Source organism: Dipodomys spectabilis, unplaced genomic scaffold (assembly GCF_019054845.1).
Source record: "Dipodomys spectabilis isolate Male_0828 unplaced genomic scaffold, ASM1905484v1 ptg000363l, whole genome shotgun sequence".
In the NCBI taxonomy this organism is placed as follows: domain Eukaryota; kingdom Metazoa; phylum Chordata; class Mammalia; order Rodentia; family Heteromyidae; genus Dipodomys; species Dipodomys spectabilis.
Window position 1 is genome coordinate 4,156,101 of NW_024871040.1, and position 144,179 is coordinate 4,300,279.

The following is a 144,179-nucleotide window of genomic DNA, read 5'->3' on the forward strand; positions in this document are numbered from 1 at the left end:
TTAGCAAACCATTATATAATTTATACTACTGTATAGTACTGTTAGCATTTCCTCCATCTCAGGTCCTCACCCCTCCCACTTCACTTCCGGTAGCAGCTTGTATCTGCCCCCAGGTGCATCAGCAGAACCCTCTCCACCCAAACCTGAACTCCACCCTATCCTTCACAAAGAACTCTCCCGGGGCTCCTGCTAGTTTCCTCAGGACAGGTCTGCATTCTCACTCTCCGCCCAGACTTAGCTGCACACACACCTCTAGCACCTGTGTTACAAGGAGGGCCATGGGCAGGGACAGGTGCCATCTTGCTCCCTCTCCTGTGGGGGAGATGGCCTTGTCAGCCCTTCTAATAAACCTCTTTATAAAACCTCCTCTTCAGACTGTGTCCGAGTGGTCTTCTGGGATGGGTGCTTTCAAGTATTATTTTACTCTTTTGTTATAACAACGCATAACATTCCACATTTCTCACTTGAAGGGATGAGAACTACTTGGTCTATCGCAGCTAAGGTGACATCCTTGACATCTACCGGTAGTCCCTTTGCCACTTTCTGCTCTTCATGGGGGAACCACCCTCATCCACCTGGCTTGGCCAAGTTGGATACACAGGTGTCTGCACAAAATGGACCATCTCTGCAGGGTCTGTGATCTGTCAGTGGGATGATGCTGTCAGTCTGGCTCTATGTAAAGAACCAGATATGGGTTTAAGAACACAGATTCCACCAGACCAACAAGTGAGCCTCTCTCTCTCTCTTCACCTCCTTCCCCCTCCTCACACACACACACACACACACACACCACAGCATTTCTGGCATCTCTGTCCCTCCCGGAGTCAAGCTTAGCCGGTGCTGACCTCAAGGCCAGAATCTTCCACAGACATATCCTCCAACCATAGTAAACACTGGTTATGTCCAGGATAACTGGGTCCTACTATCAGGAAATGTCTGCATAGTTCAAATGGGATGACCTTGGTGATCTTCAGCTGGAAGCTTGACCTCCCAGGACCATCTTTGGGCCCCTTTTATTGCCTGAGGCTGATTCCCTAGCTTCCCTTTTCCCCCAGTCTATAACTGTTTATTTCATGGAATTGCTATGAGATCTATGGTTTGTTGCATTCATTACTCAACCAAAAACACAGAAAAATAGAAATTAGTGGAAGAAAATAGATTTATTTAAGACAAGTCTTAAGGATAAGTTTTCAATCTAAAATGTTCATTTTTGGAAGAATTAGGGGTAGAAGCACTTCCACGGACAAAACAGGTTAGAACAGACAAAAGATCTTTCTCTTTACAGCACATTTTTTCCCCATCCTATTCTTAAAAAGGCAGAAAAGGCAACCAGCTTCTGGATCTTGACTTCCTGGGGCCAGCACCTGCATTTTCTTTTTAGAAAAACACATTATTATTTTTTTGTAAGCCAATTTATGTGAACTGAGGAGCAAAGGTGGTGTTACAGATGCCTCTTAGAATTCAGAATACCATGTACAAGGATAGTCCTCAAAAGAGTAAGGAAAGGACTGCAGGTGGGGGGAGGAGGGAAACTCGGTTTCTACCTGCTCTGTTACAGAACAGGGCAGGGAGGCCCCAGTTCAATTCTACTGCATCATTGCAGGTTAATTTCAGGGAGAAACCAGGGTTTGCTTACCATAGTACAGCTGTGTTAGGTATCTGTTCCTTATGTTGGCATAGGGGTGTTCTTATGGAACAGGATGCTGAAGTTCACAGGATTAGATCATCCTCAGAGCTCTGGAGGCAGTCTCTCTTTACAGTCAGGATTTTTGGTTGTTTTAATGAGTGACGATGGTCCTCCAAAGACAAAAGTATCTTCTTTAACATTAACCATTTTACATGTCTATCCACATACATACTTCATCAGTGGACTTTCCTGAACATTCATTGGAGATCTGGGGATAATCTGGTCTAGAACGAAAACCCTCAGGACAGATAGAAATCATCTTTCTTTGAGGAGGAAGCCTTGACTTGCTAAAAAATTAGTTTGTGAACTGAGGAGTGGGGGCTGGAGATGTATTCAAGGTCATACTTCTTCCTTTGCTTTTCAGGACACTGGATCTTTTGTCATCACCACTCCAACCCTGCTTGTCCTTTAAACCAGGAATAAACAGTGAGGAGAGAAACACAGAGGTGTTGCTACAAATGCCCAAATATATTTCTCCTACATCTGTGGGCAGACATTAAAAGAAGTTTGCTTCCAAGTTCAAGTATGTGCCTATGAGAGAGTTGTGTCCCATTAGAATCCAGATTAATGCCCAAAGCTCAACTCAAAACATCTTGTGCATAATTCCCAAGGCATACTATAATCTCAACCAAAGGCTTTGAGGTTTGGCAGTGGCAGAGATGGGAAAGAGCAGGTGTTATGGGAAAGATCATCTTTAAGTAACAGATCAAGAAACAAGGTAAGCTGGGCGTAGGTGGCTCTTATGCCTACTATAATCCTAGCTACTCAGGAGGCTGAGATCTGAGGATCATGGTTCAAAGCCAGCCTTGGGCAGGAAAGTCCTTGAGACTTTTTTGTTGGTCGTGGGGCTTGAACTCTGGGATTGGGCACTGTCCCTGCACCCTTCAGCTCAAAACTAGTGCTCTACCTCTTGAGCCACAGCACCAATTCCTGTTTTCTAGAGACTCTATCTCCAATAAAACCAATTAAAATATGAAACAAACCTCTACACATATTTCCCTTCTGATTCGTCTCTCTTCTTTTAGCCTCTTAGGTAAAAGATATAACCTGACTGTTCCCAGGACCCTTTCCCATGGCATCTTATCTGGAATGTTACCTACCTGGGATTTCATCATTGCTACTGATACTTTCCAGGTCCCACTCAGCTACCTGATGCACATCTGGAAGAAATCCAGTGGAGAGAGTAGCTTGTTCATTCCTTCCTACACAAGGTGAAGCCTTGGTTCACACAAGATCAACCTCATCTTTCTTCTAGTTTACAGACTTTCCCTAGAGCCTCAGTGGCCAGAATTGTGTACTTGTGAAATCATTTTCTCTCAGGAAACTCCACGTCCTTTTTCAGCAGGAAGCCAGGATTCTCTAGGTAGGAGTAAATTTACAGCTATCTTGTGTGAGAAAAAGCAATCTGTGCTGTCAAACTAAAATCTCTTCATCTTGTAACCAATCAACCACTCTGTATTGACATTTCCAGGTACTAAAATTTTCTGGAATTATTTGCTTCTTGACTCCAGTCGTAACTATTGTCTTCTGTGTAAACAGCCTACCACAGCAAGGGTTCTTACCTATGGTGTTAAGATTAATTTCCTTCTCCACCTGAGTGGGAACTTTTTACTGACTTTACCAACCTCTTCCACCTGTAACCATTAGCAATCCTGTTCCTAGCCGGCCTGGGGTGAGAACATGTGCCTTCCCCCAGTAGGGACCTTTCACTGATGGTTAGAGTGCTTTCTAATTTCCTTGTATTACCCATAACCCTGATAACCAATTGTAAAGAAAATGTGAGCCTACTCCTTAGCAACAGGAGAAGGGACAAAATAACACCTTGAGTTGGAATAAAAACCAAGCAGACTACCCCACCTGGTGTGCCTGCCTAGCTTTGGGGAGAGTGGCAATGCACCCTTTTGTGCAGAAGTAAAAAAACCTATCCTATATCTCTTGTATGTCTATTCATTTTCTGACACAAGAGGGCTGCTGTGATTGCAACACTTGGAAGCCAGGAAGAAACAGATAGGAGACTGGACCAAGAGTTAGGCACCAATGTTACTATACCAATCCTGAGACAATGGACTGTTAGACCACCTGTGGCCACCTCTGAATACACATGTGATTGGGACTGTTTTAATTAGACATACCTCCAACTCCCTACCCCAATTTGACTTCAGGCAAATGTCTGCTCCAGGGAGATAGGTGAAGATGAGCTGAAGTGCTATCCTCACTACGTAATATACATTTCTTTGTCATTGACTGTGCCTTTTTCTTTGGTGTACAGGGCTCAGTCTAGACCTGACATGTAGTACTCCTAAAGTTTGAGTCTGAGGGTCTAACACTCCAATTTCAACTTGACTAAGCCAGTAAGTTATTTCCTTAGCAAGTGGGTGAATACATACCACTTCCAAATGTAGTGAAGGAAAGCATCTGCAATTATAGAAAAGAAAACACTATGAGGATCCAAACAGACTATGCATTATTCTCTCTCTCATGATGGTACTGGGGTCTGAACTCATTGCTCCTTGCTTTTGCTTAGCTTTTTAGCTCAAAACTGGCACTTCACCATTTGAGCCACACCTCCACTTCTGACATTTTGCTGGTTAATTGAAAGTAAGTGTCTTGTGGATTTGTTTGCTTGAGCAGGTTTCAAACCATGATCTTCAAATCTCAGCTTCCTAAATTGCTAGGATTATAGGTACTAGCTGCTGGCACCCAGACATTTTTTCTCTTGATGGCTTAGAAAAGCAGAGAGGAAACAGTGATCCAGCCAATAGTCACTCCCTCCTCCCAAAAAACAACTGCTGCAGAGGACACCAGTGGAAAAGGCAAGAGAGAGTCTCTCTTTGAAGCACGTACTCCCTTAAGTACATTTAGATGAAGAAGGAAAATGAGTGCTATGGGAAATGCGTCTTCTATACACTTTATAATGGAGGAGGAGATTTTAGCTGTCCTAGTATATCCGTTGGTAAGATGTTCTTATTCAACATTTGTCCATATAAAATTATGTCTTTCAAAGAATTAATGCACATAGTCAGAATTTCATATTAATTTGATTAAAAACAGAGCTTCATTTCTACATTAGACAAAGAAAGATATGCTTACATTGTCTAATTCTGGGCATTCTGCCAGGTCATGCGAGGGATCTAGGAGGAAACAGTAACAGTATATTGGTAGGGAACATACTTGGTATAGAAGTGGGGCTGGAGGGCTGGGAAGATGGGTCAGTGGTAGAGTGCTTACCTTGCATGCATGAGGCCCTGGGTTCGATTCCTCAGCACCACATAAATGGAAAAAGCCAGAAGTGGCACTGTGGCTCAAGTGGTAGAGCACTAGCCTTGAGCTGAAGAGCTCAAGGATAGCGCCAGGCCCAGAGTTCAAGCCCCACAACCAACCAAAAAAAAAAAAAAAAAAGAAATATTTTGGGGTTGGGAAGGTGGCTCAGTGGTAGAACACTTGCCTTGTATGCCTGAGGCCCTGGGTTTGATTCCTCAGTACCACATAAGCAAAAAGAAAAAAAGCGGGAAGTGGCGCTGTGGCTCAAGTGGTAGAGTGCTAGCCTTGAGCTGAGGAGCTGAGGAGCTGAGGGACAGCGCCCAGGCCCAGAGTTCAGGCCCCACGACTGGACCCCCCCCCCCAAAAAAAAAGGGAAGAAGTGAGGCTGGAGTGCATGGATGTGGATGTTTAACAAACATTCAATATAGCTGTTGCTGTGTCTTCCACCTGCATAGAGGCAGGATGGGGGAAGGAGAGGAGTAGCAAAGAAATGAGAATTCATTGTACATACCACAGAATTGAGACATATAAAAGAAGAGGTTGAAGGAGGGTGAAGATGTTGAAATGGTGACACAGATCAAGATGCATTGCACATATAAACTGCTTTGTTAAAATGCAAAAAAAAAAAAGTCAATACATAACCTAAAATTAAGGGAAGGGAAGGGGTGGGCTGGGAAGGGTAGGTGAGAAGGTTGGAAGGGGTGGCCCTGATGAGGATGCAGTGTGTTCATAAACTGCTTTGGTGAATGGCAACTCTTTTGTACAGCTACTTAAAGATAATAAAAATAATTAAAAAATTACACAAAACAAATAAAATGAGATGCAGCAGCTTTGAACTAAGGACATGTTTGTTTTTTTTTTTACATCAGCATGGGGCCTGAACTCTGGGCCTGGGTGCTGTCCCTCAGCTCTTCAGCTCAAGGCTAGCCCTCTACCACTTGAGCCACAGCGCCACTTCCGGCTTTTTTTTCCCTGCTTATGTGGTGCTGAGGAATAGAACCCAGGGCCTCATACATGCAAGACAAGCACTCTACCACTGAGCCACCTTCCCAGCCCCTAAGGACATCTTAGTACAACAAAACAGTCAACCTAAAATGCTGTTAAGTTACACCAGGATTCAAAGAGGAAGCCCAGGGGGGTGGGGGGGGGGGAATGGGATGGGAAGGGGAAACAAAGGAGGAGGCTACAAGATAATGTACTCATTATCTTGCCCATGTAATTGTAACCCCTCTGTACAGTATTTTCACAATAAAAGAAAAAAGAGGAAGCCCATCAGCCCTCTCACGTTGAGAAAACTCATCTAAAGTGTTAGTGTCCTTATGATACTACTAAGGCAATTTCAGTGTACAAACATCACATCATGTTGCTACTGCATTATATCCTGTTTCAGAGCACTTCTCAATTGATTAAAAGACAATTTTTAAGTCAGGTGCTGGTGGCTCATGTCTGCAATTCTAGCTACTCAGAAGCTGAGATCTGAGGATCATGGTTCAAAGCCAGCTCAGGCAGGTAAGTCCTGAGACTCTTATTGCCAATAAACCACTCAGAAAATTGAAAGTGGTACTGTGGCTCAAGTGGTAGAGTGCGAGCCTTGAGATGAAGAGCAGAGGGACAGCCCAGAGTTCAATCCCTATGACCACCACCACCAACAACAACAAAAAGACCATTTTTATCATATGTGTGTGTGTGTGTGTGTGTGTGTGAATTGAATAGCAGCTATTTTCACCTTGAGTGTATCCTCACAGCATTGTATACACACCCTTGCTTCTCAGTGATTAGAAAGCTAGTTTTTCTGTCAATCCCCATGAATGTGTTATCTTGAATTTGGCTTTAATGACAGAGAGCAGGATCTTGGAGCCTTCCGAGCCTACTCCAGTGAAGCTAAGAGATCTGCCCCAGATCCTGTCTCATTGGAGATAAGATTATAGTTTTGCTAAGTACTAGTGGCTACACCTTTAATCCTAGCTAGTCAGGAGGCTAAAATCTGAGGATTGAGGTTTGAAGACAGCTAGGGCAGGAAAGTCCTTGAGAATCTTATCTCTAATTAATCACACAAAAAGCTGAAAGTAGAGTTGTGGCTTGGCTCAAGTGATAGAGTGCTAGCCTCAAGCAAAAGGATCTCAGCATAGAGTTCAGGCCCAGAGTTCAAGCCCCACCACTGGCAAAAGAAAAAAGAGATTTTTTCTAGGGATAAGCAATTTTTAGTGTGTATTAATTGTATCAAAGATTTTAACTGTTGTATTTCACTCATTGTACATTTTTTGAGTTGAACTATTTATTTACTATCTTTTTTGGAAATTGTTATTATAAAGGTAATGAACAGAGGGTTTATTTACAATTACATAAGTCAGGTACTGAGTACATTTATTTTTGGACAATGTTGCCCCTTCCCTCATTCTCTCTGTTTTTCCCTCTTTATAAAGAGGGTTGTATAAAGGAGTTTCAACTAAACATATCATATATTGTGCTTTGATCAGAACAATCCCCTCTATTGCTCTCTTCTTTTCTGGGTCCCCCCAACCCTCTGGTTTTTAATACACTTCAGTGGATTTCCTTTGTGCCATCTGAACACAGAGACATGATGCTTTCCGATATTGTTCACCTTCACTTCCCTTCTCCCTCTTGTCCCTCAAATGGTCCCACAAATATAAGTATGTTACATGCACACACATTTAAAAAGTGTATACTTTCAGTTTATATTTTCTCCAGAAAGGAGGAAACCTTAAAAAAAAGAATATTAAGGGGTAGATGAACAATTGCTTGTTGGTGAAAGTTTGATCACATATTTATAAATATACATTCATAAATATACACTTATTTGTATTTATATAAGTATATAAATATAGATTTATATACTTTAGATTTATATACTTTAGATTTATCTTATTTTACTTTATTTGTAGTCTCCTTATATGTAACAGAGAAATGTAACCCAAATATTTTCAAACATAGGTGAGGCAGTAGATAAGCATGTAGGCATTAGTTTCTTTAGATGATGGTAATACCTAACTGAATATTTTGTCAGAGCCGGGTGCCGGCTGAGATCTGAGGATTGCGGTTCAAAGCCAGCCCAGGCAGGAAACTCCATGAGACTCATCTCCAATAAACCAGAAGTGGTGCTGTGGTTCAAGTGGTAGAGCACTTGCCTTGAGCTGAAGAGTGCAGGCCCAGAGTTCAAGCCCCATGACTGACAAAATATATATATATATACATATACATATATATATATATTTTTTGTCAGGTTTAATATGGACTTTTTTGTGCCATTACTGGAGCTTGAACTCAGGGCCTTGGGTTTTGCTTGGCTTTTTTGCTCAAGACTGGTGCTGTACCACTTGAACTATACCTTCATTTCCAGTATTTGGAGACAAAATGTTGCTACTGGCAACCTGGAACAGCACAGCAGGATTCTGGAGCCAAAGAAATGAGAACAGAGAGAGAGAAAGAGAGAGAGAGAGAGAGAGAGAGAGAGAGAGAGAGAGAGAGAGAGAGAGAGAGAATGAAGAGAGTGGGGACCGGGGGTAAAGGCTCACCTGCTCTTGGATCCCGAGCTCTTGTAAGCAAACCTAAAGTTCAGTATAGGGGAGGTTAGTACAGACATGTGCAAGAACAAGGTATCACTCTATCTTGTGGTTACAATAATTAACATGAGACAGTTTTGTACGTAGTAATAATTGACTTCCTTTTTGTTAGGAAGAAGATGGAAGCAGTAAACATTTAACCTTAACACAAACATTTATCTTCCCAATGTCTCAAGCTTTATAGGGTCCAAACAACTCTAACTCAAATATCATACGGTCCAGGTAACAGTAACTTATGCATTTGTTTTGCTTTGTCTGTTTCAATTTTTCCAGGGTCCAGTTATCAGCCTTCTGAGTACTGAGGAGGCAGCATTCCAACCTCAACCCTTTCCTGGTCTCACAATAAGAGTCTCATAGACTTTCCTGCCCATGTTAGTTTTGAATAGCAATCCTCAGATCTCAGCCTTCTGAGTAGGATTACAGGCATGAACCCTTAGCTCCTGGCTGGTACTGGGGCTTTAACTCACTGCTTTATACTCTTGCTTAGCTTTTTTACTCAAGGCTAGAGCTCTCCCACTTGGCCATACTTCCATCTCATAATATGGGTATTTCTTTTCTGCTCAGAATATCCTGTTCTTTGTAGAGGAAGAATGCAGAGGGGAACAGTATATCAACCAGACAAGGAGTCCTTTGCTTTTTACATACACTCTACATTATGTGACATAAAATGGTTCATCTATATGAGATCCTACAGAATATACTAAGAATCCCAACATTTCTGTTGCCCAGTTTTTCTTTCTTCATAAAATTAGTGTATATTAATTATATAAAGGGATTTCCCTGCCTTCTGCCCATCATGAAGTCCATTAAATTGCCACCATCTTGTTTACAGGCAGCAAGACCATTGGATCTACCTGTGGGTCTATTTGTCTGATTTTGTTGAATGAGATTCACACTTCCTTTAAAGCAAACTCAAGCCCTGATCATATGATATACTTCCATACATTCTTCAGTTTCTTCCTTTTTCTTTTGTGGGTTGTGGGGCTTCAACTCTGGGCCTGGGTGCTGTCCCTCAGCATTTCAGCTCAAGGCTAGCACTGTATCACTTGAGCCACAGTGCCACTTCTGGCCTTTTCTGCTTAGTGGTGCTCAGGAATCAAACCCAGGGCCTCATGCATACAAGGCAAGCACTCTACCACTAAGCCACCTTCCCAGGCCCCCCATTCTTCAGTTTCTATGGTGTGTGTGTGTGTGTGTGTGTGTGTGTGTGTGTGTGAGAGAGAGAGAGAGAGAGAGAGAGAGAGAGAGAGAGAGAGAGAGAGAGAGAGAGTGTTCAGTAGGTGGCTGCAAAGACCACACTATCCAGTCAACAGTGAATGCTAATGCTGTTTAACCCATGGGTACAAGAAAGCTGCAACAAAATTATAGCAATTATGTTCAACCAACTTCAAGAACTTAGTCTTTCACTCTTATAATATCTTCACTGGAAAGAACTGGAACATTCTATTGCTTATCATGTGTGATAAAATATTCAGTCGATGCTAATATGTATGTTTGGATTCATTTTCTAAGACAAAATTTCAGTTTCTAAGATACAAATCAACATGCCTTACATGGTCACATGTACCTCAAAGGACCTATGACCTGACCAAAAGCATCAGAGTATATTTACAATTATTTCCCAAGAATGACTATGCCAATGGGTAGAAATTTTTTTTCTGTTACTAACATGGTTTAAATAACAATGAATTGGGCACTACTCATACCTGTAATCCTAGCTACTCAGGAGGCTGAGATCTGAGGATCGTGGTTCAAAGCCAGCCTAGGCAGGAAAGTCTATGAGACTCATATCTTGAATTAGTCATCAAAAAGCCAAAAGTGGAGCATTGGCTCAAGTGGAAGAGCAGAGTTCAGGGACAATGCCCAGGTCCTGAGTTCAAGACCTAGAACTGGCACACATACCCACACCCATACATAAATGACAATGAAGACAACTTTATAAAGGAACCTTTATGGACAACATCTATAAACTCTGAATACTGGAGAACTTTAGATTTATACAGGAATGTACTGGGACTAATAAGTCCATGACAAAAACTCAAGTTCATGTCATTAGTTGAGAGCAACACCATTGGCCCCCACACATGGGTTCATATTTTGACTTTTCTATGTATAGAGAGCCTGAGTCATTCATTTTGGTGCTTTAATTACTCAAACTAAGCAATGGGAATTAGGCACAAAACTCCAGGTACAATTGTAATGAGACTGGATGAGTTACTGCATATAAAGCATGTGCTATGCTTTGAGAAGTTATGGGAGCAGTTTTGCTGTGTAAGATGAAAATATCTTCAGAGAAAACATACAGCCCCTCTTCTATACACAGTCACACATATATTCACAGTCACAAAACACATAACAAAAGTCCAAGAAATCTTGGACACCATACCACCTAAAACTAAATTGAATATAATTGCTTCCAGGAACTTGAAAGTTTTTATTTAATCAAGATTTTCCCCACAATGCTTCTATTATCCTTATCCTATCAAAATCCAGAATCAGAGTGGCTCTTCAAAGAGAATACCAGGCCCATTTTAGCATCTAGATTTTTTTCCTTCCAAAAAGTTACACTGGGACATGATATATTATACAGGTCTGTAGGCATTCAGACAGAGTGAGACCAAAGGAGGATGCTCTTAGGAGAGGATCACAAAGGCACAATAGCTATGTGCATCTGATCATATAAAATAATATTTATCAAAATGAATTCCAGGAAATGGGAATAAGAGGTTTTTCTCGGGGCTGGGAAGGTGGCTCAGTGGTGTAATGTTTGCCTTGCATGCATGAGGCCCTGGGTTCAATTCTTCAGCATCACATAAGCAGAAAAAGATGGAAGTGGTGCTGTGGCTCAAGTGGTAAAGCACTAACCTGAGATGAAGAGCTGAGGAACAGCACCTAGGCCTAGAGTTCAGGCCCCACGACTGACAAAAAAAATAAGAAAAAGAGGTTTTTCTCTTTGTTACTGTTTTTATATTCTTTGCCTTTTATCTCCTTTGTTCATTTATCTGTCTTTGGGAGGGTAAGGGGGTGGACACAGAAATGGAGGGTAAAAGGGTAAAAATATGCAGCAGTGATACTCAGACACTATGTCAAAGATATCATACACACACATACACACACACACATATATAAAACTTTTATATATATATAAAACTTGTAGGTGGGGAACCAGAGGGAAAAATTGAAAGCACAAGGGAAGGGGGTGGTATTGTTAAAAATAAATATACTCTTTATCTGACTTATCTAACTGTAATCCTCTGTAGGTCACCTTTAAAGCAACAATAAAAAAATGCATCCAAAAAAGAACTCCAGACTACTTACCAGCTTTGCTCTGTTTTGAGGTTTCCTGCAACACACACACACATACACACAAAATCATTAAAATTGTTGTATGTTCGTTCTGAGAATTTGAAAAGATATAAGCAATACTGTAAATTCAAAGGTTCCCAAAAACAAGGATAGGGTACATCTTTGGCAAACCCATAGCTTTTCCTAGATGTGTATCTCAGCTCCAATTACATCAGCAACTTCAAAATATTTAATCCAATGAAGAGACATTCCTTCCAAGGAAGAGGATCCCTAGCACACAGTTTAAAACCTGTGTTGATATTTGCAAATGTCTTCTTTTTTTTTTTTTTTTGGTCAGTCGTGGGGCTTGAACTCTGGGCTTGGGCACTGTCCCTGTGCTCTTCAGCTCAAGGCTAGCACTCTACCACTTGAGCCACAGCACCACTTCTGGTTTTCTAGTGGTCTATTGGAGATAAGAGTCTCACGGACTATCATGCCTGGACTGGCTTTGAACCATGATCCTCAGATCTCAGCCTCCTGAGTAGCTAGGATTACAGGCATGAGCCACCAGTGCCGCTTTTTTTTTTATTTTTAAAGATATCACTTGGGGGGCTGGGAAGGTGGCTCAGTGGTAGAGTGCTTGCCTTGCATGCCTGAGGCCCTGAGTTCAATTCCTCAGCACCACATAAGCAAAAAGAAAAAAGCCAGAAGTGGCGCTGTGGGTCAAGTGGTAGAGTGCTAGCCTTGAGCTGAAGAGCTGAGGGACAGTGCCCAGGCCCAGAGTTCAGGCCCCACGACTGGACCTAAAAAAAAAAAAAAAGATATCACTTGGTAAGGATCTATTCATCCACCTTTCAGAAAGCAAAATCCAATAAAATCCAGTGTTTATAATGTAATAGTTTTGTGTGTGAGTGTGTGTGTGTGTGTGTGTGTGTGTGTGTGTGTGTGTGTTTATGTGTTGGTCCTTGGGCTTGGGCCTGGGCTGTACTTGAGCTTTTTTGCTCAAGGCTAGTACTCTACCACTTGAGCCACAGCTTCACTTCCTTCTTTTTGTGGGTTAATTGGAGATAAGTGTCTCACTGCTGGGTGTTGGTGGCTCACGCCTGTAATCCTAGCTACTCAGGAGACTGAGATCTGAGGATCGTGGTTCAAAGACTGCTCAGGAAGGGAAAAGCCTCTGAAATTCTTATCTCCAATTAACTACCAGAAAACCAGAAGTGAAGCTTTAACTCAAAGTGACAGAGCACTAGCCTTAAGCAAAAGAGCCCAGGAACAATGCCCAGACCCTGACTTCAAGTCCCATGACTGACAAAAAAAAAAAAAAAAAATCTCATAGACTTTACTGCCTGGGGATAGCTTCAAGCCTCTATCCTCAGATTTCATCCTCCTGGGTAGATAGAAACACAGGCATGAGCCACCAGCACCCAGCCACAGTCATATTTTAATAGCTGAATTCAACTTAAAAACAAGAAACTAAGAAAGTAATATTTCTTGTTTAGAATTTGATAGCCTATATTAGTTAGATTAAATAAGTGGGGTTTTCATTGTGATATTTCTACTTATGCATACAATGTATTTGGATCACACTCACCCCTCTTATTACTCTCCTTTACCCATCTTCTTAAAATAATTTCATCTGGGCTCACCAGATGGATGGCTCACCCCTGTAATCCTAGCTTCTCAGGAGGCTCAGATCTAAGGACCACAGCTCAAAGCCAGGCTGCACAGGAAAGCCCAGGAGACTCTTATCTCTATTAACTACCCAAAAGCCAGAAGTGGAGCTGTGGCCCAAGTGGGGAAGCTAAGGGACAGTGCCCAGGTCCTGAGTTCAAGCCTCAGTACCAGCACATACACAGAAAAATTAAAACAGATTTTGTTATTTACTTTACTGTTATTTATATTATTATTTATTTCTTTTCTTTTCTTTTCTTTTTTTTTTTTGGGTCTGGTCATGGAGCCTGAACTCTGGGCCTGGGCGCTATCCCTCAGCTCCTCAGCTGAAGGCTAGCGCTCTACCACTTGAGCCACAGCGCCACTTCCGGCTTTTTTCTTTTTGTTTATGTGGTGCTGAGGAATTGAACCCAGGGCCTCATACATGCAAGGCAAGCGCTCTACCACTGAGTCACCTTCCCAGCCCCCTTATTATTTCTATTTTAATATATGCAAACAAACTACTTCTACCATATTCATCTTCATTCATCCTCTTTGTTAACCTTTCCTCCTTACTTCTACTGGTATCTATCCCCTTCCCCCACAATAGAGCCTGTTTTACTTTCCTGTCTTTCTTTGTGTGTGTGTGTATATATGTGTGTATATATATGTGTGTGTGTGTGTGTATTAATTTCACCAAGGGTTTTCACCATATTTCAGATGCACATACAATATATTGTGCTAAGAATAACCTCTCTATTGCTTTCCCTTTCCCTGCGTCTGACTCTGTTGATGAATGACTTTCATTGATATTCCTCATGTCATTTCCACACATAGTTACAATGTATTTTGAAGTTCTTTACCCTCCCATCAGTTTTTTTCCCTTATCTGCCTAAATAGTCCTATAGATTCATGTTCTATGCCCATTTTATGTATATATATATATATATATATATATACCTATATCTATAGAGATATATATGTGTGTACATATAAGTATGTGCATATGTCCATGAATATGTATGTTTTTTTAGGTATAGCTTCTACATATAAGCCAAAACATACAATATTTAGTTTTCTGAAATTTGACATTTCTTGTTTCACATGATATTATCCAATTCTATCCATTTTCTTGTAAATGAAATGATATCATTTTTTCTTTATGGCTGTGCAATTCCATGGTATTTATGTATGTACATGTATACTGTTTGACTATTGTGAATAGTGATGCAATAAACAAGGGTATGCAGATATCTTTCTGGTATGTTGATCTGATAGATGCCCAATGGTGTAAGCCATCATGTAGATCTATTTTTAATTTTTTGAGGAATTTCTATATTAACTTCCATAGATGTTATACTATTTTATAGTCTCACCAACAATGGATGAGGGTTTCTTTTTTCCCACATCTCCCATCAGCATTTGTTGTTTGTTTCCTTGACAGTTACCACTCTGACTGAGTGAGATATAGAATCTTAATTGGCTTTGATTTGTAGTTACTTTATGGCTAAGGATGTTGAACTTATGAAAGCAACATTTCTACTTCAGGACAAGAAGAATCACTTTACCATTTCAGTGGATGGTGATACTTCCTCTTGTCTACCACATGGCTTCTGAGTTGGGCCTTCCTGGGCACCTGGGAACATAGAGTTTAAGTATTAGATTGGGAAACACTTTTGAGATTAGTAAAGCACACTCCAGGTGAGCCTGTGTGGGTATTTCCAGAGGTCAGGAGGACCCTAGCTTAGTGAATGGACTAATATCATAATAGGTTCATAATGTGATAGCATTATAATGCCATCTATGGACTTATGAGAGGCAGATCCTAGCTGGAGAAAGTAGGTTGCTTGGGAGCCTCCTTGCCCTGGCCTCTTGCAGTATTTTTTTTTCCTCTGTGTCATATGTGCCATGAGGGAAACAGCCTCCTCCTTCACATGCTTCATGATGCTCTGCCTCACCACAGGCCCCAAATCAACAGGGCCAAAGACTATGAACTAAAATCTCTAAGAATGTGAGTCAAGTAAATCTTTGTTATCAACCTTAGATTCTATGTCACAGTGATATAAAACTAGTACTGAAAATTGGTACCAGAGGAGTAGTGTTGTCGCTGCAGCTTTACTTGACAATGTCTTTCAGTTTCCTTTGGAATTAGCTGGTGGGAAGAATTTGGAAGTTTGGAATAGTAAACTAGAAAAAAAGAAAAAGAAAAAACCAAACGCCTAGGATACTACAAAGTACAGATTATTGGGAGATTCTGGTGGAAACTCAGAAGAGCAGAATAATAGAAATGTACACAGTAAATCTGTGCTCATAAGGTTTCAGATGGAATTGAAGACTCAGCTGGGAATTGGACTAGAGACCATTCATATTACATTCAAGCATAAAGACATTGGTCTATATTTTGTCCATGTCTTGAGACTCTGAGTAAGGAGGAATTTAAAAATAGTGGATTAAGTAATTTGCAGAGAGTATTTCAAGATAGCATAGCATTTAGAATGTGGCATGGACATTGTTGTTTATTTTTAGTCAGATTAGCAGACTTGGGAATCAGGGACAAAAGGCAAAGCAAAAAAAGATTTGAAAATCATGTTTTTTTTTTTTGTTGTTGTTAGTTGTAGGGCTTGAACTCTGGGCCTGGGAGCTGTCCCTCAGCTCTTCAGCTCAAGGAGAGCATTCTACCACTTGAGCTACAGTACTACTTCTGGTTTTCTGGTGGTTTACTGGAGATAGGAGTCTCAGGGTCTTTCCTGCCAGGGCTGGCTTTGTACCATGATCCTTAGATCTCAGCCTCCTGAGTAGCTAGGATTACAGGCGTGAGCCACTGGGGCCCTGCTGAAAATCCTGTTCTTTGATGGAAAAATGACCAAGTTAAAGTTGCAGACAAAAGGGTGTGCTTGTTAAAGAGATTAGTAACATTAAAAATAAATATTTAGCACCCAGACAACAAGATCCTAGAAGAGCTTCTCAGGATTAGGCTGTAGTCTGCCCACCACAGAATCAAAAGTATAAAGATTTTAACTTATTTGAAAGACTTTTAAGCAAAGAGCTCTAGAAGCTGGGTATGGTGGCTCACTCCTGTAATCCTAGCTACTCATGAGGGAGGCTGAGATCTGAGGATTGCGGTTCAAAGCCAGCCCAGGCAAGAAAGGCTGTGAGACTCTTATCTCCAATAAACCATGCAGAAAGCTGGAAGTGGCGCTGTGGCTCAAGTAGTAGAGCGCTAGCCTTGAGCTGAAGAGCTTAGGGTCAGCGCCCAGGCCCAGAGTTCAAGCCCCATGACTGACAAAAAAAAAAAAAAGGGCTCTAGGGTACTTTGTATGCCACTAGGAAAGTGTTTTCCTAAGATGCCCAAGCTGCTGTGATCCAAGGGACCCCTGCTACTTACTGCCGAAGCTGGCAGCAGACCTTGGCATCATCTATATGAGACTGATTTTGCAAGTATGCAGAATGAAAGAATTGAGAGGGCAAGCCAGGCTTCCACACAGATGTAAAAGGAAAGCCTGAAAGTCCAGACAATGAATGGCAAGATGGGAGTTCCTCTAAACAGCCTTTGAGAAGGTGATGGGTTTAGTTTTGAAATCTCAGCTGCAGTTGACAAGGGATATGACAATTAATTCTGATGGTTAAGTTGACTGAGAATCTCTAGGAGATTAATATAGCACACACCATTGAGTTTGTGAAGGTGCACATGTCAGCTGCAACCTTAGGAGTGTGGAGATACTAGGAATCTGGAACATCTGTCAAGAAAAGCTGTGGTGTCTTCTTCAGCCAGTCCCAGAAGCCATGTGGACTACAAACAGCATGGTCAAAGGGGCAGGGCTACCCAAATCCCTTGGAGTTCAAATCACAAGTCCATCTGCTCTTTCCTGGGTTTGATCCTTCCTTGCTATTCTCTTTTTGGAATGGGAATGGTTGTTCTGTGCTACTGTATTGAAGTAAGGAGACTGGGTCTATGCTTCCCTTAGATAATTGGCTCTTGATTTCCCCTGATTGTTTCCCTAGATAGTTTGCTTCCCCCCCCTTTTGTTAGGTTTATTTCCTCACAAGTTGTGTGGTCTTGGCCTATATAAGCTTTGCTCTAGCTGCAATCGGGGCTGCTGGTCTTTGAGAGACTCCAATACTCACAACTTAGCTTCAAGTGGTGGCTTTTGTTTTTTTCAACTATGTTTCCTTCCAACAGTATGTTGGAAATATATAATTTTCATTGTTGTTGTTTTGCCAGTCCCTGAGCTCCTGTTGCTCAAGGCTAGCACTCTACCACTTGAGCCACAACACTGTAACATGTGAAATCAGTAAAAGAACAAAATTATTGATTATTAAAAATGGGGCCAAATATTAAAGGTAGAACCCTTCTGTAGAGAGAAACTCCAGGTCAAATGGCCAGTAGTCAACCTAAGTCTTTTCCATCCTTACTAAAAAGCCAAAGTATATCTCTCACTCAAGTTTACCACACTGGCAGCTTTGCAGTTTACCACAAATTTGGCTGAAGGCCATGGACGACCTTGAGGCTTATTATCAGCTGTACTGAGGTTGGCTGTATTAGTCAGGAGCTTATAATAAAAATAATTTTTGTAAAATAGACTACCCCTATCCAAGGATATGTTTTGACTTTTGTAATCCAATAGTATTGGTTAGCTGACCAAGTCAAGACTATGTTTTGCTTCTACTTCTGCAGCTCAAGGCTATGTTTTTCTTCTGTAAATCTGCTTGCTTGCCTTGACAAACCCCTCTTGTGTGGTTTTTCCTTTAAAAGACCCTCATGGGAAAAAGTCTTCACTGCATCCCACTACTCAAATAGTGGGGTGTAGTCGCTGCACAGCTAATTAGGACTCCTTGCCTGGTTTAACTGAGTCGGTGGCCTTATTTCCAGATTTAGGATACTTCAAATGTCACTTCTGTTTTTTGTTGTTGTTGTTTTTCTGTGATTAATTGGAGATAACAGTCTCACAGACTTTCCTCCCCAGGCTGGCTTGGAACTGTGATGCTCAAGATCTCAGCCTCCTGGGTAGTTAGGATTATAGGCATGAGCTACTGGCTGATGCCTTGAGTTTCAGAGATTTTTAAAAAATATTTTTATTATTTTAAGTAGTTATAAAAAAGGGAGTTTCCATTAACCAAAGCAGTTTAATACACTGCATCTTGATCAATGTCACCCCTTTCAATTTTTTTTTTTTTTTGTCAGTCTTAGGGCTTGAACTCTGGGCCTGGGCACTGTTCTTGAACTCTTTTGCTCAAGGCTAGTGCCCTACCACTTTAAGCCACAGTGCCACTTCTGGTTTTCTGGTGGTTAATTGGATGTAAGAGTCTCATGGACTTTCCTTCCTGAGCTGGCTTTGAACTGCAATCCTCAGACCTCAGCCTACCAAGTAGCTAGGATTACAGGAGTGACCAGCTGAGCATCACCTTTCATCATGCTTACTTACCCCTCCCAACCCACCCCTTCCTTCATTTATATTAATTGTAGGTTATATATTGAATTTTTGCCATTTAACAAAGCAGTTTATGTATATAATACATCTTGATCTGTGTATCACTTTGGCATCTTTACTTGACTTTGACCCACACCTTCCCTTATATATTTCTCAATTCTGTGGTATATACAATTAATTCTTGCCTGCATTCTCCCACCTTTCCCTCTTCATTCTTTTACTTCTCTCCCGTTGGCCCCACCCTCCCCTCTTGCAAGTACCCATTTCCTGGTACTTATTTATTGGGCTTTGACTTAGTCTTTAAAAACAATTATACTATTTGCGCTCTCTACAAAGTCTATTATGCTATTACATTTAATCCATTTGTAACCCCTTGCTTACTATCCAGTGTTTACTTATAGATATATAGGCACATTCTTGCTACTACAAATGAGGGAAACAATACAACCTATGTTTCTCTGGGCCTGGCTTACTTGGCTTAATATAATTTTTTCCAAGTCTTTCCATTTCCTTAACACATGGTACAATATCATTCTGATAGATGAGTTGAATTCTATTGTGCATCTATACCACATTTTCTTGATCCATTTGTCCATTGAGGAGCATCTGGGCTGATTCCATATCTTGGCTATGGAAAATAATGCTGCAATTAACATGGTTGTGCTTTAGTGCAACTTTGTTTGTGCTCTATTCAATAAATGCCCAAGAGAGAATTTCCAAGTCACAGGGAATCTCTATGTTTACTTCTTCGAGGAAGCGCCATACTGCTTTCCAGAGTGGCTGAACACGCTAACCCCACCACCAGTGTAATAGAGTTCCCTTTGGTCACATCCCTGCCAACATTTGTTATTGTTAGTTTTTTTTTTCCTATTGGCCATTCTAATTGGGTGAGGTGCAATCTCAGTGTTGTTTTGATTTGCATTTCCTTTATGGAATGTTTCTTCATGTGTTTTTACTTCTGAGAAATCTCTTTTAAGTCATTATCCTATTTATCAATTATGTTGTTATTTTTTGAACTTGGGTATTAGGGTACTGGAATAATATTGCAATAGTTAAGGATATGGGGACTTACAAAGATGGACTAAATGCATTTTACATTAGAGGATGTGCAGCAATCTTTTGAAGACCTGGGAAGGAATGTTGCAGCAGCTTAAGAAAATGTGTTTCAGTGTCCAGCTGACAAGAGGCATAACAATTAATTTTCATTGTCAAGTTGACTGAATTAAGAAACCTTTAGGAGATTAATAAAGCACACATGTGTATATGTCTATGAAGGCATTTTCACCTTCATAGGTGATTGGAATATTAGGACTTTGACTGAATGAATGGACTAACACCTTGATAGATTTGTAATCATGATGATATTTTGAGACAGTAAACAGTAGGAGGTGGGACCTAGTTGGAGGGAGAGGATGGGAGCTGTCCTTGGGGCTATATCTTTCTCTAGTCCCATTCCATCTTCTCTACCAGGAAGCAAACAGCTTCCTCTTCCACACACTTCTATTGTCAAGATGTACTATTTCACCACAGATAAGGACTACAGGGGAGTGGCTCAGGTGATAGAGAGCTAGTTAATGAGTTCAAGTCCCAGTCTCAGACCAAAAAAAAAAGAATCTCTGAAAATGAAAATGTTGCTCTCTCAAGTATTTAGGTCACAGCTATACAAAGTAACCAACATACTATGCAAATAATATAGGAGAGCAAAAACTTAGGTTATTCATGCAATAGACAAAAGCAGGGCCTCATTACTGACCCAATGGGTAATGAAGGCATAAAAACATATATGAACAATTTTATGCACAATTAGATAGCTCAGATGATAGGTGTCATATCTTGAGGAATTTAAATGTTCATGCTCACACTAGAAAATAGATCATCTAAATTATGATACATCTATTAAAGAAATTGAATCTTTCAAAGAAGCATCCCAGGTAAAAATGACTAAATTGATGGAATCTACCTGATTCTTATGAATCTATGAATATATGCTAGCCAACTGATGAAAATGCAAGTCTGTGCTCTTAGGTGTTTATCCCATTCAAATAAAAAGTTAAATCTAGATGAAGTGCTCCATATGAATGTTTTATCCAGCTTTATCTATGGCCACCAAAATTGAAAGCAAACATGATGTTCTTTACTAGGGAAATGGATGGTCAATTTTCATTTATTCCCTACAGTGGAATATTATTTAAAGGAATGAGATAGCTGGATGCCGGTGGCTCATGCCTATAATCCCAGCTACTCAGGAGGCTGAGATCTGAGAACTGAAGTTTGAAGCCAGCCTGGGCAGAAAAGTCCCTGTGAGACTCTTATCTCCAATTAGCCACTCAAAAACTGGAAGTGGTGCTATGGCTCAAAGTGGTAGAGTGCTTGCTAGCCTTGATCAAAAGAGCTTAGGAACAGTGCCTACGAAGCTGAATTCAAGCCCCACAACCAACAAAAAAAGGGGGGGGCAGGGAGTGTGATACCATGTGATCAAAAAGAAGGTGTATATTGATTAGTGAAACAGGTTGTACAAAGAGGCTAAGAAAAGTATCAAGAGTTTCTATGGTTATTGAGCAAAAGGAAAGAGATTAATTAGTAAAGAACAGGATATTTATAGGGTAGAAAACTATTCTGTATGAGACATTGTGGAGAACATGACAATACAAATAATTCGAACAAAGGTACATGTAACACAAAGAGTGAAACAATGTGAACTACAGACTTATAAAAATTACTAATTTATGGTCATTAATTTTAGGAAATGTACTGACATGACAAAAGAAGTTTAATAGTAGGAGCAATTATGTGTCAGGGTGCTGAGGAGGAATTAATAACTGTGTTATTAATTTTTATATTAGTTCAAACCTTTCCTACACAAAAGGCTACAATTTGCTGTAATCCTAGCTATTCAGGAGGCTGAGATGTGAGATCTGAAGCCAGCCTGGGGAGACAAATCTAAGAGATTTGAATCTCCAATTAATCAGAAAAAGCAAGGCAGAATCAGAAAAAAAAATAGCCTTGAGTAAAAAAAGGTAAGTTGAGAACAGGAGGCCCTGAGTTTAAGCCTGAGTACTGGCACAAAACAAATAAAATAATAAAAGTAACAATTTGACACTGCAGTTACTAGAATGTCTAATTTCTCAATGTTCAACAATCAAGTAATTTATAGGCATGAGCTGAAAATGCTATCTAGTATTAATTAAAATATGATTTTAAAGTGCATTTTCAAATTTTGTTTTTATAGCATTACTGGTTAGATAATTGAAACTTGTGAAATAAAAAAAAGGATGAAATTAAAAATATGGTTGAAAGCTGGTCACTATAGCTCATGCCTGTAATCATAGCTACTCAGGAAGCTGAGATCTGAGGATCACAGTTCAAAGCCAAGCCATGAGACTCTTATCCCTAATTAACCACCAAAAAGCTGAAAGTGAAACTGCTCCAATGGTAGATCACTAGCCTTGAGAAAAAAAAGTTCAGACAAGATTGGGCCCATTCAAGGTGGTATGGCCATAGACATTGGCTGGGAAGGTGGTTCAGTGATTGAGTGCTTGCCTTGCATGCATGAGACCCTGGGTTTCATTCCTCAGCACCACATAAGCAGAAAAAGCCAGAAGTGGCGCTGTGGCTCAAGTGGTAGAGTGCTAGCCTTAAGCTGAAGAGCTGAGGGACAGTGCCCAGGCCCAGATTTCGGGCCCCAGGACTGACAAAAAGAAAAAAGAAAAAACGTTCAGGTTCAGGGACAGCGCCTAGGCCCTGAAATCAATCCCCAGGATGAGTACACACACACACACACACACACACACACACACACACACACACACACACACACACACACACACACACACACACACACACACACACACACACACACACACACACACACACACACCTGTTGAAACTCTTCAGTTTTCTCTTACATATTAGCACATATGATTATCTACAATGATTGTTCCTGATACAATTTAATAACTGAATTTCCACAGTACCTTCAGTTGTATCACATACTGTTAACTTCTGGTGTAAAGGAAGGACTAGAATCTTTCTGTTCCCTGGAGAGTGTTTGCTAGAATTTCTTCGGAAATATTTCATCAGAGAAGAAACTGGAAAATGTATTTGCAAAAGATTAGCATTATGTGGAGATAGATGGGGATGAGAGATGGGGGAGTACAATGAAAGGGGTGACATTCATCAAGGTGCATGAACTTATAAACTGACGTGTTGAATTGATTTCTTTGTACAACTACTTTAAGATAATAAAAAAAAAAGAGGGCTAGGAAGGTGGCTCAGTGGTAGAGCACTTGCCTTGCATGCATGAGGCCCTGGGTTCGATTCCTCAGCACCCCATAAGCAGAAAAAAAAAGGCAGAAGTGGTGCTGTGGCTCAAGTGGTAGAGCGCTAGGCCTTGAGCTGAAGAGCTGAGGGACAGCGCCCAGGCCCATAGTTCAGGCCCCACGACCAGATTCCCCCCCCAAAAAAAAATTTTTAAAAAGAGATATATCAGCTTAATGGCTGATATTCAAAGGAAAATAAATAATTTGGAGCTTTTGGCCCTGTTTGCTGGTTTTCAAGCAGAGTTATCTCAGTCAGAGTAGGGCTTCAGGAAGATCATGGGGCACTTTACCTGTGAACTTAATACATGCATTGTGTGTATCATGGACAGATAACATATAGATAAGAAAATATAAAAAGTCAGAGGACACTGTAACAGAGTATAGGTGCTGGTGCCTGATAGCCTGGCCCCAAATCCCACTCAGGGACACACAGACCCAGGTGAGGCCATGTAATTACTCTTTTCTTAATTCTTTGTACTGTGATGCTAGAAATTTAATGTGCCTATATCTATATATTGTTAGTCTAAAAATAACTACATGAAGGTAAAGGCTTAAGAAAGAAGATTAGCAGTTCCAAAGTCCTCAGTGATGTTGACTAAATGCCAGATAAAAGAGCTAGACCGGAGGAGTTGAATCTAGAGAGGGTGTTTTGATGGCTCCAGGACAGCATGGAATGGATGTTGACTCTTCCTTCTTTTTTTTTTCTCGTTTATTTTTTTGTTTAAATGTATGTGTTTCCTCTGCCACCGTTTTCATACTGTTTCATTGTGAGCACTTCTGATGATTCAGTGACCACCCTGAGATCAGTTCCTTCTTTTCTCCCAATCTAAGCAACTGTCATGTGATGGGTCACAGGAAGGAAAAGTAAATTCTCTGGAGAAGCTGCAGATAAGGGCAGCATCTCTCTCTCTCTCTCTCTCTCTCTCTCTCTCTCTCTCTCTCTCTCTCTCTCTGTCTCTCCTCCCCCCCATTAGGGCCTGGAAACTGTCCTTGAGCTTTTTAGCTCAAGACTAGCATTCTCCCACTTGAGCCATAGCTCCACTCCGTTTTTTGGTAATTGGAGATAAGAGCCTCACAAACTCTTCTGCCTAGGCTGTCTTCAAACTGCAATCCTCATATCTCAGCCTCTGGAGTGGCTAGGATTATAGACATGAGCCACCCATACCTAGCCAGGTTGCTTTATTTTAAACCACATTTTCCTGTATCTTTCAGTCTCTGAACCAAAATATGACTGTTTCCTCCAGACGAAGTCCCCTGAGGAGCTTGAAAAGGTCAATGTGTGGACTTCCTCCACCACCATCTTCACCTTGAAATGAGTGCTTCTGATGATCCAGTGACCACCCAGAGGCCAGTGACTTACTGTCTTCAAACATGACCCAGATGCCAGGTCCTTCTAAGCTTACTGCCCTGTGATGGCTGTGTAATCAATAAACTTCCCTTTACTTGGCCAACCCTGGAAAGGCCCTCAGTGTGAATTGACAGGCAAAGTGGCTGGTGTTTGATGAATTAGTGAAATGTGTCTGTGTTCCACACTGTCTTGGGGACTAGTAACCACAGTAACTGTGCACCCTAGACTTAAGCCTGTTTAAGGGGGTGTGAGGAGTAGCCAGTTTATCATGTGAAATGCCTTAAAATATCACCAATCTAGATCCATTCCAATGTCCGAAACTAAAAATTTCAATAAAGCAGAACTTAACTTATAATACAGAAATCTGTATTATAGCTGATTGCTGGTGGTCACATCTGTAATCCTAGAAACTTGGGTGGCTGAGGTCTGAGGACTGTAGTTTGAAGACAGCCTGGGCAGGAAAATCTGCCATACTCTCATTTTCAATAACCAGCAAAAAGTAGACTGCAGCTCAAGTAATAAAGCATCACCTTGGGGGCTGGGAAGATGGCTCAGTGGTAGAGCACTTGCCTTGCATGCATGAGGCCCTGGGTTCGATTCCTCAGCACCACATAAGAAAAAAGAAAAAAGCTGGAAGTGGCGCTGTGGCTCAAGTGGTAGAGTGCTAGCCTTGAGCTGAAGAGCTGAGGGACAGCGCCCAGGCCCAGAATTTAGGCCCCATGACTGGACCCTCCCCCAAAAAAATAAAAAATAAAGTACCACCTTGAATGCAAAAGCTAAGGAAGAGTGTCCTGGTACACATATACACAAAAGAAACCTATATTATTTATCCCAGGGAATATCTCTTTAGGGATATTTTAAATGTGCACACACAGATTCCTATATGTAATATATGTGATTATATATCATATATTGCCACGCCATCTCCTGCAGAGTCTGTGAGAGAGATCGCGTTAGACAAAGAGCTTCAAGGAAGTATGGCTGCAGGAAGGGGGTGTTGGTTCAAGGCTTCCCATACACTTGACTGCATCTTTATAGCCTCTACCTTTATTCTTACTATAGTCTTCTTGGCTGTACATTCATTGCCTTTATTTTTGTTTTGGCTATTTTTCTATTGATCCGCGAACAGAGCATGTTGTTTCTTTCCAGTCCAATAGAGACGGCTTCTCTGAATAATAAAGACTAGGACCAAAGATTAAATGTGGGCAATGCCCCAATCAATCTATCATCTGATGTGACACTGCCTCCAGAAACTCGTACAACTTCACAAGCAGTTTTGTGGCACACTCATAGTAAATATAGAAACTTAAAATTTCCAGATATGTTACAACAGTCAGAATTAATGTAAACTAAGCTAGAAGGAGTTATCCCAGAAGCTCAGCAAGTTCTAGAAAAAGGGACCCTGATAATAAAAGGAAAAGAAATATTCTCCCAACAGTTATGACTAAGTTTAGTCCAGCTTATGTTATAGGGAATAAATGGTGGTTTCCCACAAAATATAAAGTTAGTGACATCACATTTCCTGAACTGACCGAGGAACCATTGCCTTATAAAGGAGCTTATAAAGATAAAAATAGGTGGATTAATGTAAAAGAATAAAGGGTATTTTGGAACTCATTAGATTTATGCAAAGATTAGGTAGATCTAGACCATTATGGTGTTTATTATCAAAACAACAATAAGATAGTTTAAAATAACAATTAGAAATTTATGTAAACAAATATTGGGATTAAAATTATAGAAAACAGAGAATGCCTGACCTGGAAGTGGTTTTTAGGATGGTTTCAAAGGGACTTGAAAATATATGGAAAAAATAAAAAGAGTACAATATAAGTACAGCCCTGTCTTAGGTTTGTTAATTATTAAACATAAAAAGGCTGAATAGATGACGCATTCTATTAAACTATATGCTAGACTTGTTTTGCACCACTTAGCTTAAACAGTTGGTGGGATAGTCATCAATTTTCATGTAATTGCTTTTCTTAAAAATTGATTATGTGCTTAAATAAACAAAGAATCTATGTCACAATTACACACTGTATAAAAATGTTAATTCTTCTTAATAAAGATACACTCAGATGCAACTCTTTTGAGTCTGTGTCTGTCACTTTGCTGACTCCTTGCCCACCTATCCCGAGATCCCTGTCCCATTGGTCCCAGTGCTCCGGCCAAGCTGGTCCGTCGCAATATATATTGTATATCATAGATATGTGATTATATATCATACATTATCATATATATTCCTTATATAATGTGTATTAGAAATATGTATATGATTAAGGAAAAATATAAGGGGAAAGGAATATATGTGTAAAGAAATACATATTACACATATATACATATATATATGATTGAGGAAAAAATGTAAAGGCAAAGCTTTTAACAGAAAATTAAAATGAGCTAGGTGCTGGTGGCTATCTACTCAGAGGCTTAGATCTAAGGATCATAGTTCAAAGCCAAAATAGGCAGTCAAGTTGGTGAGACTTTTATTTCCAATTAACCAGCATAAAGACAGAACTGGAAGTATAGCTCAAAGTAGAGTGCTACCTTTGAGTGAAAAAGTCAAAAGAGAGTGACCCTGAGTTCAAACCCAAGTACTAGCACGCACACACACACACACACACACACACACACGAAAATCCAAATGAATTAAAAAATAAAATAAAATGATAAAACCTGACTATAAGTATAACTATAAAACCTAACATAAGCCTGGCACTGGTGGCTCATGCCTATAATCCTAGCTACTCAGGAGGCTGAGATCTGAGGATCGCAGTTCAATTAACCACCAGAAAACCAGAAGTAGTGCTGTGGCTCAAGTGGCAGAACACTAGCCTTGAGCTGAAGAGCTCAGGGACAGAGCCCAGGCCCAGAGTTCAAGCCCCATGACCAACAAAAGAAAAAAAAAAACCTAACATAACTATCTATACAATATACAATAACTGAAATATTTTCAAATAAAATATTTTGAGAAATATTTGAAAAGACAGCATTAATGGATAATATTAACATACCTTTTGTACAGAACCACAAGTTCCCCATCATGAAACTATTGGAATGAAAGCAATGTGCTATGAAAACTCTCTGCTATGTGTGAGCTTTGAAAATAGCACAGATAGTGGCATTCAGTAACAGAGAAAATATGTATAATCATATCACCATAGTGACAGTATGTCACAGAACTTTCAGAGTGAATCACAATCCATACTGTGGGGTCCAAGAGCTGCTAAATATTTATGCAAGTACAAGGATATCACTTGAAAGAGGTTATTATAAATATTATATATTATTATGTGTTATATGTTATTTCAGAAACAGAATTTTAAACCCCCACATTATAATGCTTTTTTTTTTTTTAAAGACAGCAAGTTTGCTTGAAAGTAAAAGCAAGTAAAGCAGGAAGACTTTCAGGAGAGGGACCTCAAAGAGCCCAATGGAGGCCTCTCACAAGACAGGTTTTATACAGGACTTCTTCCATATCTCCCCCCTTGGGCTTTACATTGATTGCCTGATGGCTTGATCATGTGCCACTTGGGTTCTTTACATTGGTTGATCAGGGCATAACGGGAAAAAGTGTTTGAGGAGGTATTCACAGCATTATGGGAAGAAGCATATTTAAAAAACAACTAAACATGAAAGGGCATGCCACAGCCCAAGCATAGTCAACAGTACGAATTTTACATTGAAGAGGAATACATCAAACATTAGAAACCAGAGTTCATATACTTGATTTGAAATACCATCCTATTTGCTGTACCATTTCTGAACCATCACCTGTTTCTAGAACAAATAAACTTTGTTCCTTAGATAAAAAATTGCATTAGCAGGAATTCTTTTTATGTTTTTGTTTACTTTTTAAATGTGTAATAGTTACTGGGGTTTGAACTCAAGACTTCATGCTCTTGCTTAGCTTTTTTGCTCAAGGCTGATTTTCAACCATGTGAGCTATATCTCTACTAGGAATTCATTTGAGAAAAACCTAACTTTCCCCCAAAATACTATCAGAGTACATATTCTGTCTCACATGTTATTATGATGTTATTTGTCTCTCAAAGTCTAACTTCAGTGATGAACTTTTCTATCATTGTTTAATAATTAAATGATAGATTACTTACTAAGTAAATGAGAAAAAATATTTCCCCAAGAACATCCTTTGAGGGGTAAATATTTTGGACATAAATATATAATACTTTAAAATATGCCAATCCCGGGGCTTGAATTCAGGGCCCAGGTGCTTTCCCTGTTTTATTTGTACAAGGCTAGTACTCTACCATTTGAGCACCAAATTCATTTTTAGCTTTGGGGTAGTTAATTGGAGATAAGAATCTCACAAACTTTCCTGCCTGGGCTGGCTTTGAATCACAGAGTCCTCAGATCTCAGCTTCCTGAGTAACTAGGGTTACAGTGTGAGCCACTGGGCTGTCATTCTTTCAGTATGTAAAACCCTTCCTTTTCCCAGGGTTCTGGTCTTCTTACCTCCCAGATTCCCTGTCCACTGTCCAAGCCTTATGCTCCATAAAAGTTTATTAAGCCAAAGGATGGGAGTGAGAATGATAAAAGGGCTGATATTGATCAACATACATTGCATTTCCAAGCTGATATGATGAACTGGAATCCCTTTGCACAACTACTTAAAGATAAGAAAAGCAAGTAAATAGCCAAAAGATGCCTTAGTATGCTTTTTGGTATTCCACTAACTTGGTCATACAATGTTATTTCTGATTACAAGAAACATTTTATTGTTACCTATATATTAAGTTGGGAGGAAATTCACAATTGATTGAAATGTAATTCTTTTTTTGGGTCCAGTCGTGGGGCCTGAACTCTGGGCCTGAACGTTGTCCCTCAGCTCTTCAGCTCAAGGCTAGTACTCTACCACTTGAGCCACAGCGCCACTTCCGGCTTAAAAAATTTTTTTTTCTGCTTATGTGGTGCTGAGGAATCGAACCCAGGGTCTCAGGCATGCAAGGCAAGCGCTCTACCACTGAGCCACCTTCCCAGCCCTTGCAATGTAATTTTATTACATCTCTCCTCAGAGTCCAGTTTTACTGAGGCTCCTCACTTTTCACAGCCTCACATCATCCCCATCATCCCATACTGTCACTGGAGACATTTCCAGGATGTCAGTGGGAGGCCCCTGTCCCTTGAAATGCCACATACACCTCTTATGATGTCCCCATAAAGGTGGAGTAAGGAAAACCTGCTAGGTATGCAAAAAGATAAGAAATAATTTTACCCAAGGAAGGAAGAAAATATTCATAGGTATGTTTCAGAAAGGCCAGATTGATGGAATAGGAAGTTTAATTTAGCTCATCATTCATCCCTAAAGCTTTCCAAAGTTAGGACCTATAGTTTACTAATAGGTTGTAGGGGTGTGGGTATAGTGAGACCTTGATCCTCATTTCACTCAGTAGCTTGATTCTAGTCATTTATCCATGTGAGGTATCAGCACCCACTTGTTTCAATCTCTCTCCCAGGGAGAGAGGGTGCACACTAGAGGGGAATAGAGGATGGTTGATTTGCATGAGAAACCTTCTTCTAATAGTGTGGGAGACATTAAAAAGCCTCATGGTTTGGCTTTGGTTATATACGGTCATTCAACTCTATCATCATAATGTGAAAATTGTCACAGGTAAGGAATGTGTCGCCAAACAAGCCTGGATACATTCTAATGAAGCTTTATTTGTAGAGAAAAAATGTCTCACAGACATAAAACTCTATCTAAGGAAGCTGAGCCCTTGAGAATGCCCTAACCATGACCTGGATGATGGTCCTTTCTTGATTTACAGTACAGATTAGGGAAAGAGACTCTGCAAGCGTGGACAGCCCACATCAAAGCAGTCTCAGCGTGATCCTTGAAGTTTAATGATAATTCTATTTTCTCCTGTGGGTCTCAGGAACAGATTCTCAGACTTGTGACCCAGGAGCCACTGTTGTGTTTCCAAGGAGAGATTATGACACTCACCTGTAGCATTAGCTGAGTCAGTCACTATAAATCACTACCAAAGCTGGTAACACCCTAGGCTGGATTCCACACACACTTATCTATCATTAAATCAAGTCAGGCACCATTGGCTCAATCCCAGCTACTCAGGAGGTTGAGATGTAACACCCCGTGGGGCCCCAATAATCAGTGGGGCCCAATGGTCAGCATGGTCCCTTGGCCCGGCCTGCTGGAGGGGGCGGGGCATCAAGAGGCGAGCCTCACCGCTCCACAGACCAGGCCACGGTACAGAGCAGGGCTGGGAGAGGCTGAGGTCACCGCTCCACCGCCGGAGGGGCGTGCCATGCCGCGGAAAGGGGCGGGACGCACTGCCAAAAGGGGGCGGGGTGTGCTATTGGAGGGGGCGGGGTGTCGAGCCCCACATGGTGAGCTGCCTGTGGGGATTGGAGAGGGGGCAGCTTGGCGGAGGAGGAGCATGAATGGTGGTTTGAAACCGTTAGTGGGGAAGGGCACAGCTTATCTGGGTATACATAGGCTGTGTGTTCCGAGGTGGCGGGGAGAGGAGGGAGTAGGAGAAAAACCGGAGGCTGGAGGGGCAGTGAGGAGGAGTAGGTGGAAAACCAATGGCCGGAGGAGAGGTGAGAGGGAGGTTAGGGGAAAACAGACGGGAGGGAGGGAGGAGCGAGGAGTCCGGAGTTCACATGGAGTCCTGAGGACACATGGAGTCCTGAGGAGAGGAGTCCGGAGTTCACATGGAGTCCTGAGGGGTCCGGAGGACAGATGGAGTCCTGAGGAGTCCGGAGGACAGATGGAGTCCTGAGGAGTCCGGAGGACACATGGAGTCCTGAGGAGTCCGGAGGACAGATGGAGTCCTGAGGAGAGGAGCCCGGAGGACACATGGAGTCCTGAGGAGAGGAGTCCGGAGGACACATGGAGTCCAGAGGACACATGGAGTCCTGAGGGGTCCGGAGGACACATGGAGTCCGGAGGACACATGGAGTCCTGAGGAGAGGAGTCCGGAGGACACATGGAGTCCTGAGGAGAGGAGTCCGGAGGACACATGGAGTCCTGAGGAGAGGAGTCCGGAGGACACATGGAGTCCTGAGGAGAGGAGTCCGGAGGACACATGGAGTCCTGAGGAGAGGAGTCCGGAGGACACATGGAGTCCTGAGGAGAGGAGTCCGGAGGACACATGGAGTCCTGAGGAGAGGAGTCCGGAGGACACATGGAGTCCTGAGGAGAGGAGTCCAGAGGACACATGGAGTCCTGAGGAGAGGAGTCTGGAGGACACATGGAGTCCTGAGGAGAGGAGTCCGGAGGACACATGGAGTCCTGAGGAGAGGAGTCCGGAGGACACATGGAGTCCTGAGGAGAGGAGTCCAGAGGACACATGGAGTCCTGAGGAGAGGAGTCTGGAGGACACATGGAGTCCTGAGGAGAGGAGTCCGGAGGACACATGGAGTCCTGAGGAGTCCGGAGGACACATGGAGTCCTGAGGAGAGGAGTCCAGAGGACACATGGAGTCCTGAGGAGAGGAGTCCGGAGGACACATGGAGTCCTGAGGAGTCCGGAGGACACATGGAGTCCTGAGGAGAGGAGCCCGGAGGACAGATGGAGTCCTGAGGAGTCCGGAGGACACATGGAGTCCTGAGGAGAGGAGCCCGGAGGACACATGGAGTCCTGAGGAGCCCGGAGGACAGATGGAGTCCTGAGGAGAGGAGTCCGGAGGACAGATGGAGTCCTGAGGAGAGGAGCCCGGAGTTCACATGGAGTCCTGAGGAGAGGAGTCCGGAGGACACATGGAGTCCTGAGGAGAGGAGTCCGGAGTTCACATGGAGTCCTGAGGGGTCCGGAGGACAGATGGAGTCCTGAGGAGTCCGGAGGACAGATGGAGTCCTGAGGAGTCCGGAGGACACATGGAGTCCTGAGGAGTCCGGAGGACAGATGGAGTCCTGAGGAGAGGAGCCCGGAGGACACATGGAGTCCTGAGGAGAGGAGTCCGGAGGACACATGGAGTCCAGAGGACACATGGAGTCCTGAGGGGTCCGGAGGACACATGGAGTCCGGAGGACACATGGAGTCCTGAGGAGAGGAGTCCGGAGGACACATGGAGTCCTGAGGAGAGGAGTCCAGAGGACACATGGAGTCCTGAGGAGAGGAGTCTGGAGGACACATGGAGTCCTGAGGAGAGGAGTCCGGAGGACACATGGAGTCCTGAGGAGTCCGGAGGACACATGGAGTCCTGAGGAGTCCGGAGGACACATGGAGTCCTGAGGAGAGGAGTCCGGAGGACACATGGAGTCCTGAGGAGTCCGGAGGACACATGGAGTCCTGAGGAGAGGAGCCCGGAGGACAGATGGAGTCCTGAGGAGTCCGGAGGACACATGGAGTCCTGAGGAGAGGAGCCCGGAGGACACATGGAGTCCTGAGGAGCCCGGAGGACAGATGGAGTCCTGAGGAGAGGAGTCCGGAGGACAGATGGAGTCCTGAGGAGAGGAGCCCGGAGTTCACATGGAGTCCTGAGGAGAGGAGTCCGGAGGACACATGGAGTCCTGAGGAGAGGAGTCCGGAGGACACATGGAGTCCTGAGGAGAGGAGTCCGGAGGACACATGGAGTCCTGAGGAGTCCGGAGGACACATGGAGTCCTGAGGAGAGGAGCCCGGAGGACACATGGAGTCCTGAGGAGTCCGGAGGACAGATGGAGTCCTGAGGAGAGGAGTCCGGAGGACAGATGGAGTCCTGAGGAGAGGAGCCCGGAGTTCACATGGAGTCCTGAGGAGAGGAGTCCGGAGGACACATGGAGTCCTGAGGAGTCCGGAGGACACATGGAGTCCTGAGGAGAGGAGTCCGGAGGACACATGGAGTCCTGAGGAGAGGAGTCCGGAGGACACATGGAGTCCTGAGGAGAGGAGTCCGGAGGACACATGGAGTCCTGAGGAGAGGAGTCCGGAGGACACATGGAGTCCTGAGGAGAGGAGTCCGGAGGACACATGGAGTCCTGAGTAGTCCGGAGGACACATGGAGTCCTGAGGAGAGGAGCCCGGAGGACAGATGGAGTCCTGAGGAGTCCGGAGGACACATGGAGTCCTGAGGAGAGGAGTCCGGAGTTCACATGGAGTCCTGAGGAGTCCGGAGGACACATGGAGTCCTGAGGAGAGGAGCCCGGAGGACAGATGGAGTCCTGAGGAGTCCGGAGGACACATGGAGTCCTGAGGAGAGGAGCCCGGAGGACACATGGAGTCCTGAGGAGTCCGGAGGACAGATGGAGTCCTGAGGAGAGGAGTCCGGAGGACAGATGGAGTCCTGAGGAGAGGAGCCCGGAGTTCACATGGAGTCCTGAGGAGAGGAGTCCGGAGGACACATGGAGTCCTGAGGAGTCCGGAGGACACATGGAGTCCTGAGGAGAGGAGTCCAGAGGACACATGGAGTCCTGAGGAGAGGAGTCCGGAGGACACATGGAGTCCTGAGGAGAGGAGTCCGGAGGACACATGGAGTCCTGAGGAGAGGAGTCCGGAGGACACATGGAGTCCTGAGGAGAGGAGTCCGGAGGACACATGGAGTCTTGAGGAGAGGAGTCCGGAGGACACATGGAGTCCTGAGGAGAGGAGTCCGGAGGACACATGGAGTCCTGAGGAGTCCGGAGGACACATGGAGTCCTGAGTAGAGGAGCCCGGAGGACAGATGGAGTCCTGAGGAGTCCGGAGGACACATGGAGTCCTGAGGAGAGGAGTCCGGAGTTCACATGGAGTCCTGAGGAGTCCGGAGGACACATGGAGTCCTGAGGAGAGGAGCCCGGAGGACACATGGAGTCCTGAGGAGAGGAGCCCGGAGGACACATGGAGTCCTGAGGAGAGGAGTCCGGAGGACACATGGAGTCCTGAGGGGTCCGGAGGACACATGGAGTCCTAAGGAGAGGAGCCCGGAGGACACATGGAGTCCTGAGGAGAGGAGCCCGGAGGACACATGGAGTCCTGAGGAGTCCGGAGGACACATGGAGTCCTGAGGAGTCCGGAGGACACATGGAGTCCTGAGGAGAGGAGTCCGGAGGACACATGGAGTCCTGAGGAGTCCGGAGGACAGATGGAGTCCTGAGGAGAGGAGCCCGGAGGACACATGGAGTCCTGAGGGGTCCGGAGGACACATGGAGTCCTGAGGAGAGGAGCCCGGAGGACACATGGAGTCCTGAGGAGAGGAGTCCGGAGGACACATGGAGTCCTGAGGAGAGGAGTCCGGAGGACACATGGAGTCCTGAGGAGTCCGGAGGACACATGGAGTCCTGAGGAGAGGAGTCCGGAGGACACATGGAGTCCTGAGGAGTCCGGAGGACACATGGAGTCCTGAGGAGAGGAGTCCGGAGTTCACATGGAGTCCTGAGGGGTCCGGAGGACACATGGAGTCCTGAGGAGTCCGGAGGACACATGGAGTCCTGAGGAGTCCGGAGGACACATGGAGTCCTGAGGAGAGGAGTCCGGAGGACACATGGAGTCCTGAGGAGTCCGGAGGACAGATGGAGTCCTGAGGAGAGGAGCCCGGAGGACACATGGAGTCCTGAGGGGTCCGGAGGACACATGGAGTCCTGAGGAGAGGAGCCCGGAGGACACATGGAGTCCTGAGGAGAGGAGTCCGGAGGACACATGGAGTCCTGAGGAGAGGAGTCCGGAGGACACATGGAGTCCTGAGGAGTCCGGAGGACACATGGAGTCCTGAGGAGAGGAGCCCGGAGGACAGATGGAGTCCTGAGGAGTCCGGAGGACACATGGAGTCCTGAGGAGAGGAGTCCGGAGGACACATGGAGTCCTGAGGGGTCCGGAGGACACATGGAGTCCTGAGGAGAGGAGCCCGGAGGACACATGGAGTCCTGAGGAGAGGAGCCCGGAGGACACATGGAGTCCTGAGGAGAGGAGTCCGGAGGACACATGGAGTCCTGAGGGGTCCGGAGGACACATGGAGTCCTGAGGAGAGGAGCCCGGAGGACACATGGAGTCCTGAGGAGAGGAGCCCGGAGGACACATGGAGTCCTGAGGAGTCCGGAGGACACATGGAGTCCTGAGGAGTCCGGAGGACACATGGAGTCCTGAGGAGAGGAGTCCGGAGGACACATGGAGTCCTGAGGAGTCCGGAGGACAGATGGAGTCCTGAGGAGAGGAGCCCGGAGGACACATGGAGTCCTGAGGGGTCCGGAGGACACATGGAGTCCTGAGGAGAGGAGCCCGGAGGACACATGGAGTCCTGAGGAGAGGAGCCCGGAGGACACATGGAGTCCTGAGGAGTCCGGAGGACACATGGAGTCCTGAGGAGTCCGGAGGACACATGGAGTCCTGAGGAGAGGAGTCCGGAGGACACATGGAGTCCTGAGGAGTCCGGAGGACAGATGGAGTCCTGAGGAGAGGAGCCCGGAGGACACATGGAGTCCTGAGGGGTCCGGAGGACACATGGAGTCCTGAGGAGAGGAGCCCGGAGGACACATGGAGTCCTGAGGAGAGGAGTCCGGAGGACACATGGAGTCCTGAGGAGAGGAGTCCGGAGGACACATGGAGTCCTGAGGAGTCCGGAGGACACATGGAGTCCTGAGGAGAGGAGTCCGGAGGACACATGGAGTCCTGAGGAGTCCGGAGGACACATGGAGTCCTGAGGAGAGGAGTCCGGAGTTCACATGGAGTCCTGAGGGGTCCGGAGGACACATGGAGTCCTGAGGAGAGGAGTCCGGAGTTCACATGGAGTCCTGAGGAGTCCGGAGGACACATGGAGTCCTGAGGAGAGGAGCCCGGAGGACAGATGGAGTCCTGAGGAGTCCGGAGGACACATGGAGTCCTGAGGAGAGGAGCCCGGAGGACACATGGAGTCCTGAGGAGTCCGGAGGACAGATGGAGTCCTGAGGAGAGGAGTCCGGAGGACAGATGGAGTCCTGAGGAGAGGAGCCCGGAGTTCACATGGAGTCCTGAGGAGAGGAGTCCGGAGGACACATGGAGTCCTGAGGAGTCCGGAGGACACATGGAGTCCTGAGGAGAGGAGTCCAGAGGACACATGGAGTCCTGAGGAGAGGAGTCCAGAGGACACATGGAGTCCTGAGGAGAGGAGTCCGGAGGACACATGGAGTCCTGAGGAGAGGAGTCCGGAGGACACATGGAGTCCTGAGGAGAGGAGTCCGGAGGACACATGGAGTCTTGAGGAGAGGAGTCCGGAGGACACATGGAGTCCTGAGGAGAGGAGTCCGGAGGACACATGGAGTCCTGAGGAGTCCGGAGGACACATGGAGTCCTGAGGAGAGGAGCCCGGAGGACAGATGGAGTCCTGAGGAGTCCGGAGGACACATGGAGTCCTGAGGAGAGGAGTCCGGAGTTCACATGGAGTCCTGAGGAGTCCGGAGGACACATGGAGTCCTGAGGAGAGGAGCCCGGAGGACACATGGAGTCCTGAGGAGAGGAGTCCGGAGGACACATGGAGTCCTGAGGGGTCCGGAGGACACATGGAGTCCTGAGGAGAGGAGCCCGGAGGACACATGGAGTCCTGAGGAGAGGAGCCCGGAGGACACATGGAGTCCTGAGGAGTCCGGAGGACACATGGAGTCCTGAGGAGTCCGGAGGACACATGGAGTCCTGAGGAGAGGAGTCCGGAGGACACATGGAGTCCTGAGGAGTCCGGAGGACAGATGGAGTCCTGAGGAGAGGAGTCCGGAGGACACATGGAGTCCTGAGGGGTCCGGAGGACACATGGAGTCCTGAGGAGAGGAGCCCGGAGGACACATGGAGTCCTGAGGAGAGGAGTCCGGAGGACACATGGAGTCCTGAGGAGAGGAGTCCGGAGGACACATGGAGTCCTGAGGAGTCCGGAGGACACATGGAGTCCTGAGGAGAGGAGTCCGGAGGACACATGGAGTCCTGAGGAGTCCGGAGGACACATGGAGTCCTGAGGAGAGGAGTCCGGAGTTCACATGGAGTCCTGAGGGGTCCGGAGGACATATGGAGTCCTGAGGAGTCCGGAGGACACATGGAGTCCTGAGGAGTCCGGAGGACACATGGAGTCCTGAGGAGAGGAGCCCGGAGGACAGATGGAGTCCTGAGGAGTCCGGAGGACACATGGAGTCCTGAGGAGAGGAGTCCGGAGGACACATGGAGTCCTGAGGGGTCCGGAGGACACATGGAGTCCTGAGGAGAGGAGCCCGGAGGACACATGGAGTCCTGAGGAGAGGAGCCCGGAGGACACATGGAGTCCTGAGGAGAGGAGTCCGGAGGACACATGGAGTCCTGAGGGGTCCGGAGGACACATGGAGTCCTGAGGAGAGGAGCCCGGAGGACACATGGAGTCCTGAGGAGAGGAGCCCGGAGGACACATGGAGTCCTGAGGAGTCCGGAGGACACATGGAGTCCTGAGGAGTCCGGAGGACACATGGAGTCCTGAGGAGAGGAGTCCGGAGGACACATGGAGTCCTGAGGAGTCCGGAGGACAGATGGAGTCCTGAGGAGAGGAGCCCGGAGGACACATGGAGTCCTGAGGGGTCCGGAGGACACATGGAGTCCTGAGGAGAGGAGCCCGGAGGACACATGGAGTCCTGAGGAGAGGAGTCCGGAGGACACATGGAGTCCTGAGGAGAGGAGTCCGGAGGACACATGGAGTCCTGAGGAGTCCGGAGGACACATGGAGTCCTGAGGAGAGGAGTCTGGAGGACACATGGAGTCCTGAGGAGAGGAGTCCGGAGTTCACATGGAGTCCTGAGGGGTCCGGAGGACACATGGAGTCCTGAGGAGTCCGGAGGACACATGGAGTCCTGAGGAGTCCGGAGGACACATGGAGTCCTGAGGAGAGGAGTCCGGAGGACACATGGAGTCCTGAGGAGTCCGGAGGACAGATGGAGTCCTGAGGAGAGGAGCCCGGAGGACACATGGAGTCCTGAGGGGTCCGGAGGACACATGGAGTCCTGAGGAGAGGAGTCCGGAGGACACATGGAGTCCTGAGGAGAGGAGTCCGGAGGACACATGGAGTCCTGAGGAGAGGAGTCCGGAGGACACATGGAGTCCTGAGGAGTCCGGAGGACACATGGAGTCCTGAGGAGAGGAGTCCGGAGGACACATGGAGTCCTGAGGAGAGGAGTCCGGAGGACAGATGGAGTCCTGAGGAGTCCGGAGTTCACATGGAGTCCTGAGGGGTCCGGAGGACACATGGAGTCCTGAGGAGAGGAGTCCGGAGTTCACATGGAGTCCTGAGGAGTCCGGAGGACACATGGAGTCCTGAGGAGAGGAGCCCGGAGGACAGATGGAGTCCTGAGGAGTCCGGAGGACACATGGAGTCCTGAGGAGAGGAGTCCGGAGGACACATGGAGTCCTGAGGAGAGGAGTCCGGAGGACACATGGAGTCCTGAGGAGAGGAGTCCGGAGTTCACATGGAGTCCTGAGGGGTCCGGAGGACACATGGAGTCCTGAGGAGTCCGGAGGACACATGGAGTCCTGAGGAGTCCGGAGGACACATGGAGTCCTGAGGAGAGGAGTCCGGAGGACACATGGAGTCCTGAGGAGTCCGGAGGACAGATGGAGTCCTGAGGAGAGGAGCCCGGAGGACACATGGAGTCCTGAGGGGTCCGGAGGACACATGGAGTCCTGAGGAGAGGAGTCCGGAGGACACATGGAGTCCTGAGGAGAGGAGTCCGGAGGACACATGGAGTCCTGAGGAGAGGAGTCCGGAGGACACATGGAGTCCTGAGGAGTCCGGAGGACACATGGAGTCCTGAGGAGAGGAGTCCGGAGGACACATGGAGTCCTGAGGAGAGGAGTCCGGAGGACAGATGGAGTCCTGAGGAGTCCGGAGTTCACATGGAGTCCTGAGGGGTCCGGAGGACACATGGAGTCCTGAGGAGAGGAGCCCGGAGGACAGATGGAGTCCTGAGGAGTCCGGAGGACACATGGAGTCCTGAGGAGAGGAGTCCGGAGGACACATGGAGTCCTGAGGAGAGGAGTCCGGAGGACACATGGAGTCCTGAGGAGTCCGGAGGACACATGGAGTCCTGAGGAGAGGAGTCCGGAGGACACATGGAGTCCTGAGGAGAGGAGTCCGGAGGACAGATGGAGTCCTGAGGAGTCCGGAGTTCACATGGAGTCCTGAGGGGTCCGGAGGACACATGGAGTCCTGAGGAGTCCGGAGGACACATGGAGTCCTGAGGAGTCCGGAGGACACATGGAGTCCTGAGGAGAGGAGTCCGGAGTTCACATGGAGTCCTGAGGGGTCCGGAGGACACATGGAGTCCTGAGGAGTCCGGAGGACACATGGAGTCCTGAGGAGTCCGGAGGAGACCGGAGTCCGGAGGAGAGGAGGGTAAGGGAAAGACGGAGAGTCCTGAGGAGACAGCGGGAGGAAGGGGAGGAGCAGGAGGGCAGGAGAGGCGGCGGGAAAGGGGAAAGCCTGCCGGAGCAGGGCAGACCTGAAAGGCCATTTGGGGCTTCTTGGGGAGGTCATTCCCGGCCTCTTAGAGAAGCCATTTGGGACCTCCTTCAGAGATCATTCAGGGCTTCCTTGAGGGGCCATTCAGGGCTTCTTGAGGAAGCCATTTGGGGCCTACTCGAGGGGTCATTCGGGGCCTCCTCTGGAGGCCATTTGGGACCTTCCTCTAGAGAGGCCTGTGGAGAGGCGCCTGCAGGAGCACAGCAGGGCAGGCCTGTGCAGAGTGGAGAGGCCTGCAGAGGAGGAGGAAGGGAAGAAAGGGAACAGCCTTCCCTTTGTAGCTTCGGAGGTCTGAGGTTGGGAGGTTTGCAGACCAACTAACAAAGGTCGGGGAGTCAGGATGACACCCTATTGGAGGTTTGGTGGTGGAGGCTGCTCTTGGTATCTAGCCCAGGACAAGATGGTCTCATGACCCTTTTCTGGTGTAAATAAACTTCTTTTGTCCACCTTTCACAGTCTGTGCCTCAGTGGATTGTCTCGCTCTCCAGAGGTCATAAGTAGATGTGAGAATTATAGTTTGAAACTAGTATAGACAGGAAAGTAGATAAGACTCCAATTAACTACCAAAAAGCCAGTAGTAGAGTTGTGGCTCAAGTGGCAGAGTGTCAGCCTTAAGCAAAAAAACAGAACTAAACTAAAAATAGCCCTAGGTCCTGAGTTCCAACTCCAGTAGTAGCAAAAATAAATAAGTGGATAAATAAACATAAATAAAGATAATAAATAAAAACCGCCAGCTGCCCCCCTGGCTTCTCTAATCACTTCTCTCTCCATTAATGGGAAGAAATCCCTGCCTGCAGCAGGGGGACTGAGAGTCTGAGACTGATTATCACTGCATACTTTGGAAAAGTATTTCCACAGTGATTTAAATCATTAGGGAAGATAAACCCAAAGCCTCTTCAATGCTAAAATGGCTGAGAGCTCCTGAGGCAATGGCTCAATATCCAGTGATATATTACCATGTTCCTCAGTGTCTCCTGGGAGCCCATCTCTCCAAAGTGACTCCTCCAAGTTTGTTTCTTCTGTCCTTTTGCCTAGAGTCAACAGCTCTGAACTGTATAAAAACAATTAGTGAGACTCTTAAGATCGAAGCTACCAGTAAAATCAATCTGACTGTGAAAACAAAAATATCTGAATTAGCACTGATATGGGAACATTACCTAGGAACTTATTGGAAATATAATTCCCTACCCTAGACTACTAGATAAATTGGAAATTGTTCTGTTGACTGAGAAACTGTTCTAACAAGATCTCTGGGAGATTTTGTGAACATTAATGTTTAAGAAGCAATGCTACATGTATTATGAAATTATTCTTGTGCATTCCTGTTTGAAATAGACTCAGAGCACTATCTGATGACTCAATCCCAATTTTTTATTTAAAAATTCAAGAACGCATAGAAACAAATTCAAATTTTAACTGTAAGGTCTGCTCAGGGACACCTCCCTATCCCTCCGCCCAGTATCTGTTACCTAGGTAACTGGCAGACCTGGAAGCAGTTGCCTTCCCCTCCTGCTAGGTACATCCTGGGCCACCTCTGGTCACATGCCTCCCATCTGATCTTAGGAGGGTCCCAGACCCTGAGGTCACATCCAGATCTAGTGTGGCCACACCTTTCCCCCACCTGGCCACACCTCTTCCTGGCCTAGAAAAGTCCTGGCCCAGAGGTGGGTCGCTCTTTCCTTTTCAGACATGCTTCTCCACCATACATGGTGGGGGCAGCAGTTTGGTAAATAAACTTCTTTTCCTGCCTGAATAGTGTGTGGTGTTCTCTTCATCAGCTACCTAATGAAACCTACCTATTTAATATATCTTACATATGGTGCCGTGACTCGGATGGGGTTTTTGAGTTGGAAATGTTAGAATTTCCTAACCACCCCTTTTCTGAGAACTGAATTGCCTTGAGACACCACATGAGACTTTTCACCAATACCATTGCTGGCCTTCACATCCAAGTCCATACCACTTTTCCACTCTGGTGAGTGAAACTATTCTCTACAGTTCTCTGTTGCTCAGTCTCTGTCCAGATGTGGCGCCACGCCGGAGAAATCCTATAGCCGGTCACCTCTGGAGCCGAGGATGCTTCGTTTTGGGGGCTTGGCCATTTCTCTCTAGAGTGCTCTGGGGGAAGTCGGGACACCACTTCTGCCTGGTCAGCTCTCCTTCACTCACCAGACTGACTCTCCTACACATTTAATGGGGTGCTGTGAGTTATGCCCAAGCCATGAAACCCCTTTGAAGTGCCTCCTGTGCTCTCTGGAAAGACAGAGCACCTAATTTTTATGTCATTCTCAGCAATGGTAAATGGTCAGAAGTTTGTTTACTTTCAGGTTCTCTTTACTCTCTTTCTGCCAATCATGTCAAAATCAATACGATATCTATGCTAAAATTCTCATCACATCTAACAAATTTTGTCATTGCAGAATATTTGTTGGTCAATTCTTGATAAGGACCAGGTAAGCTCCACTTAGTCTATTTGATCTCTTTGTTGCTTTAATTGGAAATGATAAAAGGTTTTTGTGACAAAGATTGCAGTTCAAAGCCACCCTGGGCCTAAGACTCCATCTCTCAACTAACCTGCAAAGACCTAGGCTGAAAGCATGGCTCAAGACTCTTATCTCTAACCAGCCAAACACTGGAAGTTGTACTATAACTCAATGTGGTAGAGCACTAGCCTTGAGCAAAAGTACTTAGGGACAGTGCCAAGGCCTTGAGTTCAAACCTTCATGAATACCAACTGGGACAAGCCATCCCAGCAACGAGCACCTAGACTCAGCCAGTCTGGGGAACAAGGGACCATAGAGAGGAGTAAGAGGAGATGATGTTACACCAGCCACTTTGTGCCTGCCCTTTCAAAATTAACCAGAGCCAGGAGGTCAGTAGAAGCTAGAAGCCTGCCCCTCTAATGTCCACACCAGTCTACCTTTTAATTGGACAGGAATTTACATTATTGTCTTTGTTACCTGATGCCCTACCTAGTTGTCAGATGTCAGAAGTAGCTAGGGACATTTTCACTAACTCCAGGACAGCCTGGAACACAGGAGATAATTTTCTGCCCCAAACCCTTCCTCTTACTATTTGTTTGCTCTCTAGTATTTTATTTTTTGGTGACAGTTTTGGGGCTTGAACTCTAGGCCTGGGTGCTGTCCCTGAGTACTTCTGCTCAAGGCTAGTGCTCTACCACTTTGAGTTATAGTACAACTTCCAGTGTTTGCTGGTTAATTAGCAATAAGAGTCTTGAGCATGCTTCCAGCCTGGTTCTTTGCAGGTTAGTTGGGAGATGGAGTCTTAGGGATTTTTAGGCCCAGAGTGGCTTTGAACTGCAATCTTTGTCACAGAAACTGTTTATCATTTCCAATTAAAGCAACAAGGAGATCAAATAGACTAAGTGGAGTTTACCTGGTCCTTATCAAGAATTGACCAGCAAATATTCTGCAATGACAAAACTCATTAGGTGTGAAGAGAATTTTAGCATAGATGTAGTATTGATTTCTTTCTGGTACCCCTAACAGTGCTTAAGTTAACCAAAGTTACAGAAGAAGCCTTAGCTTTTACAAATCCAAAGCAATCTTTCACCAGGAAATCAGCAGCATGTGATGGAGCCAAGTGAGACTCCACTTTACTTTTACCATGGTGGAGGTAGTCAGGATGGTCTAGGCAGGAGTGTGGCCTGTCTTCCAGGCTGGAAGAGATGGACTGGATCTGGACTGCATGTAGACTGGCTAGCACTGAAGTATGAATTCAAACTGAACAAACTTCAGGAATCTCAGACAACAATTTAAGCCAGACATAGACATACACACATAGGCATACACACAAAAAATTGAGGCCAGAGCGAAACTGAGTTGGTACAAAATAGCAGCCGAGCTCCCATGATGCCAAGATGGCACATCCGCCACATGGTCAATGCTAGAGAGAGCTAAAGATTTTGACAGTGTGGGTGCATTGCTTCTGGCATACATGGAGCTTCAGGTTCCACCCCCACTACAAAGGCAGAGAAGGGGTCCCGCAGGGGAGGGGGTCCTGCAGGAGAGGCCCCAGAGGAGGGGGGCATTGCAGGGGAGGCTGCAAAAGAGGGGCACCTCACAGGGGAGGCTGCAGAAGTGGGTGGAGTATTAAGCTTGGTGGAAGGTTAAGGGTCAGATGAGACCAAACCCTTAACCCACCATGTGGCCAGGATGGTAAACTCAAATTTCTGAAAAAACACAAAAAAACCTGAACAATTTTCAAACCTACAGTGGCTAGCCTCTGAGTGGGAACCTAAAGGGGAGTCCCCGGGACCCAGCCTGCATCGCACTCTTTAGGGCACAATCCAAAATGTTGTAGAAAAGAGAAAGGGAAAGATAGGGAAAATTGGACATGATTGGCAGAGAGAGTGCAAATTAGCTTGAAAGTGAACAGACTTCCGGCCATTTATCATTGCAGTGCCAAAAACTGTTTAAACAGAGTGGCATAAAAATTAGGTGCTCTGGCTTTCCAGAGAACACAGGAGGCATTTCAGAGGGGTTTCACAGTTCAGGCATGACTCGCAGCACCCAATTAAATGTGTAGGAGAATCAGTCTGGTGAGTGAAGGAGAGCTGACCAGGCAGAAGTGGTGTCCCAACTTTCCCCAGGGCACTCTAGAGAGAAATGGCCAAGCCCCCAAAGCCAAGCATCCTTGACTCCAGAGGTGACCAGCCTTTCGGCTAAAGGTTGTAGGATTTCTCTGGCGTGGCACCATATCTGGACAGAGACTGAGCAACAGAGAACTGTAGAGAATAGTTTCACTCACCAGAGTGGAGAAGTGGTGTGGACTTGGATGTGAAGGCCAGCAATGGTATTGGTGAAAAGTCTCATGTGGTGTCTCAAGGCAATTCAGTTCTCAGAAAAGGGGTGGTTAGGAAATTCTAACATTTCCAACTCAAAAACCCCATCTGAGTCATGGCACCATGTGTAAGGCATATTAAATCGGTAGGTTTCATTAGGTAGCTGATGAAGAGAACACCAGCACTATTCAGGCAGGAAAAGAAGTTTATTTATCAAACTGTCCCCCCCCCACCATACATGGTGGAGAAGCATGGCTGAAAAGGAAAGGGGGTGACCCACTTCTGGGCCAGGACTTATCTAGGCCAGAGACAGGAAGAGGTGTGGCCAGGTGGGGGAAAGGTGTGGCCACACTAGATCTGGATGTGACCTCAGGCTCTGGGACCCTCCTAAGAGGTCAGATAGGAGGCATGTGACCAGAGGTGGCCCAGGATGTACCTAGCAGGAGGGGAAGGCAACTGCTTCCAGGTCTGCCAGTTACCTAGGTAACAGATACTTGGCAGAAACTTAGCCAGGAGGTAGGGAGGTGTCCTGTGCAGACTTTACAGTTCCCTCTTTCTCTCTCATTCCCTCCCTCCATTGCTGCCCTTGAGTTGCTTAGTTCACTTTCATCAATGTCCAGTGCAGCTGATGGGCACCTCTGTTGTATTTTTTTCACTGTTTCCCTCTGATTCTGTACCCTCCAACTAGCTTCCTTCAGATTGCATATATGTGTGTGTGTGTGTGTATCTATATGCATATATGTATACCATATGTGGGGTCAAGAACATAAGAGTCATCTAAAAATGATGTGACAAATTAAGAGGTCCTTTGTTTCTTGAGTCTTGTTTTCGTTGTCATATCTTGTTGCATTTTGAATTTAACATCTGCATATCAGTGAGACCATGTGCCATTTGTCTCTCTGATCTTGGCTTATTTCACTCAACATGATTTATTATTATTTTGTCCTTTCTAATGGCTGCGTAATATTCCATTGTATATAGGTACCACAATTTTTGGATCCATTCATCTGTGGTGGGGCATTTGGGTTGTTTCCATATCTTGGCTATTGTGAACAGTGCAGCAATGAACATGGAGGGGCCTGTGTGCCCTTGTATCCTGGTTCCTGTTGCTCAGGGTAGATGCCTAGAAGTGGTATGGCTGGGTCATAGGGGAGATCTATGTTTAGTTTTCTGAGGAACCTCCAGACTACTTTCCAAAGTGGTTGTATTAGTTTACATTCCCACAGCAATGCAGTAGTGTTTCTCTTTCTCCGCATCCCCTCCAGCATTTGTCATTGTCTGACTTTACTTTAGGATATAGGCCATTCTAACTGGGGTAAGGTGGCATCTCAGGGTTGTTTCTATTTGCATTTCCTTTATGGCCAGGGATAATGAACATTTCCTCATGTGTTTGCCATTTTTATCTGTTCTTCTGGAAAGGCTCTCTTTAGCTCCTTTGCCCATCAATGATTGGTTTGTTAGATTTGGGAGGGATTAGTTTCTTGAGTTCCCTGTATATAATGGATATTAGGCCTTTGACCGATATGTTGCTGGTAAACATCTTTTCCCAATGGGTTGGCTGTCTTTCTAGTTTGGTAGATGTGTCTTTAGCTTTTTATGTTATTTTAATTTTTATTTTAAGGTAGTCCCATTTGTTGAGTCTCTCTCCAATGGTTGTGACCCTGGGACTCTGTTCAGGAAGTTCCTGCCTGTGCCTATAAGTTCTAGTGTCTCTCCTACTCTGTCTTGCAGTAAGTTTTAGAGTTTCAGGTTTGATGTTGAGGTCTTTAATCCATTTTGAGTTGATGTTAGTGTATAGTGACAGGCTGGGATTCCACCTTTAGTTTTCTGCATGTGGCTGCCCAGTTGTCCCAGCATCAAAAGTTGAGGAGGCTATGTTTTTTTCCACTGTATGTCTGGCTCCTCTGTCAAATATCAGCTGACAGTAAGTAGGTGGCTTTACTTCTGGATCTTCTAATCTATTCCACTAGTCTTTGGCTCTATTTTTGTGCCAATACCAAACTTTTGTTTTTTACTATGGCTCTATAGGAGAGCTTGAAATCTGGTATTGTGATGCCTCCTGCTTTGTTTTTTTGACTAGAATTGCTTTGGCTGTTCTAGGTCTTTTGTTGTTCCATATGAATTTTTGGATTTTTTTCTCTAGTTCAGTAAAGAATGTCATGGGATTTTGATGGGAATTGCATTACCTCTGTGTATCATTTTTGGCAGTATGGCCATTTTCACAATATTGATTCTACCTATCCATAAATATGAAAGGCCTTTCCATTTCCTGATGTCCTCTTTGATTTCTTTCTTTAGACTTTTGTAGTTTTCACTAAATAGGTCCTTTACATCTTTGATTAGGTTAATTCCTAGGTATTTTTTTTTTTGAGGTTATTGCAAATGGGGTTGTTTTCCTGATTTCCCTTTCTGCTTGTACATTGTTAGTGTATAGAAAGGCAACTGATTTTTGTGGGTTAATTTTATATCCTGCTGCTTTACCAAAGTGGTTTATTAGTTCTAGGAGTTTGGGAGTAGAGTTTTTTTGGTCATTCAGGTAGAGGATCATGTCATATGCAAATAGGGATAGTTTAATTTTTTCCTTCCCTATGTGGATCCCTTTTCTTGGTTCTTTTCTGTGGTTCTTTTCTTGCCTTATTGCTCTGGCTAAGACTTTCAGAACTATATTGAAAAGGAGTGAAGAGAATGGGCATTCTTTCCTTGTTGCTTGATTTTAGGGGAATTGGTTTTAGTTTTTCCCCACTTAGTATGCTATTGGCTTTTGGTCTGTTGTATATGGCTTTTATTGTTTTAAAGAATGTTCCTTCGATTCCTATTTTCTCCAGAGCTTTTAACATGAAAGGGTGTTGTATCTTGTCAAAAAGCCTTTTCTGTATCAATAGAGATAATCATGTGGGTCTTGATCTTGGCTCTGTTGATGTGATGAATTACATTTATTGACCTACATATGTTAAAGCAGCCTTGTATCTGTGAGATGAAGCTTACATGATCATAATGTATGATTTTATTTGTTTCTGAATTCTGTTGGCTAAAATTGTATTGAGGAGCTTTGCATCTGTGTTCATCAGAGATTGGTCTGTAGTTCTTTTTTTGTTGGATCTTTGCCTGGTTTTGGGATGACTATGATATTGGCTTCATAGAATGAGTTTGAGACTGCTCCCTCTGCTTCTATTTCATGGAAGAGCTTAAAGAGTATGAGTATTAGTTCTTCTTTAAAGGTCTTCTGAAATTCCATGGTGAATCTGTCTGGGTCTGGGCCTTTCCTTATTGGAAGATTTCTGATTGCTTCCTCTATCTCATTGTATGTTACTGGCTTTTTAGTTGATTTATAACTTCTTGCTTCAAGTTGGGCAATTTATTTTTCTCTTGAAATTCATCCATTTCTGTTAGGTTTTCCTTCTTTAGTGAGTATAAATTCTAGAAATAGTTGCAATCATTTGGATGTCTTGGATGTTTGTTGTAATATTTCCTGATCTTATTGATTTGGGTCTCCTCTCTTTAGTTCATCTTGTAAGAGATCTGTCAATTTTATTAATTTTTTTAAAAAAACAGCTTTTTGTTTTATTACTTTTAAAGTTTTCTTAATCTCTATCTCATTAATTTCAGCTCTTTGGTTATCACGTTTTGTCTAACTTTGGGTTCAGTTTTTCTTGCTTTTCTAAGTTTTAGTTTATACCATGAGGTGATTTATTTGAGCTGCCTCTGTTTTCCTTCAGGACTTGCTTTTGCTATGTCCCAGAGATTTCTTTGTGATGTATATTCATTTTCACTGAATTGTAGGAACTTTTTAATTGCTTCCTTAATTTTCTCTGTGATCCAGGTATTGTTCAGAAGTATGCTGTTCAATCTCCACATATTTGAGTAATTTCTACAGTATGATTTGTTATTGAGAACTAGCTTGGTTCTACTATGGTCAGATAGAACACAAGGGATTGGGTTTATCCTCTTGTATTTGCTTAAACTCTTTGTGTGAAGTATGATATGATCTATTTTGGAGAAAGCTCCATGGGCTGCTGAGAAGAATATTTACTGGGTTACTGGGTGGTGTTGGTGGAAAACTCTGTAGATGTCTGTTATGTCCATTTGGGATATGGTATCATTTACTCCAGAGGCCTCTTTGTTAATCCTCTAGTTGGTAGACCTGTCCTTTGGTGGGAGTAGGGTATTAAAATCTCCTAGCATGGGCTGGGAAGGTGGCTCAGTGATAGAGTGCTTGCCTTGCATGGATGAGGCCCTGGGTTTGATTCCTCAGCACCACATAAGCAAAAACAAAAAAGCCAGAAGTGGCGCTGTGGCTCAAGTGGTAGAGCGCTAGCCTTGAGCTGAAGAGCTGAGGGACAGCGCCCAGGCCCAGAGTTCAGGCCCCACGACCGGACCTCAAAAATAAAATAAAATAAAATCTCCTAGCATTATTGTACTTGGGTCTATTTTTTTTTGTAAGTCTGAGAGTATTTGCTTAACATATTTGGGTACTCCAATGTTTAGAGTATAAATTGATGATGGTGATAACCTTTCCTTGGATTGTTCCCTGTATTAATATGTAGTGACTTTCTTTGTCTTTTTGTACTGATTTTATTTTATTTGTACTGTTTTAATGAAAAGTTTTTGGCAATCCCTGCCTTCTTGCTGGGTACATTTGGATGGAAGATCGCCTTCCATCCTTTCACTTGTGGTTTGTTTATATCTTTGGCTGTGAAATGGGTCTCTTGAAGACAACAAATGGATGGATTTTATTTTCTGATACACTCTGCAGTTCTTTTTCTTTTGATTGGTGAATTGAGCCCATTAATGTTTGTTTTCCTGAATTTTGCCTCTTTCCTTCTCCTGTGCTTACTAAATTGATATCCTAGTGTAATCTATCTGATGTGGTTCCTTGATCTTGATTATTTTCAGACTGTATTCCTTTTTAATATTTTTTGTAGTCCTTGCTTATTGTTTATGAATTCATTTAGCTTTTCATAAAACTAAAATTCTTAAATATTTTAGTTTCTCCACAGAATGTGAATGCTAGCTTCACTGGATATACCAGTCTGGGTTAGCAGTTGTTGGTTCTCAGGACTTGGATGGTAATTTTCCAGGCTCTCCTTGCATTGAGGGTTTGTGTGGAGATCTGCAGTGATTCTGATTTTTTCTCCATTGTAGAATAGCTCCTTCTTTGATTTTTTGCAGCATTTAAAATCATCTCTTTGTTACTCAAGTGTAGTGTTTTTACTATGATGTGTCTAGAAGTGTTCCTCCTGGGATTCTGCTTGATAGGTGTTCAGTATGCTTCTAATATGTAGGTGAGATTTTCTCTTTTAAGATTGGGGAAATTTTCAGTAATAATCTCATTGAATAAGTTTTGCATCCATTTATTTTGGTATTCCTTGCCATCAATCCCAATTATATGAAGACTGAATTTCTTGGCATTCTATGCCTGTTCTTGGACTTCCCTTTGTAAGTTCTGAGTGTTTTCCCCAAATCCATGACTTTTTTCTCCAGCTGCTGTGTTTTCTTTGGTTCCTGATATTCTATTTTTTCTCATTTTTTCTGTTACCTATGGCTTCCATTGTGGTTTGCATAGTGCAAATCGAACCACTTATGGTTTCTATATTGTTTCTCAAAGTGTTAATTTTATCTTTTCTTTTTGGGTCCCGTCCTGGGGCCGGAACTCTGGGCCTGGGCGCTGTCCCTCAGCTCTTCAGCTCAAGGCTAGCACTCTACCACTTGAGCAACAGTGCCACTTCTGGCTTTTTTCTTATGTGGTGCTGAGGAATCAAACCCAGGGCCTCGAGCATGCAAGGCAAGTGCTCTACCACTGAGCCACCTTCCCAGCCCATGCCATGTCTATTCTTGACTGCATCTCTTTTTTTAGATCTTAGAATTCCTTTGATACTTCTTTGTATTCTTGAAATTGCTGATCTGTTTCTTGCTTTCTTTGGCCAATTCCTTCATTATCTCTTTAATGGATCATTTCTCCTCCTTTTGCTTCTCTCCTCTCTAGTGGCTGGTGCTTGATCTGCTGCTTGGACTGCCTCATCTTATGCACATGTGTGTGCTCCACCCACTGTCAGCACACTCACGCAAATCACATTTCTAGATGGGGCAGGGATTTCAGTGGCTCCTTTCAGAGGCCAGAGCCTCCCAATAGGGGTGTGCTGGCCACATTGTCACATAACCTGTTTCCCCTACAGGAGCTGAAACACAGGTGCACCAGCTTGGCAGATCCCGTGGGGTAAGGGCCAGTCCTGGCCACTGGTTTCTGCTGGCTGTGACCCATACCTCGGTCCCCTGGCTTGGAAAATTCTGTCAGGGCAAGGGATGGTCTCCTGGCTGGTGGCCGATGGCATGTCAGTGCACACACACCTTGGTATCCTGGCTGGCGCAGGAAGGGAATGGATCTCCACCACTGGCCTTTGCCGAGCACACGCACCTTGGTTCCCCAGCTTGGCAAATTCTGTCGGGGGAAGGGACTATCCTCCGGCTGCTAGCTGATGCTGGACCGTGTATAACTCGGTGGAGGAGAGCCCTCCACCAGCTGCTGCACTGTGTGCACAATCAACAGTAGCCAGAACTGTGGGCAGGACTGGGTCCTAGTGCCCATCAAGTATGGGTCCCTGTGGCCTCCCACTGGAAGTTATTAGGTAGGGTGGGGGGAGATGGTTCTGTCCTCTTTGTCTCCTTAGGTGTCCCTTCTTGGGCGGGGGAATTAGGGGTTTAGTTCAAGCTCCGTGGATCATCACCAGCATTGTTCTCCTATGGGGGGAGGTCCCCAGCGGGGTACTCGCTGATCCTGGGACTTACAGGCTGTCCAGTGGTGCTATGGGAGTTCTCCAGCTCTGGGTGTCGTGGTGCCGCACCGCTGGTTTGTTTGTCTTTGGCCTGTCTGCGCTGTCCAGATCCTATGCCATGGGAGTTTTCTGCCTCCGAGTTCCGCAGTCCGCTGTTGGCCCTGAAATCTCGGGAAGCCACAGGCTGTGCTCTGATGAGGGGTGGGAGAGGGGTCTTCCTGGATTTCCCTCTTTGTGTATGCAGTTTATGAGCTGTTTTTCTCTTTTCTCCTTTGATTCCCGTGGTTATCCTCTCTTGTTCAGTTTTTTTTTTTTATTGTTGTCAGTCTCTTGGGGGGGGGGGGGGGTAGGTGTTGGGATTTTCCACTCTCTTTTCGATTGGAGCTAGGGTGATTCCCTAGTTTCAGCACCATCTTGGGGTCCTCCCTGAACATTTGTATTATTAAAAACTTTCCATGAAAGATTCTGGGATAAAATACTGGAATAGAAGATTCCTCTGTGACTCTGAATTGGAAGGTCTGGATAACAAAGGAAAAACTTCCAAGGAGACAAAGAGAGGATGAAAAAGAAAATGTAGAAACAGATGGGAAGATAGCTAGAAAACATGGAAGAACTGAAAGGTTATACAAAGCAAGAAGTCTTTACTCCAACCCAAACTCCCTGCCTGGCAGAGAGGGGAACTCAAAGCTACAATTACAGGTCAAAGCTGGATAGTGCAGGCAGCCTTGGTGACAACAGTCTGGCAGCCCTAGTCATAGGAGAACTCACAGTTTTCAAAAGCCTTGAGCCCACATGGTGATTAGTGTGACAGAGATGCCTCTGGCATGGAATGCCAACACTGGAGAAGCCCATTACATTGCTCCTCATATTTCCTGGTTACAGCTAGAAAAAAGCAATCTTTTTTCCCCCTTTTCTTGGTGTCAGTACTGGGGCTTGAACTCAGAGCCTTTCCCTCTTGCTTGGCTTTTTCGTTCAATGCTGGTGTTCTACCACTTGAGCCACACATTCACTTTCTGCTTCTTACTGGTTAACTGGAGACAGAAGTCTAATGGACTTTCCTGCCGCATGCTGTCTTCAAATTTGGATCCTCAATTGTCATTCTTCTGAGTAGCCAGAATTATAGGTATGAGCCATCAGTTAATGGCAGACTTCTTTTTTCTTTTCTAAGGGACCTATTTTCTAAAGATGAGCTACTCTGTGGATCTGAAAAAAAAAAATAATACTTTCAGACTGTAATGTCTGGGTAGAGAATGGTCATGAGAAGCAGTTGTGGACAGTGGGAGAAGTTGCTGAAAAGTTAAGTTGCAAGGAGCCTGGGATATGGAAGGTGCAGTGATCAATGGCCTCACCTGTTGCTACACACAACCTGGGGCAGCATAACCAGATACCAGAGCTAAAGAAATAAGAAAAGGCAGAGAGAGAGAGAGAGGGAGAGAGAGAGAGAGAGAGTAAAGATAGTGGGGATTAGAGGTTTCAGAGCTTACCGGCTTCTGAATATTGAGTTCCCATATGCAAGCTTATTTATTAGGTTTGGTATTTGAAGGTTACCATGGGTACATGCAGAAGACAAAATAGAGACAAAATAGGCTTTGTGTGAACAAATGGCTCCCTTATTGTTTTGGGAGCAAAGACTGCAACCCAGGCATAATTCAAACATGTTTTCCACTATGTCTGCCTTTCAAGGTCCAGCTCTCAGCTCTTACAGTCGGTGAGACTCTTATCTCCAATTAATTACCAGAAAACCAGAAGTGACCCTATGGCTCAAAGTGGTAGAAAGTTAGCCTTGAGCAAAAGAACTCAGGGATAGCACCCAGGCCCTGAGTTCAAGCCCCATGACTGACAAAAGAAAAAAAAAAAGCAACTGCAGACTTGGACAATAAATTCATAAAAGACTTTGGAAATAAATTCATCAAGATCAAGGTTCTGAGGGGACAAAAAAAAACCCCAAAGCAAAACAAAACAAAAAAACCCTCCAAACATAATTTTTAGAAATGATATGTTCAACAAACCAAGCAAAAAACACAACAAAAAGTATCACCAATAGACTAGACAATGCATAAGGAAGAATATTAGAAAATGAAGATGAGGTTGAGGAATTATTACTTTCAGATATTAACAAGGAAAAAGCAACCATGTGCCCTTTAGGCATAATTAAGTGACTAACCCTAAAAGTTCATGGTATACAGGGAGCTAAAACACAGACTTAAAGGTATAGAAAACCTAGTCAATGAAATTATAGCAGAAAATTTCCCAGAGCTAGAAAAATACATGGACACGTGAGTATAGGAAATATGAGAGGAAAAAAAAATCTGTCCATATGTACAGAACAAAGAATACTGGAAGTGTCAAGAAAGAATTTCTGAGCTACTTACAAAGGCAAATATATCAAAACAACAGCAGACCCCCTCAAAGTGCAAGAAAACATGGACTAATGTATTCAAGCCCTAGAACAAAATCAAAACCCATAACCATGCACATCAGAATTCCAATATTTCACAAAGTTATATTTTAAAATGGAACTAGAGTCAGTCAGAAGAGACAATTCTAAGATAAAAATGAAGCAGGAGGACATACTTGTATTTCTCAAAATTTGACAAACACAGGAGTAAGGCTCCTGCCTTTCTTGGTTATTTCACCCATATAAGACAGCCTGCTAAAGACACTGCCACCAACAGAAAATTCTGTCTTCTACCCAAAACTTTGTGATTCAGGAAGCATAAAAAGAAAAAAAAAATGTCTTCACAGCGCCCACCATTACAATCCTAGAGCTAATGGTCTTCAAACTCTAACCCTTCCAAGGTTTCCCTGCCTAGCAGAAGCAGGTACAGTCAGACTGTGCCTGGCTAGGATTGTGACACTAGATTAAGTAAAAAGCTGAGCCTTAGTATCAAGAAAACTGAGCAAAATAGTGCTAGACAGGACTAATAATCACCAACAACCAATACTCCTTCCATGATTTTGCTATGCATAGTGGAACTGAGGATCCACCCCCATCCCTCAGCAATGGGGTTGTATGGAGTAGTCCAGGTAGAGCTGGGCTATGGCTCCCACCTGGCACTAAAACTACTTGGTAAGAGGATAGAGGTAAAGGAGTTGGCATTGCAGCTGTCCTCTCCCTATCCTGGGAGAGGCTCAACTGGGCTGCCAAGGTGTTGGGCTTCCAAACAGTAACAAAGAAGGTCTATAATTCTAAAATGCCCCCTCCTTGTTGTCAGTGGGGTCTAGTGAAGAGCTAATATTACAGCCCCACTTGAAGCCAACAGTGGGGTGCAAATCAGTACCCAAGAAGGTGTGAGTAGCAACAAGCAGGGAGAGGTAGGACTTCACTTGGGTGGGCCACCAAGAAACTGAACATGCCACCTGCTTATGCTCTGACCCACATGTAAGGTCCGCTCCTGGATGGCAAGCAGACTCTGCCCTCATAGCCAAGTCTCCACCCAGTACCTGTGTTATCTAGGGAACTGCACACCTGGAAGAGGCCACATCTGTATCTGCTGAGGTGACAGCTATATCTGATCTGGCCACATCTTTCTCCCACCTGCTCCTACCTCCTCTTACGTAGTCCCACCTCCCTTTACTTGGCCACACCTCCCCCCCCACCCTAGATAAGGCATGACCTGGGGCCAGATGCTCTCTTTCTGTGCACTTACCTCACTACTACCCCCAAAGCTACCCACTTGTATAGGGGCAGATGCCATATTGCTCCCTCTCCCTGGAGAGATATGGCCCCGCTTTCTCCTGTGCCTGCCTGCCTCTGTGTGGCCCTCTGGGATGGTTGTGATGGATCCTAACAATTTGTACTTAAAAAAAAATAACAGAAACGGACTCATTACCTTGCTCATGTAACTATTACCCCTCTGTACCGTATCTTTACATATATATGTGTGTGTGTGTGTGTACATGTATATATATGTATACAAATAAATATATATGTATATACATACACACACACACATATATATAAAACCAACAGAGATTAGCATGTCCCTTGTGCAGGGATGACATGAAAACTCATGAAGCAGTCCATATTTTTGGTTTGGGAAGAGAGGAGAGATGATAAAGGAGACTGGTAGAGGAGGTGCTGAAGTGAAGAAACTGAATCAAAATAATGTTACAGCCATTCTGGTGCCTAGCCAGGTTATGGGGCTGTCCACTCAGCTCCAAGGCCTAGAGGTGAGACAAGCCATCCTTTGAATTGCAGATGCCTCCCTCAATAGGTAGAGCCAGGAGGGTCCTGCTTTGGGGAATATGTAGATACATTGTGTTGTTTAGCCTGCTCCTTGTGCTATGTTTATGTATAATGCTTTGCTGAGGCTTGGTCTACACCCAAACATGTATGTGGCTGTTGTCTTTAAAAGCGTGGTGCAGAGCTGGGAAGGTGACTCAGTGGTAGAGTGCTTGTCTCGTATGCATGAGGCCCTGGGTTTGATTTCTCAGCACCACATAGGCAGAAAAAGCCAGAAGTGGCACTGTGGCTCAAGTGGTAGAGTGCTAGCCTTGAGCTGAAGAGCTGAGGGATGTGCCCAGGCCCAGAGTTCAGGCCCCACGACTGACAAAAAAAAAAAAAGCTTGGTACAAGCTCTGTTCTGGGCTGCAGGTCTTTGTAACAATCGGCACATGCAGACCACTAGCACTGCAACAGACTTCAAAATCTGACCTTTCAAATTGTGGCTTCTCTATTTTCTTGTGACTGGATTTATAGTTGATATATGGTACAACATAATGGGGGCTCATTCCAGATCCCTGTCACTGAGACCCCAGTGTCAAGAGCACATGGGTTCCTTGAAGCCACACTGCAGATGGCCTTGGTGAGCTGGCTGCCAGAGGACAGAAATCCCCACAGGGGTGGTGCCCCCAGAGATTTTCCAGGGCCCTGTTGACTTTCCACCACTCTGACAGCCATCCAAAAATCTTTTTGGAGTCACTCAGAAACCTTCCGGAAGTCTCTGTCTTGTCTTCTTATCTGCATGTTTTCTGTATTCTGGGGATTGATCTGTCTGGAACAGTGGAGAAATGGGGAGTGGAGACATTTGGTAACCCATCCATCACCTCCAAGGGTACACGTTCTGTAGGGTCATGGTCCGGTAAGAGACTACCTGGTATAGGGCCATGCTTAGGGAGACCACTCATCCAGTGCCTAGTCTGGCCATGGTTGGTGAGGTCTCTGGACCACATACCTAGCATCTGGTAGTGCTCTCATATGAAACAGTGGGAAGTTTGGCTTGCTGAGTGGAAGTGGCAGCATCACTCAGCAGACTCTGGGTTCAATTTGCTGAGTGGGAGGGGCAGGTCCACTCCACAGACTCAGAGTTCTGGTAGGGATGAGGTGGGGGGCCGCTAGGCCCCAACTTGGCCTTCAGTTTTGTCTTTTGTTCTGTTTTGAAAATTGGTACCAGTTTTGAATGTGGATCTGTTTTCTGTGACTTTGTTCTTAATTTGCACATCTCTGGGGGAATAAAAGTTTCAGCCTCTGGCTGGGCTGGGTCTCAATGCAGGCCTCGGTCTTGGTTCCTCTGGATTAAATCTTGGCCTCAATGTAAATTAATATGTAAAATGCCCTAGTCAAAATTGGGCTAAACACTAGAGTCCTGTACTGGGTGGGCTGAGTTCAGCTTCAGGGGACACCCACCTGGCTTTCCTCAGTAGAAGGTATGGATACGCTAAAATGCCTTGCTAACACAAACAAGCCCTGGAAAAATGAGGCCCAGCTAAAGTGCTTTGTTAGAAAATTTTTGTCTTAAGTCTTGGTCATCTGTAAGAGTAAGATTGGCAAAAGTATCTCTTGCTATTGAAAAATGTATGGCCAATATTCATTTTTGTGTGCTTTAAAATTGTTATGCATAACTGTGTGTTTGTAATTGTGTTCAAGATAAAAGCTGTCAGCTTGCTGTAAAAAAAAAAAAAAGGACAGGTTTATACTTAAACTACAAAAAGGTAAATGGGTAGATTTAATCTTAAACTAAAAGAGGCCATCAGGTTTGGGCATTACTAAAAATTTCAAAAGATTATTACACTGTTTAAAAAAAACTTTGGTTAAAAGGTTTTCTAAGTATTCTTTAATTTGCAAATCAAGAAAATCTGGTACTGTAATGCATAAAGCTGTTGACCCTGTAGTCAAGTTATCTGACTCAGCAAAAAGGCATTGGGGACTTGGGATTCATTTCCCTCCACCGCTAAAATTTGGGTCCAACTATTAAAAATTTAAATGTAAAGGTCTGCTTATCAGTGCCAAAAACATTGCTGTTCTGTCTGAAACTGCTTTGGATTTTATCTGAGTCAGAGATCAAAAGAAAAGGACAGGGAAAAACTTAGGATGGGCCTGTGTGCCTATCTTCAGGGATGAGGGGGGGATCTGGCAAAGGTGCAGCTTCACTGGCTCACACATGGTGCGACAGGCCCTACAGGGAAGGTCCACATGGTTGGACAGGCACTGGGTAAGCTGGCACAAAGGCAGTTCATATAACCCTAAGGAGTCAGATGGGTATATACTTATTCTGTAGAATGGGTCAGGTGGCCCATCTTCATCCTATCTCATTCCTTGCAGACTGACACTGGAAAGCTGATGGTAAAGTGGGTGATGTGATTGGTATTTCTAAAACTGCCCCTTGATATGTATTAAAAATTGGAAAAGCTTTAAAAGGAGGGTTAAAAATAAAAAGGTTTATCTGTGTATGTGATTTGGTTTCAATGCTATTTTGCAACTGGATGTATTTTTTAAAAGGCATAAAGATGCTAAGTCTAGATTCTTGGCATAGTGCTGGTACTTGTAATTCTTGCATTAAGAAACTGTAATTTAGCTCGGTGCTGGTGGCTTACACCTGTAATACTAACTACTCAGGAGGCTGAGATCTGAGGATCATGGTTCAAAGACAGTCCGGGCAGGAAAGTCTGTGTGATTCTTATCTCCAATAAACCACCAGAAAACTGGAAGTGGTGCTTGGCTCAAGTGGTAGAGTGCTTGCCTTGAGCTGAAGAGCTGAGAGGGACAGTGCCCAGGTGCAGAGTTCAAGGCCCATGACCGACAAAAAAAGAAAAAGAAACTAATTTGAGTCTAAACGTTTTCTAAGAGTTATCTCAGACTGAAAAAAAAAAAAAAAAAGACTTTTAAAACAGGTGACCCAGAGGCAAGCAGAAGTACAAGTGCCTCAAGGTTTCAAGAGTTAATTCAAATGCAAATGAAACCTGAAGTGCAAAATGCTAAAGCAGTGGTTAGTAAAAGGCTTTGGGGGAAAAAAATCAGGATGGAATCCTGGATATAAAATTTGGATGTAACACTGTCCTAAATGTTTGTTTCAAAGTGGGAAAAGAAAAAAATTAGGACTACCAAAAGGATTATTTTATTGCTATTTCACTTTGCCTTGCAGGCCAGCTCACAGAGGACAGATGATTTTTACAAATTTGTTGCATGTAACTTTGACCTTTAGTAAGTTCCAGGTAAAACCCATGGTTAGAGACTACTTCTAATGACCACCTTGTTGCTTTTAATTGAAGTAAAGTGGCCTTATGTAAAGACTCATTGACCTGAGAACTGCTATTTGAAGCCAGCCCAGACAGAGAAAGGTTCCTCTGAGACTAATTGGCCAGCAGAGTGCTGGAAGAAGGAGGTGCTGGAGCTCAAAGTGGCAGAGTGCTAGCCTTAAGCTAGAGAATTCAGGAACAGAGCTATCAGGCTCTGAGTTCAAGTCCAGTGACTGACGAGGGAAATGCCAACGGGGCATTTATCCCAGCACGAAAAATAGACTCCTAGGATCCTAGCAATGATGTAACACTTACAGGCAGTTAAAAGGCACTGCTCCGATGTCAGACATGGAGTCAGATCCTGAAGTCACTTGTGCTTGGCCCTTCAAAAGTAATCAGACCTGGGATGCCTTAAAAAAGTTGCAAGCTTGCCTATCTTATGCCCATGTCTGTCTACTTCGTAACTGGGCAGGAACTTGCCAGTCAGTAGTAAAAAGCTAAGATAGTTAAATGCAGGGGTGGGGGGAGATAGTTTAAAATCCCAACTCCCTGTAACTGCTCAAAGCCCTAATTGGCAGTGAATTTTGGGCTGACACTAGCCACATAAATTCATCTGTTCAGGAAAGGAAGTTTGTGGATCTGAGATGTGTCCCTGTTGAGAAATGTCTAAAAGCCTGCACAGGTAACTTAGGAGTTGTTAGGGTCACAAGAGGTCAAGTTCCCTAGGCACTTTGCAAACCAAAGTGCTAAACAGGCTATACTGTAGCCTAAACGTCTGTGCAGTTGTTAAAATGGTGTATGTACTTTCCAGTTGGAGTAAATATTGCTCCTAATGACATCTGATCCTGGCAACCTCTTGGTAAAATAGGCTAAGGTTTTAGGTCCCTATCTAGGCAGGATCAGCATCCCTGAGTCAGACTGAAGTTTCAGAAGATGGATCTGTGAATTGTGAAATCAGAGACAGAACAAAATTATTAATTACTAAAAATAGAGGAAAGCATTAAAGGGAAATTCCAGAGGTAAAGACCCCAAAACCCAGAAGGTAGTTTGGCCTTAGACTTGGTAAATGGGAACTTGGGAGGTGTGAAAGATGAAAGTATGTGGCTACTGTCTTTAAAAGCTTGGTGCAAGCTTTGTTCTGGGCTGCAGATCTTTGTAACAACTGGCTGGCCACCTGCAGACCACTAGTGCTACAATAGAGACTCCAAAATTTTACCTCTCAAAATGTGGCTTCTCTATTTTCTTGTGACTGGATTTCTATCTTTAATTTATGGTGCAACAGTGTGTCCAATAAAGGTATATTGTAGGCAGATGGGTGTGGCAACATGAAACAACCTTGTACAATTAACTGATGCTAATAAAAACATGGGAGCAAAAAGAAGAGAAATGGTGGTTTTTCCTGCCCTCTTCTTTCCAAAATTTCTCCGTTTCTTCCTGGAAAATCAGAGGTACTAAATTTGATGTTTTGACATAACTGGAACTCCAGACCTAAGGGAACCAACTTGCAAATCTGCAGGCATGGCTTCTTCCTCACTGGTATTCTCAATGTGGACACTAGAGGGAGCTGTGGGTGATTATCTGAGGAAACAAGTAACAGCTGCAGAATGTTTTGCAGGTCCAAGTTTCCCTATCACATGTTGGGTGATCATTGGAAACTTGGCAACTGTGACCTGACCAAGTAGATGAGTGTCCTGGGAAGGAATCTTATGAAAACCCTGCCCCCAACAGGGAGGAGTCACAAGAGCTTAGAACTGCCTTTTGGTAAATAGCCCTGCAAAACCAAATGTGTGCTATCAACACCATGGCCTGTGCTCTTCTACAGGAACTCCAAAAAAGAGCAAATCATTATCATCCAACTAAACTGGGAAATCAACCTGAACAGATGGTTTTCAAAAGAAGACAAGTGGCCAATAGATGACATGCTTGTAATCCTAGCTACTCAGGAAGATGAGATCTGAGGATTGTTGTCCGAAGCTAACCTGGTCAAGAAAGTCCATGGGACTCTTATCTCCAATTAATGACCCAAAAGCCAGAAGCGGATCTGTGGCTCAAGTGGTAAAGTACTAGTCTTGAGCAAATAGCTCAGGGGCAGCGCCCAGGCCCTGAGTCCCTGGGTTCATGCCCAGGACACACACACACACACACACACACACACACACACACACACACACACACACACACACACACACACACACACACACACACACACACACACACACACACACACACGATGAGTCATCCTTCCTGTTTCTAATCAGGAGATATTGCACATTCCTTTAGAGGTAAACAGTCTAAAATTCAGAGTTTCAGACTTAAAGCATTTTGAACTTACTGTCCCTGTGTAAAAGGCTACTTCATAAAAACTCAGAGATCAAGCTGGGTGCTGGCAACTTAGCTCACCCTTGCAATCCTACTCAGGAGGCTGAGATCTATGCTGGCAACTTAGCTCACCCTTGCAATCCTACTCAGGAGGCTGAGATCTAAGGATTTTGGTTCAAAGACAGCCCAGGTAGAAAAGCCCCTGAGAGTCTTATCTTCAATTATCCAGAGAAAATGAAGTGGAGATGTGGCTCAGATGGTACAGCATTAGCCTTGAGTGAATAAGCTAAGAGCCAGTGCCTAGGTTCTGAGCTCAAGCCACAGGACCAGCACGTGTGCACGCACACGCACGCACGCACGCGCGCGCACATGCATATGCACACAGGAAAAAAAAACACACCTTACAGGCCATAACCTCTCCAGCTTATCTTTTGTCAGTTGGTGTTGCCTACTGAGCTGACACGGGTGAGGAGTGGAAGACAGCATACTTGAACCACACACAAATCCCCTGTCTGGGCATTCAAGAGAGAACACAAGAGCCAATAGGGAGCTCAACACTAGCTGTGGCCTCAGTGAGTTCCAGGGACACTGGTGGTAGACTGGGATCCTCTCCTAAATCTCACTGGAGATTTTAGACTGGCCTTAGCAGTGATCCATCCCTCTGTCATAGTTTCTGAATCCTCCACATTTGAGGATGTTTGAAAATACACCACTCAGATTATGGTGACTTAAGTGTTACAGTTTGAATCTATTAGTTCATGTATTAAAGGAGTGGTCACCATCCTGTGACATCATTGAGAGGTGATGGTAATGTTAGGTAGTGGGCCTGGTGCTCACCATAAGGTGAGCAGCTTTGTTTCTACCATGTGCCATGATATTCTGCATCATCATAGATCCAAGAACAGGACTATAGGGACTCCGGAAATTATGAGCCAAAAACCAATATTCTAGTACCTCAGATTTTTTGTTTTGACATCCACCAAAAGTTCACTATAACGTAGGGGCCCTTGTTAATTATGTCATTGGAGGAAAGTTGCCAATGGTCACTACCCATACTACTTTTCCACAGATTACTGGATGAGGCCCCAATAAACACTATGGGTCTCCCTCTACTCCTCAGGCCTGTTACAGGATATGTCAGGAACTCAGCCTGAGGTTGAGTACTACCATAGACTGAATTAGATTGGTTTATACAATTAGTATGAGTTAGCAATTATGAAACTATGCAATATGCTTTAGCTTTGGCTATTAGAAATGAGCAAATAACAAAGTGTACGATGGCTGATGGGAGATAATTTTCTCACTAGAAGGAATCTATGAGAAAAGCAGCTAGAATGAATCTGGGTGGGCTAGAGTTAAATAGAAGACATTATTATAAACTTTTTTCAACAGATAGATATGGGAATATTACCTATCCAGTGTAGAGAACCTAATTAGGGGGCAAAGAGTTCTTTCACAAGGTCAAGTGCTGGATATGACAATTGGTAAGTCATTTTGTCACTACTGCAAAGAAATGACTGCAAGACACCAGAATCTCCAAGGGGCATTTCATGGTTTTCCTGGTGCATGTTGCTTCTTCTAAGCAAAGGAAGTTCTAGGTAAAACCATATGCTGAGACCAAAACACCAAGCAAGTCTTAACCCCTATTTCCAGGGAAAATATGCTGTACATAAGGTAGGAAAGTGCTAGACAGCAGAGCTACATCCTTAGCCCTATCAGAGTGAATTTTAACTTTATTCTAGATGTGGCAATATGCCCTGTGAATAGCAGAATGGCTAAATTATCGAAATAACTGAATATACTAGACTGAATTATTTGCTCCAATCATTATTAGTGCCTGTGTGTGTGGAACTTCATAGTTCTTCCTATTGAAATAAGCCCTTTATCCCATGACTTTGTATTCACTTGACCATGTGTTTGTTCCCTTTGGATAACAGGATGTCAGTGGAGCTGATGCTTGCAATGTTCTTGTACCATTTTTTTTTACCTTTTCTAGCCTCTTTCATTACTAGGAAAACCTTGCCCTGGGCAATTTGCAGCCCTTCAGTTAAGCCAGACTTCAAAATAGGCATGGGTGAGAATAAAGAATTGTTTGAAATGCTTCAACATAAAAGCAAAGGAAATAAATATTTATAATCCACAAGTACTCCTTTCTTATCTATTCTAATTTTGCCATTTTATTCAATGTTTTTACCCTAAGATTTGCTTTTTTGTTTCATTTTCTTTGGCTTTCCAGTTTTATTTTGTTATTGCCATGGAACACCTATACTTAATTTCTTAGCCACAAAATACCACTGCACCAAAGAAGGTTTCTAATAGGAAAGTTATGAATATAGCCAAGCCAAACTTGGGGTAGTGAAGAAAAAGTAAATAATTATCTCAATGCCAGTTAAAAAATCCAAATAAAAAATAATTCTCTTTAAGGACTGTAAAAAGTGGAAGCAATTCTTTACACAATATATACATTATCTTTAATAGGAAATAATTTCTCATTAAAACCAAGAACAAGACACCCATTAACTCTATCATACACATCACTGTTTAGAAGTTCTAATCAATAAAATAAGACTAAAAATATACAACTAGCAGGAGGTGCTAAATACAAATTAAATACAACTAAAAAAGTATCATGTTATTGACCTTAAGACAATACAGCAAAAAAAAATTCACAAACATTTTATTACTATAATTTCTATTTTGTTAATAACTTCTGGCATTAACAAAATAAATTTCATCTTAAACAACAAGCAGCAAAATAGACAAGGAAATTCAGAAAGAGTAACAAAATAGTAATCTGGGCTATTATTCACTGATATCCAATATATCTACAAACAAAACAAAGTGACATTGCTTAAAAAATATAGAGAACTATCAATTAAAAAAAATAACAGCTCTTGCAAGAGACGGGTCACAATATTAATTTTCTTTTGGTGTAGGCACAGAAATGACAGATGCAAAGCCCTTGATGATCATTCCTGCCCAGCATTCTCGTGAACATATTAACACTTGGCTGGACGGGAGTAGGAGAGGTAAACTGCCTTTAAAGAGAAGGGATAAGAAAGGACTAAAAAGCAGAGTAGATTTCTAGTTACTCTAAGAACTTTGGTGAAGCTCAATGAATCAAAGGTGAGGTAGTAAGCCATGCAGGCCTAAGGGAGGCGCATTCGAAGACAGACTGGCATGTGTAGCCTTTGGATCAGGAAAAAAAAAAATGTAATTTACTTGAGGAATAAGAAAGGCCAGTATGTGAAAACAGTCCATCGATGGAGACCATGACAGGGACGTGTTAACGGATGGGAGAGAGAGGAAGTGGGCAGGGGCTAAAGCATTGGAGCATGTAGTATAAGTAGCAATGAATATGTAAGTAGAAGTGAGAATTTTTACTCCTTAGGAGCATGCTTTAGTGAAAAAGCATTCAATGCTAAGCAACCATTAAAACATTTCTTTGCAATTTAGAAACAGTATATAAAAATCTGCCATCTCTTTATATACAGTAGTAGTTTCCATCCAGACAAACAGGAGCCCCACACATACTTTTCTTCACCTGAAGAAAGGGTTCAGGGTAGAATTTTAGCAATATGTCTTGGCCCAAACAAACCAACTGAAAAAGCCTAGTAAAATGTTCAAGGTGAAAATTAATCAAGCATGGGGCCAATAAATACAACAGTCCCTACTCCCTCAATTCTAACAAGAATGTGAAGGTCATGATTCAGCCCAGTTTTCTGTGAAAGCTTAGAAACTTTTAACTAGGTTAAAGAGTGAAGAAAGGATTAGGGAGAATAAATTGTTGCTTGGGAGTAGTCTATTGCTGTTATTGTTGTTGTTTGAGACAGGGTCTCACTAAATAGCCAGGAAGGCCTAGAACCCATGATCTTCCTCCTGCCTCAGCCTCTGGAGTGCTGAGATGTACAACACCACTCCTAGTGAAATAAGGTATTTTTTACAGAGAATGAAGGAAAACAGATTTTCTCCAGACCTATATTTAAAACCAGTATGCTAAGATTCCTCGACTGATGAACACAGGTTCACAGGATTGGGAATAGAGGAACAACGAATGGCAGGCACTAGACGAGGCTCAGGGGAGGCAACTCTGAGAACTCACAGAAACTGCCAAGGTGGCAGATATTCAGGAATTAATACTCAGAGGGTATTCCACAGTTCTGTGACAAAGACTGGGATGATTGGGGGGTAGAGGGGGGGAGAGGAGAAAAGTCCAGTGTGTGACATACCAAATAGTACATACATTAGTTATAGGATGATAACTCTGAACCTTGATACTTCTCAAGACTTAAGAGTCAGCAATACAGGGGGCATTTCTTGCACACTGGAGTGCTTCAAGTAAGAACCAAACAGTATTAGTATGACCAGCAGGGTAATTATAAATAAAAGAGGAATAAAAACTATTCCTCATCATACACTCACACCCATAAGATAAAAAATTTCAAGTTTTATGTGTTCAGTTACCATAAGATACACTCTTATTGAAAAATGTAAGTAAAAGCTTTATAATGGGTTTAATTTTAATCAGCCCTGGACTATTTTTCTCCACTGTACCTTTGATTCTTGGCAAGTACCCATTACAGCTTAACAGCAGAACTAAATTTAGCCCAGGCCATGAACTGACAGAAAACATTTATTTGGCCCTTGTCATTAAACTATCGGCCCAGTACCTTTCAAACTTCTTTACCCGGGAAAACTTAACATTATGGCTGAGAGAGAAAACTGCAGTTCATTCTCTACTAATGGCTAGTCAAAGGGAAAGGATGGAAATAAATCCAATCACTCCATAGGAAGTCCACTACCACAGGTTCCCATTCTATTAATTACTGCTGCTTCTTCATGGGAAGCTAAGGAGACAGCAGTAGCCTGATATCTGTAGAGCATCTTTACCAAAACAGACATTTTACAAGAATGGTTTTGCTTCCTTGGATATTCTTCCAATAGGCAGAGGCACTGTGAGACAGTGTTTCTTCTGTCTCATCTGTAAGACTTGAGTGAATCTGTGCCTATCCTTCAGTTGATGGAAGGAGCCATTACTTTCTCTTGACCACATGTATTTGCCTTATCTCAATATCACAGCTTCTCCCTCAATCCAACATGGACTCTTAGAACTCAGTGATTTTTTTTGGCCAGCAAAGAAGAGGCACTTCTGGGAGTTTATAAACCAATAGTCCAGGCCATAACAAAGCCATTCCAGTTTGACTAGTGCTAATAATGAAATTGGTAATACACAGGAAAAATAGAAAATAAAATCAAGTATTTTTAAAAGTCCTAAAAAAAAACCTCTCTATGTAGACAAGAGTGTGTTCCAGGTTAGGAGGAGCATGAAATACCAAAACAATAAATAAATTTCCACTTTGGTTTTTCCTCTCACTCAAACATACATGGGCACCTTTCATGTGGTAAACCAGTTTAACATAAAATCAAGTAACATCTTAAATAATACCTCAAAATTAAATCAGACAATGATGCAGAGGCTGGGAATGTGGCTCAGTAGTAGAGCACTTGCCAAGCATGTACAAGGCTCTAGATTCATACCCAGCACTGGAAAATAAAAGAATTTAAAATTTAAAAGAAAAAAAAAAACCCTCAAGTAAATCGTGAGTTTCACATTTTTGGTACTTTGAATAATATATGATTTATATATTTTGCCTCTAAGGGAGTTATTTAGATGGTAATACTTGCTTTTGGCTAACCAACACTGGAGTTAATGTTTTGTTTTTTGATTTTTTACTTTTAAGACTGGGAGAAGATGGTTCAGAATCAGTTGTGCTCACAGTGATAGATGCTACTTTTTCTGATCCTGGCTGAACAGGTCCCAGGGACACTTGAATAACAACTTTTGTCTCAGGAGGCAATCCTTCCAGTTGTTTCGGCTTCTTAAACATTTGGTGATACCGAGTCTTATGCTCCATTTTCTCCTTGAAAGTTAAAAACTGCAGCCGGCATTTAGAACACCGGTGAACATTCCTTTCCCAATGTCCCCTGAAATGACACACATATGGTGTTCCAGCTTTGAAAATTTTGAGACAAAAAGGACAAAGCAAATTCTTAGTGTTTGCATGGCACTTTCTAAAATGTGTTTCCACATCAGCAAAGACCGATGACCTGTAATTGCAAACCTGGCACACATAGGGCAGCTCCCCAGGCTTATGATTATCTTTCATATGTTCTAAGAGAAGTTGATCTGTTTCAAATGACAACTCACAGATTCTGCAGACAGTAGATAGCTCCTGGGTAGTGTGCACATTGTCAATGTGACGCTCTAGTTGGAAGGGAGTGGGGAACTGCCGATGGCAGTGCTGGCAAGTGGTGGGGTTTTCCCAGCTGTCACTCCATTGCTTCTCAAATTCCAAATGGCGTTTCACATGATTCATAAACTTCACATTTTTTAGAACTTTCAAGCAGCTGAGGCATTTAAAAGTTGTGTAAGTCTTCTGTTTTGGCTGCCCATCTCCTTTATGCTGTCCATAATAGAAGTCACTAAGTAACACAACCAGATTTCCTTTATTGGGATCAGAGGTATTGTCTGGACTTTCAAGGTTTGAAAAGTCTGGTTTGGCCAATACATTATTGCTACCAGGATTTAAATGCAGAGGCTTGAAATGGACATTGTCTTTTGGAAAAGATGCCCCAGTTTGAACATGGTTTAATGAGGCATGAATACCATTTGAGGGTGGAATTTGGTGAGGATTCACTATATGAAAAGCACCTGAAGGAGACAAAGCTGAAGAATATCTTCCTGTATGTCCATCACTGAACTCAAGTGTTTGGGGATTCAGGCTACTAACCTCAGAAGAACATTGCTTTGCTACACAAGGACTTTCGTTCACACCTTCTACTGAAAGTGTTGCTCTACCAGGCTGATGCCATGAACTTGTGAATGTAACCAAAGGAGAATGTAACTCTGAGGAACTAACAGGCACGACTTGTGGTAAATTGTTTCTATAATCAGATTTAGACAAAGGCTCTAAAATAATAGGACTATCAGTTGATCTTGCTACAGATAAAGATGCTTGTAGTAAATTATTTTTATACTCAGGTCTGGACAAAGTCTCAATAATAATAGGGCTATCTGTTAATCTTGATTTGGATGGAGATGCCTGTGGTGAATTATTAGGATTACCCAAAGTCTCAATAATAATAACAGGGCTATCTGATGATCTTGATTTGGATGGAGACGCCGGTGGTGAATTACCAGGATTACACCAAGTATCAATAATAATAGGGCTATCTGTTGATCTTGATTTGGATGGAGGGGCCAGTGGTAAATTACTAGGATTACACAAAGTTTCAATAACTATAGGGCTATCTGTTGATCTCGGTTTGGATAGAGAAGCTTGTGGTGAATTATTTTTATCAGCATTAGGCAAAGGCTCAATAATAATGGGACTATCTGTTGATCTTGATTCAGATCGAGATGCTGTGTCTGATCTAGGGACCATAAGACTTGTAGGCTGTGACCTGTAAGTATTCTTTCTAAGGCGACCATACTTTTTTCTCCTTGAGCAGGAACCTGGAGTTACTCTGTTCAAAATGTTTGAGATGATTGGTTTGGAATTTGAAGTTACTCCAACAAAGATAAGCTCCGAATCTTCATTTACATGTTCCACCCCAACAAAGATCAGTTCAGCATCTTCGTCATCTATCTGTTGAGTTTCTTTTAAGCTCTTTTGTGGTTCTGGATCATGTTCTTCCTCACTTAACAAGCAGGGTTGATCCATTTCCTAATAGTTTAATTCTTGAAGGGTGTATCCACAAGTCACAGTACTTCCGTTATAAAAACTCACCTACATTCAAACATAGTACACATGAGTAAGAATACAAGATTGCATTACCTTATTTAATTATCCCCCAAACTCTGATAAAATTATAAATATTCCTATTTTGCAGGAACGGACACTGAGCTCAAGGAGGATTAAGTGGTAGCTCAAAACATGAAAACAAGACAAGGTCTCTGTGGTTTCAGAATCATTTTCACAACTTTGTCTTAAGCTGATTTTACGATCTTCATTTTGAAAAAGTAAGTAAACAAGCAACTCATCACCAGGGAAAATCACATGCAAAGGACAAATACTTTCAAAAATTGTACAGTATTTACAAAAATGGGTTGCAGAATTGGAGATTAAGCTGGAATTCTCAATTCACCACACACCAGCTGTATCTTCTTTAGCAAGTTTTACTTTTAAGTGTAGTTTGGCTGTGTGTTTGTGTAAGTGTGTGTGTATGGTTCTGTGTGTGTGTGTGTGTGTGTGTTGGGGGTGGTGGTGGTCATAGGGCTCGAATTCAGGGCCTCTGTACACTTGCTTAGCTTTTTTCCTCAAGGCTGGTGGCTTTATCACTTGAGCTACAAGTCCTCTTCTGGCTTTTCGCTGGTTAATTAGAGATAAACGTCTGATGGGCTTTCCTACCCAGGCTGGTTTCAAACTTGGATCCTCAGATCTCAGCCTTCTGGGTAGCTAGTATTACAGTGTGGCTTGTATTTTGGTATCCTGAAGGCAAAAACTTTATCAAATTTATACAGTGCAATGTCAAGTGTTTAGCATTAGGTAGATAAATCAATTTTCTTGATAAACTAAACTCAAAGCTTCATTATAATCCATTCATTGATGTCTCCTAAGTTTCTCCCTCTAGTCCTCGCTTCCTCACTGAAGATAAGGACTCCTTCAATTCATCTCACTGTCGTTTCCATAAGGCCAGCGGAGTGATTCTGTTAAACCAAGTCAGGTTATACCATTACTTTGCTAAAAACCCTCTGAAGTTGATTTCTGACACTCAAGATAAAAATCAAGTCATTCCAACTGCCTGCTGTTATTTCCCACTCCTCTCCTCTACCCACCTCACACTAATGACACTAATTCCATAGTTTTTGTTTTGTTTTCTGAAACAGGGTCTCATTAGGTAGCCTAGGCTGGTTTTAAACTCTCAATCTTCTTTCCTCAAACCTCCCAAGTGCTGGGATTAAAGGTGTGAACCACCTATCCTTGCCACTTCTTGAAAACAGGATCTTTATATTTATTGTGACTTCTAAAATGAATTCTCTTCACCCAGACACTTCTGTGGCTGGCTTTTCACACCCTTCTCCAATGAGGTCCTCAAATATGCTAACTAACTTCAAGCTAATATTCCCAATTTCAATCTCAGTTCCCTTGGATTTCTCACCTTTAAATTTTATCATTATTTACTATGTTATAAACTTAGATAATAACTTACATGTTTTTTGTGATTTTTTTTTTGGCCAGTCCTGAGGACTGAACTCAGGACCTGAGCACTGTCCTTAAGCTTCTTTTGCTCAAGGCTAGCAAAGGCTAGCACTCTACCACTTGAGCCACAGTGCCACTTCTGTTTTTTTCTGTTTATGTGGTACTGAGGAATCGAACCCAGGACTTTGTGTATGCTAGACAAGCACTCTACCACTAAGCTACATTCTCAGCCCTCATTTTTTGTGGTTTTTGTTTTTAAATGTTGGTCCTGGGACTTGAACTCAGGACCTGGGTACTATCCCTGAGCTTTTTTGCTCAAGGTTATCATGCTACAAACTGAACCACAGCCCCACTCCAACTTTTTGATGGTTAACTGGAGAGAAAGTGTCTCATGTACTTTCTAGCCCTGGATGGCTTTGAACCATGATCTTCAGATCTCAGCCTCCTGACTAACTAGGATTACAGGCATGAACCATTATATATTAAAATAGAACAGTGAAACCTGTTAGAATTTTTTTAAGAAGGGAAAAATGTGATAAGGGAGAGTATTGTAGAGGGATAGTTAATCAGGATACATTGTATACATGTGTGGAAATGTCAATGACCCTCCCCTTTATATAACTAATATAGGTAATAAAAATATTGTATCAAGTTTTATGCACAGATACAGATAAATAATAATTGCCACCATGCATGGTGGCATATACCTGTAACCCCAACACTGGAGACTGAGGCAGGAGGATCACAAGTTCCAATCTGGGCTACAGAGTGAGCTCTAGGCCAGCCAGAACTACATGATAAAAAAACCCTGTCTCAAAACAGTAACAAAATCCACCATCAAAATCTCAATGTCATTCTTTCCAGAAATAGAAGAACCAGTCCTGGCCAGCCACCAGTGGCTCAGATCTATAAATCCTAGCTATCTGAGGATTGTGGTTCAAAGTCAGCACAGGCAGAAAAGTCCACGAGACACTTACCTCCAATTAACCACAAAAAGCCAGAAGTGGAGCTATGGCTTAAGTTTTAGAATGCTACCCTCGAGTATAAAACCTCAGGGGCAGCGCCCAGGCCCAGAGTTCAAGCCCCAGAGCTGGCAAAAAAAAAAAAAAAAAAAAAAATCCTAATATTCATATGGAAGCATAAAAGGCCCTAAGTAGCCACCTTGAGCAATAAAAGCAATGCTGGAGATAACACAATATCAGACTTTAAAATGTACTACAGAACCATAATAACAAAAACAGCATGATACTGGCACAAAAATAGACCAGAAGACTAATGGAACAGATTTGAAGACCCAGAAATGACTCTATACAACTACAGCCATTTGATTTTTGACAAAGGAGCCCAAAATATGTTACAGAAAAGATAGCCTTTTTAACAAATGATGCTGGGAATACTGGATTTCCACATGCAAAATACTGAAACAGGACTCCTTATCTCTCACCCTGTGCTAATACCAACTCAAAGTGTATTAAGGATCTTAATGTAAGTGCTCAAAGTTTGAAACTACTACAGAAAAGAACTGGGAAAACACTAGAACTTACTGGCATAGACAGTAACTTCCTGAACAGAACTCCAGTAGCTCAGCAAATGGGAGTGAAGATTCACAAACAGGTCTGCTTCAAGCTAAAAAGATGGAGACAACAAAAGATGTAGACACTAAGGTGAAAAGATAACATACAGAAAGGGAGAAAATCTTTGTATATCTTGTCTGTATATCTGACAAGGGACTAATAAACAGAATATACAGGAGCTTAAACTAAACTCCTAAAGAATCAATAACACAATAAGTAAGCAAATGAATTGAGCAGACATATCAAACAATAAACATAAAGATTCCTCAGATAACTAAATATAGACCCAGCCTACCATATCCAGCAATACCACTTTGGACATTTATCTGAAGGGATATATAATAGAGGCATCTACATACTATATTCACTGTAGCACTATTCACAATAGCCAAGCTATGGAAACAGCCTTACAACTGTTGAAGGGATTAAGAACTCTGTGTGTTGGGGGGGGAGAGGGTAATGGCTTAAATTCAGGGCCTGGGCACTGTCCCTCAGCTTCTCTGCTTAAGGGAGGCTGGTATTCTACCACCTGAACCACATACCTACTTCCAGCTTTTTGCTGGTAAGCTGGAGATGAGTCTTATGAACTTTTCTACCCAGGCTGACTTCGAACTTCTCAGATCTCAGCCTCTTGAGTAGTTTGTACTGCAGGAATGAGCTACTGTCACCTGGATAAATTTCTTCTCTCTCTCTCTCTCTCTCTCTTCCTTCCTTCCTTGATACTCAGATCTCAGACTCATAGATAGCTAGGATTTCAGGTGTGAACCATCAACACTTGATAATAATCAATTTCTGACTAAATAATCAGAGTGAACTCTGAAAAGCAGTACGGAGGTTCTCAAAAGACTAAACATCAAGCTCCCCTACAATCCAGCAATCCTACTCCGGAGCATTTACCCAAATGACCACAAACAAGGCCATAATAAAGCTACCAGCACAACTATGTTCAATGCAGCATTATTTACCATAACTAAGATATGGAACCAACCCGGATGCCCCTCAGTAGATGAATGGATCAAGAAAAGGTGATATATATACACAATGGAATTCTATGCTTCTATCAGAAAGAATGACATCGCCCCATTTGTAAGGAAATGGAAAGACTTGGAAAAAATCATATTAAGAGAAGTAAGCCAGACCCAAAAAAACATAGGCTCCATGGTTTCCCTCATTTGTAATAATTAGTATATGTGCTGGATAGTCTTAGCAGATGAGCAGAATAGCTCAATAGCTATGTACATATGACCATCTAAGACAATGCTAAGCGAAATAAACTCCAAGATATGGAAACAAGAGGTTTTTCTTTGTGCTGCTGTTTTTAATGTACTGTGTGAAGTTCTTTCTTTTTTCTTTCTTTTTCTCCCACTTTGGTTTATCCCCTGTTGTTACTGTATTTGATTTTGGTTCCCTGTATCTTGTATATATATTTATCTGATTTGGGGAAGGGAAGGAAAACAACAAAATGGTGAGACAAAGAACAAAGGTAGTACCAAACGGAACAGTGACACTCACAAGACAGTATGATGGAAATGAACGTTACAGCTTGCAGGAAGGAGCTGGTGGAGAGGAAAAATGGGAGAAAAACGAGGGGGGGGGGGTAACAATGGTCAGCGAGAAATGGATTCATTACCTTATATATGTGTAGCTGTAACCCCTCTGTACATCATTTTGACAATAAAATTAAAATTAAAAAAATCAGGGTGAGGCTGGTAGAGGTAGAACACATATTTAGCATTGAAAGTTCCTAGGTTGATCCCCCCCAGCTCTGCAAAAATAATTTTAATTTTTTTGTCAGTTGTGGGTCTTGAAGTCTGGGACTGGGCACTGTCCCTCAGCTCTTCAGCTCAAGACTAATGCTCTATCACTTGAGCCATAGCACCACTTCTGGTTTTCTGGTGGTTTATTGGAGATAAGAGTCTGACGGAGTTTCTTGCCTCGGCTGGCTTTGAACCGCGATTCTCAGATCTCAGCCTCCTGAGTAGGCTAGGATTACAGGCGTGAGCCACCGATGCCCAGCCGTTTATTTTTTAAAATAAATATTTGTAATATTTTTTTCCATACATAAGCTCAGGATGACAGAAAAGTATAAATGAAGATGATTACTAGACTGAGAGTCTATAAAGGGAGCAACTATTTTTTGGGACCGGTTGTGGGGCCTGAACTGTGGGCCTGGGCACTGTCCCTCAGCTCTTCAGCTCAAGGCTAGTGCTCTACCACTTGAGCCACAGCGCCACTTCCAGGTTTTTTTTTTTGCTTATGTGGTGCTGAGGAATTGAACCCAGGGCCGCATGCAAGGCAAGTGCTCTACCACTGAGCCACCTTTCCAGCCCCAAAGGGAGCAACTATTAAACCAACATTGTTCCTTGTCAAAAGGACATGAACATTTCTAGATACTGAGCTGAGAAGAAAATAAAAGAATTGATACATTTCACCACCATTTGCGTTCTCGCCATTTCTTTGATAGCTAAGCTATCCTAGCTAAACTCTAGCCACATTCACCCCAACCCAGCTGTAGGGGCACCCTTGCTGCTCCTTCAGTTTCTGCCTGACATTCTTGCCCCAAAGCTAACACAAAGACATTCTATATTCTTCAAGGCTATGTCTAAATGAGCCTTCTCTGCGAGATTCTCCTTTACCATCCTATCTAAAATTATAATAAAACTACATCTCCAACTTGCACTTCCTGCAAATCTATTCTATTATCTTCTCTGATTCCATAATGTCACCTTCTATTTCACCAGAGAACTTACTTCTTTATTATGTTTACTATCATTCTTCCTCTACTGGACTGTTAATGCCTTCTCTTGGAGTAATTCCGGATTTAAGGTATTTTTGTTTTCTTCTGTTTTTTGTTTCCTATTTTGTTCACTGATCTCTCTCAACTTTCTAGAGCAGTGCTTGGAAAACAGTAATCACTCAAACATTCATTAAAGGAAAGATTATCTAAAAGAAATAAATTCAGTAGACCAGATGGTAGCACACACCTGTAATTTCAGCAGTCAGGAGGCAAAGGCAGGAAGATCAAGAGTTCAAGAGACCCTGTCCAAAAAAATAAAGAGCCAGGTGTGGTATATTCATGTAATCCCAGCTACTTGGGAGGTGGAAATAGGAGGATTGAGCTTCATGGACCATCTCAGATAAAAGTTAGTGTGAACCTTCTAAAATATAAGCCAAGTGTGGTGGTATATGACTCAAATTCTAGCTATTCAGGAAGTAGGTTAGGAGGATTGTGCTCCAAGGCTGCCTAGGGAGAAATTCAAGATCCAATCCATAAAACAAACTAAAAGCAAAAGGACTAATTAGGGTATGGCTCAGTGGTAGAGCCACACAGAATATAAAACCCCGAGCTTAATTCTCAGCATCACAAAACACAACAGCAACCAAAAAAAATGAAAAAAAAAAAAAAAAGACATTCATTAAAGAACATTAGAATGAGGGAAGGGGTAGGAAATGTTCAAACCTGAGAAACAGTATTTTCTTCAAGGTTGAGCAGCACTTTGGTGATACTGAAACTCAGAAATGGTGGGATTCTGAAGAATAGTCCTGCTCAGACATCATCAGGAAACCAAGAGTCCAGGGAAGCTTTCTCCCAGAACACTGTGCTTAGAGTCCTTCATGATCTTCCAGGCAGCAGAAAACCAGTCTTTTCACTTTTCCTTCCCTTCTTCCCAACAGCAGAAATCTGCAAAGGAGATATGGCAGTTCAACATAAAATGATCTGGTAGTTTCGTGTGTTCAGAATGGATTTCAAAGTATCAGGTAAATGAGTGCCTTAAAGTATGGTTGCTGTGGAAGATTCTCTCTCTCTCTCTCTCTCTCTCTCTCTCTCTCTCTCACACACACACACACACACACATACAAAATAAGGTCAGGCTCATGCTGGTGGCTAATGCTTATCTATATTCCACCCTACTCAGGAGACTGACATCTAAAGATCACATTTCAAAGCCAGTCCAGGGCAGGAAAAGTCTTTGAGACCCTGTGAGACCAATTAACCATCAAAAAGCTAGAAGTGGAGCTGTGGCTCAAGTGTAAAGTGCCAGCCTCGAACAGAAAAGCAAAAAAAACCTCAGTTCAAGCCCCAGTACTGGCACAAAAAAATACCCCCAAAAAACAGATAAGGTCACTTAGTTAAACACTCAGAATCATGGTGAGGTCAGTGGGAACAATGGAACAAGATGCTACTCCTACTATACAAGCTGCTCCTAGCCGGGTACCTGTGGCTCACACCTGTAATCCTAGCTACTTAGGAGGCTGAGATCTGAGGATGGTGGTTCAAAGGCAGCCCAGGCAGAAAAGTCTGTGAGATTCTCCAATAAACTACACAGGAAAAGCTGGAAGTAGAGTGTGGCTCAAGTGGTAAAGGGTTAGCCTTGAGCAAAAAGAGGCCCTTGAGTTTAAACACAGGACCAGCCAAAAAAAAAAAAAAGGAAGCTGCTCTTTCATCAAAGAGAAGAGGAGGAAAAACTGTCAAAATTAAAATTTTCAGATCCTGGAAACTAAACCAAGGCTTGTAAAAACCAGAAAATTTTTTTGTGGTTCCTCAAAAACTTAAAACATAAGCCAGGTGCTGGTGGCTTACTCCAGTAATCCTAGCTACTCAGGAGGCTGAGATCTGAGGATCACAGTTCAAAGCCTGGCTCAAAGTGGTAGAGCACTAGCCTTGAGCAAAAGCGCTCAGGGACAGTGCCCAGGTCTGAGTTCAAGCCCCATGACCACCACCAACAACAAAAATTAGACAATACACACACACACACAAATACTAAAGACTACTAACTATATAGCTTACTTATAGAGGCAAAAGTCCTCAATAAAATGCTAGCACACTAAATTCAATAATAAGCACCATACATCTCAATCAAGTTGGGATTTACCTAAAGAATGCAATGCTTGTTTATGAACAACTGAACAATCCATTCAAAATGCAAATTAAACCACTCAAAACCTCTCAGTTGAGCCAGATGCTGCTGGTTCACACCTGTAATCCTAGTTACTTAGGAGGTTGAGCTATGAGGATCACAGTTCAAAGCCAGCCCAAGCAGGAAAGTCCGGAGACTCTTATCTCCAATTAATCACCAGAAAAGCAGAAGTGGCGCTGTGGCTCAAAGTGCTAGAGTGCTATAGCCTTGAGTGAAAAAGCTCAGGGGCAGTGCCCAGGCCCAGAGTTCAAGCCCCATGATTGACAAAACAAACAAACAAAAACTCCCAATCATCTCACATCACACCAAAGAGTAACAGTTGGAGAACTGACAAGGTTCCCTATGGCACCCAACTATAATCCTAGCTACTCAGGAGGCTGAGAGCCGAGGATCAAGGTTCAAAGCTAGCCTGGTAGGAAAGTCTGGAAGTGGAGCTATGGCTCAAGTGGTAGAGTGTCAGCCTTCAGTGAAAAAAGCTAAAGGACAGTGCTCAGTTCCTGAGTTCAAGCCCCATCACTAGTACAAAAACAAAAAGACAGAGAACTTAAAATGGCCCACAGGATCTTGACTTTTCATATTAGAAGACCACAGTCTAACATCTCTCCTGTCTTGGCCTCTTGTCCAATCCTTCCCCTTAAGCATGCTCCATACATGCCTTTATGTTTAGTGTTACCTTTGCTAGAGTATTCTTCCCCCACATATTCATAACCACATTATAAACAGCTAGCAACCTGCCTCTACTCCTACTTTGTTTCTCTCTTATATTTATATAAACTTATCATCAATCATAATTTGCTGACTAGTTTATTATGTGTGTACAAGTACTTGGGCTTGAACTGTCTCCAATTAACCAGCAAAAAGCAGGACTGGGAATGTAGGTAAGTAGTAGAGAACCAGAAAAAAGTCAAGACTGTGAGGCCCTGATTTCAAGCCACAATACTAACATATACACACAAAAAAATGTTAAAAGTAATAGAGGGTGTAAATTAGACCATAGTACATCATATACATGTGTATATAAGCATCATAATGAAATCCCTTTTTACAATTGATTTACACTATTACAAAATTATTCTCAAAAAATTGAAGAGAAGATGCTACAGAAATATAAACAAAAGATGATGTTTTAGCAGGGTTGGATAAATGGATATACCAAGAAAGTCACATTTCTAGATCAAAATCTTGAACCATCAGATTTGTTAATGGATTGGATTTAGATAACGAATAAGAAGTGATAAGTGGCGCTGTGGCTTAAGTGGTAGAGTGCTAGCCTCGAGCTGAAGAGCTGAGGGACAGCGCCCAGGCCCAGACCCAGAGTTCAGGCCCAGGCCCAGAGTTCAGGCCCCGTGACTGGACCCAAAACAAAAAAGAAAGAAAGAAATTTAAAAGAAAAAGGTGGGGGATGGGCAAGGTATCACATCTATAATCCTAGCTACTCAAGAAGCTGAGATCTGAGAATTACAGTTCCAAAGTAGCCCAGACAGGAAAGCCTGTGTGATACTCTTATCTACAATTAATCTCCAAAAAGCCAGAAATGGAACTGTGGCTCAAGTGAGGGAGCACTAGCCTGAGCAAAATGGCTCAAAGACAGTGCCAGGACCTAAGTTTAAGCCTCAGGACTATACCAAAAAAAATAAAAACAAAAAGAGATGAATAGCATCAAGGAGTAGATTTATCAGTAGAGATTACAGCATTCTCTGTGGAAATCATCATGAAAGAAAGTTCAAAATAAGCTGGGCGCCGGTGGCTCACGCCTGTAATCCTAGCTACTTAGGAGGCTGAGATCTGAGGATCGCGGTTCAAAGCCAGCCCGGGCAGGAGAGACCGTGAGACTCCTATCTCCAATAAACCACTAGAAAACCGGAAGTGGTGCTGTAGCTCAAGTGGCAGAGTGCTCTCCTTGAGCTGAAGAGCTTAGGGACAAGCGCCCAGGCCCGAGTTCAAGCCCCCCAACCACCAAAAAACAAAACAAAACAAAGAAAGTTCAAAATAAAGAAGAGACTTGTTAGACTATATCTGCATAACTAAGTGATCAAGTAGGGATTGTTTCATTAGAAAGGATTCAAATATTTCATTAGCAAGGATTCAAATACTTTACCCTGGTCACTAGGATGGCAGAAAAATGAATGTGGTAGTCAGTCTTCAAGATGGTCTCGAATGAGCCAGGAGCCAGTGGGGTGGCTCACACCTGTAATCCTAGCTACTCAAGAGGCTGAGATCTGAGGCCAGACCAGGCAGGAAAGTCCATGAGACTCTTATCTCCAAAAAACCACTAGAAAAACTAGAAGTGGTGCTATGGCTCAAGGGGTAGAGTGCTCTCCTTGAGCTGAAGAGCACAGGGACAACTCCCAAGTCCAGAGTTCAAGCCCTACAACAGACAAAAAAAAAAAAGATGGCCTCGAATGAACTCCATCTCCTGGCAGTCACACTATGGCATAATCTTTGCCCACAATATCTCAACTATGGGACTAAACCTATCCAGTAGAAATGGAAATTGATTCTAAAATGGAAATGGATTCAAGCTCACTTGAACAACTTACTCTGAATGACGTGAATAGCCCCCAAGTTAAGTCCTACTGAATAAAAACTGAGGCTCTCTGCCCAGAACCAAGTGTGTGTGTGTTTAGAAGCAGTCAGAGACTGCCAATCCAGCCAAAAGCTTGATGGGCAACCTCACGAGAAAACCTGCTACAACACCAGCCAGGTAAGCCACTTTTGGGTTATAGTCACAACCTGCTGGGCACAGAATTTACTTACAATCTTGCTTACTGGCATGGAATAAATTCAGATGACCTCGTTTGTCCACATGCAATTAGTCCATGAAATACTATTTTTAGGAAAAAGGCCACAGAAATGAAGAAACAAACCCGATTTTAACTAGTTTACATTTTCCCTACTGAACCTATTTCATGCATTAACTAAAATATTTGCTCATGTCTATTAATGTAATTCAGCCTCATACTATGACAAAAAGAAGTTAGCTCACCAAGTGCCGGTAACTCATGTCTGTAATTCTATTCTTGGGCAAAATAGTCTATGAGACTCCAATTAACTAAGACCCAGAAGTGAAGCTGTAGCTCAAGTGATAGAATGCCAGCCTCGAGTGAAAAAGCTAAGGATAGCACTTAGGCCCTGAGTTCAAGTCCCAGTAGTAGCATGCATACACACACAAAGTCAGCTTTGCATAACTTCTATGGTGTTTATCTTTTTTTTTCTCAAAATCTCAGGTGAGAGAATATTGTACCACCACTTTCAACCTTTTTTTTTTTTTACTTTCAACTTTAATGAAGCAATTTAAAGATAATTTAAGCAATTAATCGAATAGTTGGCCAGCATTTAGCATATGCCTTCAGATTCTCTCAGGAACTTCTCAGCAATGTTTTAACTTGAAAGAAGAAGAAACAAAGGCAGACGGAGAAATCACATAACCTTGGAGCTTACTATGGAGACCTCTTTTACCTCAGGGATACAAAGAAACTTTGAAGAACTTGAGATATTCCAGGAGGTGAAGGTCACATCCTTGAGGTAGCTAGAGAGAAGGATCAGGATTCTTTACACATTCACAGATGTTTTGGTTTTTTTGAGGCACTAGGGCTTGAACCCAGGCTTTCCCATGCTAGGCAAACACTAACCACTTAAGCTATATTCTCAATACTTTTCAGAATATAACTCCACTAATTTTTCCCTGGCTGGCCTCAAACTATGAATCACACCTCCACACTCCCCTTCCCCCACCATATCTGGGATTACTAGGCCCACCTAGACGAGTGTGTAGCCCTTTGGCTACCTAACACTATTATTGGGATGTATACTAAGCATATTACAATCAGAAAAGAGCATTAATTTCCTTTCCCTCCAAGTCCTTCTTTTCAATATACTCCACCCCAATAAAGGACCCCAACTAAGTACTGCCCAAATCAAACATAGCTGTCTAAGGGGACTTCATCAGGGTTAAAGGGCTGCATTGGAATTTGGGGTCATCAGTAATAGTAATTTTTTTTTAAAAACAAACCTTTTAAAAAGGCATTATGACATAGGAAAGAGGCTCTCAGTGAATTTTAAATTCTCGACTTTGGCTGTTCTGTTGTGAAGCAGGGTCTTGCGATGTAGCCCAAGCTGCCCTCAAACTCGAGATCCTCCTGCTTCAGCTTCCCCAGTGCTGAGGTACCAGGTGTGGCGAACCAAACAGGTTCCCCCACTACAGAGTGGACAGGAGGGGCGGGGCCTAGGCCGTGCTAGCGAGCCCGGGCAGCCCCTTCTCCGGGCCTCCGGCGCCGCGCGCGGGTGGGGAGCCGCGCGGGGGTGGGCCGGGAGGAGATACCCCGCCGGGAAGGGGGAGGTGACTGAAAGCTTGCCCGGCCGGAGGGAGGCGGTGCGGGACCTGCCAGGAGGAACCGTGCCCAACCTTCCAAGCAGAAAGCGCACTTCCAGGACACGAGGTGCCCGAACCCGCGGGGCTGCGGCCCGAGAATCCAATCCCGCCCGGCTCCCCTCAATGAACGCTCAGGCTGCGTCACCGCCCCGTCCTTACCGCCGACAAGTCGGTGCCGCCAGAGACTCGAGAGCCCTGGAGGTTCTTCACCCGGAGAGCCTGTGGCCGAAGACCCCTCCTCAGTCTCCAGGCACTGCCGGCAATGGCACCGACGCCTTAGAAAGCGCGCCCAGGCAGGCCTGTGATTGGCTGCCAGGTGCGGAGGTCAGGCTCACGTATACAGGCGCTGCGATCTGATTGGTCGCGAAGCCCGTTGGGCGCACGCCCGCGCGCTCCGAGCTCCTTATATGAACCACTGCGCCGCGGGTCAGACTGAGAAAGGGGCGGGGCATTGGCTAACATCCCCGGGTTCATAAAAGGATTCTAACCCTTCAATATTCTAAAGCCAGGCCAGTTGTGTAGTGTGCATCTGCGGTTCCAACCCTGGGGAGGCTGATGTAGGAGGATGCAGACTTCTGGGCTATATTGGAGACGCTGTCTTTAAATTGTAAAGCCATCCAGGAGGAGGGAGCAGGCCAAAATGGTCTCTCAGTCCCTTGAGAGATATTTAGCCACCTGGAGTCTAGCTTTCATAATCCATCCGATGTGGTCCATTTTCCATATTAGCATTAGCTGACTGCCCGGTGCTCAAATAACTTGACCAACTAACTGAGCTTTTAACCACATCCTTTTTAGACGAAAGCCAATTCAGTCCAGCTGCCACCTGCTTTTGTATAGCTTACATAAACTGTAATGTTTTTTTTTCTTTTTAAATAAAACGAAGAATATCAAATGAAATTCAAATTTCATTATTCATAGTTTTGCAAGACAACATGCCCATTTCTTTAGTTGTTACCTATGCTTGTTTACCTCCTCCAACAGCAAAATTTATTTCCAGAGACCAAATACCGTATTTACTAGCTGGATCTGTAAAGAAAAGATTTTTTTTTTAAACATTTATTTTTAGAGTGTTGGGGATTTATCCCAGAACCATATTAGATGTTTAGAACAAGTGTTCTACCTCTACCACTGAGTTCCATCCCCCCCTACCCCTTTTTTGGAGTGTGTGTGTGTGTGTGTGTGTGTGTGTGTGTGTATACTAAAGATTGAACTCAGGACCTAGGAACTGTCCCTGAGCTTTTCACTCAAAACTGGTGCTTTACCACTGATTCACAGCTCCACTTCTGGCTTTTTATTGGTTAATTGAAGAGTCTCACGAATTTCCTGCCCAGGCTGGCTTCAAACCCTGATCCTCAATCTCAAGTTCCTGAGTAAAACTATTCATGAGCCACCAGTGCCTGCCCAGCTTTTGAATTTTTTTAATTGACCAATTCTGCTAGCAATATCTTATGTTAGTAATATTTTTATAAAGCAAACTTTCAGTTTTATTCATTTATATGATTTTCTTCTCCATTTATTTCTTCCATCCTTCATTATTGCCTTCCATAGGTTTGATCTGTTGTTCCTCTGTATATTTTTAGATAAATGCCTAACTCTGTTTAAATTCAGTTTTGTAAATTTACCAATTTATGTGCCAATTTAGCTATGTTCCACAACTCTTACTTAGTCATACGTTTGTTTTTTTCCTTTAAATATGTCCTAATTTTGCTGCTATTTTTGAAAACTATTACATTCTTCTAAAGCTATTTTATTTATTTATTTGGTCGGTCGTGGTTCTTGAACTCTGGGCTTAGCCACTGTCCTTCGGTTCTTCAGCTGAGGGCCAGCATTCTACCACTTGAGCCACAGGGCCACTTTGGGTTTTCTGGAAGGTAGGAGTCTCACAGACTTTCCTGCTTGGGCTGGCTTTGAACCACAATCGATCCTTAGATGGCAGCCTCCTGAGTAGCTAGGATTATGGGCATGAGCCACTGGTGCCCAGCTAAAACTATTTTAAAAATAAGAAATTTCTGATTTGATTGCATTATGTTCATGACCAACTACAAAGGAAATGGTCATCAATGTCCTTCATTCTAGGAAGCCAATAGGACCAGAGAAAATTTCAGGAAAAGCTTAGCCAAAAATTTACAAGCCCATACCAGATATCATCATTTATTTGGATTCAGAACTATTTTGGGTGCCAGGCACCGATGACTCTTGGCTATAATCCTAGCTACTCAGGAGGCTGAGATCTGAGGATTGTGGTTCAAAGGATAGTGGTTCAAAGCTACCTCACGCAGATAAGTCCATGAGACTCTTATCTCCAATAAACCACTCAGAAAGCTAACCTTGAGCTGAAGAGCTCAAAGACAGCAACCAGGCCCAGAATTCAAGCCCCAAGACCAACAACAAAAACAAAACAAAAAAAACTATTTTGGAGGAAGGAAGACAACTAGGTTTTAGCGTAATTTATGTTTCCTTTGATTATGAAAGGAAAAATGAGTCCAACACAGATTAACAAAATAATTGCTGGTATAAAAAGAAATTACCTCAAGGCAACAACAAAAGGAATGCAAAAATAGAATGAAGAGAGACAGAGAGACTGAAAATGCTATGTTGATGCTGGCAAAAAGCAGAAGAAATAAAGTCAATGACTTTACCTGTGGCAATTGTAACTTTCTCCTAAGAGAAGAGGAACAGGAAGGAGCAATGCCTATGTACATCTGATCATAAAAAAGATTTATCAACATGAACTCCAGGACATGGAAGGAAGAGGTTTTTGTTGTTGTTGTTTTCATTTTCTTTTTGTTTGTTTCTTTATATGTCTTTGGGAGGGTCAGGGGAAGCACAGAAATGGAGGGACAAAGAGTGAACAAATGCAGCAGTGGCGTTCACTAGACACTGTGTTGAAAATGAACTATACAAACTCTAACCCCTCTGACATCAACCTTACAATTGAATTAAATTTGAAAAAGAAAGAAAATGAACTACACAACTTGTGGGGAGGGACCGGTGGGAAAAACTGGAAGAGAGCAAGGGAAGGGGTGACATTGTTCAAAAAGAAATGTATGCTTTACATGACTTATATATAATTGCATTCTCTCTATATATCACCTTTATAATAAAAAAAAACTTTAAGGCAGGAAAAAAATGTCCTAAGTAGACTAATAAACTGCATAAACCCTTTTTAAAAAGCCCTACAACTTTCCACAAACTACTTTAGTTCTGTCCCATAAATTTTGTGATTGTTGCTGGGCGCTGGTGGCTCACGCCTATAATTGTAGGTATTCAAGAAGCTGAGATCTGAGGATCACGGTTCAAAGCAAGCCCAGGCAGGAAAGTCTGTGAGACTCTTATCTCCAATAAACCACTCAGAAAACCGGAAGTAGCACTGTGGCTCAGGTGGTAGAGCACTTGCCTTGAGCTGTAGAGCTGAGGGACAGTGCCCAGGCCCAGAGTTTAAGCCCCATGATCTCAAAACAACAACAACAACAAAAAAAAAAAAATCCAACAACATTGGGATTGTTTTCACTGTGACAGAGATCAGCATTCCCCTCTTTCCCCTCCCCCTGGTGTCTCTTGGAGGAGCATTGGACTCTTGAATAGAGCCATGACCATAGGAATCAGAGTAGAGAATGTGAACTATAACATTAGAGAGGCTTCACTCACTCCTAGGTTCCTGAAAACATAGGGTAGACATTTTCACATTCTTAGGCTCCTTGTCTGCCTCACCCTAGTCCCAGTCATACTTAATGTCCTGTCTGATTTCTTAACTTTGGAAGATTTATATTTCATTGTACATTGTATCATTTTTATTTTCTTTTTCTTTTTTTTTTCTGAGACCAGGACTCAATTTTTTGGGGGGGGAGGGGATCCGGTTGTGGGTCCTGAACTCTGGGCCTGGGTGCTGTCCCTCAGCTCTTCAGCTCAAGGCTAGCACTCTACCACTTGAGCCACAGTGCCACTTCTGGCTTTTTTCTTTTTGCTTATGTGGTACTGAGGAATCGAACCCAGGGCCTCAAGCATGCAAGGCAAGCGTTCTACCACTGAGCCACCTTCCCAGCCCCCCAGGACTCAAATTTTGTACCTGGTGCTTTTGCTCATTGGTGGCATTAAACCAACTGAGCTATGTCTCCAATGCCTTTATTTTACTTTATTTTATTTTTTAGCTTTATATTGTTTTTATTTTTATCTATCCTATTTAATTAATTTACTTACTTATGTCTATTTATTTTTGCTCAAGGCTAGCACTCCACAAACTTAAGCCACAACTCTCCGGCTTCCCCTTCCCTCTCCTTCCCCTTCCCCTTCCCTTCCCTCCCTTCCATTCCTTTCCCTTTTCCCTCCCCTTCCTTTCCCTTCCCCTCCCCTCCTCTTCTCTCCCCTTTCTCTTCCCTTTCCCTTTCCCTTCTCCTTCCCTCTTCTTCCCTCCCTTTCATTCCTTTCCCCTTTCCCAACTCCCTTCCCCTCCCTTCCCCTTCCTTTCCCCTCCCCTCCCTTTCTTTCCCCCTTCCCTTCCCTCCCCTTCCCCTTCCCTTCCCTTCCCCTTCCACTTCCTCTTCCCTTCCCTTCCCTTTCCCGTCCCTTCCTTTTACCAGTACTGAGGCTTGAACTCAGAGCCTCAGTCTTGCTTGGCTTTCTCATTCAAGGCTGGAGCTCTACCACTTGAATCACACTTCTACTTCCAGATTTTGGGTGTTAATTGGACATAAGAGTTCCACAGGCTCTCCTACCAGGGATGGCTTTGAACCTTGGTTCTCAGATCTCAGCCTCCTGAGTAATTTCTTAAGAAGTATACATTCCATCACCTTTAGCATAATATACACTATCAAGACATGGGATACTTGTAATACCACAATAGTTCACCAAGATTCAGTTGACAAACAGCTCAGTGTTAAAAGGTAGGTAGGAGGAAGCAAGACTTGAATAGCTGCTTCATAAGAGGGGGTGATACTCAAGTGGAAAACAGAGATATAAAACTTCAGAGAAGGGGCTGGGAATGTGGCTTAGTGCTAGAGTGCTTGTCTAACATGCATGAAGCCCTGTGTTTGATTCCTCAGTACCACTACACAGAAAAAGCTGGAAGTGGCTCTGTGGCTCAAGTGGTTGAGTGCTAGCCTTGAGCAAAAGAGGCTCAGGGACAATGCCAGGCCCTGAATTCAAGCCCCAGGACTGGCAAAAAAAAAAAGAACTTCAGAAAAATACAAATTAAAACCACAATGTAATACCAGTATAACCTCAGGAGAAGAGCATTTATTAAAAGAACTGGCAGCTGGGTGCCAGTGCCTCACACTTGTAGTCCTAGCTACTCATGAGGCTGAGAGCTGACAACTGAAATTCATAGCCTGAGATACTCTCTCCAATTAACCAGCAAGAAGCCAAAAATGAAACTGTGGCTTAAGAAGTAGAGCACCAGCCTTAAGTGAAAAAGTTAAGGTGGATAGTTTAAGCCCCAGTCTGGTATGCACACACACGCACACACACACACACACACACACAACACAGGAACTGACAGTACCACATTTTGCATCTCTGGCAATGAAATTTTCAATATTGGTGCTGGAAATGTAAACTATTTCAATCCATGATGTGCAGCTGGCCTAACTTGACTTTTTTTTTTTTTTTTTTCAGAATTACTAGTGGTGGGTAGCACATATATTTAGCTAGAATTGTAGCTGCAAAAGAGTCCAGAATAAATAATTGTCATACTTTCACAAGGGTCAGTGTTGCTTACAATAACAGATGTCACTTCTTGATGTATAAACTGAGGTTTGGATCACAACTTTTATTTCAGGAAGCAAACTTTGGTTAAGGGTTTTTTTTTTTTTTTTTGGTCCGGTCGTAGGGCCTGAACTCTGGGCCTGGGCGCTGTCCCTCAGCTCTTCAGCTCAAGGCTAGCACTCTACCACTTGAGCCACAGCGCCACTTCCGGCTTTTTTCTTTCTGCTTATGTGGTGCTGAGGAATCAAACCCAGGGCCTTGAGCATGCAAGGCAAGCGCTCTACCACTGAGCCACCTTCCCAGCCCTGGTTAAGGGTTTTTAAAAGTTAGATGATCCTTAAGTTTTATGCTGTTTCTTCTTTCAAACACCAAAACTGTAGTTGACATTGGAACATGGAAAGATTCTCCTCTTGCTCTAGTGCTTCCAACAATTATTTATATATGGATTCGCAATTTTGAACATTTTGAGAAAGCTACAGTAAGCATCTTTTAATGTTTTCACTGAATGTTCTAAAATGTGTTTCACAGCCGCAAAGTCCATGCAATGAACTGGCACACACAGAGTATTTCCCCAGGCTTATGATTTTACTTTGTTTGCTGTAAGAGAACTTGAGCAGTTTCAAATGACAAACACAGTTTCTATGGACAGTAGAGGGTTCCTGACAGTGTGCACACCGTCAGTGTGACACTCCAGCTGGCAGGGAGTGGGGAATTTCTGGGACAGTGCTGGCTGGGCGTGTGGTTTTCCCAGTTGTCACTCTTATGCTTCTCAAGTTCCAAATGGTGCTTCATGTGACTCATAGACTTCACATTGTTTAGAATATCCCAGAGCTAAAGTATTTAAAGGTTAAATCCTATTTTCTGGCTGCCTGTCTTCTTTAAGTAACAGGCTCAGATTTCATTTCTTGAGATACAAGGTCTTATTTGATCTGTAAGCTTAAGAATTTAGTTTTTACAAGCCTTTCAAACTATTTACTGGATCTGCATCCCTAGGAGCAACAGGTACCTTTTCTTTATCGTAAGTACATAAAAAGCTGAAAAGCCTTTGAGGATATGCTTGTGTCAATTATAGGAGAACCATCAGAAAGGGTCACAGCTAAGATTGTGCACCTGCAACTTTACCCTGCAGCTTAGGCATTCTGGGATTTCTGTTTATATTTGAAGTAGAAAGTTACTGGTGGCTCATACCAGTAATCCTAGTTACTCAAGAGATTGAGAGCTGAAGATAGAGGTTTTAAACCAGCCTGGACAGAAAAGTTTGTGACATTCTTCATCTCCAACTAACCACAAAAGACAGGAAGTGGAGTTGTGGCTCAAAATGGTAGCATGTTGGCCTGAGCATAAAAAGCTCAGGGTCAAGGAGTAGGCCCAGAGTTCAAGCCTTGGGACCGGCAAAAAAAAATAAAGGAAAAAAGTCACTGAGAATCACAAGGATTCTCAGTTTTATCAGATTAGTCTGTGCTTTTGCTTCTACCTGTGCTTTTTGGTGTCACTGGGGATGGCAGGCACATGCCAGTGGACGATTGTCTCTGACTACTACAGAAAGTGCAGTTTCTGCTAGACACTGAGTCCAGGGAGGGAACAAATCTGATAAACGAGATGGAACAAACTATAGGGAGCCCATTCCATAGGCATCTTTAGATGAATGGTATTATGACTAGCTATTCATCTCCATTCACACTGAGAAAGTGGTGTGATGGCCATTGCTTTGGGATTAGGCTCATGTGAATTGCAGACTGGGACACATGGGTAGGATCTTGGTAGATGTAGCCTTTCTTTCATCTTTAGTATGAGCCTGGGGTGACTGTTCAAAATGGTTGAAGCAAGAGGTTTTAGATTTAAAATCACCCTGATAAACAGAAATTCAGCATCTTTATTAATATATCCCATTGAAGATCAGCTCAGCGCCTTTGTCATCTTTGCTCTTCTGACTAAATTCTCTCTGCTGTTGCTTTTAAAAATCTGGTTCTTGTTCTCCCTTACTAAAGGATAAATGATCTGCCTATTAGGTTCAAAAGGAAAGAAGAATAGACAGACAGCTCAACACCAATATAAGTTTATTCAACAGAAAAACTTGCAGAGGGGAGCTTCCAGACAAAGCTAGAGACTCTCACTTATAGACCAGCACTTTTATAGTGAGTTGTGGGCATGCTGCAGTTGTCTGGTAGTAACTAATGGTGAGACATGGAAAGTGAGTCACAGTTGGAGAAAGGAAAGGAGTAAGGTGGGGGTGTCTGTTTGGAGCCCTGGTCTGTTGCAGTCAAATAGGCTGCAGTCAGTGGAGGAGGTAGGGTAAGTCAGGGGTTGTTGTAAATCAAGGCACTGGACTGGGACCTAACAGTGCCATTTAAATTTACTGTTTGGTTGAAGCAAATGGTCTCTTCAACTTCCAGAGCTGCTATTCTATAAATTACCCCTTTAAACACAACAATGTGAAGTAATTATTTCAGAGGACATTACATTATCTTAGTCTTCTTTTTAAAAATGTAACTATCTTTTTTTTTGGGGGGGGGGTCCGATCGTGGGGCTTGAACTCTGGGCTTGGGCGCTGTCCCTCAGCTCTTCAGCTCAAAGCTAGCGCTCTACCACTTGAGCCACAGCGCCACTTCCAGCTTTTTTTCTTTTTGCTTATGTGGTGCTGGGAAATTGAACCCAGGTAAAATGTAACTATCTTAATCACTATTTTTGTTGTTAGTTTTTATTTTGGCAGTACTTCCTTAAGATGCTCTACCACTTAATCCATACTTCTAGCTGCTTTATGCCTTTGCTTGTGTGTGTGTGTTGTGTGTCTTGTGTTTGTCATTTTGGGGTCTTGAATTCAACACCTGGGCTTTGTCCTTGAGCTTCTTTTGGTTAAAGCTAGTGCTCTACCACTTGAACCACAAAAAGCATCACTTTCGGCTTTTTCTGAGAAGTTTATTGGAGATAAGAGTCTCACAGACTTTCCTGCCTGGGCTGGCTTTGAACTGCGATCCACAGATCTCAGCATGAGCCACCATCACTCAGCTGCCTTCACTATAGGTAGGGCCTTGCTTTAAGCCTAGGCCAGCCTGGGCTTTGATACTTTTACTTGTGCTTCCTAGTGTCATTATGGATGACAGGCACATGCCATTGTGCCAGTCATTGTGCTTCCCCTGTGTCTGGGAACATACAACACATGCCACTGTACCTAGCTACTGAGTAAAATAGATTCTTACTCCAAGTCTCAAAGTTTCATGCATGAGTTAGCCTCAAACCACAATATCTTGATCTCTGCCTACCAAGTAGCTAGGATTATAGGCCTGGGCCACTGTGACAGAAAACAACAACCTTGATTTCTTTTTCAGTGCTAGGGATTGAACCCAGGGCCTCCTACATGTCAGGCAAATGCTCTACTGTTGTAAGGTGAAATATCACAAAGACACATTTTGGAAGATGGAATATTGAAGTCTTTATTACACAGTTGTTACAAAGGCCTGCAGCCCCCAAATACACATAATACCTTTAGGAAACAAGCTAGAGAGGAAAGAAAGAACAAAAACAATACCAACAAACCAATTCAGGTCTGATGGAGGTTGAATTGGGACGCCATGATGACTGGAGATGAGCCAGGATACAGGACACAGGACAAGATCACAGAGACACACATGGTATGGTGTCCCAGTCCCTATGCTGTTCCAAGCCTAAATAACGTCAGGCCAGGAGTCACAGGACACTTCCAGGCCCAGGCACTGGACTGACAGGTTCAGTAACCTATCAGCCAAATGCCTGTCTCTGTCTCCAGGGATCCAGGTATGTCCATCCCCTGGGGAGATTGGGGGGGCATCACTCTCCTCCACCAGGAAAACAAGATAACATCTGCATTTCTCTGAAGCAGAGCCCTCCTAGCTCACCTTTAACTAGATATCTGCATGTCAAAGGACCGCTTGTCTCACCTCTAGGCCTTGGAGCTGGTAGACAGCCCCCATCTCCTGCCTAGGCACCAGGATGTCTGCAAGAAATTACTTAGACTTAGCCATCTTACTTCAATACCACTGTACTACATCCACAGGAAACTATTGAGGAGGCGTGATAAATCCAAATTCAGCTCTTCCTCCTTCCCCAAGTCTTCTGCAACTGTGATGCTACAAAGCACTAGCACAAGACTGAAGGAGACACTAGTTGGACATCTCTTGTTATGCTATTTGTCTGCTTTCATTTTGTGCCCTAAGGCCCTCATTTCCCTTTTCCTAGCCCCAGCAGTACTCACTTAGAAATCTGAAATTTCTGTCTAACCCTAACAAATTTCACTCTCAAACACTTGCTGCTCCCATAATGTCCCTTAACTCAGAATAGATATTTCTGGTATCCATGAGGGATTAGGTCCTGGAGTACTATTGCCTCCTCTACGCAGGATGTCCAAATCCTCAGTCTCCTCGTGTTTATAATTATCTCAAGATTGCTTTAAACACCCTATTCTAGGTAAAATGCTGTGAGAAGCTGTTAAGCTTCTTAGGAAATGATGGTAAGAAAAAAGTCTGTACGTTCAGTATGGATACTTTTGTAAAATATCTTTGGTTGGTGGTTGGTTAATTTTTCAATTTAAAACCTCAGATAGGGAGGGCTGAGTATAAACTTAATTTGTCAGTTCACAGACTTTAGGGTCAATCTTTGCCATACACTTTCTGGCCAATCAGTCTGTTCTGATTTTCATTTTTCCAAAATATTTCAATGTATTTTACTAATTACAGAAAATGAACACAACCACTTCATAGAAATTGTACTGTTTGGGGCTGGGAAGGTGGCTCAGTGGTAGAGCGCTTGCCTTGCATGCCTGAGGCCCTGGGTTCGATTCCTCAGCACCACATAAGCAAAAAGAAAAAAGCCGGAAGTGGTGCTGTGGCTCCAGTGGTAGAGCGCTAGCCTTGAGCTGAAGAGCTGAGGGACAGCGCCCAGGCCCAGAGTTCAGGCCCCACGACCGGACTCCCCCCCCCCAAAAAAAAAGAAATTGCACTGTTTTGCTTAAAGTATATGCCATTTATAAATATTTGAATCGATAAACCCTAAAGGTTAACAATAGCCAGTAGAAAACCAAGATGGAATAGTCAGTTTGGCATATTCTTGTTTGTTTTGAGATGAGAACTTTATGTGCAGCCCAAGCTGGCCTTAAGAATCCACTCAAGGTCCTCACAACCAGCATTTCTACATCCTGTATGTAAGCATTATGCCCACCTTTGGTCCTCAGCTCCACCCAGACCTGCTGGCCCCTCCTTCTCTCCACCCAGACCCACCTGAACTCCCATCTACCTCACTTCCTATCCCTCAGACCCTGCTGCTACCTAGATAGCAGAGTCTGCCAGGTGCTCTCTCTCTCCAGGAGAAATATAGCTCCTCTAATAAACCTTGTAATACTCTTTCTCCTGTGTCTGTCTGTCTCCGCATGGTCCCCTGGCATGGATGTGACAGATCCTCTTGAGGCAGGGTAGCCTAGGGAAAATGAGGCATGGTAAATGGCCGCCAGGGATTTAAAGGTTCAAGCTTAAACTTTGTCCATCTACTTCCCTTAGGATTAAGGCAACAAAGTGATTTGGGGGGAAATGAAGCCAGATAGACTAGGAAAAATGAGGTATTGTCAGCTAACAGCAAGTACAAGAGATATTCCTTCATGCAAGTCCCTTAAGATTAAGGGAACAAAAGTCATTTGGGGGGAAAATGAAGCAGGATAACTTATGGAAACTGAGGCCTGGTGTAGGCAACTAAGAAATATGGTATCTAAAAACCTAGAAATGCTATCTTCTCTTCAAAGAGAGGCAACTGAATGCATTCTTTCCTAAGGGATGCATTTCTCACCCAAGAATTCACAACTGCCTGACAGGATGCCCCAAAATGCAGATAGCAGGGTGTCTCCTTGTTTCAAGGATAAGGATCTGTTTTATGGCAGGCTGCATTCTTACCTGGAGCACCAGGTGTAGTTAAAGCGAAGACAAAGCACCTAGCTTTGCATCACTTAAAGCCAGACCCCCTACCTTTACCCTATAAATATCCAGCAGCCCAATGTGTCTCTCTGGTTATCTCCTTGTCTGTGTGTGTGTCTGTGTCTTTGTGTCCCTATGAGAGCACCCACATTCTGCTAGAGTGTGCCCCTGCCCTTCTGTCTAGTTTTTGGTCTGTCTGTTTCCTTGCTTGTTTACTTACTAAAGCTTTGCCAAGCTTTCTTACCATTGTAACTTGTCCAGAAACTCTTATTCTGCAATCGAAGTAAAAAATCCTAAGTGAAGAATTCCTATATTTAAAAGGGAGCTTCACTAAACCTCACCTCTGCTGAGGCCCCTCTGGAGCCTGAAGTGCCTGACCCTCTGTTTGACTCTGCTTCTTTTCCTATCAGGCCTATGGTGCCTTCCCCACCTTCTTCCTCTATGCTCTCCTCCCCTTCACCCTCTCTTCCTTCTCCCCCTGCAGTTCACTCCTGGTCTCACACCAGCAGCATGCAACCTCCACCAAACCCCATGTGCCCTTTGCGAGAGGTGGCAGGACCCGAAGACATAGTTAGAATGCATGCCCCATTTTCAATGTTTGATATAACTCAGATTGAGAAGCGGCTGGGATTTCATGCCCAAGATTCTAATAATTATATCGAGCAGTTTAAAAACTGGCTCAGACCTATGACCTTACTATCCTCCACCCTTACAGCTGAGGAAAAGGAAAGGGTGTGGATTACCGCCCAGGCACATGCTAATGATGCCCACTGCTTAGATATTAACTTTCCAGTGGGAGCAACAGCTGTGCCCAGGGCACAGCCCAATTGGAATTATCAACATAATGCTCTGGTAGGGAAAACAGAAATAGGATGATAACTTGCTTATTGGCTGTCCTTCAAAAGGCAGCCCAAAGGCCCAATGAAAACCTAGCCAAATTTCTTGAATGCCTCACGGTAGTGCTCCAGCGCTATACCAAGCTGGACCCAGAGTCATTGGAGGCCAAGGTGGTTCCTAATACTAATTTTATTGTCCAATCAGCCCCCAATATTAGGAAAAAGTTTTTTAAAAGGCTGAAGATGGTACTCAAACCCCTCAATGAGATCTGGTGAGTACGGCATTTAAGGCATTAATAATCATGAAGAGCAGGAGGTTGCCAATAAGACTGCCTGTTAAGAGGGAGAACTATCAAATTCTGGCTGCTGTCACCCGGCCTCCTCAGAAAAGAGACATCCAATGTACGCTGCCTGGATCATGCTTCAAGTGCAGGCAAGAGGGCCACTGGGCAAAATTCTGCCCTTCACTGGGACTGTCACCTGGACCCTGCCCAGAGTGTGGGCAACAGGGACACTGGGGAGTTGACTGGCCTTCCTCATCTTCACAGGGTAGGCCAGCTCCTCCCCACCCCACCTACCCAGGCAGGTGGAGCCAGACCTGTTGGAGATTCTCTCAGCTTGGCTACAGAATGAGGGTGCCTAGGGCCTCTGGCTCCCAACAACCAGACCATCACAATTGCAGAGCTCAGGGTGTGTTTCTAAGCTAATATTCTTTCTCTTGGATACAGGAGCAACTTATTCAGTGTATCTCAATCTACAGGCAAGACTTTTCCCTCCCAGATCTTGGTCGTGGGTGTGGATGCCTACCTACCTGTCCCCCAACTACTGAACCAGCACCATGAAAAATAGAAGACTTTCTCTTTTCATACTCCTTCCCAATCTTACGCCACTGTCCTACTCCCCTCTTAGGGAGGGACTTGCTCTCTAAATTCTAGTCTCCCTCTCATTCCATATCATCAAACAGCCTACACCTGTCCTACTTTTATCCCTAGATGAATCTCCACCTGTAACCTCTCAACTAGATCATTTCTCTTTCCCTCCAGATCTTGTCAACCCCCTTATCTAGGATACTTCCACTCCTACTATAGCTAGATACCATACTCCTGTCCTCATTAAACTTAAAGACCCTACCTATTTCCCTAGCACCTCCCAATACTCCATTTCCCTTTGACATAGGAAAGGTTCAAAACCCATCACCCTTTTTCTTCTTAAACAAGGACTCCTCAGACCTATGAACTCCCCTGTTAACACTCCCATTCTGCCAGTAGTTAAGCCTGATGGAACCTATAGCCTAGTCCAGGCCCTGTGTATTATTAATGTTGCCGTCTTTCCTATTCATCCTGTTGTGCCCAAGCCATATACTCTCCTTTCACAGATATCTCCTGGTACCACCCACTTCTTGGTGCTGGACCTCAAGGATACATTGTTACAATCCCCCTGAATCCTGACTGCCAAGACTTCTTTGCTTTTACCTTGGTGGACCTGGATACTTCCAGGGCACAACAGCTGACCTGGACAGTCCTCCCTCAAGAGTTCCGAGATAGTCCCCATTTTTTTTGGACAGGCTTTAGCAAAGGATCTCCTCTCTCTTCAGGAACCTCCTAGTGTCATTATTCAGTATTGGCCAAGGGATATAGAGTCTCTCCTTCCAAAGCCCAGATAACAAAGCCAGAGGTAACATACCTGGGTCTGTCCATAATTCCTACAAAGAAAAGAATTACTCCTGATAGAAAAGCCGACAATTGAGTCTCTCTGGCCCACAGACATTCTGTCTTTCCTGGGACTTGCGGGCTTCCTTCATATTTGGATACCTGGTTTTGCTACCTTCGCCAGACCTCTTTATGAGACCATCAAGGGGTCCCTACCAGAGCTGCTGGACCCCACAAAGCCCATTGACTCCCCATTTAAAGTACTGAAGCAAGCACTTCTTCAGGCTCCAGCACTGGCTCTACCCAACCTTAAGGAAACCTTTTTACTCTATGTCACTGAGAAGTGGGAAATTGGCCTTGGGGTTCTTGGACAAATGTCAGGCCCCTCTTTTAGACCTGTGGCCTAGCTCTCAAAACAACTAGACCCAACGGTAAAAGGCTGGCCAGCCTGCCTTCAGGCTTTGGCAGCAACAGCCACCTTAGCACAGGAGAGCACATAACTCACTTTTGGCCAGCCCTCTACCGTTCACTCGCCCCACAGACTAAAGGACCTTTTATCTCATAAAGCCCTATCTTCCCTTTCCCCTTTCCACCTACAGATGTTTCATGTTACTTCTATTCAAAACCCCGACTTCTCACTGGAAAGCTGCTTCCCTCAATCCAGCCACCTTGCTTCCATCCAGTTCTAACCCTCTTTCTCACTCCTGTACAGATACCTTGGAGGACCACACCCCGTATCTTGGAAACCTCTCTTCCAGACCCAGAAGACACCTTGTACATCGGTGGAAGTTCTACATCTACCTCCTCAGGCAGCAGAGTTGCAGGCTATGCCATCATTAACAATTGTACCATTATTGAAATCAGCCCTCTGCCCCCTGGCACTACCTCACAAAAGGCAGAACTTGTAGCTTTAACTAGGGCCTTAATTCTAGCCAAGGATTGGAAGATGAATATTTATATAGATATTCACATGCAGCAATCTGGAAGGAGCGTGGCTTCCTGACCACTAACGGGACCCCCATTACTAACACCTCACTTATTCTTAAGCTCCTAGAAGCAGCTTCCCTTCTCCAACAGGTAGCCATCATTCACTGCCGGGGACACCAGATGGGTCTGGATGCCATCACAGTCAGCAATTCAAAAGCAGATGGGGAGGCAAAGCTAGCAGCCCAGAGACAACTTCAGGGACAACTTCCAGCTCCCTTACTTCTGATATTGCCTTCAATTCAACCCTCTTATACTCCACAGGAGCTCAAGGAACTTACCCACTAGGGAGCTTTCCAGGAAGCACAGGAATGGTAGCCCCTAGAAGGACGAGTTATTCTTCCTGAGACACAAGCTAACAGCTTTCTTTCCCAGGTTTAACAGGTTCACATTGGATGCAAGCCTCTCTCCCACCTTCTTCTCAAGCCTTTACTCCATTGCCCTACTCCTAACTGCCCAACTAAAGGCTATTACCCAAGCCTCCTCCACTTGTTCCCTTACCTCCTTACAGGGTAGTCTCCGACTGGATGCATTCCCCACACACCAAGCACGGGGACATACCCCAGGGGAAGACTGGCAGATAGACTTCATTCACATGCCCTAATGTAAGTGGCTGAAATACTTTCTAACTATGGTTAATACCTTTTCAGGATGGATCAAGGTCTATCCCACAATGTCAGAGACTGCTGACACTGTTGCCTCTGTCCTTATAAAAGAAATTATTCCTAGGTTTGCCTTACCCAGGTCACTTTAATCCAACAATGGACCTGCTTTCATCTCCAAAGTGACCAACAGGTGGTAGCCTTTTAAAACATCTAGTGTGGAATTTCACATTCTTTATAGACCTCAGTCTTCCAAAAAGGTTGAAAGAGCTAATGTGCTCCTCAAAACACAACTTACTAAACTTTCTCTAGAGCTCCAGCAATCCTGGCCAGAACTGTTACCAGTACCTGGTGCTCCCCGCTTATGTGCCTCTCCCCACAGCCCTACTTTTCTCAGCCCCTTGGAATTAATGTATGGAAGACCTTTTCTCCTAGGTAACCTTCCTACAGATACCAAGACTCCACTAATAGACTACCCTCCTGTCCTAACTTTTCTTAGGCACATTTTATGCCAACATGCTGATCAATGTCTCCGACAGCCTCATCAAGGCCCCTTTCCCACTCCCCGAATTTTGCCCCATGACCAAGTGATTCTCAAGACCTTTAATCCACCTGGTTTAAATCCTAAGTGGACAGGCCCTCACCAGGTTCTGCTGACCGCCCCCATGGCAGTCAAGCTCAAGGGGCAGCCACAGTGGATTCATCTGTCAAGAATAAAAAGGGCTCCTGCCCCTTCTATACCAACACTGACTTCAAGGTACACCTGTTTCCCCCCCTCCCCCCCCCCCCCCCCCCGCCCTCCCGCTTGGGCCTACCAAGGTAAGGCTGTCTTGCATCCCTTAAGATCTGTGTGAGTAACACTGAGCCAGCTGCTCTCCACACACCTCTCTACCTCATCTGTTAGTTCACCTCCAAGCCATGGGCATCCAATCTTTTCAGTAATAATTTTCATTTTCGTCCAACCCCTTGTTTCAGGAGACTTCCTCAAGACTTCATTTAAGAGACTTCCTTCAGACTTTATCTAAAGAATCACACCTACCAAGGGACAGCTGCTGCTCGCTGCCTTCTCTGGGAGGGGACCACATTTCCATCTTTTACCCCTAGTGTGTGTGTGTGTGTGTGTGTGTGTGTGTGTGTGTGTGTGTGTGTGTGTGTGTGCAGTACTCCCCTATCTTGTTTCCTAATAATCCAGTGATCCCCTACCCCCAGGGCCTTCATACTTATGTTCCACTGGACACAGTCACCACTTTCTTACTCTATTTGCTGACAAGGTCTCCAGTCAAATTCAACTTTACAAAACATCATTGCACTGGTTATTCTGAAACTTTTGATGCCAAGATCTACATTCTGATTAAAGAATATTGCAAAGCCGGGCGCTGGTGGCTCACACTTGTAATCCTAGCTACTCAGGAGCTGAGATCTAAGGATCGCAGTTCAAGGCCAGCCCTGACAGGAAAGACCGTGAGACTCCTATCTCCAATAAACCACTAGAAAACTGGAAGTGGCACTGTAGCTCAAGTGGTAGAGCGCTCGTCTTGAGCTGAAGAGCTGAGGGACAGCGCCCAGGCCCAGAGTTTAAGCCCTATGACCGACCTCCCCCCCCCAAAAAAAATAGAATATTGCGAGATTCATTTCTCTCCCATGAAGTCTCTAGGCTAAATAAAGACCCAATGTAGGCCATCATGTTTTACAAGCAAAATGTAGTACTATGGCTTGAATGTTTGTGTATTTCCAAAATTGGTGTTGGAACCTCATGCTCCATGTCATAGTATTAAGAAGTGAGATCTCTGGGGAAATGATTTAAGTCATAAGGCCTTGACTCTTGGGAATAGGATTGATGTCTTTATAAATGAGGTTGAAAGAAATGGCATGGTCTCTTGCATCTCTTCTGCCTTTCAACTCCATGAGGAACCAGTGTTTAAATTATCCAAAAGATGCAGCAATAAGATGCCATCTTGGAAGCAGAATCAGCCCTCATAAGACTGGATCTGCTAATTCCTTGCTTTTAGATTTCCAGCCTTCAGAGCTACCATTAGTTAATTTCTATTACCTATAAGTAACCAGCCTGTGGTATTTTATTATAACAGCAGGTAGCTAATAATAACTGCTTCCTGGGTTTGTCCATCTATGTCTGTAATGCATGTTTTACATAAACAGGAAGTGTTCATTTTCACCTCTATTTTTCAGCTGAGGAATTAGAAGCTGGATTGATATAATGTCTTACCTTTGCTCTTTTCCCCTGGGAAAGATGCTCTTTTGATAGGCTTTTCTTAAATCCCACAAGTGTTGCTTTCCCATAGGGGTTGTTTCTGGTAATTTGGATCTATGTCAAGTGAGAAAGAATAGGGTATAATCTCAGGAAAAATAACATTTTCCTAACCCAATTTTTCAGGTACACTATTGGCTATACAGATATCTGCACTTTCTCTTCATAAATGGCCACGTATATTCCACAAGCTGATTGGGCACATTTCTTTCTAATTTGGTTTAGGAGGTGGCTGAAAGGGATGACAGAACAAAAGAGGAAAAAATTGCTATGGGTAGAGGATGGAGAAGGATGCAGCTGCTGTGTGTGGCAAGACAGAACCTTGTTGACATTTAGCAATGACACAGCATATATGTGAGTGCACAGCACCAAATGGGAGGTTTGTTCACAAGAACAAGGACTAATATTGCTTATAATTTTAAAAAGGTAAATTAGTTAGGCCCCAGGAGCCCTGAAAAGCATCTTGGTTTAGCAAGCTGAAACCAGAACCAAAAGAGACATTGTTACAAAAATATATTGCCTCTGCCCCTCCAGAGATTCTAGTTTCAATAACTGTAGTTTCAATAACCTTCTCATGATCCTGGGGAGAGAATTTTCCTATGGGACTTGTTTAGGAATTAACAACCAAACAGAATGTTATGGAACATAGTAAATAAAGTATTGGTGGAAACACATGACCCTCTTTTGTCAGAAAAAAACAGGCATACAAAAGAGAAAGATCTCATCAAAGCAATTTACTTCTGTATAGAAGGTACATAGCTCACTCTTCTCCCAGCAGTAGGCAGGCACACTTGGCCAGGCGGTCTGTTTGCTTTTTACTCCAACCCAAGCTGTCAGTCCTTCACGTCAAATAGTCAGGCTCCCATTCTCTTTACAAGTGGTTACCAAGGTGATGAGGCAATACAAAGTTAGAAAGCACTTAACAGTCAGTGAAAGGCCCGACTATATGTGGAGGTATTGGAAGCAAAGGCTTACATTTTTCTCCTGACAGCTGACTGGGGATGGGGCTAAAAATGGGGAGCAGCTGATGGTTACAGCTGGAGGAGGTTGGTAAAGTCAATGGAAAAGTTCCCATTCAAGGATGACTATAACCCTATTGATTCATAAATCTATGACATGGCTGGCTGGTCACAGGCAACACACCTGGCAGTTTATTCTTTAACTCCATTGACAAAGATTCATGCCCCTAGTAGGACTGGCTGGTCACAAACAACGTACCTGGAAGTTAAAGAAGTAATTCCAGGAAATATCAGTTCTAGGGAATATTAGTAAGCATGGTGACTGGTTACTGAAGGATTGACCTTCCCACCCTGTTATCCTAGGTGCACACAGATATCAGACAAAACCCCAGGTATGCACTAGTGTCTGTATGCACTAACATGCTTGATGTGCAGGCAGGGCAATCTGACCTAAGCCTGGCCATAAACTTTCCACTGTGGGCCTAACCAAAAGTCTCCACCTTACCAACCCTAATAGCCTTTTTGATAATCTCTTGTCTCCTTGCTCAGACTCCATAAAAAACTAACTCAAACCCAACCTCCTGCACAATCTATTTCTGCTGAAAGGCTGCTGGGCCTTGCTGCTGGGCCTCAATAAACAGTCCTCGCTTGTCAAGATGGAGAGTCCAACCTGTTCCTTTTTCCTCTTTTTTTCTAACAGCTACAAGATGGAGGCACTTTTGTTTGACAGAAAAGATGGCTTAGTCTCACAATATCACCTTTCCAAACAACTAATTAAGAGCAACCAATGAGAACACAGTCTAGGCTATAAAAAGCTCTAGACTCAAAGCCACCCAGACAGAGAACACATTAGGGACACACAAAAAATATAGTTCTACCTGGTATCAATTAATAGTACTGGGTAGGACTATGAGCAATGAAGCCCTATAATAACAGCCAAAGGCTGTTATTCCAATCCCTATTGGAAGTATGGTTCAATGGTAGAGTACCTGCCTAGCAAGCATGAGTTCTGAGTTCAATCCCCAGTACTGGGGGGAAAAATCCCAACAAAATGGTGGCGAATATGGGAATATTTGGAGGAATTCCTTTTCATATTGGGATTTTCAGTAGTATTTCACCTTGCCTTAGAGACAACTTTGGATCCCTGTGAAGAATCCTTTACTCCACTAATGGTTATTATAGAACATTTAACAACTTTCAGGCACTGAAGATGCAAATGACACAGCGACCCAGTGACCAGCCACATCTACTGCAAGGAAGTAGCAGAGACCCCAGAGAAACTAAATAACAAAAATGATAAAATGCTGACATGAGATCTTGGGATGAACTTCATGCAGCCCACAGTGTGTAAACATCATGGATGTTCTGCCTTCTATTAATCAGGAACAACATTCTTAAGTTAACTGGAGGAAAGTTCCTCTATTAAAGTAGCACTTGCACTTGGCAACAACTTTGGGTCACAAGTCAGGGCGTGAACTCTGGTGAGACTCAAAGGTCTCTTCCTCTTGGGTATCTGAAATCTGTCATCCTTAGGGTTGAAGAACAGACTGGTGGAATGATTACTTCTAAAATTTGCTAGTCTTTGGCCAAGGCAACCTCTGGTAAAACTCAAAATATCAGAGGAAAAGGGGTCTATACCCATTGTACAGGGAACAGAGCTCCTACCTCTCTCCTCACACTTTACTTTCAAATCCTTTTATCAATACCCCAGAAACCATCATCTGTATCCTGAAGAAAAAATAATTTCTGTTTGGATTAATTTTGGATGCCCACCCAGACTTGGGGTGTTCCTCTATACCAGAAGTATACCCTGATCTGTCATTCCCCTCAAACATAGACCACCTCATTCCACCAAGGAAGAAAGACCTACTTGGACAAAGCCCATCCTGCTGCTGAGGAACTATTTAGAGTTGGTTGGAAGAAAATCATTCAGACAAGAGGGGATGTTTGCAGATTCCAAATGAAGTCATCTGTGTCACCCCTTCCAAAGGTAACTAGAGCCAAGAGGCTTTTAGTTGTAAAGAAATGGCTCATGCCAGATGCTGATGGCTCACATCACTAGTGACTCAGGAAGCAAAGATCTGGACTTGAGCAAAGTCCTGTTAAGATTCTTACCTCCAATTAACAGAAAAAAGCCAAGAATGGAGGTGTGATTCAACTAGTAGAGCCAGCCTTGAGCATAAAAGCTAAGTGAGAGCTCAAGGCCCTAGGTTCAAGCCCCCAATACTAGCACAAAAAAAACATAAATAAAAAAAAACTGTAAGGGCTGGGAAGTTAGCTCAATGGTAGAGTGCTTGCCTCACATGCATGAGGCCCTGGGTTCAATTCCTCAGCACCACATAGGCAGAAAAAAGCTGGAAATGGCACTGTGGCTCAAGTGGTAGGATGCTAGCCTTGAGCTGAAGAGCTGAGGGACAGCGCCCAGGCCCAGAGTTCAGCCCCCATGACCGACAAAAAAAAAATTAAAATAGTCCATACATATGGTTACCTGATGCTAAATTCCGTGTCTGTCTACCTTCCAACTGGACAGAAACTTCCACCATTGCTTTTCTATCACCTGTTTTTTCTATTATATTCCAGCTATACCTCCTTATGTATGGTTACTAACAGCCTTAGAATCAGGAGATTCATGCAATTCATAGTACTGCTAACAGGACTCAAGATTACATTAGGTACAGGGACAGATATTGGAAAAAAGTATTTCATCCTCCCTAATTTATAAAAACATGTCACTTGAAATCGCCAATGCTTTAGATAACCTGGTTTGACCTTCAAAATAAATAAATTTTTTTTGGGGGGGGGGTCCAGTCGTGGGGCCTGAACTCTGGGCCTGGGTGCTGTCCCTCAGCTCTTCAACTCAAGGCTAGCGCTCTACCACTTGAGCTATGGTGCCACTTCCGGCTTTTTTCTTTTGGCTTATGTGGTGCTGAGGAATGGAACCCAGGACCTCAGGCATGCAAGGCAAGCGCTCTACCACTGAGCCACCTTCCCGGCCCCGCCCCCCCCCCCAAATAAATTCTTTAGAAATGGTAGTCCTAAAAAACAGATGGGCTTTGGATTCATTCATTGCCACTCAAGGGGAACCCTATGTTATGCTTGGGGAAAACCGCTGCTTCTGAATTAATAGATCAGAACAAGTTCAAACTACCAATCATAAACTAACCCATCAAGATTTTCAACTTTGAAAATGAACCTTCCAAGGATGGCTCTTAGGGAAAAATGCTTGGTCATGGTTATCTTGGCTTCTTGGGATCTCTTGTCTATTTTACTCTTGCCTTATTATTTTTTTTAAAATTTTGTCGGTCGTGGGGCTGAACTCTGGGCCTGGGTGCTGTCCCTCAGCTCTTCAGCTCAAAGCTAGCACTCTATCACTTGAGCCACAGGACCACTTGTTTTTTTCTGCTTATGTGGTACTGAGGAATCAAACCTAGGGCCTCATGCATGCAAGTCAAGCACTCTACCACTGAGCCACCTTCCCAGCCCCTTTTTATTAACCTTTGAACCAGATTTGTTTCTTCTTGCCTCCTGGTCGTAAAATTTCAGACAATGCTACAGTGTGGGTTCCATCCTCTACTATCTCACCCTCCAGTGCTTCTCAGTCCTGTGATATTCAATTAGACCCCACAATGTCTCCAGGAACTGCTCCACGATCCTCTGCCAGGATACCAATAAATAAGCAGGGATATCTCTACAAATCTACCCAGCTCAAACAGTTACAGCAATACACTCCCTAAAACCACGATTGACATCATTGTTCTGTCAGGGGAGGAATGTGGAGGGCAGTTCTTTAAGGAGACATTCATACAGGAAAATATCCAGGACTGGGTGAGATGGGACAGATGAAATACAGAAGTAAAAGCCAGTAAAAGTTTGTGAGACATTTCTGTTCATACCTAATTCAAATCATGCTCCAAGGGAAAAAAAAAGACAACCAATAAGTAAAGCACATGGAACAGCCAATCAGAAAAAAATCCAGTTACCCCATAAAAGCTTGTCTCCAATCCTTTTTGGCGCAGCAGCAGCAGCAGCAACACACCAGTACTATGCCTCTTTGCCTTGCTGCCTATTGTTTTTCTTTAACAATATATTGTTTTTCTCCTATTCTGTCTAGGTAAATTATTTTACTAAACCTACAGTTCCCAAAATGCCACAAGGTCTAAACAGGTTCGTATATCACAGTACATCAAGTGGTTTAAAGTTCCTTTAATTTATGGCCATTTCTTTACAACCATCCATGCAGAGACAACTCCCACATAATAAATTACCCTCCCCTATAATAAATTACCCTCTGAAAATCTAGTTCTGTAAGCATATCCTCATAACTTTCCACTGGGGCAGATACAGCATTTGGCTTAGCTTGATCAGCCCAATTGTGTAGTGCAGGAGGTTCCCCAGCACAGCTATGGAGATGGGATTCCCATAGCTGCTGAAGCTTTTGAGCTGGAAGCAGTGGCTCAGAGTAAGCAGGATGCCATTAAAATGGGGGTCCTGGATGATGGGAGAGACTCTCTAGCAAGGCTCAGAGGGTCTCAGCTTGACCTTGCTTAGACGCAGTTCCTTTAGGTGACTGACACTGGGGCACTGGGACAAATTTATCAAGTCTGATTCTAGAAGCAAGCAATTGGTGAGTGAGAGAATCTTCAAGGAGCTCTTCAAACACCTGAGGAGAGGAGAGACAGAACAATTAGTGATGGGGATTGGTAGTAGGAAGTCGCAGGGGTTGGAGAGGTCCCAAAGGAGAGAACATGGAAAAATCCAAAGTCTTCCTGAAAGTCAGCCTCCAGGAATGCCATATTACAAGACTAAGTAAGATCCTTCCTTCATTTACCATTGCTGTGTGACTGTCAAGCCAATGAACTCTCACTCTTTGCTTATCTGCTAGCAATGTAAAACATACACCTCTTAGGTGCTGTGAGCACTAAACAAGACAACAGGACATACTCAGAAGACTCTGAACCCATGTCTCAAATAAAGAAGGGGATTCATGTATTTTGGTTTCAGAGGAACCAATGAAAATTCTTTCAAATTAACTAATGAAGGAAAATCAATTTTTTATAAAAGATAACAAAGAGAAAATACTTTTAATTCAGGCTTCCTTCCAGCCACCCTGTGGCCCAAATCAATACTGGGAAACATTCATAAACTTAAGGAAGATAAGCAACATCCAAAGGGGGCTGCCAGCCTGTAGTGTCCTGCAAGAACCACAAGGTCCTGTGTTATCAGCAAACTACCTTTCAGTGTGCACAATTCCTTACTCCTACTTCTTCCCTCTCATCTCCACAATCATGCATTTTCCACATACTCCTGGAGCTCCAAACAGGTCTTTACAGACAGGAAATGTAAAGCAGGTTTAAAGCAGCTCAAGCTGAAAAACTTAATTGGGTGCAGAGCTTATCATCTAAAATTGAATGTTAGATGGGCTCTCCCTTCAATGTCCTCCTCATATAACTATTTGGACATCTTAGCTTAGACTCATTTCCTAAAGAATAATTCCCAGAGCCAATCTCCCCAAGCTCAAATCCCCCATTAAATGGTTTTCTAGAAAGCATTCATCATCACAACAGCATATATTCTAATTTATAACTCTGAATATGGTCCATTCCTCCCAAAATTCATGTTGAAATTGAATTATGAGGTATTAAAGGAGGAACTTTAAGAGATGATTAGGGCTACACTATCAGGTATGGATTACTACCATCATTAATGTATGGGCTGTCTCAAGAGTGAATCCACCATAAAAACTGGCTTGGTAGATTAATATGCTCACATGCCACATGCATATACACACATACTCTTTCTAGCTCTCATTCTTTCTAGTTTCTCTTCCTTCGTCCCTTCTCCACTTCCTTCCTTTCTTTTGTGGAGGATGGAGCTTTTTGTAAGAGTCTCATTATATAGCCCAGGCTGGCTTCAAATAAAAGATCCTCCTGCCAAATTTTTTAAATGTTGGATTTTTATAAGTGTCTTTGAGCATACCCAGTCTCTTGCCATGTCACACTGCATTGCTTTAGGCTCTGCCAGCAAGAAGGCTATCACAGAATGCAACCCATTTGCCTTGGACCAGAATTGTGAGGCAAAGTAAACTCCATAACATAAAGATTATACCCATTCCATGTTATTACATTTTTGGCAGCAGAAAACAAACTAAGACAACCTCTAATCTTCTTTTGAGTATTTTAGAACAAGACAATTTGTTGCTATCCAGAGACACATTGTGTCTGGCATAATGAACAAAAGCTTGCTCTGGTCTATAGAGCACTTGCCATCCCTCACCTGAGCATGTAGAGCAGGCGGCCTTGAAGAAAGGAGATAGAGTCCAAATGCAGCTCCTGGAGGTGACGGAAACTGAGGAACTGAGTGCTTAATTGGTTGACACAGTGCTCCTCCTCTGAGGAAGTACAGGGATATGTTTGGATGTGGGACAGGAGGAGTCTGCGTAAATTACCCATCTGGCCCAGATGAGAAGCGAACTTCCCCAAAGTTGACAGTTTCCAGGTAAAGGTCACTTCCAAATCCTGGACAGAGTCCAGTTGTACCATTTTCAAGATCATCTTAATATTTTGCATAGGCACTACAAAAATTCTCAGCTTTTTACAGCAGAGATATAGTAAACCTTTCCTCTGCTTGACCTTCTCAATGAGGGAGAACAGAAATTCATCATGGCTGCCTTTATTGAAATTCAGGTCTATGAGCACCTGCACAGAAGCCAAAGGCTGTTTTGCACCCATTTTGGAACCACCCACTTTTTGCTTCTTTTTCATGGGCTGAGCAGCCTCTGACAATGAGCACAGATCATTTCTGGTTCCAGCCAATAGAGTGTATAAGTCCTGATGTGTTTTCTGGCGTAAATCTAGCACTTGAAGTTTCCACTGCCTATGGGAGAAACAGGTGATTAACTCAAAGAGCAGATGTCTCAGAATGAGGCAAAAGAGCCTCATTTTGTGGTTCTGGGGCTTGAACAGGGTCTCACAAGTGGTACATAAGGGCTCTACTGAGATGTACCCCCAGCCTCTGCTTCTCATACCCTTAATACCACTAGGAGGGAGTGGGCATGTGTTCCTCGTCACCTGAGCACAGCTGGTGGCCCATTCTGAGCCACCAGCATGGACTTCCTTACTAGCAAAGCCACTGTTCGCCATGCCCCCATCCCAGCAGTGTCTTGTTCAGGGTCCCAGTACTCCCAGGATGCTGGGTCTTCCTCACCTGGGGCGAACCTCTTGAGCAAGGAGTGCATCCAGCCCTCTGAGCACAGCTTGGAAGGTCTCCTGGTGAGGCGGCCATTCCTTCATGAGAGCCCCCAAAGGGAGGCAGGAGAAGGGCCAGGCCTGCACCATTGCCTTCAGGGTCTCACTGTGTCTCCCTGCATAAGCTGCTGTAAACAGAGGTGGGAAGAGCTCCATGGGCAGCTCCTCCAGAGCAGTGATGGCCAAGGCCTCATCCTTCAGCAGGCTCTGCTCAGCCAGCTCCAGAAGTCTTGGTGGGTCACACATGGTGTTCTTGATGAATCTGCTCTGAAGTGAATGCTGAAGAAGCATGCAGGGAACAAGCATGAGGAACTGTCTCTTTTACCACCCTTCGAGGGGACCAACTCAGGGCCAAGGTCACTGCTCTGGCAAAGAGCAGGGGAGTCCTCCACTTTACTGTGTGTTCCATTCTGCATGCAGTGACCACAAAATAACAGCTAGCACATCCTTTGCCAGCAAGATGATGAGCACAAAAGAGACAAGATGACCACCTCATATGGCATATCCAGGCTGGCCTTGAGCCCTCCATCTTCCCAAGTCCTACATTACACACGTGCTACACCTCACCCAGCCTAAGTCTCCTCTTAATCAGCACCTGTTTGTTCTTCGCTGAGCCTGAGGCCCACGTGTGTGACACCTCTGACTGGTGACACATTACCCTTCTCCCTGCTCCTCGCACTCCTGCTCAGGGACCCCAAGCCCCACTCCCAGCGCCTGCGCAGAGGCCGGGGCACCAGGAAAGACACCCTGACTCCAACCCACACCCAGCCCACAGAGGACAGCACTCCGTCCCATCCAATGGCCTCTTCTCTGAATGATGACATCTAACACCCTGACAGGGGCCACCTTCCCAGAGCTGGGCCCGCGGGAGCGCTTCGCTTCACCCACACTGCCACAGCCCACTTTAGGTGGAAAACTGGGAACTAGGGCGAGGTGAGGACTGGGAGGAAGTCGAGGGTGCCCCTGTGGGCCAGGGGCGGAAGCAGCTTGAATTTACCGTCTCTTCCCCACCGAGCCTCGTGAGTCCTCCACGACTCAGCAATGGCTGCCGTCGCCCTAGGAACCGCAGGATGACTCAGCTCGGTTGCCGTCTCTCACGTGAAACCTCGCGAGATCCTGTGGAGTGGGCGTGAGTCCGGAAGGTGCACAGGGACTGGGAAGTGATACAGGAGGGCTGTGGGGGGAAGGGAACAGACACGTGGCCATCCTCATAGAACAGCAAGGGGCAGTGGATGGAGGTAGGGGTGCGAAGTGTGGGAAGAAAAAGGTCAGGGTCGGAGGCTGAAGGCAGGAGGTGGAGGCTGGGCTAGGGGCAGTAGACCCAAAGATGGGATGGAGGATGGGCGGGAGACAGACAGCGGAGGGCAAAAAGGAGGGAGGGAGCACAGGAGCCTAGGTGGAGATCTGAGGGTAAACGCGGTGGGTGGGCTGAGCAGGGGAAATAGAAGGGGTAGAACAGGGGAGTTGGGTGGCAGGGAGGTGGGAGGACTCTACCCTTGGACGTTCTAGAGCTGTTTTCAAAAGACGACCCCTTTCACTCCATGGTATTCATGCTTGAGCAGGGGTCCTAGCGCTACCCCATCTTCCTAATATTTACCTCTTCCCTTGCTGTCTCTCATACCCTCTCCTCTCTAGAGGACCTAATTATGTAACTCTAATCCGAAGAAACCCGATTGGATTCAGTTGAATTGTCCTCATTCTACAGTGTGGTTTTCTCAGTCTTCCCTTTTGATGGGTTTTCTAGAGCTCTTCCAAAAGACATCCATTTCTGCCTTAGTTTTTTTTTTTTTTTTAAGCTTTTGGATTAAAAAAGTTATTGTAAAGGTGATGTACACAGGGGTTACAGTAACATGGGTCCGATAACTGTCACCTCATCCCTTGTTTTATTTTCCCCCCTACTTTCATAAATTGTATAGTTCATTTCCAACATAGTGTCTAGTGAGTATCACTGCTGAACTAGTTCACCCTTTGTTCCATCATTTCTGTGCTTCTTCTTACTCTCTCCAAATCAGATAAACTTACATACAAAACAAAAGGTACAGAAACCAAAAACAGGGACAAAGGAGGAAAAGCAGGAAGGAACACACACACACACACACACACAGTAAAAAAAAGAACAACTTCTAATTTCCATTTCTTGGAGTTCATTTCAACAAACATCATTTTATATGATCATATGGACATAGTTATTGAGCCCTTGTAGTCCTCTCCTAAGAAAATCCTCCTTTGGACTCACTGTGTGAATGTTTAGAGTCCTTTTTATCATGTCCAAGTGTAATGTTTTGTCTGTTACCATCCAGTGTGTTTACTTATAGATTTATAGACACATTCTAGTCACAACAAATGATGGAAACCATGCAACCTATGTTTCTTTGAGTCTGGTTTACTTCACTTATTTTTTCCAAGTCTTTACATTTCCTTATGAATGGGACAATGTTATTGTTTCTAATGGAAGCTTAGATTTACATTTTCTTGATTCATTTATCTACTGAGGGACATCTGGGCTGATTCCATATCTTGGCTATGGTAAATAATGCTTCAATGGACATGGTTGTGCTGGTACCTTAGTGAGGCCTGATTTGTGGTTAGTTGGATAAATGCTCAGGAGTGGGATTGCTGGGTAACAAGGTTGTTTCTTTGAGGGTTTGTTTTAGGGGCATTTCATTTTTGAGCTCTAGGTACCTTTTAGATATGAAGCCCTTGTCTGATGCATAGCTAGTAAAAATCTTTTCCCATTCTGTGGGCTTTCTATTTATCTTGCTACCTATGTCCTTTGGCATGCAGAAACCCCAGTTTGAGGCAATCCCATTTATCCAGTGTTTCTTTGATTTGTTGAGATTCTGGATCTTCACTTAGAAAGTTTCCACCCATGCCAAGGAACCCTAGTGTTTCCCCTATCCTTTCCTGTAATTTTTTTTAAGGAATCTGGTCTTACATTGAAGTCTTTGGTCCATTTGGAATTGATTCTGATGCAGGGTGATATATAAGGATTTAGCTTCAATTTTCTGGATATATATAGCCAATTCTGCAAGCACCATTTGTTGAAGAGGTCTTTCTTCCATGCTGTGTTTTTTGCTCCTTTATCAAATATTAGGTGTCTATAGGTCTGTGGGTTCATTTCTAGGGTTTCTATTCTATTCCATTGGTCCTCAGGGCTATTCTTGTGCCAGTACCAAGCTGTTTTTTATTACTACTCTGTTTTACTTTACTATTCTGTTTTTACTTTGTTACTACTCTGCTCTTCATCTGCTATTTCCTCCTGAATCTAGTGGACTTTAGCTTCCACTTTTCCTAAATTCAAGGCTTCTACTTTTTTATTTTCTAAGTCCATGAGTGTTTTTCAAATGATTTTTAAGGCTTTTTTTTTTTTTTTTTTTTACCAACAAATACCTCTTGATAAGTCTTAACAGAGGAGTGGGGGCTCATATTATGTAATTTGCTTGACCACCAGGGAGATTTTGCATCGGGACTAGCAGTTGGTGAGGATGGTGCTGAAATCTCAGGGATAGTTTTCTAAACCTAGCACTTGCTTCCTCCCAGTCTCTTGTAGAGGTATGGGAAGTAGAGTCAGGCTTCTGGAGAGATAAGATAGATCCTTCCCTGGTGAGAAGGCGGAGGAGGAATTAGTCATGAAATGGAGGCAACATTCAGTGTCATTTAAGCTGTACCCAGGAACTCTTTTAGTCTTAAATTTATCTTCCTCACTCATACCTAGGAAGAATTCAGCCTCCATGAACTTTATTACTCTGGGGGGTATGTGAGGTAGGCTCTGGGACATTGTCCCTGTTACCCAAATGACCCAAAATGTCAAACACAGATTACAGTGACTCTGGTGGCTGATATAAGCAGGCAGTTTGGTAGGGAATCCATTTACCCTGGATCTGTCCTGCTTTTGCCCTGTTACTTCATGCCTATGGACTAGGGGAGTTTTAGATTCCTAACTAGCAAGAGGAAAGCAGTAAGGAGGGAAGGGAAGAAGGAAGGAAGAAAGGAAGGAAGGGGTGAAGGAAAGAAGAAAGGAAGGAAGGAGGGGGGAAGAAAAGAGGGAGGGAAGGAAAGGAGGAAGGGAAGGAAGGAAGGAAAGAAAAATAGAGAGGAAGGAAATGGAAGAGGGAGAGAGAGAGGGAAGACAGGTACAGTTATTACATTGGGCTTGAAATCATCACATAAATCAGAAGTTATTAAAATTTTCCATTTAGTGTTGGTGAGGATTCAGGTGAAAAAAAGATCCCTCATACACTGTTGGAGGGAATGTATACTAATGTAGCCTCTATGGTAATCAGTATGGAAGTTCCTCCAAAAACTCAAAATAGACCTTCCATATGACCACAGGTGTGGTCACAGTTCTGGTTTTCCTGGATTCCAGAGAAGTTATCATCAGAGTCATCACTTGAGGGGGTCAGTCTTGGTTTCATGTTGATTATTCCTTCTCCAGGATACAGCTATATCATTATAGGAAATTGTCCTCATTTAGAGGGTGGACTGTTCATAGGCTCTATTTTTCATTCTTTAGGGGCAGTTCCAGACGCTTGTCATAAAAATGCTATTGTCCTGTCTTTCCTGGATTTCCAAGTGATTCCATTGTGAATACATGGCTTAGAACAAGGACAAATACAAAATGAAGGTTAGGATGACAACCTTTTCCCCTGATGTTAGCTAATTTATGCATCCATATAAGTACTCAATGATCTTCAGTAAAGCAGGGTTTTTGTTTGTTTGTTTGTTTGTCAGTCATGGGGCTTGAACTCTGGGCCTGAGCACTGTCCCTTAGCTCTTCAGATCAAGGCTAGCTCTACTGTTTGAGCTACAGCACCACTTCCATTTTTTTCTGGTGTTTTTTTTTTTCTTCTTTTTCTTTTTTTATTGGAGATAAGAGTTTCACAGACTTTCTTGCCCGGGATGGCTTTGAACCTAGATCCTCAGATCTCAGCCTCCTGAGTAGTTAGGATTACAGGCATGAGCCACCAGCACCTGGCCAGTGAAAGCAGGTTTTAAACACCTGTTACACTCTCTATGGAATGGAACATGATGTGTATGCTCAAGAACAATAGCTACTCTCTTCAGGTGCCTTGAGGAGGCCCCAGGGAAGCAGCCAGGCTCTGAAACTATCTGCCACATACTGAAAGCTGAGTATTGAGTTGGTGATAAGCCTGAGAAGGCCTCCTCCACCTAGCCCTCACAATGGACTGCAGCTACCAACATGGGGCACCATGGGGGTAAAGAGCTGAGTTTTGTTGCATTTCAAAATGTGGGAAATTCGAGTTCATAAGTAACTAGTATGCTCATAAGATATCTAATATTGACACCCTGACAACAATAGAAAAAAAGTTCGTGTGCCCCAGGTCTTCAAAATTGTTTCTTCTATCATAAAATTGGATGTTCCAGAAACACATCATATGGCACTGAGAAAGCCTAGCATTCTACAGCCAGGGAGGCTCCAGTATCACCACAATGCTTAGAGAAGTTCCCAGGGATCTTTATCACTAGGCTCATCCAGGAGGACTGGCCCAAAGCACAGTACTATTGGGGCTACTGGAGTTTTAGGGCAAAAAAACCATCTCCCAAAGTCCCAATAGACTAGACTTAGCTGCCCGTCCCAATCTACAAATTAAAGAGATGGGTAGTTATGATTGGAGGAAAAAAAGATGTAATCAACATGGCCACCTTGGGAAGTATAGATAAGAGGATTCAATAACCCCAAATCCATCATGGAGGTACTGATAAGAACTAAATTGTATGGGAGAAGAGACATGATGTATGTATAGCTAATTGGTCTCAGTTGAACTATGTCCAGTTGATCATTATCTCAGGATTTGCCAGGCTTGGTATGGAAATTGGACATTTTGTAAATATTGTTACAAGCTGTTTTCAATCAAGTTGTTCCCAGGATCTAAGGTAACCTCTGGAGAGACAACTCAGATCTTACTCTCTCTCCCTTTTGCCCTTATCCTTTGCCTTCTCTCCACCCAGTTTCTTACTCACTTGTGGACTACTCAGACTACTTGAGAAGAGCCTAAAGTATCTTAGATGTCTTCTTTTCCTGATCCTGCTACTTCCCTCCTTTCGCAGAGTTGGATGCCTAAATCAATTCCCTTTTCCCTCCTCCTTCCTCCCTCCCCCAAGAAACCTCTTTGAAATCACCTCACCTTGGCCAGGAGTGTGGCCTGTGAGAATTGTTACCTGAGGGTGACTGTGACCAGTGGGTGGTTGGATAGGTGAAGAGCCAAGATTCTTGAGATCTGAAACAAAGAACATAAACACAGTATAGCAAAGCAAGGTGTTTAGTAGAAAAGGCTAAAGTACACTGATATGGGAAATGGTAGCTCATGGGCAAGCCCAGTGGTTTTTTTTTTTTTTTAAATCAGCTTTCTAAGGTTTGGAGAGTGTGAGAGTGCTACCAGATTGGTGATTGGTGCTCCTCCAGGAAGAAAGTCTCCAAAAGAAAGGAAACATCTGCCTGGCCCTTGGGTACTAAGATTTTGATATTGTCCCAAATGAGAATATAAGGACACACAGAGACAGATTAAAGAAAGTTTATTAATAAAACAAAGTGAAGGATGATAGAAACATAGAAACACAATCCAGACATGAGTGCAAGCATGTGTGATAATAAGTGTGATGATTGCTCTAACAATGTGGGTATTTATGATTAAAAATAGCTTGGGCAAGGAAACCTCATACCTGTAGTCCTAGCTACTCAGGAGGTGGAGATCTGAGGAGGCTGAGAATTGTGGTTCTAAGTCAACCCAGGAAGGAAAATCTATGAGACTCATCTCCAATTAACCATCAAAAAGCCAGAAATAGAAGTGTGATGCTAGCCTCAAGTAAAAAAGCTAAGAAATGGCACCCAAGCTCTAAATTCAGCTGAGTAGAGGTGTGGATATATGTACACACACACACACACACACACACACACACACACACACACACACACACACACACACACACACACACACACACTGAGTAGATTGGGGTTTGGCTCAAATGCACCTTAAGAAAAGTGCTCCCCTTTGTTCTACCACCTGGTACAATTTATCATTCTTGTTGTTGCACATTATATAATAGAGCCCAGAGATTTCAAGGTTGGCCTGCTCACCAAACTTGGGTCATTGATATTTGGACATTCCTTCAAACAAAGGATGGATTCTGCCACACACTCCCTTCAAGACAGGTTTCCATGCTTGAGATAAGTATTTTTAAATGTATTTTGTGCCAAGGTGAGTCATCTCCTCATCCCTGTCAAAATGTGTCTATTTTTAAAGATATTCTTGTCTGTTTGCAGAGCACACTAGTTTGGGGGACAAAAGTAGGCAAGGGTCAGAGAGAGAAACCAACTCTTCTGCCTTTGTGTCCTTGTTACTAACATTGTAGCTTATGAGAAAGTATAAGGCTTAAAACAAAGAAAATAGTGTTTATGTGCTTTTAATCAAGCTAGTCATTGATACAGTGTTTGTCTCCAAATTCCTGGCTGCTGTTTCCCATACCTTGTTTTCCTTGATCAGTCCTGCCTCTGAAGGAGGTCACTGTGGGCTAATCTTAGGGAAATGAAGGATTAAGACTTGCCAGACTTCTTGAATGAATGTATGTCTGTATACTTTTTTTGGAGGGGGAAAGGTAGTACCGAGACTTGAAATCAGAGCCTCCCACTCTTGCTCAGCTTTTTAATTCATGGCTGGTTCCTTACTTCTTGAGCAACATCTCTAGTTCCAGCCTTTTGCTAATTATTTGGAGATAAAAGTCTCTCAGATTTATCTTTGTTGTTGTTGTTGGTGGTGGTTGTGGGGCTTGAACTCGGGGCAGGAAGCTACCCTTGAGCTCTTCTGCTTAAGGCTAGTGCTCTATCACTTTGAGCCATGGTGTCACTTCTGGTTTTCTGGTGATTAACTGGAGTTAAGAGTCTCACAAACTTTCCTGCCCAGGCTGGCTTTGAACCACAATCCTCAGATCTAAGCCTCCTGAGTAGCTAGGATTACAGGTGTGAGCCACCAGCACGCTCAGATTTATTTTACTGAGTGGTTTTGAACTGTGATCCTCAGATCTCAGCTTCCTGAGTAACTAGATTATAGACAAGAGCTACCAGTGCATGGCCATCCCATAGCTTTAAGTAGGTGTGCATGAAGCCCTAAGTTTGTGGAGGAAAGGTCAGGGGAATGACACATATGATGCAGATGCTTCAGACTGGTTAGAGCTGGCCCAGAGTTTAGTTTTGCTACCTCTAGGAAGAAGTTCTAGCCACCAACTGGCTACTAATTACACACAAAAAAGCATGGCCCTAGGAAGTACTAGGGGGGAAGATATAGAACTCATGATTGTTTCCTAGGTCCTGTCTAATAGAAGGAGTTGGTTTCAGCATTGTTTCCCTGTAGCTAACCTGCTTTAAGTCTTTGTTTTTATAACAGGTGCTTAACAATTGCTTTTGTTGAGAAACACTAACTCTGTACTTGGGTCCATAAATTAACTAAAAGCAAGACAAAAGCTAGGTATCTCTACAATTTTAGCTCAAGAGGCTGAGATCTGAGGATTGTGGTTAGAAGCCAACCCAGAATGAAAAGTCTTTGTCATCTCCAGTTAACCACCAGAAAACTGGAAGTAGTGCTCAAAGTGGTAGAATGCTAACTTTAAACAAAAGAGCTCAGAGACAGTGACCAAGCCCCAAGTTCAAGCCTCATAACCAACAAAAAAAAAGTCAGTCATCTCAACTTCCTTTGTTATCTTTGTTGTTTGCTCTGAGCCATTTTTCCTGCTGTCACTTCACAGCCATCTTGCTTGGGATCTGGAAGGTCTAGACCATCTGCCAGACATCAGTGACTCTTATTGTACCTACGCCTCACAACCCTGAATCACCCTGAGATGAGCTGCTGCCAGAACCTTCTGTGCAGAGTGGACCAAGTTTGGGTGCTGGGAACTTAATCCTCAATGCACTGGGATTTGAAATGGGATGTTTAAGAGGTAAATCTATCATGAGGGCTCTACCAGAAAGTGCTTATCTCAAGAGTTTGTTCATGCTTTTGAGAATGGATGTTAAAAAGGCAAATTTGGGGCTGCATTTGGTTTTCTATGCCCGTAGTCCCAACCCATATGAGATAAATAACTTTATACAGAGAAATGAAACAATTATAGTTTGAGGTTAGCCCTGGCAAAAGCAAGACCCTATCTCAAAAAAACAGGCTATAAGCCGGGCGCTGGTGGCTCACGCCTGTAATCCTAGCTACTCAGGAGGCTGAGATCTGAGGATCGCGGTTCAAAGCCAGCCCAGGCAGGAAAGACCGTGAGACTCCTATCTCCAATAAAACCACCAGAAAACCGGAAGTGGCGCTGTAGCTCAAGTGGTAGAGCGCTCGCCTTGAGCTGAAGAGCTGAGGGACAGCGCCCAAGCCCAGAGTTCAAGCCCCACGACCGACAAAAAAAAAAAAAAAACAGGCTATGTCTGGTGGTGCAACAACTCAATAGACAGCGGTAAGAGGATCAAGGTCTGTTACCACTCTGGGCAAAAAGCATGATACCCTTTCTGAATAATAAACTACAGAGAAGGCAGTTGAAGGCCCTGGCTCAAGTGGTAATATACTTGCCTAGTAAGTACAAGAGGTCAAACCTAGTGAGTACTGAGGTCAAACCTCAGTACTGACAAAAATAAAAAAAGACAAATTTAAGCCTCTTTTGCCATCTGTTGCCCTCTTGTTTTCTGCCATGAATGATGTAGCAGGAAAGTTTTAGCCAGATGGAGCACCTTGATGTTAGACTTATTACCATCTAGAGCTAACCAGCACATTGCTTTTGTTTATTAATTGCCCATTGTCTGTGATTCTGTTGAGAGAGCAAATCAGTTATTACCCAAGGCTCCTGGACAGCATTGTGGTCTAGCAAGCTGAAACCAGATGGGAAAGAGATATTGCTTCAAAATATCTTGCCTCTGCCTCTCCCTACTCTAGTTTTTATCCCTTTCCTATTGGGAGAGGATTTGCAGAAGAGACCTAATTAGGAATTAACAACCAATCTGAATGTTGTAGGACCCAACTAATAAAATGTCACCTTCCACAAACATCTAATTATAATAAGAGCAACTGATCAGAACACAGCCCAGGGTATATGAAGCCCTAAACTCAAGAGTCACCTAGAGAGAGCCACCTGGGGAAAAGAGAAAATGGATGGCAAAGAGGACACACAATAGACAGAGCAGCAGTGGCCTTCGAGCAAGATACTTCTCTTCTTTATAAAGTTCTTCATACTCACTCTATGCTGTCCTAGACCTCATCGAATTCTTGAGAGAAAAACCTGAAGAGGCTTACAGAGGCAACCGCAGTGCAGCTGCGGCATTAGCATGCATTGTCTACCACTGAGCTGCAACACCAAGCAGGCACTACTTGCTACGTGGCAAAATACAGATTAAGAAATCCAAGCTAAATAGAAAATCAAAAGCCCTTAGGGAAAAATCGGGGAAAGGATAACTACAGTAATCAATCTTGAACTGTTTTTCTTTAAAGTATTTTATATTTATACAACATACAACATAGTACAACTGACAAAGATATACATACGGAACAACACAAATTTATACATTAGAATTATTTTGTGGTCATCCTTCGTGTAATGTAGTATGAACATAACCTTTCATGAATATGAAAGGTCCTTCATCAATTCTAAAATGTTTCTGGCTTATATTTATGTATATGTACTAATTATATCATGAGAATGCATAGTTTCATTCAACGTCATATTAAATCAATATGTTGAAAGCAACACCAATCATTTCTGGCAATTAAAAGGTCACCCATAATCTTTTGTGCGTATGTGTGTGCTGGTATAGGGGCTTGAACTCAGGGTCTCACACTTTTGATTGGCTTTTTTGCTCAAGATTGGTACTCTATTATATGTCACACCTCCACTTCTATTAATTCTTAAATTTTTACTTTGAGGAGGATCTTTTTGCTTCTTCAACCACAAGTAGAACTTGGTGATATTTTATGGCTATAACAACATTTCTGATCAATTTTCAAAGAATATATTTTATTATGCCTACAGTTAAAAATTCTTGCTGAATGTTTCAAAAGTGATTTAAACCTTCAAAAATAATTTCATAAACTTGTGACTTTAAATGAGCATCATTATTCCACAATACTGTGAAATTCCGGAAATTATGTAATCACTTAATCACAATGAAAAAAAAAAAGAACCTCGGGGAAGGTAGAGAGGGAAGGGATGGTAGGGGGAAAACAATGGAGGGGGTAACAATGTTCAAGAGGAAATGTACTCATTACCTCACTCATATAACTGTAACTCTCTGTATAGTATCTTTACAATAAAAAAAAAATTCATAAATGTTAGTTCCAAAATTTAAATCTTCAGGAAAATAACACTGCCAAAATGTGTAAAATATGATTTGATGTTTTGATCTGCACACACATTTTGAAATAATTATAATCATCAAGCTAATTAACATATCTACCAACTCCCATATTTGCGTGTAATGAGACCATTTAAGATATACTCTATAAGTAAGTCTCAAGTGTCTATTTTTAGGCTGATTTGTTAAAACTCCAAAAATGCATGCTCCAAAAATACATACATTGAAAATGAAAGGAAAATTAGTAACTCCGAAATCAAGTGACTCAAATATGAAAGACAAATTCTGTGGCTAAAATAACACAGATAGAACTACTCATGGCTGAAGAAGCAAAAATATCCTCCTCAAAGTAAAGATTATAAGAATGAAATGCTGCTTCCAAGTATACAACTCTGTATCGCAAAAGAAGCTTCCTGTGGATTAGATTTCCAGCATGTACTCCAGCATTACTTATTGACTATTCCTGAAACTTTTCAGCCTTTGACCTATAGTTGCCCATCTTCCAAACCCCCTACCACTATCCTCCTCTCTGCTTCTTAAGACTTGAACTGACTTAGATGCTACCAAGTATGATCATGTGATATTTCTTGCTGTTTCTATTTTGTTCACATAGCAGAATACCCTCCAATAAATATTTCTTTCAAATAACAGCATTTCTTCCCTTTAGACATTGATCATATCCTTGGCATAATATAGCTGGCATGTTTTAGGCATGGATTGGGTTTTATAAAAATCACTAGGAAAAATTGAAGAGATTTTTCACTTTTAGAATTTATTTTAAAAATATACATCGAAGTTGGGTGCTGGTGGTTCATGCCTGTAATCCTAGCTACTCAGGAGGCTGATATCTGAGGATCATGGTTTAAAGCCAGCCCAGGAAGAAAAGTCCATGAGACTGTCCAATTAACCACCAGAAAACTGGAAGTGGCACTGTGGCTCAAGTGGTAGAGCACTCACCTTGAGCTAAAGAGCTCAGGGACAGTGCCCAGGCCCAAAGTTCAAGCCCTGTGACTGGCAATATATATATGCACATAATATATACATACATATTATATGCACACACACACACATATATAAAACATGGGTAAAAATTTAAGGCTAATCCTTGGAGATCCTGAAGTTTCAGACCTGATAACTTCACAACCTATTTTGTAATGGAGTTATAGCCCAGGTGCATGTGACCTTCACAAACATATCTAGAGATCTATGAAACTCAAAAGAAAAAAATGCCCCACATACACTAAACATAAGTTGCCACAAGTAAAACCGAACACTTTGCAAACTTTATGACTACAAATAAACTGCAAAGTAGATTACTCAAATACAAAGATGAAAAGATCTTTTTAAAAGGACTAGAATTAACCAGAAGAAATTAAAAGTGAATAATTCTAAGAATGAAAGGATGAAATAGTGATCCATAAAACAATAAAAACTTTAGATGATGGAAAAATATAAATTTTGTAAAGGTTTCTGAAAATGAATAGGATTTAAGGGGAAGAAAGCCTACAAGGACAAGGTGATGAGGTGTCAGGTGTCCCCTTCTAAGACAGGTCTCACACGAAGGAACAAGCAGATGCAGAGTCACAATGGAGACAGACAGGTGCAGAGGTGGTGTGAGAGAGAAGGCTCACAGTGAAGAACAGGGGAGGGGTACAGAGCCAGGAAACATCAAAAAAGATCATGTTTTGTAAGCATTGCACAGACACATCAGAGAGAAGCTCTGATGGAATGGAAAACTATTGCTGAATCTTGCATCATAGAAAAATGACTTAACAGGAGAATATTGCTGCTAATTCCATACAAAGATACTATAGTAGAAAAGGGGAAAAGGACTAATGTCACTCTTGATAATAATTATCTACTGTGCAAGCTACTTTCTGAAAATGAGGTAAAAATCACTGAGAAAATGATACAAAGCATGAAAGGCCTATTAATGAGAATGAGAAAAATTCAGAAATGCAGGAACAGAAGTAGAGAGAGAAGAAAAATCACTGAAAAAACACTTCAGACATGAATTGTAAAGTAGATGTGAAGGGTTTTGACAACAACTAGATGAAAGAGGGAAAAGAACTGAGGGAAGAGCTGACAAATATATAAGATAAACATCCATCATTGGTTGCCAGTTCCAACCAGCAGATTCCAGGGTGATAGATGAAGAAATGGCCATGCAGTGGTATCTCAGAATACTGCCTATTAAATAAATAATATTTTAATTACTACTCTAGGGTGAGGAATGAGTTTAACCCATAGACAAGGTGAAGATCCCATTCTCTCCCCCAACCTCCACTATTATAGGTTCACATTAGCCCAGGGCAAACTTAAGGGGTTACAGGAAAACAGGCAAAAGGGCACGTGCCAAGAAGTACAGGACAAGAAGTCAGAAAGCACTTAAAAAGTTCTGTAAGGGATCCAGGAATTGCTGCACTCAGGTAGGATACATCTGGGGATTTCTGTTTTTTGGTAGGAATGAAAGCAAAAGGTGACATCATCCTGTTGCCTTTTTCAACCAGTAATTTTCCATGGTATCATTCATGCTTCAAGCACACAATCAGATCATGTACAACCAGTCACAGTCCCCACAGGGCTCTAGGGTTTCCACCCTTGATTACCACAAGTCACTTAACCAATAAAAGAAATGTAGGTGTCTGAAAGGGAAAAACCTAAACGAAGAAACAAAGCAAATATTAAAGACCATAAACTCACCAGGCATAGTGGTCCATGCCTGTAATTCCAGCTCTCAGAAGCCAGCTCTTGGGAAGGTAAGATGACAAGGCTGTTTTATATGCTATATCCTTCCCCAAGTCTGTTGTCAAAATTTCTTTAGAAATAGAAAACAGTGCTTTGGAATTTTTTTTAACAGAATACTGAGGCACTTGGGAAACACAGTAGTGGTATAGTGCCTCACTAGCATGCAAAAAATCTTGGGTTTAATCCCCAGAACTGAAAAGGGGCAGGGGAGAGAGAAAGAGAGATGGGGGGGAGTGGCTCTCTATTTGGTATAATGAATATCAACCGATACTCTAGAAAGTCCCAACTTGGAAGGGAAAACATAATCCTTTGTGTATCTATAAGTGCAAACAACATACAGGATAATGAAAAGCAGAATCTCCTCAACCTTTTAGAAGGAAATCTTCTGTGTCAGAGGGAAATAGAGCAGCAGAATGAAGGTTCACAAAGCTAGGCATAGGGAAACCATGCATTTGATAGCAGCCAAGATGAATTTTAGGTATAAAAGCCCTGGCATTCAAGTTGTCCTGGAAGATCTCAAGTAATGCTGTTCCTATGGTCCCTTCCAGACAACCAACTGGACTTCAGTCAGCAATCACAAAAGATACTGACAATAAGGACAGATGATAAATGCTAAGTTGGTAGATCATGTGCTCAAATAAGATTAAGTGATTGACAGGGAATGTGGCTCAGTGGTAGAGTGCTTGCCTAGCATGCATGAAGCCCTGGGTTTGATTCCTCAGTACCACATAAACAGAAAAGGCTGAAAGTGGCGCTTTGGCTCAAGTGGTAGAGCACTAGCTTTGAGCAAAAGAAACTCAGGGACAGTGCCCAGATCCTGAGTTCAAGCCCCAGTACTGACAAAAAACAAAAAAGATTAAATGATTGGAAAAGGAGGCTTTGTTTGAAGTGGGAGCACTCACTAGAATGACTGAATTATAATCCATTCTTGTGTAAAGAGATGGAAGAAAACGTGATGGTTAAGATAAGCCTCATTTCACACATATACACACACATAAACTTTGTGTGTGTGTGTGTGTATGTGTGTGTGTGTGCATGTATGTATGAAACAACTAGTAATAAGACTATTATTTAATATTACAACATCCAAAATATAATTTATACAATGAAACATTACTGTCACTGTTATTTCAAGAATCACTATTTAATGCAGTAATATTCTGTATAAAATACACAATTTATTCTTAATCTATCCAATTAAACTAATCCTTAACATACATATAACAACATAAATTATTATTAATTTTAAAACATGAAGTTGATTGCATAGAGATCTTAGGTGGAGGGTCTTGATGTGACATCTGTTTATTCCAGATCTTCTAGGTACAAGGAATCTATGTCGTTCCTATGGGTGGCAGGGGAGGAATCTGCAACACAGATACAGGTTTGGGTTCATTGGGGAGTTGCAGGGATGAGGGAGGTGGGCTCATTGGAGAGATGCAGGGATGATATGGGTGGGCTCACTGGAGAGATGGAGAAGTGAGAGAAGAGGGATAACTAGAAGATGCATAGATGAGGGAGGAAGGCTCATGGGGAGGGGTGGGAATGCAAAGGTGAGGGAACAGGGTTCCCTGGGGAGTACAGATGTAACCCAGAGGCTCCTTAAGCCCAGGAAGGTGATGATCTGTGGCCTCCTTAAAGGCCCAGTTCCAAGGGTTCCAAGGCCTGCCTTCTCCCTTCTGCTGAAGTTGTCTCTGTGCAGAGAGAGTCTAAATGCCCTCTAGGAAGAAATACCCCAGCCATTCCCCTGGACAGCCTTCAAGGGCTGCACACCTCACAGTGGATTTAAAGAGGGGAAAGAAGGGCTTCTCCAACTCCAGATGGAAAGAACTACCCCACACAACTGTGCACCCTGAGGAACAGGAGACTCAGTGAACAGGTAGAACCATAATCTGCCCTTCACCTCTACCCTCTGTGGAACCCACTCCCTATCCTGAGACCCACAGGCAGCTTCCTCAAGCTCTTCCATCATTCAAGAGTACTTTTCCAGCCAGGCACTGGTGCTTATGGGCTCCTGCCTGTAATCCTAGCTACTCAGGAGGCTGAGATCTGAGGATCATGCTTTGAAGCCAGCCTGGACAAGAAAGTCCATGAGACTTGTATCTCCAATTAAGCATCAAAAAAGCTGGAAGTGGAGCTGTGGCTCAAGTGGTAGAGTACTAACCTGGAGCACAAAAGCTTGGAGAGAGTGCTCAGGTCCTGAGTTCAAGCCCCAGGACTGGCACAAAAGAAAAGTACTTTTCTAATAGTCCTATCCAACTGTGTTAGTGCTTCTTATTTCAAATAAAGCATTTTCTGGTGTTTAATATTGTGTCACTTTAGAAGATACTATCATGAAAAAGGTCTTAGAAATATAACATCTATAATGAATAAAAAGGATGTAAGAAATGTATCGTTCTTGTTGACTCAAGATGCTGAGAGCCAGAGGATTGCATTTCAAAGCCATCACAGACAAAAAAAAAAAAAAGCTGGACTAGGGTGTAGCTCAGGTAGTAAGAGTTCCAGCCCAGAAAGAAGGAGAGGAGTAAGTACAAGACAAGGTTCTGAGTTCAAACAAGAGAGAGAGAGAGAGAGAAAGAGAGAGAGAGAGAGAGAGAGAGAGAGAGAGAGAGAGAGAGAGAGAGAGAGAGAGAATGGGGGGCAAGAAGGGAAAAGAAAAGGAGAAAAGAAATTTTAAAATGTTAACTCATCCCCAGGAGCACTGCATTGCTTGTTTACTTGCTTGCTTGCTTTATTTATTTAGTGCTAGGGCTTAAACTCAGGGCCTGGGTGCTGTTCCCGAGATGTTTTGCTCAAGGCTAGTGCTCTACCACTTAAGCTACAGCTCCATTTCCAGCTTTTTTGATAGTTTTAGTGGAGATAAGAGTCTCACAGACTTTCCTGCTCAGGCTGGCTTTGAATTGCGATCCTCAGATCTCAGCCTCCTGAATTGCTAGTATCAGGTGTGAGCCACCAGCACCTGTCTTCATTGTGTTGCTTTCAGATGGGTGTTTTATTTTTTTGTTTTAGTTTTTTTGGGGGGGGTCCAGTCGTGGGGCCTGAACTCTGGGTCTGGGCACTGTCCCTCAGCTCTTCAGCTCAAGGCTAGCACTCTACCACTTGAGCCAGAGCGCCACTTCCGGCTTTTTTCTTTTTGCTAATGTGGTGCTGAGGAATTGAACCCAGGGCCTCAGGCATGCAAGGCAAGTGCTCTACCACTGAGCCACCTTCCCAGCCCGGGTGTTTTATTTTTTAACATACCAAAAATACATAAAATACATATAAAACAGCAGTATTTGGCTAGAGACATGATGTTATGAGGTGACCTGGGTGACCTCCCAAGAGGCTAGGGTACCCTGGCAAATCCCAGGATCTTCTGAGCATCCCAGAGTGGGCTGTGAGGAGGAGGCCACGCTATTGTCTGTATGAAAAGGAGCCTGGGATACCTCTCTCAAACTCGTACTTAAAGAGTGGGGGACAGAATTGTCTCCCAACACCTGCCATATCCAGTGACTCACAAGTCATCTCTCTGTTCATTATGGGGCATCGGACAGGCAAGACTTTTCCTGCAGACTGCATGTGCACAGCACTGGCAGCAATGCCACAAAGGACACAATGCACAGCCTCCTTGAAAGTTGTGCACAAAATGGTCCTCCCCGCCACCCCCAGTTTCCTTGTTACTCTAGCAGCTGGGGAGGCTCTGCATGGCAGGAGCCCAAGGCTGTGGGATAGACTTCTGCTCTTAGGGAAACTGTCATTGAATGCCAACTGTTACCTGTCCTTTTATCTTCATGTTGCTTTTCACATACATCAGTGGCCAATTTGGGTCCTGCTTGGTTTGCCTGGAGACCTTGATGAACTGAAAAGCACATCAAGTTAAGCAAGCAATGGGAACTTATACTCATTCACCTTGTCCTCCATCAACACGACCATACTTACATTCCTCCTCCTCTTCTAGTTCACTGAAGCCCTCGCTGCTCCCTATGGACTCTAGATACAGAGAATCCATTGACATCTGCAAAGAACAGAAATACTGTGTATGTTCAGAGCCACTTGGGACAAGAGTATGTTTCGGGGTGGGGGGCCCCTCAGGGCAGAACCTGACTTCTCTGGATCTGTTGGTTCTGCAGCAGGATGGGACTCAGTTCTTCTAATCCCAGTCCAGCCACCTAACTGCCTGGAGGCTGCTCAGTTCAGTTCATTGGTGTGGTCTGGGCTCAGACACCAGTGCAATGTTAAAGGAGAGCAGACCAGAAGGGAATTTTATAGACATTGTATATATAACAACACTCAAGGGCTACACAATGATGCTTGGGTCAATCATGGACCACAAAGACAATGTGTGGCTGAGTGAGGTCCTTGCCAACTTTATTTGCTTAAGTATGATCTATGATGTTTAAACTTGAAGAAATCACCTGAAGATCCATTTCTCAGGGCCAATCCTATCTTACTGGCACACCACTGTGTGCCAACTGCCTTGTATGAGGCAGGTCCTTCAGCCTGAGAATTATTGAAAATAAGAAAAAGAGAAAGTAACAACTAAATAGTAATTCATGAACCAGAAAGAAAGAAGGTAAAAAGGAAATAAAAGGTTAGGTGTCTCACAACAGTAATACTAACTACTTGAGAGCCAGAGATAGGACGAACTAAGTTTGAGGCCAGCCAGGCAAAAGTTATGATGGTGCATGCTTGTGGTCCCAGACACTTGGAGGCAGAGATAGGAGAATCATAATCTGAGCTGACCTAGAAAGTTTTGGAATCTATCTGAAAAGTATCTGAAAGGACTGGAGGCTTGTTGCCTCGATTGGTACAGTGCTTGGTTAGCAAGGGTAAGGCTCTGAGTTCAGTCCCCAATACTGACAAAGAAGGAAGGAAAGAAAGAAAGAAAGAAGAAGGAAGGAAGAAAGGAAGGGAAGGAAAAGAAAGAAAAAGAAAGAAAGAAAGAAAAGGAATTTAAAGAAGAAATGAATTACATGCAATATGTAGGTTCTTTTTGAAGAGCTGACAGATACGTTATCTTCTGAGTGACCAGGAACAGTAGCAGTGATGGAATGGACATGCAGATGAAAGGAGAGAGAGTCAAAATTGAGATGAGAATTCAAATCCCCTGCTGTTTCTCAGCACCCTCTCTAACCTCATGCCTACACTTCTATCTCAAGGCCTGGAGTGCCTCCCTCCTGCAATGACAGAGGTGGTCTCTCATCTCCAACGTACTTTTCCTGCCCTGCTGGTTGGTTGACTGGAACCAGGAAGAGACATCTGTGCTATTCTGCTGACTTCCTCCTCCAGGAGGCAGCCACTGTTTCTAAGACATGACAGACTTCCCTCTCTCCTCCTCACTTCACTGCCTGCCTTTCTGTCAAACTCCACCAGTCATGTTATTCAGCAATATAAAACTCTGGGAGAAATATTCAAGGTATACTCTTCTATCCACTCCCAGAAATTAAAGAGTTGCTTCCCATATTAGGAGCACTTTCTGAGCCTGTGTAGGTTCTGTGAGGGGTTAGTACAACCAATGCCACATAGTGAATGACTCTTTTTTTTTTTTTGGCTTAACACTAGCACTCTACCACTTTGAGCCATAGTGCTACTTCCAGTTTTCTGGTGGTTAATTGGAAGTACGAGTCTTGTGGACTTTTCTGCCCAAGTTGCCTTTGAACCTTCATCCTCATATCTCAGCTTCCTGAGTGGCTAGGATTACAATACCTGGATTGAATTTTTTTTTATTTTTTTATTTTATTTTTTATTTTTTTGGGTCCGGTCGTGGGGCCTGAACTCTGGGCCTGGGCACTGTCCCTCAGCTATTCAGCTCAAGGCTAGCACTTTACCACTTGAGCCACAGCACCACTTCCGGCGTTTTTTCTTTTTGCTTATGTGGTGCTGGGGAATGGAACCCAGGGCCTCATGCATGCAAGACAAGCACTCTACCACTGAGCCACTTTCCCAGCCCCATGGCTTGAATTATTTTTGTGTATGTTTATACGTATGTATGTATGTATGTATATGCCAGCCCTGGGGCTTGAACTCAGGGAGCTGGAAGCTGTTCTTGAGTATTTTTGCTGAAGGCTAGCACTCTAACACTTGAGCCACAATTCTACTTCTGGTGTTTGGGTGATTAACAGGAGGTAAGAATCTCATGATTTTTCTACTCAGGCTGGCTTGGAACCACAATCCTTAAATCTTAAGACTCCTGAATAGCTAGAATTACAGGCATGAGCCACTCATGCCCAGCTTGAGAATGGTTCTGTTATGCTTTGGAAACCTTAAGTGACTTGTAAACATTTAATCTTCATACCAACACAATAAAATTTAGAAATAATGTGACTTGTTCAAATCCCTTTGATTTGCAAGTAAGGAACAGATTTGGGAAATGTTGACTTTTAAATCAGGGAAAAAAAAGAAGTTACACTACTGTACAGTCAATGCCCATGAACAAAATGTGTCATTGCTGTCACCAAGGTGCAAGTATAACTATGTCTTCTATCTATTTTCTTCCTTTGCTTTGCTTTCCTTCTTTTTTGTTTTGCCTTTTTCCCCCTCTACTCTGATATCTTCTCCTCCCTTTTTCATTTCATTTTCATTTTCCTTGTCTTTTTTCACTTCATTCCTTAGGCCCCAGAACAGCAAGTGAGATCCAGCTATTCCCCAAACTGGCTCCCACTGGGACTAACCTGGTGTGTTGCTACCCACCTAGGGCTTCTTCCTCATTTGGGTATTCTTCAGAGGACTTCAAGGAAAAGCCTTCAGAAACATAGACAGTAAGTTATTACAGAATGGCATCCTTTCCTTGCTAGGCTACTTGAGAGTCCATGCTGGCTCACACAACATAGCCATATTCTTTTCTCTGGATTTGCAGACCCTCTCTGGGCTCTAAGGACTTTAAGGTCTTCAATAAGAAAGTGCTCTGTAGAAACTTAGAGCGGCTGAAATAGTCTTTCAACTTCTCACATCTACTAGTTTATCAACATAAACACTCTTACCTGCAACTGTGTCAGCCTGAAATTCAATTTTGGACATGCACACAACTGACACATCCGAGACCAGAGAGAGACATAAGGCCAGGCTTGAAGCAGCTACCCACAAGAGGAGAGGAATATTTTCACTGTTTTTTAAACACACGTCTACTGAATACTGAAATGCGGCTAGAGGGATGGGATTCTGAATGTTTAGTTTTACTTATTTAAATTGATTTATGTAGAACAAACACTCTCTCTAGTGGCACTCTGAAGGGCAAAGACCTAAGATGAGGAAGACATGTCCTCAAATACACGGTGTTTCCTTGCAGTGTTTTCAGGACTGATCTGATCACTTCCTTTTAAGTACTCCCTGAGCACATGCACAAGGTCTAGGTACTCTATGAAGCTCTGGGTACATAAAACAATGAAGTCTGCCAAGCTCAGCATACTTCCTAGACGTGATGAGAACAGTGATAAGACAAGGGAGGAAAAGGCTGGTGACTCATGCTTGTAATCCTAGCTATTCAGGAGGCTGAAGAGCTGAGGATCCTGGTTCAAAGCCAGTCTAAGAAAGGAAGTCCTTGAAACTCTTATCTCCTATTAATCACCAGAAGACCAGAAGTGGAGCTGTGACTCAAGTGGTTAGAATGTTAGCTCTGAGCAAAAGAGCTCAGGAACAGCTCCCAGGCCTTTTCAAACCCCAGGACTAACCATAAAGGGGGTTGGATGAGGAAACCACACTGTTGTCAGAACCCACCCGTGTCCTCCTGACCTTGGATCACAATGTGAGCAGGCATCAGGCTTAGTGCACAAGAGTAGGCAATTTGAGCACAGAACCACGCCATAATGGACTAGCCTAGGAACTTATTCATCACTCACACATAGGAACCCAAACAGGCAACACAGGGCTGAGCCTCAAGGGTAAGAAGCCATGAAGATGATATATGTCTCTAACTTGCAGTGACCAGCCAAGGCCAGGATCCCACCAGGGCGATATAGACAATATTTAGGACAGGCAATGGCAGTACATTCCTTCAAGTGAATCTGCTGTCTCCATTATAATTTGATTAATTTACTTCTCTCTATAATCATGCTGTAATGATTACTGCATTTTTAACATTAAGAGCATGTGCACTTAGCTGTATGCCAGTGTTCAGGCCTGTAATCCTAGCTACTCAGGAGACTGAGATATGAGGATCGCATTCAAAGCCAGCCCAAACAGAAAAGTCTGTGAGACTCTTATCTCCAATTAATCACAGAAAAAGCCAGAAGTGGAGTTGTGGCTCAAGTGGTAGAGTGCTAGCCTTGAGCAAAAGAAGCTAAGGGATAGTGCTCAAGCCCTGAGTTCAAGTCCCAAGACCAGCACACACACACACACACACACGCACAACCCAAAAAAAAACCCACATTCACTGGCAATTAGGGGAACAACACTTTTGAAACATGTGAACACATATAAACTCCCGCAGAGGCATACTTGCAATCAAACCACATGAATACACATAGAGCCCTCATTCCGTACACACAACTCTATATCACCTAAATTGAGCATGGCTGCTTGTAAACACTATAGAGATTGTCTATGTTTCTTTACCTAGAAAATGAATTTCTACAACTGTACTCCCAATTTTCATTCATAGCAGCAAGCTGCAATCAGTGGCTCTGCAAACTCAAGCCACCAAGACCTTTGCACCCTTTTCATCATCTAGACTACTCCTCAGCAAGTTAGGGACTCCACAGTACATACCATCTCCTGACTCTGTGTTGTTCCCCTGTAATTACAGAGAAGGAATCAGAATGAGGATCCAATTATGACATGTTCTGTGTGCATAGGTTTTTTTCACTTGAAGATGCAAAACAGAACACAAGACAAGAAAAGAACAAATCTATTCATAGCAAAAGACACAGGTTCTTCATGGTGTGTGTGTGTGTGTGTGTGTGTGTGTGTGTGTGTCTACTTAATCAATCACAATATACCTTCCTGTTGTTTTGTTTTTTGGTCTGAGACTAAGACTCAAACTCAGTACCTGATGTTTTTGCTCATTGGCTAGCGCTCTACCAACTGAGCCTTTCCTCCAATCCCACAAAATTATTTCTAAGGAGAAAAAAATGCTAAAGAGAAAGCTTGCTCCCCTACTATTTGTTATCAAATTATAATTGTTTAATGTTGCCTTCAATGGGTTCTCATTTGGTAACAGACTTTCCATTTGATTCCCCTCACTCAGCTAATTATATATATATATATATATATATATATCATTGACAACATGAAAATTCACTATTTTCTATTTAAATTCACTTGCAAGAAGAGATACCAAGCTGGGTGTGGTGACCCATTCCTGTAATCCTAACTACTCAGGAGGCTGAGATCTGAGAATTGCAATTTGAAGCCATAATTGGCAGACAAATTGGCAAGACTCTTATCTCCAATTAACCAGCAAGAAACCAGAAGTGGAATTGTGGCTCTAGTGGTAGTGCACCATCCTTGAGCAAATAGCTAAGGGAGAGTGCAATGTTCTGAATTCAAACCTTTGTACTGGGATGGACAGAGAAACAGAGACAAAGAGCCAGTCCATAACACCTATTTCAGAAGTCAAGGAATCTTACCAGTATCTTCAGGAGTTCCTCCTTAATAGTAGTGTCATCAGAACATGATGACTCAGAAGGACCTACAAGGACACAAAATGACAGTCAGAAAGCTCATAGTGTTGTTCATGAATTATTCTGAAGCATTAGTTGATTTGGCCATGAGGTAAGAATGCAAGACAAAGGAGAGGAGCAGGCAAGAAATGTCAGCTAAAGACAACCCAACTGCTATAAAATGTTGAGTGTAACAAGAGGACAGTCACTACAATACATTCCATGTATCAATGACAGTGTCTAAAGCCTCCCTCTGTTCAGCTAAATTTCCAAGCTAAATTGGCATTGTCTCTTTGATAATTTTTCCAACATCATATGTTCCATAAGGATCCACATGTGCTGCTATTATAGATACTGTATTATCTAGAGGTGTTAGTGATTGATTTTTAAAAACACTATGGCTGGAGGACTGGATCTAACACCAGGAAAAGTTTTCTACTATATTGCTTTGCTCATCTTTTTTTTTTTTGGTGTGGGGCCTAAAATCTGGGCTGGGCACTGTCCCTTAGCTCTTCAGCTCAAGGCTAGCACTCTACCACTTGAACCACAGCACCACTCCCAGCTCTTTCTGCTTATGTGATGCTGAGGAATTGAACCCAGGGCCTCATGCATGCAAGGCAAGCACTCTACCACTGAGCCATCTTCCCCACTCTGCTTTGCTCAGCTTTTGTGTATGTGTGTGTGTGTGTGTGTCTGTGTGCACGCATGTGTGTGAGTACATGTGCATGTGCACAAGCATGTGTGCATGTGCCGGTCCTGGGATTTGATCTCAAGGACTGAGCTCTATTCCTGAGTTTCTTTTGTTCAAGGCTAGTGTTTTACCACTTAAGCCATAGCTCTACTTCTGGCTTTGTTTTGGGTGGTAGTTTATTAGTGATAAGAGTCTCATGGACTTTCCTGTCCAGGCTGGCTTCAAACTGCAATCCTTAGAGCTGAGCCTCCTGAGTAGCTAGCATTATAGGCATGAGCCACCATTGTCCAGCTTGCTCATCTTTTAAATGAAAATAATAAGTAAATATCTGAAACTACTGGGATTCTATCAGTTAAAAATAGGTCCCACATATCATTTAAGAGTTTCCCTCCCTGCTTTCATTTTCCAGGTAACATAAGTGAATCCACATAGTCATGGCTACCCCTATTCACATTTGATCTCCAAACAGTGATACAGATTGTGCTGGACATCACCTGGGGGAAAGTGCTCATACTCTCTATCCTGACTCACCAGAGATTTGTAATATAGGTGCTAGACACTAGGCTAGCAACCAAGATAAATTTTGAGTTCTTACAGGTTAATCTATATCCAGAAGCAACCTAAACTCTAGGTATGGTGATGACTTGTCCCATGTTGACTGGTAAATATAGTTCTGTAGCCCAGAGTTTTAACATTAGGACACAAGCCTGCTTTCATATTTTCCTCATTCACTTGCAGGGTTGAGATCTTGGATCATTATTTTCTGACTATTTCCATCTAAGGTGGGGAATACTAAAGTACTCTTCAGATTTGGAAGTAGTGAAAACTAAAGAATATATTTAATAAAGAGTATATTGGTATGGGTTTGTTTTAGAGAAATGGCACACATTACACTATATATGTGGAACATTTTTTCTGGTAAAATACCATATTTGCATACCCATTCACCATCAATACAGAAGGACTCATACATTGGTATCTCCCAACCCTCTTGGATATAAATCCACAAGCCCAAAATGGTTCAGCTGCTTCCTGAGATTGTAGTAGATGGTCTTATTTCTTCATTTGATTGTTTTTTTTTTTTCACCACATTCCCACTCCTCTTTTCCAGCAGGATCTAAAATCAGGCTGGCTTTCTAAATAAAAACAGGCAAGAAAGTCCAACCTTTCACAGAACTTAGACTTTTTCTCAGCAAGTGAGTGAGTTAAGAATACGTACAATGTTCATTTGCTTCTGAGGTCATCTGTAATTAGAGAAAGAAGGGCACCATGAGGTCATGTCATGTCATTTCTGATTTCTACAGATGTTTTGTCCATGCTAGTGACATTCAAAAACTGCAGAGCACACAGTGCTTTAGACAGTGACCATGAAAGAAAGCTGGGACGAAAGGCATGAACTTTGCTTGGAAGATTTCTTAAGTTCATTTTTTATTTTTTGGAGGTACTGGTATTTGAATTCAAAATCAAGTACTCTACAACTAAGCCATGTCTCTAAGCCTGTTCTGTCTTGCTCATTGCTCAGGCATGTGCCTGTCATAGCTGGGATTCCATGATAAGAATGTGCCAACACACTCAGATGCTTCCATTGAGATGAAATCTCCTAACTTTTCTCCTTGACATGGCCTGGAACCACAATCTTCCCAGTCTAAGCCTCACAAGTAGTTAGGATTACAGGAGTGAGCCACTGACATGTAGCTTATCAAGCCTGTTGCCTTGGCACATACAAAATTCTTTTCCATGAAGAAAATTAGCCCCTGGTAAAAACACTCTCTTATATATTTTGTAACTGATGCTGTCATATATGAACATTTTTTTCTATAAATCCATTTAATTCAGCATCTGTCCCCCCCTCTCTTTTCTCTCTCTCTCTCTCTCTTTTTGTGCCAGTCCTGGGTACAGACCCTGAGCTTTTGTTCTCAAGATGAGCACAGCTGTCTTGAGCCACAGTTTCACTGTTGGCTTTTGCTAGTTAATTGGAGATAAGAATCTCACAGACTTTCCTACTCAGTCTAGCTTCAAACCATGATCCTCAGATCTCAATCTCCTGAGTAGCTGGGATTATAGGCATAAGCCACCAGTATCAGGCCAATATTTCTCTTTTCTTTAAAAAAATTATCAATATATATTACCTGAACAAAGCAAGAGGCTTCATTGTTATATTTTTATATATGTGTATAATATACTTTCACCATATTTTCACCCTCTAATACTTTTTACTGTTTTTTTCCTTTAGAACAGTTATATTTTTAATATATATGTATTTATTATAAAGATACTGTACAAAGGAGTTACAGTTACATGAGTAAGGTAATGAGTAAAATTCCTAGAGCATTGTTACCCTCTCTCTTGTTTTTCCCCACCATCCTTTCCCTCCGCACCTACCCCCCTCCTCTTTCTCCCCACCCCAAAGTTATAAAGTTCATTTTCAACACAGTATGTTGTATGTCTCATTGTTACAGTGGGTCAACCTGTATCCTTATTTCAGCATTTTATTATTTCCCTTCCCCTCCCCAAATAGAAAAATGTATGTACAAGATGCAGGACACTGGAATCAAATACAGTGACAACAGAGGTTATACCATGGGAGAAGAACATACAAAAAAAAAAACAAAAAAATCACACAGTCCATTGTAAGTACATTGAAAACAACAGTAACAAAGATAAAACCTCTTGTGTCCCTATCTTGGGTCCATTTCACTTAGCATCATATTATATGGTCATATGTACATAGCTTTTGACTTTTTTGCTTGTCCTAGACATATACTAGTTATTGAAAATAAGGGAAACCATGTGACCTATGTTTCTTTGGGACTGGCTTACTTTACTTAATATAATTTTTTCCAAGTCTTTCCATTTTCCTAACAAATGGGGTAGTGTCATTCTTTCTGATGGAGTATAGAATTCCTTTGTGTGTGTGTGTGTGTGTGTGTGTGTGTGTGTGTGTGTGTGTGTGTGTGTGTGTGTGTGTGTCACATTTTCTTGATCCATTCATCTACTGAGGGGCATCTGGGTCGGTTCCACATCTTAGCTATGGTGAATAATGCTGTGGTAAACATAGTTGTGCTGGTAGCTTTAGTATGGTCTTGTTTGTGATCCTTTGGGTAAATGCCCAAAAGTGGGATTGCTGGGTCATAGGGGAGCTCTATGTGGAGTCTTTTGAGGACCCTTCATAGTACTTTCCAAAGTGGCTGAACCACTTTTACACTCTCACCAACAATGCAGTAGGGTTCCCTTTTGGCCTCATCCCCTCCAGCATCTGTTGTTATTAGATTTCTTGATTATTGCCATTCTAACTGGGGTGAGGTGGAATCTCAATGTGGTTTTGATTTGCATTTCTTTCATGGCTAGAGAAGTTGAGCATTTCTTCATGTGTTTATTGGTGATTCTTATTTCCTCTTCAGAGAAGTCTAAGTCTTTAGCCCATTTATTAATCAGGCAGTTGTTTCTTTGAGGGTTTGTTGTTGGGGAATTAAATTTTTTTGAGTTCTATTTTAGATGTGAGACCTTTGTCAATTGTATGGCTAGAGAAGATCTTCTCCCACTCCATGGGCTTTCTATTGATCCTGCTAGCTATGTCCTTTGCCATGAAGAAGCTATGCAATTTCATGCAATCTCATTTGTCCAATCTTTCTTTGATTTGTTGTGTTTCTGGGTCTCTATTAAGAAAATTCTGGCCTGTGCCAAGGAGCCCAATAGTTTCTCCTGTTCCTTCCTGCAATGTTTTCAGGTTGTCTGCTTTGACTTCAAGGTCTTTGATCCATTTGGAGTTGACTCTGATGCAGGGTGATATATAAGGATCTAGCTTTAGTTTTCTACAGGTGTTTAACCAATTTTGCCAGCACCATTTACTGAAGAGGCTGTCTTTCTTCCATTCTTTTTTTTTTTTTTTTAAGCTCCCTTATCAACGATTAGGTGGCTATAGGACTGTTGGTTCATTTCTGGGTTTTCAGTTCTATTCCATTGGTCCTCAGGTTTGTTCTTGTGCCAGTAGCAAGCTGTTTTGGTTATTATGGCTTTGTAGTAGAGTTTGAAATTTGATATTAATATTCTCCAGCATGGTTTTTTCTACTAGGGATTGTTCTTGCTATCCGGGGTCTTTTATTGTTCAATGTGAATTTTTGGACTGCTTCTTCTATTTCGTTGAAGAATGAGATTGGGATATTGATAGGTATTGCATTGAATTTGAATATAACCTTTGGCAGTATTGCCATTTCATGTCAATCCTCCCAATCCAGGAGCATGGGAGGTTTTTCCACTTTGTTAGTTCTGCTTTAATTTCCTTTTTCAGGTTTCTAAAGTTTTCATCATAGAGGTTCTTCATTTATTTAGTTAATTCCTAGATATTTTATTTTTTTGTGGGGCTCTTACAAAAGGAGTTGCTTTCCTGATTTCAGCCATGCTCTTCTTGTTATTGGCATACAGAAAAGCCATTGATTTTTTTAAAATTTTTATTGTGATTAAGTGGTTACATAATTTCCCAAATTTCACAGTATTGTGGGATAGTGAAGCTTAGTTAAAGTCACAAACACATTCTAACTTTCACAGGACAAATTGTCTATCATGGTCTATAACATTTATGAGTTCTGGGCTGGGAGGGTGACTCAGTGGTAGAGCGCTTGCCTTGCATGCATGAGGCCCTGGGTTCGATTCTTCAGCACCACATAAGCAAAAAGAAAAAAGCCGGAAGTGGCACTGTGGCTCAAGTGGTAGAGCGCTAGCCTTGAGCTGAAGAGCTGAGGGACAGCGCCCAGGCCCAGAGTTCAGGCCCCACAACCGGACAAAAAAACAAACAAAAACAAAACAAAAAAAATTTATGAGTTCTATGAGCTTTGCAATACAGTTATTTCTTCCACATTGGGTGATATGTACATTTCTTTTGTTTGTATAGCATCAGCTGTTCCCTCTTTCCCACTTGTTCCCTCCCTCCCATCACTGCCGTTGAGTTGCTTAGTTCATTTTGGTCAGTGTCCAGTGCAGTTGATGGGTCCTGCTGTTGTTTTGCCCTGGTTCCTTATAGTTCTATGTCGTCCTCTTGGTTTCCCTCCAGTGCCCACATATATGCCATACATGTGATCATCAGCATGGGGTTATTTAGTAGTGATTCGACCAGATGAGTGGAAGTTCTTTGTTTCTTAAGTCCTGTTAATTCTGTCGTATCACCTAAAATTTTTGATTTAACATGCACTTATCAGGGAGACCATGTGCCATTTGTCTCTTTGCACTTGGCTTACCTCACTCAACATGATTTCTTCTAGCTCTATCCATTTCCCTGCAAATGCCATTATTCTGTTGTTTCTAAAGCTGCATAATATTCCATTGTGTATAGATACCACAATTTTTTAATCCATTCATCTGTGGTGGGACATCTGGGTTGTTTCGATATCCTGGCTATTGTGAACAGTGTTGCAATAAACATGGAGGTGCATGTGTATACTGGTTCCTGTTGTTCAGGATAGATGCCTAAAAGTGGTATGGCTGGGTCATAAGGGAGGTCAATATTTAGCTTTCTGAAGACCCTCCAGACTGCTTTCCAAAGTGGTTGTATATAAGTGTACATTCCCACCAGCAGTGTAATAGGGTTCCTCTTTCTCTGGGTTCCTCTTTCTCCACATCCCCTCCAGCATTTGTCCTTGGCTGACTTGAGGATGTGGGCCAATCTGACTGGGGTAAGGTGGTATCTCAGGGTTGTCTTTATTTGCATTTCTTTCACAACCAGGGATGGTGAACATTTACTCATGTGCTTCTTTGCCATTTTTATCTTTTCTTCTGAGAAGTCTCTCTTTAGTTCCCTTGCCCATTTAGTAATTGGTTTGTTAGTTTTGGGAGGGATTCATTTCTTGAGTTCCATGTATATACTGGATATTAACCCCTTGTCTGATATATTGCTGGTAAATATTTTTTCCCAATTAGTTGGTTGTCTTTCTAGCTTGGTTGCTTTAGCTTTAGCTGTGCAGAAATTTTTTATTTTAAGGTAGTTCCATTTGTCAAGTCTCTCTCCAATTTGTTGTGACCCTGGGACTCTGTTCAGGAAGTTCCTGCCTGTGCCTATAAGTTCAAGTGTCTCTCCTACTCTGTCCTGCAGTAGTTTCAGAGATTCAGGTTTAATGTTAAGGTCTTTAATCCATTTTGAGTTGATGTTGGTGCCTGATGATAGGCTGGGGTCCACTTTTAGTCTTCTGCATGTGGCTGCCCAGTTTTCCCAGCACCAGCAGTTGAAGAGGCTGTGTTTCTTCCATTGTATGTCTTTGGCTCCTTTGTCGAATATCAGCTGGCTGTAGGCCTGTGGTTTTATTTCTGGATCTTCTATTCTATTCTATTGGTCTTCAGGTCTGTTTTTGTGCCAGTACCATGCTGTCTTTGTTATTATGGCTCTATAGTAGAGTTTGAAGTTCGGCATCGAGATCCCTCCCATGTTGTCTTTTTTTCCCTAGAATTGTTTTGGCTATTGTAGGTCTTTTGTTGTTCCACATGAAGTTTTGGACTGTTTTCTGTATTTCAGAAATGTAAATCATTGGGATTTTAATAGGAATTGCATTGAATTTGTATATTAATTTTGGTAGTATTGCCATTTTCACTATATTAAGTCTGCCTATCCAAGAGCATGGAAGGTCTTTCCATTTCCTAGTATCTTCTGTAATTTCTTTCTTTAACTTTTTATAGTTTTCATTAAATAGTTCCTTTACATCTATGGTTAATTCCTAAATATTTTATTTTTTGGGAAGTTATTGTGAATGGGGTAGCTTCCTTTATTTCCCTCTCTGCTTGTATATTGTCAGTGTACAGGAAGGCAACTGATTTTTGTGGGTTGATTTTGTATTCTGCTACTTTGCCGAAGTGATTTATAATTTCTAAGAGTTTGGGGATGGAGTTTTTGGGATCATGAAGGTATAGTATCATGTCATCTGCAAAAAGGGATAGTTTAACTTCTTTCCCTATGTGGATCCCTTTAATGTTTTTTTTCTTGCCTTATTGCCCTGGCTAAGAGTTCCAGGACTATATTGAAGAGGAGTGGAGACAGTGGGCATCGTTGCCTTGTTCCTGATTTTAGAAGAATTCCCCATTAATTATAATATTGAAAGCCATTGGTTTTTGAGGGTTAATTTTATACTCTGCCATTTTGCCAAAGTTTTGGATCAGCTCCAGTAACTTGGGAGTGGAGTCCATGGGGTTCTTTAAATACAAGATCATGCCCTCTGCAAAGAGGGAGAGTTTTACTTCATCTTTTCCTATTTGGATCTCCTTTATATTTGCATCTTGTCTTATTGCTATAGTTGGGCATTCTAATACTAAATTGAAGAGAAGTGGAGAGTGGAGATCCTTGCCTTGCTCCTGAATTTAGAGGAAAAATGACTTTAGCTTTTCACCATTAAGTATAATGCTGGCTGTAGGTTTGTCATACCGCCATTATTATATTGAGGAATGTTCCATGGATTTCTAGTTTTTCCAGAGCTTTCATCATAAAGGGTGTTGGATCTTGTCAAATGCTTTTTCTGCATCAATTGAGATAATCATGTGGTTCTTATCCTTGCTCTTGTTGATGTGATGAATTATATGATTGATTTTTATATATTGAACCAGCTTTGTGTTCCTGAAATAAATCCTGTTTGATCATAGTGTATGATCTTTTTTATGAGTTGTTGAAGTCAATTGGCCAAAATTTTGTTGAGAAGTTTTGCATAGATGTTCATCAAAGAAATGGGTCTATACCTCTCTTTCTTTGATGAATCCCTGCCTGGTTTTAGGTTGAGGGTTATGATGGCTTCATAGAATGAGTTTGGTAGTGAACTTTCACTTTCAATTTCATTGAAGAGTGGGAGGAGGATTGGTGTGAGTTCTACTTTGAAGGCCTTGTAGAATTCAGATGTAAATCCATCCTTCCTGGGCTTTTCTTGGGTGGGAGATCTCTTACTGCTATTTCTATTTTGATGCTTGATATGGGTTTGTTAACTTGGTTGAAATCATCTTGGTTTAGTTTGGGCATGTCAATATTTGCTAGAAATTCATCCATTTCTTCCATGTTCTCAAACTTATTAGTATAAAGGTTTGAGAAGTATTCCTTTATAATGTTCTGAATCTTGGTTGTTTCTGTGGTGATGTTTCCATTCTCATCTCTGAGTTTGTTTATTTGGGTATGTACTCTTCTTTTTCAGATAAGATTTGCCAAGGGTCTGTCAATTTAGTCAATTTTTTCAAACAAGCAACTCTTTTTTGTTGATTCTTTCTATGGTCCTTTTGGACTCAAATTCATTTAATTCTGATTTAATTTTAATTATTTGTTTCTGTCTATTGGATTGTTGTTTGTTGCTCTTTTTCAAGGAGCTTCAGGTGCCTCGTTAAACTGTTGATTTCAGATATCTCCAATTTGTTGATGTAGAAACTCAGAGCTATAAACTTGCCTCTGAGTATTACCTTTGCTGTGTTCCAGAGGAGCTGGTAATCTGTGTGTTCATTTTTGATAAATATCATGAATATTTGGATTTCCTTTCTAATCTCTTCCATTGCTCACTGGTGGTTCAAGAGTGTGTTGTTCAGCCTCCATGTATTACAGGATTTTCTTTGGTGGCTTTTGGTATTGAATTCTAATTTTATTCCTTTGTGGTCTGAGAGACTGCAGGGCGTAATTTCAATGTTTCTGAATTTGGACAAATTGGCTTTGTGACCTAGAATATGGTCTATTTTGGAGAATGTTCCATGTGCTGCTGAGAAGAACATGTATTCTGATGCTGCTGGGTGAAATATTCAGTAGATGTCTGTTAAGTCTAGTTGATCTATGCAGTTGTTTAGATCCAAAGTTTCTCTGTTGCATTTTTGCTATCCAGTGGCAACAGTGGTATGTTAAAGTATCCAACAATTAATGTCTTTGGATTTATGTGAGATTTTGGGGAAAGTAGTAAAGTAGTGTTTCTTGTATAAATTTGGGTGTTCTGTTATTTAATTCTTTTTCTTATAATTAATGATTTTGTAACTCAGGTATCAATTGATAATAGACTTGTAATTTATATTCTCCAAATGGAAATTGTAGAAGTCCTTTGTAATCTACAGGTTCAGATTTTTTAAAATAGCTAAATGGGACTGAAAAGCAACAAAACCTAGAAACCACATTTCTATCTCACATAAGGAAACCAACCTTACCTTGGAAATAGGTTGAGCCTTATTCATTGACTTGTCTCTTGGAAGCTCCTCTACCAGGACTTCAGGTAGACCTACAAGAACACAGGATACATTTTGGTACATTGCTGTGACTCAACAATTACTCATGGAACTTTCTAGGTTTGGAAACAGGGCTAGAACTGATAGAAGCATTTGATTAGCAAACCTGGGATGAATTGCTACTGAGATAGTGTGCTTAGAAGATGAAGGGGAAAAAATGTGTGGAACAGGAAGAGAATGAAAACAGAGTCTTGACTTTCTAGTTTTAGGTAACTTAACTAATGTGATATTATGAGAATACAAATGGGTTCATGATGCATTTTACAATCCAATGACAGTGCCTTCTTGCTCTTTCTGCCTATATCAAATGCACAAGCAGCTCCCAAAAAGTCTCCTTCCATGTTTCAAAATCATTTGGCTACCATAGTTCTGCCTCTATTCTATTTATCTTCTGTTTGATTTAGAAAAGTTGGTTATGCTGACACATACATAGTAGTAATCACTTAAATAAGTAAGTATGCACTTTAGGAGAATTAATGCTTGAAATTTTCTTATCATCAGCAACTTATAAAGAAGGCTTTTATTTTGGTTGGCCATGGTGCTTGAACTAATGGTCTGGGCTCTGTCCCCAAGCTTTTCTGCTCAAGGCTAGTGTTCTACCACTTTGGACCACAGCACTGCTTCTGGTTTTCTGGTGGTTAATTAAAGATGAGTGTTCTGGACTTTTTTTCCTGGGCTGGCTTTGAACAGCACTCCTCAGATCTCAGCCTCTTGAGTAGCTAGGATTATAGGAATAAGCCACCAGTGCCTGGCTTAAAGAAGGCTACACAGCAATCCATGATTGACTTGAAATTTTACTGGAGTAATTACATAAAAGACTGTATTAAAGCCTCTATCTCTGAAGGGAAGAAATCAGATTATCTCTACTCACAGGGAGCATATTACTACATATGAAATTTCCCTAAAATCCTTAGGAACACAATAAGGTCCAGTGAATAAATTCTATAAATTTGAGACTCTAAAATTATTTTGTCTGTATACATGAGCACAGACCAATGGAAAAAGAAATTCCATTTATAACAATGTACACTATGGCTCAGATCTTATAATTGCCTCAAAGGCTGTGTTTTGCAAGCTTGGCCCATCAGAGTAATCAGTCTCTTTTAGCAGCTGCTGGGACTTTTAAGAGATGGGACCTACTGGAAAGAAATTGGACACTAGGAATGTGGATTTAGTGGGGATATTGGGACACTGATCCTGCTCTCAACTTTTACTTCCTGGCTGCCATGTGATGAGCAGTTTCCTCCCTATTGTGATGTGTGGCCAAGAGCCACCTTGCTGAAAAAATAGACTTAAACCCTGAACCTGTAAGGCAAAAACAAAAAGCAGAAAATTTCCTTCCTTTTAACTTATTTTTCTTAAGCTATTTTGCCACAGAGATAGAAAGCTGAATAATAAAAATGTATATAGCATACTAAAGACAAACGGAAAATTACCCTGAAGATAGAAAACATATTAGAACAGACCTTTTTTTTTGGTCAGTTGTGGGGCTTGAACTTTGGGCCTGGGTGCTATCCCTCAGCTCTTCAGCTCAAGCGCTCTACCACTTGAGCCACAGCACTACTTTCAGCCAGAACAGACTTATATGTGACACAGAATACAGAATATTTAGATGGAGAAAGGAAAAGAATAATAAATAAGGCCAGGTGCTGGTGTCTCACACCTGTAATCCTAGCTACTCAGGAGGCAGAGATCTGAGGATTGCAGTTTAAAACCAGCTCAGCTAGGAAAGTCCGTGAGACTTATCTCAAATAAACCCCCAGAAAACCAGAAGTGGTAGAGTACTAACCTTCAGCTGAAGAGCTCAGGGACAGTGCCCAGGACCAGAGTTCAAGCCCCACGACCAACAAGAAAGAAAGGAAGGAAGAAAGGAAGGAAGGAAGGTAGGAAGGAAGGAAGGAAGAAAGATTAATGTGTTGAAGCAATGGATGCTGTGAAGTAGATTATCCAAGCAGGAATCATAAGGAGGTTGCAGACATCATAAATAAGGAATGTCTCAAAGGGTTTCTTCAGTATGTTATACCTAGATAAGAAAGAAAAAGTGAGCGTAAATATATCAACGAGAATTATCAAATTGCAATGCAAAATAAAAGAATGGGAAAAGAATATCTAAATATTGTTGGACAGCAGCAAAGATACACAATGGAAATAGAAGGAAGAAGAAGAGGAGGACAAACACACAAATGATACAAAAGTATCATTTTAGTAATAACAGCTAAGAATTTTACAGTTTCAATAACTCAACATAAGTCATAAATCTAAGAAGTTCAGAGAACATCAAGTAGGTTAAATACTAAAAATGAACAATCAGAATTCTATACATTGCCTTATCTTATTCAGACCACAGGAAACAAGTGAATGAACAATTTAAACAAATAAAGAAAAACATGCTGACCTATGGAGATGAAGGGATAGAATTTTTTCAGACTTCTCATCAGAAGTGATATAACCATGAAGAAAATTTTACTAACATTTTTAGTATTGATTTAAAAAGAAAATATCCACCTAAAATTCTTTGTCTAGTGAAATTGCTCCAAAAAGAAGGAAAAAACTTTTCAAACAAGCTACTAGTAAGTAAATGTATCACTAGCAGAATTGCATTGTCACAAAATTTAAAAGAAATTCTTTCGAGAGAAGGCATAGACATAATTGGGACATTTGTTATCAATTTTCTTGTTTTTTGTTTTCTGGTACTGGGCTTTGAACTCCCAGCCTCATGCTTACTCAGATGTCACTCTACCTCTTGACCCATGTGAGCTGTGCCTCCAGCCTAGCTTTTTGCTGGTTATTTTGGAGGTGAAGTCTCGTGGACTTTTCTTTCCATACTGGCTTCAAGCTGTGATCTTATGGATCTTAGCTTCCTGGGTAGCTAGGATTACAATTGTGAGGCACTGATGTATGGTGGGATTTACATTTTTTTTGTCAGTCCTAGGGCTTGAAATCAGGGGCCTGGGCACTGTCCCTGAGCTTCTTTTGCTTAAGGCTAGCACTCACTCACTTGAGCCACAGCTCCATTTTTGGCTTTTTCTGTGTATATGGTACTGAAGAATTGAACCTAGGGCTTCATGTTAGGCAAGCACTCTAAGCT

General features: G+C 42.9%; 2 protein-coding genes and 1 pseudogene across 4 annotated transcripts; 1 reads left to right on the plus strand and 2 right to left on the minus strand.

Moving 5' to 3' along the window:
* Positions 1 to 1,135: 1,135 nt before the first annotated feature.
* Positions 1,136 to 81,620, minus strand: Znf280b (zinc finger protein 280B). Of its 3 annotated transcripts, none has more exons than XM_042666342.1 (9): positions 81,513 to 81,620; positions 75,523 to 75,744; positions 15,033 to 15,100; positions 11,848 to 11,872; positions 8,482 to 8,514; positions 4,778 to 4,818; positions 4,075 to 4,102; positions 2,788 to 2,847; positions 1,136 to 1,815 (listed from the first exon to the last, which is right to left on the minus strand). In XM_042666342.1, exons 3-9 carry the CDS (start codon positions 15,033 to 15,035, stop codon positions 1,730 to 1,732), a joined length of 276 nt encoding a protein of 91 aa, XP_042522276.1. In that variant the 5' UTR covers positions 15,036 to 15,100; positions 75,523 to 75,744; positions 81,513 to 81,620; the 3' UTR covers positions 1,136 to 1,729. The 3 variants fall into 3 exon arrangements, with proteins under 3 accessions (XP_042522276.1, XP_042522275.1, XP_042522274.1); XM_042666341.1 differs by lacking the exons at positions 75,523 to 75,744; positions 81,513 to 81,620 and adding exons at positions 22,868 to 22,981; positions 27,575 to 27,607 and having other exon boundaries at positions 1,136 to 1,797; XM_042666340.1 differs by lacking the exons at positions 1,136 to 1,815; positions 2,788 to 2,847; positions 4,075 to 4,102; ... (2 more) ...; positions 11,848 to 11,872; positions 15,033 to 15,100 and adding exons at positions 63,955 to 69,075; positions 72,033 to 72,114.
* On the plus strand, positions 55,441 to 55,541 carry LOC122095998 (annotated as a pseudogene).
* A 17,914-nt stretch (positions 81,621 to 99,534) lies between the features above and the next one.
* Positions 99,535 to 129,395, minus strand: LOC122095883 (melanoma antigen preferentially expressed in tumors-like). Its single transcript, XM_042666187.1, is given in 12 exon segments — positions 99,535 to 99,555; positions 104,568 to 104,620; positions 104,623 to 104,942; positions 106,556 to 107,155; positions 107,486 to 107,805; positions 108,364 to 108,489; positions 113,707 to 113,765; positions 125,370 to 125,453; positions 125,504 to 125,584; positions 128,285 to 128,335; positions 128,575 to 128,667; positions 129,308 to 129,395. Coding segments are annotated over 12 exon segments (1,896 nt in total).
* Between the last annotated feature and the right edge of the window lie 14,784 nt (positions 129,396 to 144,179).

Excerpts from the sequence above, each read along its gene's own strand:
- Znf280b (XM_042666340.1), bottom strand. The coding sequence starts at position 69,009 with ATGGATCAACCCTGCTTGTTAAGTGAGGAAGAACATGATCCAGAACCA.